At 39.3% G+C, this 121,896-nt stretch overlaps 2 protein-coding genes, 1 long non-coding RNA gene, 2 other non-coding genes and 3 pseudogenes across 5 annotated transcripts in view; 5 read left to right on the plus strand and 3 right to left on the minus strand.

Annotated features, from left to right (window-relative positions):
- AOX1 (aldehyde oxidase 1) overlaps positions 1-11,112 on the plus strand; it is a 71,907-nt gene extending 60,795 nt beyond the window's left edge. Inside the window, 10 exon segments of the mRNA XM_039844912.1 lie at positions 193-288; positions 2,319-2,446; positions 3,144-3,219; positions 4,658-4,710; positions 5,891-6,005; positions 7,679-7,744; positions 8,787-8,886; positions 8,889-8,975; positions 9,445-9,611; positions 10,526-11,112. Coding sequence (XP_039700846.1) covers positions 193-288; positions 2,319-2,446; positions 3,144-3,219; positions 4,658-4,710; positions 5,891-6,005; positions 7,679-7,744; positions 8,787-8,886; positions 8,889-8,975; positions 9,445-9,611; positions 10,526-10,576 — 939 coding nt within the window. The 3' untranslated portion in view covers positions 10,577-11,112.
- Positions 734-852, minus strand: LOC120587819 (uncharacterized; annotated as a pseudogene).
- A 64-nt stretch (positions 11,113-11,176) lies between the features above and the next one.
- LOC120587515 (uncharacterized) lies at positions 11,177-36,581 on the plus strand. The gene is made up of 9 exons (XR_005648991.1): positions 11,177-11,482; positions 13,762-14,167; positions 23,309-23,387; positions 24,026-24,198; positions 25,552-25,646; positions 32,835-32,961; positions 33,666-33,834; positions 34,266-34,334; positions 35,718-36,581. It is a non-coding gene; the product is annotated as an uncharacterized LOC120587515 (long non-coding RNA).
- On the plus strand, positions 12,096-12,169 carry TRNAA-UGC (transfer RNA alanine (anticodon UGC)). Its single transcript has one exon. It is a non-coding gene; the product is annotated as a tRNA-Ala (tRNA).
- An 11,787-nt stretch (positions 36,582-48,368) lies between the features above and the next one.
- On the minus strand, positions 48,369-48,487 carry LOC120587901 (U5 spliceosomal RNA). Its single transcript, XR_005649090.1, has one exon. It is a non-coding gene; the product is annotated as a U5 spliceosomal RNA (small nuclear RNA).
- Positions 48,488-48,587: 100 nt separating this feature from the next.
- On the minus strand, positions 48,588-49,325 carry LOC120587728 (bax inhibitor 1-like; annotated as a pseudogene).
- Positions 49,326-67,053: 17,728 nt separating this feature from the next.
- LOC120587729 (aldehyde oxidase 4-like) lies at positions 67,054-121,046 on the plus strand. Its single transcript, XM_039844913.1, is given in 34 exon segments — positions 67,054-67,107; positions 71,154-71,220; positions 75,657-75,744; positions 76,349-76,457; positions 78,794-78,920; positions 81,836-81,897; positions 84,542-84,626; positions 85,213-85,306; positions 86,387-86,532; positions 86,772-86,864; positions 88,570-88,721; positions 89,959-90,052; positions 91,440-91,549; positions 93,705-93,874; positions 94,174-94,288; positions 94,839-94,961; positions 97,345-97,441; positions 102,142-102,266; positions 104,363-104,481; positions 105,719-105,805; positions 106,117-106,204; positions 106,396-106,587; positions 107,599-107,781; positions 107,783-107,827; positions 110,168-110,263; positions 111,366-111,494; positions 113,719-113,793; positions 114,253-114,305; positions 114,736-114,857; positions 115,033-115,106; positions 117,267-117,348; positions 117,351-117,449; positions 119,351-119,520; positions 120,993-121,046. Coding segments are annotated over 34 exon segments (3,579 nt in total).
- On the plus strand, positions 83,265-83,383 carry LOC120587926 (uncharacterized; annotated as a pseudogene).
- Positions 121,047-121,896: the final 850 nt, after the last annotated feature.

Genomic DNA, 121,896 nt, shown 5'->3' on the forward strand with positions numbered 1-121,896 from the left:
TGATCATGGGATGCCCCAGCATTGGTCTGGCTCTGCTCAGTCCTCTCAGGGCAACAGGAAAAGTATCTGTATATTTTTTGGCAGGAGATGAAAAGGAGGGAATCATTTCCAGGGAAAATGTTTTAATTGACAAGACGTGATGATATCAGTCGAAAAGAACATGGAAACTAGTTTCATCTTTTTTTTGCTTAGGCTGCTGCCCTGGTTCATATTTATATAGATGAGTCTGTGCTGGTGACTCATGGTGGAATTGAAATGGAGCAAGGGGTCCATATTAAAATGATTCAGGTTAAGAATGCAAATAATTGGATGAAGTTGGTTGTGTGTTTATAGATATGTGTATGAGAGAGAAACTGTACATGTATATTCTCTATTCCAAAATAAAAAGAACAGGAGACTTTAGCCTTGACTGCTTCAACTGTTAAGCTATCAGCAGAAACTGAGTAAACAAGCCCATTTGCAACTGACCTTCTGAAAAGAATGTGGCAGATGAGTCTTGGGTCGTGGTATTGCTAAATGAGATAGTGTGTTTATTTTCTCCTTTCCTTTGGTTTTATTACCAAGTGAGTTGTCTTTTTTGAACCTTTCCTGGTCAACAAAAAGATGTGTAAATTCTGATGTATTGTATTGTTTCTTGTTTTTTTTGTTCGTTTGTTTGTTTGTTTTCACAGTAAGAACTCTGAATAATCAATAATATAAATTACATTTGATTTTTTTATTTATTTTTTTTAAAGGAAGACAGCAACTGGTCTTCCTAGGTGGTCTCTCATCCAAGTACTAACCAGGCCCAACCCTGCTTAGCTTCCAAGATCAGATGGGATCAGGCTTGTTCAGAGTAGCATGGCTGTAGACTTACATTTGATTTTCTAACTGAACTTTACCAGTTTTCTTTTGGGTCATTTACTTTAATTTTTAGCTACTATTTTTATTTTGCTAATTACACTAGTAATGACACAGATTATAAAACGTTTGTAAGAGGTAAATAAAAAAAAAAGACCTTACACAATTCCATCACTTAATAATAATCACTATTTTGGGTTCTTTCTATCTTGACTCTTTTTTTTTTCCCAAAAAATCGCCAACATGCTGTTTATATAGTTTTGTATTCCGTTTTTTTTTTTTTACCTATTCTTAAGTAGAGTGACCACTTCTGTCATTAAGAATTCTTTGCAATCATGATTTGTAATGGCTGTATGTGGATGTATATATAATTTATTTAACCTTCCCCAATTGTTGAACACTTTAATGAATATTTTTACATAAACCTGTGATTAAATCAGTGGATATTTTCTTAAAATAGGTTCCCAGAAATGAAATTACTGGTCCAGACTATATCTTAAATCATTTGGCACATATTATTGAATTGTTTTTCAGAAAGTACCCATATCATTACACTACTAACCAACATTGTATGTTATGGATAGTTTTAAAATTTAGATAAATTGATAGGTGAATGATAGTACTTCTTTATTGCTTTAACTTGCATTTTTCTGATTAGAGAGATCTTGAATATATGTTTTTTCACATTATTGAAAATCGTCTGGTCATATTTCTCCATTTTGGAGGTGGGACTTCAGCGTTTTCCTTATTGGGCCACCAGAGACCTTTATGTTCTAAGCCTATGCATTTTGTGTAGACACTCTTCTAAAAGTCAATAATACGGAAGAACAGGCCTATGTCCTTGTTACAGTTATGAGCAAACTCTATTAAGCTATACTATCTGAAGGAAAGAGGAGAATTTTGAAACAGTCGAAGTTAGTAATATGATTTTCTCCCTTGCACTAAAAATAAAGAAAGAAAAAAGCAGCCGGCTAAGTCCTTATGCTGGCCAGTGGCATCAGCACCATCTCCTGTGATCTCATGTTGGTACCATTGTCTTTTCTCACAAGAAGCACTCTTCCTAGAGCATCTCCAGAAATGTGGATAATGCATTTCCTCTCTAATAAGGCCAACTTTGTTAGAATTTTGCAGAGTGTGGGATAGGCGAGGCCTCAAAGGTGTTGATTTCATGATGATAAAGAAAGACATGAAGAATTTCCTCCTCCTGTGGCATGGGGCCTTGCTTCCTCCCCACAAAGCTATTGCATACAAGAAAGTCAAAGAAAAAGAAAGTGTGCCCAGACTTGGGGTCCAGACTAGCTACTGGGTTTTTAGAAAGAGGAACTTTTTGTGACTGGAGGAATTCGTGGTTCTGCCCACTACTTCTCATTGTGTATATGAGGGCTTCGCACACATGCCGTCACGTAGGCATTTGCATGAGTCTGACTAACCAAAGCATTTGGATAAAAAAAAAAAAAAACCTCTCTTCTAAAATCTAGGTGGCCAGTCATGAATTAAGGATGCCACTGGCCAATGTCCATCTACATGGAACAAGCACAGAAACCGTTCCTAATACAAACTTTTCTGGAGGTTCTATGGTAGCAGATCTCAATGGATTGGCAGTAAAGGTAGTAATCACTGCAGTGGCATCCAAATCACTAACCCTGTCAGGACCAAATATGTGGGTGGCTCTCAGAAGATGGTGAGAATTAATCCAGACCTTATCTCCTCCCCACACCCTCTCAGTGAAAACTGCCCTTTCCCGTCTCAGATTCGGCCAGTGATAAGGCACTCAGCTACCTTCCTGAGCTGAAATAGCCACCACCGCTTTTTCTCCCTCATCCTGACATCTCACTGGTCAACTGGTCATTTCAGTTCTACTCAGGTATGTCTCTGTGTCATTTCACTTCCAAGTTGCAATAATATGGTTGCTGTGACTCAGACTCTCGCCTCCTGCCAGCACCCTTGCAAGGCTGTCTCTCCGCCCCAGTTCCATTGCTTTTCACTCTGGCTTCATGCTGCCAGAGCAACCTTTCCCACAAAATAAATGCTGTGTTTATAAACAGTGGCCAGTGGTGTGCCATCAGTTTTTCTGTTAAGTCCTGACCTCTTAGCAGTCTTACAAGGTGCCCATCCCGGGTGGTCACATTTCAGCTCCATCCCCATGAAACTTGTCACATCACTTCTTGTAGGATCGGTCTCTTCCTTGTTTATATTCCTTGGGCCTCTTAAATAAGCCTATGTAATGGCACATATCATGTGATTTTGAAATTGCTGTTCATGTGAAATTATGATTATAATTTTAATTTAAAAAATAATCCCTGGGATGCTTGTCAAACTCTCCTAAAGCGCCTTGAACCCATCATCAGCAAGAATCCTCGAGGCACCTTGAAGGATTGGATGAGAATCACCGTTACTTTGTGTTTTATGTTCAGAAAAAAAAAAAAGGAAGAGCAGCGTGAGATACATGTGTGAATTAAATATCAGTAGAAAGGGCACTTCAACAGGTACTACAGTCACATAGTGATAAATAAAGGCCGTTAGGCTGTGGCATGTGGAAATCTTATAGTATGGTGGAGGAACTCTCAGATCTAGGAAAATTCTCTGTTAGAGAAAAAAAATAGTCTTCTGTCCAGAATTCTTTTAAACAAGAATCAATTAATGTTTCTTCCTTTGGGACCTAGATATTTTCTAGATAATAGCTGTAAATCTGTTTATTCTCCCTCTTGGGTTCCACTGTTTCTAAAGTGGGAAGAAAACACTAGAATCTTTTTATGAAAGTAAAAATCATATAAACATTCATTTAGAAATAGGGAAACAAGCCATTGGGTATATATTCAACTAATAGTAGACACTTGATGCAATGGAAATATTGAAATACTTCTTTTGATCTACTTATGATCTAGTTGGAAGAGAAGACACGTTCTAAAGTCAACTAGCAAATTTTTCAGGGTAATAGATTCTAAAGTATCAGATGGTATGAATGGTATTGATAAAGGCTGGGAATATGTGTTGTGCTGACTGTTCTAGAATGTCACTTTAAAAGCGTTGATCTGTAGATAACATTTGAGAAGTCCACTTAGGAATGGTCCCTGCTTTCCCATAGAGTTAGGACTTATTCTATAATTCATATTTATGGGAGCCCTCAATCCTTTCTGGGCATATTTTTTTCTGCCCTCTGTCCTGTGCTGCCTGGGCTCAGGAAGGCTGAGAGAGTCTCCTTGGAGAAAGCTGGGCCGGGATGCAGTGCAAGTCAGTCATCCACCATCTTGAAATGCTGCTATTTAGCCCACTTTCTTATGTAATGGTTGCACTTCTCACCTTTTTCTTTCTCAGACTTGAGAACTTGGACCTAACCTCCATTTTTCCATTTATGAGTCAACCGTGTGCACTGCAGAGTCAGGAGAACTTTTGGTGTAAATGGTACAATTTAGCAAAATTATACCCCTCTCCTAAGACTATTATAGATACATGATATGAAATTTAAACATCCAACCACCCACTGTTTACTGAAACGTCTCATGTTAATAGGATAAGTCTTTCCAGATGACTGAATAAAAGTCTTCATAAGCAGAATATGCATTGCCCTCTGTAGTCCATACTATAAGTGTAACATATCATGGCATCACTTATTATGGTGCTATGCATTTGAACAAATGCGGTAAACCACGATTGCCTGTGGAGATGGAGAATGCCGAGAGGAATAAATCAATCTTGGTCCTTCCTAATTCGTACTACTGATAACTTTATTTAACACATAGTAAAATTTAAATTTAAATTACAAGTAGTTCTTATTTTAAACATTCTTATTGTATCACGTGATATTCTCCTTTCACAGGTACAGGCTGCTTTTGACAAAAGTATTAGTCTCTTGGCTACTGGATACTTCAGGTAAATAATGCTTTCAATTGCATGCTATGGAAAATAGCAGTGGTACCTTGAGGAGAGTTTTATTTCTGTTTGCAATTTTGACAAAACTTAATTTTGCACTTTGTATTAATCCACTATTATAAAGAATATTTAGCTCCTCCCTAATACAGCTGTCCAGACAGGGTAGTTCCAGAGGTTTCTCTGGGGGTTAGTACAAAGCACTAACAGGAACCCATAGTAGTAGTTGACCTTTAGTTGAAAACTCAGTCTATTACTTAAGTTAAGAAATGAAGGCAAGGAAATGCAAATTAACCCCTTAATGAGATAAACACTACACTATGTAGACTGGCAACAACAAGAGATCTGACAATAACTTGACAATAATTGTCAAGATGTGGGACAACTGCAACTCACATACTTTGGAAAACAATTTATCTAATTGTTTTAATGGAAGTGAAGGCCATCAGAGAGCAGGGTGATACAGAGAGAATTGCCTGATTTGGGCATTTTGCTCGTTGTCATGGGCACCCCCACGGCATTGACTGGCTATGAGGAGGACGCACTGGAAGCATTTTCAATGGCCACCTTGGGCTGAGGGGAGCAGAAGAGAAAAGGGTAAAAAATGCTGGCAAGCTGCTGGCTTATGCCTCTCTTTTACCATGACATTCATATGGTGTCCTTAAAGAATTGCCAGGAACAGAGAAGGCCATGGAGCCTGATGGTGGGAGACCAGAGTAGCCATAAAGCCTGAGAGCCCAGGGGCCTGATCCCTCACACGGGAGGCTGAATCCTAGACCCCAAAAGACAAATGTGCTGGTGTGAAGCTTTTAAGTAGTGTGTGGTGTAAAATGCAGGTGGAATTCCCCAGATCTGATGACAATAGGATTGCATGAGCCTTTATTAGCTCAAAGCATTAGGACAGATAATCATACAGTCAGCAGTTAATTTCTAAGCATAAGGAGTCATTGGTGGGGAGTGATTGGATGTTTTTGTCAACGCAAGTAAATAAGAAAGAGGTAAATATTTATTCAACACATTTATTGAATTATCATGCACTGGCACATCATTGTACAAGTATACCTCTCTGGTTTGCGGTGCCTACAAATCGAGCACAGCTCCTAACAGTTCTGTTTAATCATCACGTTCTGCAATTAGGAGATGATCACATAACAACACTCCTCAAGAATTCTGTTTCCTCCAGGGGTTATGAATCAAACATGAACTGGGAGACAGGCGAAGGCCACCCTTTTGAATACTTTGTTTATGGAGCCGTCTGTTTTGAGGTTGAATAAGACTGCCTGACAAGTGCTCATAAGGTCAGTACCAACTGGGAGGGTCTTTAAGTTGCACTCTCAGATACACTTAAATTCCACATTTTCTATCTAACTGAGCACCATGGAAGCGCCATATATTTGGCCTCAGGATAATTTCTTTATATTGCCAGAAGAAAATAGAAGCTGAGCAATTGCCGTGGTGCTATGGCTGCTTCCATGCAAAACAACCAGTGGCCTCTCTTCTTTATTTCCCTGGCCTTTTTAAATGGAATCAGGAAAAAACAAACAAACAAACAAACAAACAAACAAACAAACGCTTCAAAGAAGAAGCACAACCTAAAGAGGGCTTCCATGTAGACTACTGATTCAACTGGCAATCCTAGCCACTTATGTGAAATGTCATCATATGACATTCTTGAAGGATTTCATTAACATCCACAACCTACTAAAAAGACCGAAGCTACCGTCTTTTATAACCTAATATCGAGGTGACATACTATCACTTCTGCCATATCCTATTGGTCATGTAAACCAACACAAAGGGTGGCCTTCGCCTGTCTCCCAGTTCATGTTTGATTCATAACCCCTGGAGGATAAAGTGTAGGACGGGACTACATAAGGCTTTACCCTCATGGTCCAGGAGGCGGGGATCCTTGAGGGCCACCTTGGAGGCTGGCACACAACCTACCAGCGCTCTCTCCAAACCTATCAAAAAACAATGAGATACAGCAGTAAACCCATAGCTTTGAAAGCAAAACCTTCACTAACACTACAGAACTGAGAGCACCTCCCACACTTCCAGCTGAGGCCAGTTGTCCCGTGGCAGCCCTGCCTTGCTAACTGGTATCAAAGAGAACTTTACATTTCATTGTGTCTTTAAATAAGAGAGTGCCTGAGGTTTTATTATAGCAGAACATTCTAGATCACTATCTAATTTTCACAAGAAAAATGTTAATGAAAGTTCTTCATCAAATGAGGACACTCTTGGGTTGCCTTTGTTCCATTAATAATTATAAATAGAATCTGTTTGTCATGACCATTAGGAGACCATTATGTCACATAAAAGAAGGCACAGACCTGTTGGAGAGCAAAGGCGTTACCGCCAGCCTGGCTGAGCCTGCTGTACTCCTCCTTATTTGCAGGTTATCAGAGAACTTTTGGTCACCAAGTTGTAATGGTACAATTTCTACTCTAAAAATGAAAAATCTAGAACAGCAGATAACAATGAAAAGACACGTCGATGCAACCTAAATTCTGTGCTTCAATAAACATCGCACAGCCAGTTGGACTCTGGATGTTGGGTCGTATGGTAGCCACAAAGTTTTGCAACAAGGATCATGAGGACCATAGACATTTTCTTTTCTCTGTGTCATATCTTATGCCTTTTGCAGTAGATTAAACTCAGGATGTTACCTCACTCGGCTGGAACCAAAGTCAAGTAAATATCTTTCAAGTAAATATTTTTTCTCTCCTATTGTTTCTAATAAAATGTGATCAGTGCTTAAGCTGGTTAAGAGTATTTGTATAATTCTGAAATTTATACATGATAAACTTTGCAACATAATAAAATATTGCTTCTTTCTCTTGAAATATAATATGGCCCAAAGAAAGGTTCTGTACCAATGCTGTCCAGGCAGGAACTGTTTCTCAGCTTTCTCTCCCTAAATTGTATTCATCACAGTAAACATTTTTACCTTTTTTTTTTTTATTACTAGAACATCAGAACAGATATTGTCATGGATGTTAGCTGCAGTATAAATCCAGCCCTTGACATAGGCCAGGTATGTGTAATTGATTTGCCTCTCTTCCTACTTATAAAAGCCAAAACTGCTTTGGAGATCTACAGGGAAAACATGGCATCCAGTTTTATTCATCATCTTATTTTTCTAGCTTTTAGCCTATCTATTCAGGTCAGCCACAGAACTCAAATCCCTTATTGTTTAAAAGAGTGAAGGAAAATGAATGAATGAATGAATGAATGAGGGAAGGAAACAAAGATGTTTTAGGTAGTTTTGAAGAAATATACAGTCTGTGACTGGGGAGCTTGAATGAGGCAGAACTAAGCTTAGAGGTGACAGAATGAGTCCCACATGTCTGGGATAGAAGTAGAAGTAGAGACCTGGACATATGATGGGCTTCAGCTTCAAGGAACTTGAAATTGGGCTGAGATAACAGATGTCAAGTAACTGCTGCAGTAGTGATTAATAGGTAGCCTATTTTGCCCAGATGGCTTTTATTTAAATTTGAAATAATTGACAAGATTGTAAAATCACAAGCTGTTTTATGTAAATAGTCAAATGTCTAGCACATCTCAGACAGCATTTTAAAGCCATCCAGGAAGCTTAGCAAGCACAGAGTTCAAACCCTTTATATTACAAGAAAGGAAACTGAGTCCAGAGATGCGAGGCCAGCCGGTTCGTGTGTGAGGATAGTGTGATGACATGACAGGATTCTAAAGCCCTGAGAGCCTGTCCTAGTGTGATGGGGTCGGCGGACCCACCAGACAGAGAAGGGTGCCTGGTAGGAAGAAAAAATTAGGGCATTTGGGCTACAGGCTCTCTGAGCCCTCTTCTAGAGCTAAAATTTAATGCCACGCTGAGATTTAAACTCAAGGCCTTTGACTTTGAACTTAGCACTCAATAAGATGTTTAAAAATGCTTTTAGGTAAACTGTGAAGTAAACTTTCAGAGGCGGGCTCCAACACGTGCTGAAAACCCTCCTACACTGTATTTTAACAACTCTGACAAACAGCATGAAGTTGAAATGCTACTGTTGATTGTTTTCTCATATATAGAAATTCTAATTATTTTCTTTTTGCCTCAGATTGAAGGTGCATTTATTCAAGACACGGGACTCTATATAATCGAGGAACTGAATTACTCTCCTCGGGGTGTCTTGTACACTCGTGGCCCAGACCAATATAAAATCCTGCCATCTGCAACATCCCCACAGAGTTCCACGTCTCTTTATTGCCTTTGTCTCAAAACTCGAATACCCGGTATTCATCTAAGGTAAGCCATGCTCTATGAATAAATGCATACTTATGTGATATCTGTGCAGGGAGGGGCGACATTCATCTCTTGGTTGCTTGGAGTTTTTACCAGAATTATAGAAGAAAAAGTCCTGTTAAACATTTAAATTAGAAAATAATTTAACAACATTATAGTTTTAAAAATACTCCAAATCCTGGAGCCTAACGCAAACTACTATCACCATCAGATTGCCTCTGATTTTTCATCTTGCAATAGTAATTTTCATGCCTTTATCTCCTTTCTCCATTTGGGATCATGTCCTTAGGCTGGAATCCTAAGAATGGGAATATTGGGTTTAAATAATAAATTACTTTTTTAAAGGTAAAAGTTATATATATATCATATTTTATCTTTTATATGTGCACATATGCACCTATAGCTATACATACACGTATATACATAGGTATGTACAGAGAGTCATAATCTAGTTGACTTGTTTCCCTTCAAAAGTCTGGGAGAGTCTGGGATGTTCCTGGGATGTTTGGTGTTTTTTGCCATCTGTGATGTGGTGAATGCAGCGTGATAGGATAGAGGCCTGTTGGGGGCATTGAAGCTCAGGAGTCCACTGACCCTGGAGAAGATTAGAATGGCTTGCGAAGATGAGTTCACAAAAATGGTATGTTTTGCTCATAAAATTCTGAATTTTTGTCCCCTGTCCTTGTGGTCAAGTTTCATTAACCCATCATGATGGTTTCACATGGAAGAACCCCGAGGGCATTTGAGCAGAAGAGCTGAGTGGCCCTTGAATTGCATTTTTCCATTAGCCTGGCCCTATCTGGCCTGCAGTGGGGCTCAGTTCTATACCACTTGAAAAAGTTCATTTTTAATTATCAGTTGTATGTTCTTCCTGTGTTTTGTTGTCTTCCTGGAACACATTGATCAGGAATAGAAGTGCAGTAACTGTGCCCTGAACCTGACAGGCCAAGAACATGGGCCACTCCAACCATCTATCTCAGTCCATCCCAAGCAGGCACTTGGAGTGTGTGCAATTCCTGATTCGAACGGGAGTGGGAAGGGCCCTTTCCCAGCCCCCGGTACCAGGAATCCCTCTTGCGTCCACACCCCTGCTGAGTAAGCATCTCAGCTGTCCTTGGTCATTTTCAGTGATGAGATTTTTAATTGTGGGAGGAACTCATGTATTTCACAGTGACGCCTCTGACTATAAACAAGTTATTCTTTATTTATTCTTACATTGAGGGGAGAGCCCCTCCTAGACCTCCTCTCATGCTGGCTCTTTGTGGTACTCCTTATAGCTTTTCCTAAGCCCCATGAACCACCTATTCACTCTGGAGAAGCACAGACTGATTCCACTTTTCACTTGTCCCTCTCCAAGCACAGGATGATGACTCTCGTAGCCGCCCTGCCCCAACCAGTCCTCTCCTGGATTTCTCCATTTCTCCTGCTGTCACTGCCAGACTTCTCACTGCCATGGTTGCCAGAGTGGTTTTTCTCCTATTTATATTCTGCTATTTTTCACCTGTCACAAACATTTTCCAAATGCAAACATACAAATTTGTCCTTTTGTTCTAGATCCCAAGAGATAAACCTGGATCCTATGTTCCTTGGAATGTACCCATATGAATCAAGTGCAAACTTCCAAAGAAAATGGAGCGACTCTTCCAACATAGCAATCTACCCAATCTCTGCGCTCTATGATACTAGGTCTAAAAGACAAATTTTCATAGTTCAGAGATCATTTCACAGTGTATTACTTTTATAGGATGCTGATTTTAAACACACCAGTTAGATTTTGATAGATATGCTTAAGCAATTTAGAAACCATATTTTAAATGGCATTATTAATTGATTTTCTCTAGAATGATATTTTCATTCCTCTGTCCCTTAAACCCATCCAGCTGAATGGAATAGAAGATGACTTGTATGATTCATATTTGGTTTATATTGACCAATAGAAATTATACTGTCTAGTGAAAAGCAATTTCTAAATAATTTTATTTATAGTATGAACTGTAAAGGATATTCGCTTTTTACTTTATATACTTTTGCATTTTTTAGTTTTTAAAAAACGTACGTTTTATAATTTAAAACAAATTAATAAACAAATACATTTAACACCCAGAAGCACCCCTGAATTCAATACATTTATGTGATTTAGTTTTATCCACTAAAGGTTTTTAGTTCTCTTTCAGCAGGTCGCCCCCGGGGGGGTGGGGGGGGTGGGGAGAAGTATGCATTCTGTAAGAACTGGATTGAGATTGAAGTTCCAAATTGGTTTAAGAGTGGAGGAAAGTTGGGGTAACAGAGGAAGGTGGAGAAATAAGAGGGTTGGGAGCATAGACAGACAGGATTGGATTGGAGGAAACACTCAGAGAGCCAGCCAAAACCGCCCCCAGGGCGGCCCCGAATGGCTGCCATGCTCCCACAAGAGCACCTCTGCAAGTACTTCAGGTGGATGCAGCAGCATGTGCTTTCCATACAACTTCCAGCTAATTATTTTAGCATAACATGTGTGTGAATGAAAGAAAGGTAAGTTCTCCACAGTGTTATTTCTAAACGTATGTAGAGAAAGAAATTGTGGTGTATTATGTAGGTGTTAGGGTCAAGTGACTGGTGTGTGAGCTGGTGATTAGCTCTATGACTAAGGCAAACTTATATCAGTCTGTACTGTATTATTGTCTGGGGAGAGAGAGAAAAGGAGGGAGGGAGAAAGAGAGAGAGAGCGCGCGCGAGAAAGCGCTAGAGAACCCACTCGTAAAAGATATTAGGATTCCTAGATGAAAAGACTTTGATTAGATTTATGTCTTCAGTCTACACTTTACAATTGCATTTATATTCACTTAAGTATTAGGCACCAACTTCTCATTATTATGGTTTTCTTCATCTCCCTCTTCCTTTCCATTTCCTTCCTCCCCTGTTTCCTTTAAACTACCACCACCACCACCACCACCACCACCACACACAAACACACACATATTAAGAGCATAAAATCATCAGATCATTCACAAATAGTTATAAAATTTTGATCAGCAGGAATAGAAGAGAAATCATATCAAAATGTTAGGAATAAATTTCACAGTTTACATTTTAATACTTTGCTCCATTAAGCAGAGTTTCTTAATTCATTTAAGAGAATGGGGGTGGCCCCATAGTGCAGTGGTGAGCACGTCTGCTTTGCAAGCAGAAGGTCCTGGGTTAGCACCCCAGGTGGAGCCACGGACCCAGGCCTCACGTGCTCACTGTGAGCACGTGAGAGGAGACACCCCATCTTCAGAGATCCAGTTCTTAAGGGGAAACGGCAACATCCATGGGTCAGGGGTGGGAGTGGGGGGGCAGGGGGAATTAAAGAGGGGGGCGGAAAGAGAGAATGGGCAAAATAATTTACTTTTGTTTTAAGTTCTTAAGATTTAGCTGAGACATAATCCATAAATGGAATGTGCCCTTTGCTTTCCACTGTCCTTGACACTGTGCCTGAAAGGCAACCTATATCAGTGTCTTCACCACCATTGGCAAAGAGGAAAAATTAGTCAAAGTTGAAACTGCCTCCACATAGGACTGTGCAAAGAAAGGCTCAACATAGTTATATAATGTGCCCAAGATCACTCAGTCAGCTGGCAGTAGGGGGACCTTGCTTTGTGAGCATCTGTTGTGCCAGTGTTTATGTGCGGGTGCTGAAATGATGCTATTTATCTACTGCTGCCAAGGTCTTGTTTTCTCAACTTTGCAAATATGAGTAAATGACAAAGAACATATTTTGCAGGTAGCAATGAGAATTGAAACCTTTTATTCAACTGTGTGACCTCAAGAATTAAAAGTTTCTTACTATTCAATATTTCACAACCTTTTGTTATGTTACACAAAACCAGTGTTTTTAGAATACAAATCTTTGCTGGTTATCCTCTGAAACAAAGCCAAACATTTGTCCTGCCAAAATAAAACCAAACACAATACAGTGTCACATAATTTTATAATTGCAAAGAGCGATGTTTGATCAACTCAGGCAAACAAGATCAACAAATATATCCTAAATGACAGTATTCAGAAATAATAGGCCACAGGGAAACTGCCTCAATCTATTTGGTCATTTCCTCTGCATAGGTCACTGAGAGGAACTCAGACCTTGATGTAAATGTATTGTTCTACCTGAGGAAAAAAAAAATGTATTGTTTGGGAAAGCTAATAAGAAATTCTGGAAACTTTGCACTATCTCTTGCATTTGTAGAACTTTTTTTCTTCTATCATACTTCATTAGAAACATTTTGATTTGGGTCCTGTGCGCAAAGACATGGAAAGGGAACGATACACAATTATCTTGGCTTGCTGCTGATTCTAACCAGAAAAAAATACATTTGTGACTTGGATCGTTGAACTTGGTGTGCTATATAATAGTCTTTAATCCAGACTATATTTGTTGACTATCCTCCAAACTAAATTATAAAACATTTGAGGGCAAGGACTATGGCTCAGTCTAAAAATACCTCCCATACCATAAGGAATTGGTATGCCGTAAAGGTTGCTGAGGGCAAAGAAACATCACTGGCCTATTTATCTTTTTGTCCTTATAAAGTCCCTCACACCATCAGAGACACACAGCTGGGTGCATTAGTCTCAGAGTTAGGTTTGTATAGGGTTTTTAAACTCATGTACTGAAGACGCATTAGTAAAAATGTCCTAAAGTGAATGAAACACCAGATAACCCTGCAACGTCAGAACAGGAAAAGACAAGTATAAAAGCTAGAGCTCTCTTTATGGATGAAGGACTTTACAATAAATCCCTACAATTGAAATTCTCTTTCTTTTCCCCCAAGTGATAGCAGAATGAGGGAGAGGACAAAATAAAAGCAAATAATCTCAATGTCTGTGGTCTTGGTTGAATCCAAGCTGTGCCCTTGAAGTCAGGCACTGGGTTGACCATGAGGACTTCTTCCAACTACGTCAATGGAATCTCTCCCAGAAAGCTTCCCTTGGCACTTCCAGTTGGTATCAGGCTCGTACCCACATTTAGCTGTGCCAATCAGAAGCCTCTGTTTTATTTCTGAAAGCTTCCTACCCCTCAGCTTTCAGGCTGGATCCTCTGTGTTCTTTGCTTTCAAGAAAGGATTGCTAAAAGCCAAGGCACCCACGCAGGTTCTGCACCCCAGGTGTGGTGATGAGCATTTACACTCTCCTAAGGAACCACCTGAAGCCCTCCACAGATAATGGGAAGCTTGAGCGGTGAGTCATGAACCTCTTACTCTGTAGAATGAGTATTACCTTTAACAAGAGGAGCTGGGATGCTTGAGCATTTTCCTTCAAGGAATTGACAGAGATTGATTGGTTGATCTTTGTGATCCATGCCTCTCAAGCAGTGTTGGCAAATATGATCCATCCATTTTTAGCAGGAGAAGAAACTGAGGCAGCCAGCCAGAAAATAAATTTCCCACATGACTAGTACATTCTTGGCACCATACCAATTGTTTCTGATCACTTTAGTGTAGTGTATGTTTGTGTAGCTTATGCTTATTGAAACAGTCTTTGCGTGGGTGACTTGATGCGATTGCAATGTTATTGGCATGGTGTTTGGAAATACTAGGACTTTAAGAATCTTTTAATTACGTTCTTAGAGCTAGCCAAAAGAAGCAATGACCTTTCGATTTGTTTTAATTTTTTGTTGTCACCGTGGCTGCTACAGTTATCTAAATAAGATTAATGCTAATGAAATCACACACTTTTAGGAATTAGGGGGAAAATTGTTTATGACTCATAAATTTGCAATCATATGAAATGCCTTAAGTCTTTTAAAGTGGTGTTCTCCCTTTTTGTTCTTCTGGAAACTTTTTAATTCTTATTAAGTTTCATATATTGATTCTATCCCATCAAGATACCTTTTAACTTGTATTCTATTATTTGCAAATCTGATAAACATTGCATTTTCTCTGTATGTAAGTTGTTGATTAATATATTGAATAGAATACGCCAAGTGAGAACTATTAGAAAATTAATCAACACTCTTAACATTGAACATGTTAACCAGACCGTCCAGTCAAGTACAACCCCTATGTGGTATCATACATTTAAATTTCTCCATCTCTTCCACAGAGGAAGCAAAGACACCGTCAAATGCCTTGTGAAATCCCCATATACTTTGTCTGTGACACTGATCACTTGCTCAGTCTAGAAATCTTATCTCAAAAGAAAATGAGACTAGTTTTCTTGAGTACCCAGTCTCTTCTTAGGGACCAGAATAGATCCAGACAGTTGCCTGAGAGCAAAGTTGACCTCATCTAAATCCATCTTTTTGAAAACCAGGATCAATGGTTGCCCATCTCCTGTGTTCTAGCACTGCTCTGGTTTTCTGTGATGTCTCAAAAGGTTTCTGATTATGGTTTCACACTCTCATCTACAAATTATTTGAAGGTCATGGAGCATAATCACTTTGATAGATCTGACCACTTGAACAAATTTAAAGAGGCTAAGTATTACTCTGCCTTTATTGAGCAGTATATTTGTTCTCTGTTTGATACAGTTTATGGTTGATAGCATTTTCCACAAAATATCTCTCTCTCCAGTGCTTTAGTCAACTTAACACCACTCCATGACACACTTTTGCCTTCATCATCAGTTTGCCCCATTATTTGTATCATTTGTTTGTATCCTTCCTTTTCTTTGTCTTCACTGATCAGAGAGCAATCTGATTACAAATCTCCACCCAAACTCTTTCTTATTTACAATTACATCCTCTAAATTTAATTTCTGAGAGCTTCATGTGTATTTTATACTATGTTTTCTTTTTACAGTTTCTGGTAAATGGGAGAAGTGTTTATCATTGTTATGTACTTTCTGAAACTGACTTTCATAAACCTACAGCCCTAAATAAAAAACACCCAGCATTCTTCTCTTTCCCTTGTTATAAACCCAAAGATGTTCTCCCCAAGCATTCTATGACTTTCACATCATAAACTTTTTGGTTAACTTGACAGCCATTCCCTTCATGTATTCCTCTCACTTTTGAGCCATGGAAGAACTTTTTAGCTCCTCTCCCTTAGAAAAGGTAGAATTTCTCAAACCTGGGTATTCAAAGGATCCCTTCCCAGCTATGTCCTTTCCCTGTTCCAGTTTTGTAATTTGCTGTAGGGAAGGCCATACCTTTTGTTGGACTAAGCGGCCTTGGTATTATTTAAACGCCCCCGGGCTCTAGCTCTTGGTTTAACTGGTAGGATAGGGTTAGAGGTACGAAGACATCCCATATTGGGACGGCAGAGAATGCCGAAACTAGGTGTTCAGACAGAGGAAGCTAGGTTCAATAAGCCAGAAGTAGAAGTCTCAGCATTTTGCCAAACACTGAGAGGCTAAAGGCAGATATCGACAGCCAAGGAAGGCCAAGGATCAGAGGGTCGGTTATAAAAACAGTAAGGAAAGAAATAGTGAATCTGAACAGTTACCTTCAGCAAGCACTGTGGTGTGATGCATGCGAGAGTCTCAGCCACATTTCCGTTTGTTTCTTTTTAAATTCTCACCCAAACGGTCTCTACCCACTTCTTTCCTGTGAGGTTCCTGGATTTCCACTCAAGTTTATATTTTAGGATCACAGGGTCCCCACCCCCTTTGTTAGTTTTCTTTTTAATATGGCCAGATACCATTAGTGGGTCTCATCCCTCTTTTAGTGGTCTCAGATCACAGCAGCAGCATTGCACTAAAATTGCAAGTCCTCTTTATCACCCACAGTCTGTGCTTTAGTATCTAGACACCACTGTAACAGCTAATTTTACTAATTTCTGTGTATCATACACTATACTCTCTATGCCCACTGTGCAGATGACAAGACTGAAATACAGAGTTGTTAAGTTATTGCCAAGATCACATCACTAGAAGTGGAAGAGTCAGGATTTGAACCCAGACAATCTGGTTGTAGAATCCATGTTCTTAACCACCTCGTCTGAATCTGTTTGTTTTCCGGAGATCATTTTCTTTGTCATTTTTCCTAGAAAATTACCAGGACATCCTTATTATTGTTTCACTTTTCCCCCAAAAACTAGAATCTTTTTGGTTTCATATTTTGGAGTATCATTTGTGTAAGTTTTTAGTCTTCTAATTTATTAATTTATTTCTCAAATTTATTCATGTGCCCATCTCTAAGCATTAGTGGATTGTCTGCTGTGCCATGAGCACTGTGCCTATGGTTCTTACCCTCGGGGAGAATCAGTACAAACCAGGGGTTCTGGTTCAGGGCCAATTAATGCCTTTAAGAGGCCCACAAATGTGCAGATTTTTCACATGCGATTTTGAGAATATACTCACAGAACAGAACTGTCATCAGATTCTCAAGGAGTCTATGAACCCCTCTCATAAAGGTAAGAATCACTGATCTAAAGAGGCTCAAAAATAATTATACAATGACATCTGATTAGATCTAGGAGCCATGCCCCAACCATGCTTTCCCAACCTTTGTAAAAGATACTTCTCTGTGCCAGGGTCAGTCCTTCCAATGTTATGAGATTTTTTAATACCATCTAGTGATTGTCAAGAACTAGAAAGGGCCCAAGATTTTACCCTACTTACAAGCTAACAAGTTAGCTTGACACAGTTTGATGGATGCTAACAGAAAACACAAGACTCCTGTGTCAGAGACAAAGAACTTTACTGTTCACAGCAATGGCATAGCTGGTGTAGTAACATTTATGCCAGCTCCCGGGCCCTAATTCCCACAAGGCAATGTTCAGAGGACCAGCTGACATCTGGAAATACAAATCCTGAGATTGAGGAACTCCAACCTCTTTTATAATGGGTGGTAAGCCTCCCAAAAGGTGACATTATTACACTGGAGAGCAAGAATTCTTGATAATTCTTCCACAAGGCCACACTGTCTTTATCTTCCAAGGCTATTCACTCTACCAACATCCTGGAAAAGACAGTCGGGAACAAAAGCAGTCAGTGCCTCTGCTCATGAGATATGCACATCTCTGGCTTGTGACTTGTACCAAAGGATGGGTTTCTTCCATCCCTAGTTCTTTCTCTTCACTTATTTACTGTTCTGCACCTTTCCCCACAGTGCACCCCAGAAATGTATGCTAAGTGTCTTCCGAGGACACTGGTTCAATCAAGAAAAACTACTGGGATTTCATCTATGATTCTTTTTAGAGGGGAGAGAAGTCTTAGCTATGAGCAAGGGAGAGAGGCCAAGGGCAGAGAAGTGTCATTTGTGTTGAAACATTGTACATTAACGTTTATATAGGTAATTTAATTTATGGACTGTACTGGACACAGACCTATTGTGGAAAGTTTTTGTCCTGCTAGTGTAAAGCAGCTGATAGCATCTGAGCCAGCACTTCCAGATTAAACAGCAAAGCATCACACCCATTATGTGGAATTGCTTCAAGGAAAGCACAATATTGTGCATTGCAGACTCAGAGGTTTACCATTTTGCCCGTCTCAGTGAAGATAACTAGATATTTTTCTCAGAAATACAGACAGGTAGCACCTTAATGGCTCTTTTGAAGGCGAAGTTTATAGATAGCATATTCTAAGTGAAAACGGATTAGGCCATCTGTCTAACATCTAGCTATGTGATAGGGAAGAACAGAGAAGAGACTATTTCTCACACCGTGATTTCAGCCACACATTTTGTGGAGTCATAGCCAAAGTGAAACATTTTGTGAAATAAATGCCTACATCCCTTCTCAAGGTGATTCTGTCTTTGATTAGTACTAATGGACTATGGGGACGAGGGGAGGAACCATTTCCATCTTTCATGTTGCGTGGAATCAAGAGCCACTGAGCAACCTGAAACAAAACCCTTTGTTGCTCCCTCCAGCTCCCCACTCCCCAACAAGTCTGTGGTAAGTAGCTAAGAAAGACTATGTAAAATCATTCATTTTTAAAATACAAACTTTTTTCTGCAAAAATACTTTATAAACTGCAGAAGTTATATATCTAAAGATGCTCGGATTCTTAAATTGTTTTAAAAAATAATGTGGAAAAGTGAAAAAGTTAAGATGATGTCAAAAGGGGACATGCAAGGAGATATGTCTAAAGGAAAGATTTAAAAATGAAAACTACAGAACTAAGTGAACAAAATTGACATGAGTAATCCATGTTAAACATTTGTTTTGGTGCCCAGCAGTTATAAATATTAGTATTACTATTTACCTGAGCTGGAGAAGCAAGACAAATTGCAATAAGATCTAATTACTTACTTGTTCATTTATCTTTTCAATTCATTCATTATTTATTTGAGATTATGTGTTATAGAATCTAAGTACCTTCCATTGTCACCTATATTTCATTTTTCAGTTTCCTCGTGAATATAAAGATTATTTAATCAGCTAGAGCACTGGGTCAAATAAGCACAGAGAAAAGTCCTGTGCCAGGTTTCCAGGCTGAAATGGACGGAGGGGCATAGATTGAGCAGAAGGAAGAATCTTTCCACGGAGCCAATCCCTGGTTCTGGGAGGCAGCTGGGTGGATATTGTTCTCACTCAGGAGGCTCCAGGGCCCCCAGGCTTTTCTGCCCTCCCTTGGGCAGCCTGCTCGCCACTCCTCTCTCTGGAGGGTTGTTTTAAGGATTAAATGCCTTAAAGAATGGGAAGCACTGGACTGTGTGGACAAGCAGGAAGCCATAGTTATTAATAATTACGGGCAATACAAAGTTGTGTTTTATAAACATGAACTCCATTATCAGGATGCACAGCTTCAATTTCTGATTCTGCTATTCTTTAGCTATATAACTAGGTAAATTACTTAACTTTTCTAAGCCTCTGTTTCCTTATCTGTAAAAGAAGATTATGATCATGATGATTAAATTATATCATTTCTGAAAAGTGCAAAACATTGGGCCGAGCACATACAGAGTGCTCAATAAAACCTCTACAATTGATATAGCTACTACCACTGGTACTACTACTACCATCATCATCATCATCATCATTATTATTATTACCTCTTAGGGTATTTTACAACCCTAGGATTCCCTGATTTTGCCATCCTAGTTTTCTTCTTTAGAGTTGATCTTGCTACCCAATGAATGGGAAAAGGAAATGTTGCTTGAATCAAGAAGAAAAGAAGCCTGAAAACAAAGCTAGTATAAGTCTTTCTTTTTCTCTCTTCTTTCATCTGCAACTTTTCATATTTGGTCCCAATGCATCTTGTTGATCTATCATGATGCACCTGACTAACAGGGCTGGGGGTGCTGGCAGAGGGACTTGTGGAAGTTCTAAAAACATTTGTCTTTCTCCCAGTCCTCTATTCCTTTCTCTCTGTTGACCTCCAGCCACTGTAAACCCAAGTCTTCCTGGGAGAAACAAATCCCCCATGCTGGGCCTGCAGGAAATAGTAACTAGTCAAAGACAGTGCAGCATGGGGACACCAATTTTGGCAAGAGATGACCCAGCTCAAGTCTCAACTCTGAAATTTTCCAGCTCAAGATTAACTTCTTCCTCAATATAATTGGGATATTACTTCAAGGAAGTTGTTGGGAAGACTAAAGAATACACATGAATAGTGTACATAAAACCCCAAGCACCGTGACAAGCGCATAGCAGTTACTTAGAAAATGCCAGTTTTTCCTAATAACAGATGTTTCGAATTGCCCTTAGAACAAATCTTAGCAAGAGGTGGCTCACAAAGGCAATAGAAATTAGAAAGTGTGTAGAGAATTAAAAGTTTCTATGTACACAGTTTTTGACCCAGTAATTCCACTGCCAGGAATCTACCCCAGGAAATTAATTAGAGATAAGTCAGAGATTTATTATATACAGGGATACCTGTCACAATGTCATTTAAAATAACAAAACTCAGAAATAACTTGTGTTCAACAATAGGGGATCACTTAAATTATGGTATACCCATATAATTAAAAGATAAGCTATCTTGAAAAATCTTTTTTGTGTAATATTGAAAGTTTGAAAATAAAAATTATTTGTTTTAATTTAAAAAAAATTTAACTGAGCACTCTGACATCAAATTTGTAGGAAAAAATATTTATATATACAGTATAAGCACATATTCACAGAGCAAGAATAAAAATGGAAGGACAGACACATAATGTTAATGGTAGTTATCTCTGTAAGGTTGGGTTGCAAATTTTATTTTATTTTGTAGATTTTACAGCAACTCTACCTGATTTTTCACATGGACATGCATTAATTTTATAATTGTACAAAGAAAAACATTTTTAAAAAATTCTTAAGGGCGGTGTAGTAGTTACAGCAGAAATAGAATTCCTTCTAAAAAACAAATTTGCTTGGTATCTGATTTGGATTGGAAAGGGGATGGAAGAGAAGAGAACTGGCATCTTCCATTTGTACTCTTGATTTGGATCTTGCAAATGTTAGGGATAAGAGTACAAATAGAAGATGCCCAGTTCTCTTCCACCCCAGTTCCATCCTGTATTGATGCCATCACAGACTGGACACCAGTTCATGTGTCCAAACTCTGTCCATTCCCCAAATAGCTGCCCCTTGGCCACCTCACAGACCTAAGGTGAACTCCAAGTTGCATGTCTGCTCTCTCTGGGAAGGCAAACTAGAGCAGAGGGCTGCATGGGCCCCAGAAATGGGTTTGGTGCCATTGGGGAAGGGAATTCTGAGGTCATGGGCACCCACAACTTGTGGCTAGAGGATGGGGTACTGGCTGTGAGTGGAATGTCCCTTTGATCCCAATGACGCCTTGTCCTTTGGGAAGAGGTGTGGCAAGAGGAAACCAGAGTTGGGAATCAGAGCTGAGTCCAAGTGACCTGAGGCCTAAGGACAATGTTGGAAATGGACTCCTCGAAGCCACAGTTGATGCTTCTGACCTTAGTAGAAATATAAATAAGAATGCACTTCAGGATGGCAGATGCATAAAAAAAGTCACAAAAAATCTTATAAAATGCTTACTTTAATCATTATTCATTCTTCAGCTATAATTTTCCCTACATCACCTCCCTGCAAAGTGTCAACTAATCATGTTTAGTTCCTATTAGAAGTGGAAACTCAGTGGTGAACTTCCCTGGAACTGTAACAGCCAACAGAGCTGGATTCAGTGGTTCCCCGGACCAGCTCTGCTTTAAAAAGCCATTTCTTTTTCTGCTTTTCTGTAATTTCCACATATAGGAAAATACTAGACAATCTGTGCCTCATCTATGAGACAGCCTTTCTCACAGATGCAGCCAGCTCTCATCCCCACTGCCCTTCTGCACTAATCCCTCTTGTCTCCTTTCTAGCTAAGTTCTTTTCATGCACTTTCTTCACTTAATGTCTCATCCATTCCTGAGATTCCAGGTAATATCTCTGTAAATGATTCCCAGATCCTTTTCTTCTGCTGCTCATTCTTGACCCTGCCTTCAAATGCCTAATCCTGAGTCCATCGCAACCCCCTTTCTTACTCCGCTAAATCGTCTCTCTTCTGACTTCCACACTTATGTTACAGGCACCACCATTTTTTGTTTTTTTCTCCCCCATAACCGAATCCTGATGATTGTAACATGCACCAGCGCTCAAGCTCATCTGCTGCTTCCCCTCTGCGCTCACACCACTCTGGTCCAGCCCACCCTCGTTTACACTGAGATTATTGCAACAAGTTCCTTGCCCAGTCTCATTCCTTCCAGCACCTCCCCATACAACCCAACTCATGGCAGCATCCCCAAATTTCCCAGAATTCCTTAGGAACCTTCTTAAAAATGTTATTGCCTGGGATTTCTCTCAGTTTGACTGGATTGGAACTTCCTGTGGTATGACCCAGTAATGGCTTGAATTTTTACAAAGCTCCTTAGGTGACAAATGCACCCAGTCTTAGGTCTCGCATTGGAAACCACTGCATACCATAGGCAAATGAATCTCCCAGAAATATTGGCTCAGAAGTGCTGAGTGGCTCCCACTGGCTCCAAAGGCCATGTCAGATCTGAAGCCTGCCTTTTAAAACTTTCCACAGTTTGGTCTGACCTGACTTCCACACTGTCTCCTTCTAGTCTCTCTTCTGTAGTCAAGGCCATTGTCTTGATTTCTTCCCAATACCTCGTGAATAGCCTCCCGTATGAATCTGGGCTGGCTCCGTTCTCTCCTTGTCCCTCTTCCAGGATCATGCTGTTTGCAGCACTCTTATGGCACTGAGCTTCTGCTAGTCCTTGCCGTTGTTCATCTTTCTCCACCTGGGCCCAGAGTTGAGCGCAGAGCAGGTGTTTAACAGCTGCCTGCTTCCTTCTGCTCCCACTGCCCCCAGGCTTTTCCAGTCAAAATAAAATCGAGGGACTGGAATGTCACTCACTGCCTTCTGTCCCCAGTCCCTTATCCAGGGCCTTTTGAACAAGAGAAATTCAATATTTGGCTGTAAATGACCATAATGCTTATCAACCCTTGATGTTGTTCTTACCGAAAGATTAAAACATTAAATTTTTTTCTTAAGGTTTGTGCCAAGTCGTACGGAAAAGAAGAATTTTGGCCTTTAGACCACCCAGGAACACATATTTCTACCTGAACTAACGGTATGTTCTTTTTCTCCTGATTTATTTCTCTTTTTATGCGGACAGCGAGGGAATAAACAGTCTCATCAGCCCATCCCCAGTTGATACTTTTCGGCATCTTTCATTCAGGTATCTTTAACTAGGTGTCGAAAGGAAAATGTGAAACATCTTCAAGGCAAAAACACAATCTTCCTTATAACTTATTTCTTTAGTTTTCCTTCCATTAAAAATAAAGCCAAGGTGAAAAACAATTTAATATCTATCACAGAAAAACTAACTTACTCGAAATATATTTGGCTTAATATCAATTTGCCCCCATGGGCACTTTTGCACTATTGTTGCCCTCAGGAACCTGTGAAAGGCATTTTTCCTACCAGGACCTGTCCACCTAACTTGTCCCTAACCTTTTATTTAGTGGAATTCCTTTTCTTCTGCATCCAGCCCAAGACAGTCACAGAGTCTATTCTGGTACACAAGCATCTTTATTAAAATCCAAGGAAAATCCAGAGTTCAATCCATAAGCAGGTGAGGGCAGTTCCCAGCTCCCTATCTTACTTACCTGACAGTTCGGCACAGGTTAAAAACATCTAATGACCTCTTTTTATTTTTTTAATTGTTCCTTCAAGCATCCTTCGGACTCACTTGTATTTGTTTCACAGACTTCTGCTGAGGGCTTCCCAAATGTCGGCACTGAGCACAGAAATGACACACCACCTGTTCCTCAGGAGCTCTCGTCACATGGAAGTGTCGGTAACAATTAACAACAGAATGTGAAGAGGATTATAAATATGACCTATGAACTAGGGTGTGGGAGTACAGCAGACAACAAGAGGTGAGATAGGGTGGACATCCAGAGAGACATCTCCAAAAAGCCGAGCTTGACCTACAGCTTGAATTATAAATAGAAGTGATCAGGAAATGGGAAGGGGGATAAATGAGATGTGGAGAGGGAATTCTAGGTAAAGCAAGAATCGTGTGCATTGGCCTGTGGCTTTGCAGAACATGAAACTTTCAGGAAAAACGAGCAATTCCAAATGACCAGGGCATGGCATGTTAGAGGGTTCACTGTAACCCCCACCCCTACCCCATAGTGTGAGGCGAGAAAGGGAGGAGAAGGCCAGATCTTGATGGACCTTTAATACGGATCTAAGGAATATGAATTTGTTCGCAGAGGTAGTGGAGAGACGTTGAAGGATTTGATAACGGATATTTACAAATTTGAAAGACCACTCTGGCTGTTGTATGGAGAAAAGGTAGGAAGAGGTCTCAAATGAATGCAGGGTAACAGGCAGGTATCACAGCAGCCCAGGAGAGGGACAATGGCATCTAGGACTAGGATGCTGGGGTGGAAGGGCACAGCTGGGAGAAATATTTAAATGGAAAAATCAGTAGGGCTTGGCAATGGGCTGAATATAGGAGGGTCAGGAGTGACTCCCGGGCTTTCAGTTTACACAATGAAATGTTAAGTTAGGGAACTGGAGTATAAGCACCTTTGACAGGACAGATCAGAAATTTGGATTTCCACATACTAGTTTGAGATCCTTTTAAGAAATCCAAGGGACGTGTCCAGTAGGTAGTTGGAAGCTCAGGGAGAGGTCAGGGTCACACGTATACCTTTACAAGTTATTTAGATTAAAACCATGGGTACTGATGAGAGCACAGTTGAGAAGTAGCCCTGGATCTAAGCCCTTTAGGGAATTCCAACAGCTAATGAATAGGTGGAAAGATGAATGGACCCTAGAGTTTAAGAACAAGATTCTAGAGAGGAGAAATAAGTATCAGAAGATTGGGGTATTTCAGAAGCAGTGGAAGAGAATGTTTTGATAAGGAGAGAGTGGCCGAATACAGCAAGCGTTGAGACATCAGGCAGGAGAACTGAATGTAGTGACAGAAATGATGGCACTGTTCACCTTCACAAAAGCAGGATGGAGCGTGTTGAGGAGAGAGTGGGGTGGGAAGAATGGAGCCATAAGGCAGAAGAGTGTTTTACAAAACCGACTGCGTGACAGAATGGAGAGGGCAGTAGCTAGGATTAAAGAGAGTGGGTTTTGTCTTCTTCGTTAGTGGGAGAAGCTTGAATATTGATGGGAAAAATACAAGAAAAAGGAAGACGTTGAATATTTAAGAGGTGGAAGGGGCGAGGTCTAGAGCATTGATGGAGGAACACCTTCTCTATCTCTTTCAGGAAACTGTCACCAGAACACTCCTTCCAAGTCTGGAGAAGAACCCTCTCTGGCCCCCCAGGACTCTGTCCTCCCCTTGTAGGGTATTTTCTGCCAGGTATTGATCACCTATTTACTCACTAGGTTGTGAGCTCGGGTCAGCTCTGCAAGGAGAGTGTGGTGTTCACCACCGTGTCACAATTGCCTGACATGGTTAGTCTCAGTTTTTTGGTGTCAGAACCACTTGCACCCTTAAAAATTATTGAGGACCCTAAATAGCTTTCATTTATGTAGGTTTTATCTATTTGTTGGAGAGAAACCCCAGGCCAAAAACAGTGTCATTTGTCCCCATAGTCCATGATACCAAATCTAGATTTAATACTTGATTTACATTGCAGTTTCCACCTCTCCCAGAAATATAATCTTAATCAACCAATCTGGAATTTCCTGGTCAAATACTAGTAAGGTAATTAGTCAGAAGGGCCTTTTCCATCTCCATAGAAAGAAGAGGCAATCTGCGTGATAAAAAAAAAACCCTTCTCCTCTTTTCCCAAAGAAAAGATGTCTGGCCCAAAAAATAATCCTTTCTTTTCTTTTGTCACCAGCTCTCTTGCCCCACACTTGTTCCTATAAAAACCTTTCATTTTGTACAACTCATCAGAGCTCCCTTTAAGTTGTTGCCCAATTCATGAATTGCTTAATAAAGCCAATTAGATCTTCAAATGTATTCAGTTGAAATTTGTTTTTTTTAACACTATTGACATTTGTAGTATTTGAAATTAAAACTGGGAAATATTTCAAACATTTATTTACTTGAAAATAAGATGAGTAAACCCATTTCACATTAGCATAAAGAACATATGGCTCATGAAGAATAACTATGTTTTCCAAAGAAAAATCAGTGAGGAGAATGGCATTGTTTTACAATTTTTGCAAATCTTTTTAATACTGGCTTAAAAGAAATATCTGGATTTGCATATCTGCTTCTATATTCAGCCAGTCACAACACCACACGTGATGCAAACTTTGGAAAGGTCCACTGTACACTCAGGAGAGAATGAGAAGGAAGAAGGTAAATAACATCTTTCATTATAAAACAGTTTTGACCTTGGGACCCCCGGAAGGGTTTTAGGGCCCCCCAGGAATCCCTGGACTATACTCAGATCCACTGGCCTAACCTGATGAGAGAAACACACACATTACTTCATTAACTGGAACGTTTAATCAGTTCTCAGGGGCTCCCATCTCTCTGTCATCCTTTCCAACAAAACACATAACTTAAGGCAACATATAAAGAATCCTTATGATAAAGAAATTCTCATTTAGCCAATCTGCTTAATTGTCCAATTTCCAATGCTTTAGTCACTTAAGCAGCTTTCACCATGATTTTTGTTCAATGTTAAAATTATTCAGTTGTTACCAAACCCTAGTTCATGTGCCCTATGCTTCGAGAGGCCAAAACTCAGAATGGCAGTTTGTTGTGAAGAAAGTTTCATTGATCGAGAAAGTGTCAGCTGAGAAGATGGAAGACCTAATGGTGCTAGAAATCCATCTTGCTCCCTGGACTAGGTTAAGGGTTTTTAAAGGATTAGGGGGAACACGTTTTTAGAAGTGCTGGTGGGGCAAGTTTTAATTGGAGGACCTTGGAACTTGACTATTTATGGTAAGGGGTGCCAACACTGGATCTTTCTAGACACTGAGTTTCTGAAAATGTTCTGATGTTCAAGTTCTAGTTATGCTCCAACCCTTTTGTTAAGGAGGTGGCGGGGGGTGGGGGGGTAAGGCGAGACTTTGGTTCCCAGTGCAACTAGGGGTCAAGTTCTCTCCTCTGCTCATGCTCGGGCTGCAAGACGTGTAGTTATTTTCTGTCATCTCTGGAGAGTAACTCAGTATCTTGTTAATGAGTAGGACCATTTCGAGCTGGTTCTGTGGCTACGGTGTGAAATGATTTATTGGAAATTCCACCAAAAGTTCTGCCCTTTCGATGGCTCCCACAAAGAACAAAATAGTGTTGCATAAAATATTTTTACAAGGGTATCATAAAATTTAATTTCAAACAGATTAAACAATTCAATTCCCTTGAGAAACAGTTCCCTTATTTATTATTAACCAGCAGAAGTTGTTAAACCATGCTTTATCCAGATGTGTGGAAGCATGTCAGTGTTAGAGGACTCTGGGCAGGGAGCCCTCAGGTTCATGGTCCTGTTCACATTAACTATCTGTGTCACCTTGACCAAGACACTTCCCCTTTTTGGCCTCATTGTTATTTTCTTCTATAAAACAAGACCAAGGAGTCTCAGATTTACCCATGCGAAGAAGCAATCAGAAGTCAAGGGCTTTTCCTTGAACACCATAAAATAGCGGCAAATTTAGTTAGACTGAAAAGAATAGGAACAACACTTAGAAAACATGACTATTATATGATCCCTGTGCCAGATCAAAACTGAGATCATAGAAATTCATTAAAGGGAAAGAAAAGTTCACCCAATTAAACATCATCAACTGTTTACAAATTACCCTAATAAATATTCATTTTCTATTGTTCATTCCATCTTATTGTCAGCTATAGCTTGAGGCGCCATTAGTTTTAGAGAAACTTTAAGGAAATTCTGCCCATTTAACTACTTCTGCTGATTGAGAAAAGTCTAATTTTCAATTGTAGCTGTGAAACCCCTCAATCTTGCTTGGGAAACAAGTGGGAGAGGAAGGTCCCCACTGGCTTTAAAAAATCTGACATTCTCTGCTTTTACCATAGTTCTATAGTTCAACAAAACAGCCAGCCTTACCTCACAGAAATATGGCCTCCAACAGCCAAAAGAGCTTCTAGTCAAATCCCTAATGTGCAGATGAAGTCAGGCCTAGAGAGGTTCTGAAGTTTTCCTAAATTCACCTCGGCTGGGCTTAGAACCTGGATCTCCCATTTCCCGGAGTACTCAGTATTTTTCCAGTCTTGCCTGATATATAGCACACACACACCAGTGCACAGATAGTTGATTCTCTGATAATGTTCTATCATCATTTGTGACTAAGCCAAAAATTATTTCTTCACCTGAGAATTTGACATTAGAAATATCATCCCTGGCACATAACATTTTTGTTTGTTTGTAAGTTAAGATTTAATTAAAATCCACTTTGTGTATGTGTTTTTTTTGTTGTTTTTTTTTGTTTTGTTTTGTTTTGTGAGGCAACCTTTGATTGACCTCACAAATTACAAGGACCTTGTCAGTTTACAATCCCTTATTTTATTTTTTTATTTTTTACACCTACAACACCTGGTCTTCGTAGGTGGTCTCCCATCCAAGTACTACCAGGCTCGACCCTGCTTAGCTTCCAAGATCAGAGCTTCCAAGATCAGAGGGGATCGGGCTTCTTCAGGGTTGCATGGCCGTAGACATACTTTGTGGGTTTTTTTTTTTTTAGATAGAAGAGATGGCAGAATAAATATACAAAGCAGTGAATTTAATTGTGAATTGATGAAGCCGCTATTCTATAAGTATTTGTCTTTGTTTTGTTATCCATGGTATGTTCTATTCAATCTTGCTCAGTTTGTGAGCTATACTGAAGTCCATGTGTTTGTCATTGACATCAGCTTCAAGTCTGTATTTAGCAAGTGCAGAAAATGATGGAAGATCCCAAAAAGAAATGTCTGACTTTCCATAGGGAGAGGAATACCTGGATCACCCTAGAAACTGTAAATGATCTATCTTCTAGGACTAAAAATGAAGGATCCCAAAGCTGTAATTGGGAGCACTTCTCTTGGTGACAGCAAAGAGACCACAGTTCCTACTTCCTATACTGAAAATGGAAATAGTGAAAGAAGATGTGGTCATAGCATCTACTCATAAATCAAAATACATGCCTGATAATTCAAACTCACCCTTTCCCCAACTAACAGCCAGTTTGTTATATAATTAATATCTCTGGCTCCTAAGGAACAGTTTGGTCTCTCATTTCAACTTTAGGTTGCGGCTGAAAACAAGCCTCATTTGTCATAGTTTTATTTCAATTTGCTTGTTAGGCCTGTAGTAATCATTTCCAGGCCATCATGTGATTTGCAACACAAAATCTAGCTGGCTTCTTTCCTATTGATGATAATTCTTTTACCTTTTTGGGCTTGAAGTTTAAAGAAGTTTTCCATCCAATTATTATCTCTCCTGCAAGGATTTTAGAATCATTTATAGCAACTAACACAAAAGGAAGTGTGTTCTCCTTTATAACAAGGTCTTTATGTTGCAGATGGTTCTGCTAAAGAAAGCTAAGGCTATTTGACACTAACCAAATCCCAGGATTGTGAGGATGGAGGAAATCATATTTTGCAATGTGATGCTGAACCACATCTGATCGTTTGAAAAGAATATCTCCTTAATTTAGAAAATCCTGGTGAAGATTGTACATCCTCTCTTGAGATTCAATTTTCTGCACATAGCTGGGGCTCAACAAATGTTTGTTGATTCACCCAGACATTCCTTCAGCTGTCTCTAACTACCTCTGTTGTTCAAGGAGTGCTTAGTCTGTTTCTTCCCTCCAGCAGCAGATGAGAACAGCTACCACATTCTTTGTTAAATAGCTCACAGCATTTTCATAGGCAGAAGCAGTTACCATATATTCCTCCAGTTTTCCCTTCTCCAATCCAGCAGAACCACTTTCAGTGGCTGTCTTAAAGGTATCCAACAAGGAGAGGCATTAAATTATTTTTCACAATTTCAGACTCAATTCTTTCTAACAATACTACTCTGAAAAATATAGGTGGAATAAAATCACTTTAAACACTCATTTGTTTATTAATTTTATAGTCATTAAGCATTTACCATGTGTCAGGCACTAGGCTAAATGCTGGTAAATCAAGCCTGCTTAAAAAGGCATGATTTCTTCCCTAGGAACTGATAGTACTGTGGACAAGGTAGATGTATATAAAAATAAGCAGAGAGCTGTAATAAGTGTGCTATTTGACATTAATATTTCCCATTATTACCAGTGGACACTTTCTTCACAACCTAAGGGATGCTTTCAAAATTGTACTGTTTTGGATTAGCCCCGTTACAGTGATTTTTACATTTTAATAAGGAGAATCTGGGGATTTTTAGGGAAGGAAAAGACAAAACTACTCATTTAAAATGCTGCACACATTAATTTTAAAGCTAGATATAAAGTTATGAGCACTCAGTAAAATAAATATCTTGTGTTATTTATCCTCTTAACACTATTTACCTGCATTTTCTATTAACAAATCTGTTTGACTTTGATAATAAGAAAATAGTTTTTTTTTAATGTTGCTTTCTGTCTTGTAGAAATATACTAATTAGAAATGCACTATAAGAGCATGGACAATGTGAGGGAAACATCTACCTAATCTTCCCTTTCCTGTCACTTCTGTAGTCCTTTAGATAACTGAAAAATTGTAGTTTACACACACAAAACCCCCTCTGTTAGCGTTGCTAATTTCATCTACGATTTCAGTGCTGCTGAATCAACTTTGTAGTTCTGGCTCTTTATCTGAGAGATTAATTCATTCTCTCAATCTTTATTTACTTTGCCTTTGAACTTAGTTCATGTCAATAGTAAACAGCCTTTGAAGTCTTACATAAATGTCTGTTTCATATTCTCAAAGGACAGACACCTCTGTATGCAAGGGTTCAATGTTAAATCTTAGTCATATTAAAATAAGTTTATGTTCTGAGTTCACAGTGCAATATAAAAAGAAAGTTATTATCTGTCTAGGTGAATTCTTAGACTCCTAAACTGGGATACGTATTCAAAGTTAACCTATTTGGTAAGCAAAATGGAATCTTATTGAAGAAAATCCTGCCCCCGCCCCAAGCTCATCAGTCACATCTATGTAAGTAGATGAAAACCAAATAAACTTTAATTAAACGGTCTTAGCTCCAAGAAGTACTCAAAGGAAACCTTATTTAAAATGAGACTCACGTAGTTTATTTCAAGTTCTTTTTACAAGAGCCTTTCTTTCTAACTTCCCAAAACTAAAGCATGAGCTCCCTCTGCTGAGTGAACTAATGTGTCGATGAAACAGAATCTAAAACATTTGTTCATTGTTTATTATGCCATTACGTTCTTAAAAGAATAAGCAATTATGAACTCCAAAAATATTTTCCTTTTTAGAAACTCATGATTATAATATGGATGGGATGGAAAAATAGAGAAAAGTAATTTGTAAGGTAGAGATTCATTAACCGAGATTTTTTTCCTAAGCACTGACTCCTGGCCTGGTGATGCTTTGTAATCACCATTGATTTAATTACCACGAAGTGTTTACAAGCTCCTGTTCTCACATCTACCCTATTACCTGGCTTCAGTTCTTCATAACACTAATATCTAAAATTACATTACTTATTTACTCATTGATCTGGTTATGGTTGCCTTTCCCTACTAGAATGTTGACTTCCTAATAGCAGAGACCTTTTCTGTGTCCTCAGCCTCTAGAACAGTGCCTGGCACACAGTAGGTACATAGAAATATTTGTTTAATGAATGGAGGGAGGGAGGCAGGTAGGTCAGCATCTACTTATAGTGTCACTTAGGATTGTGATTCAATCAGAGAACAATACAGTGCTAATCAGGTAATGCTGGATACAAATTTCGTGGAAAATAAAAAACGAGAGAATTAATAAAACATGGTAAAAGTGGTGTGAAATTCAAGGTCAGCCTTAAAGATGAGGAGGGTTTAGTCAATTAGACAAAAAAAAAAAAAAAAAACAAGCATTGTGCTGGGCACTAGGGATACAATCTTTTTTTTTTTAAGAAAAAATCATGGACCCTGCCCTCATGAAGCCTGCAGTCTGATGGTAAAGACAGACATCAAACAAATAATACACAAACTATAAAATTTCAACTAGGACATGTGCTACAAAAGACAGGTAGGTGATGTTAGAGGAGCTAATAACCTGACTTTAGTGAGGGCTTAGGGAAGGCTTCTCCTACCTGAGATAGAAGGATGAGGGGCAGTAACCAGGTAAAGAGAGCTGACGCAGTGCGTGCCAAGTGCCACAGACAGAAACAGTGCTGTGACTACGGATTTGGGGGAGAAAGCAGGAGATGGACCACACAGCACCTGGTGAGGGAGCATTGTCTTTTTCCCAAGAGCAATAAATGGTCCTAACGGTTTCAGTAGTTTTTCAAGGATCTAAGTTACTTTTACTCTTTTTCCCCTACCTTTCTGTATTTATAAGATGATCTACAAGTATATGTTACTTTAATAATCAGAAAATATATGAAGCATTTATGAAAGAGAAAAGCGGCATGATATATGCCCACTATAGTCTTCTTTCCCTTCTTGCCTTATTCTTTTCCAGGCTTACAGAATATTACTGAAGGTATCTAACTTTCAGGACTGACCCAAGGTGCTGGCCTCAGCCTGGCCCAGGTGCCAGGTGTCCTGGGAGATGACACCCCCCAGCTCTCAGAGAAGAAGATGCAGACGTAAGTAATCTCAGAGCTGGACAACTAATGAGGAGCATGGCAGTGTGCTCTCTGCCCTGCCATCGCGGTGTGCAGACCTTAGTCAGGAAAGGTTGTATCATCCAGTATTTCTACGAGTTCCTGCTATATCCATCTGTGTTTTTCACATGGCCGAATCAGATGGATTGCCTAATTTCAGATATTTGTGGCATAAGCAACGTACATGGCCAGGTTCTTAGGGTGGTAGAGTACTGCTTTCCTGGCCCCCCTAAGCAAATCTTGTCTGCAGTTGTCCGTTGAGGATCTATCCAGTCCAGAAAGGTCTGTATTTAACAGCTTCCAAAGGAGTTCTTTAACTGGTTACCTGATAAAGGCAACAAATGGATTCATTAAAAATAACTGACCAAGTGACAAATGCGAATGAAAACGGTACTATTTACTCAACCTTTTGAGGTAAGTCTATATTATAACAACTAGAATATATAACATATCTGTAAAATATTAACTATAAAAAACACATAGAAATAACTATAAATTGTAAACAACACAGAAGTTACCGTTGTTGATTCTCGCTCGCTTTGCAAGGGTAACTCTGCTGAGTTGTTTACAGTTCATAGTTATTTCTATGTGTATTTTATAATTGGGTTGTGTCTGCAGCCCAGTCTAAATCTGCGGCTTTGCGTTTCTGCTGGCCTCTCCTAGATTCTGGGATCTTCACATTCTAGGTGGCCTGGATTAGAATGGTTGCATCTCTTATGAGGACCTTTCAGCAGAGAAGACAATCTCAGGCATCCGACCTGCAATCTACCTGCAGTCCATTGCTCAGAGTAAATTCTTTGAAGATGAAATCCTCAGCAATGGCCTTCCCAGGGACGCGGCTTCCCCAGACTGAAGGTTGTGACCGTGTGTTGCCCACAGTCCATCTCTCCTTCACCCCGCTCACATCTCTCTCCTCACTTGTCAGCTCTGTTCTGCTTGCATCTGTACTGCAGCCCTGGGAATGGTTTTCATAGTGCCTGGCTGGGAGGATAAAGCCTTTTCCTGTCCTGTAGATGTCACCGTCTCTGGAATGCTGCCTGATCTCCTCTTTCATACACTCTCTGCCTCAGCTCCTGCCCCACCCCACACCACATCCTGTTGCTGCTGTCACCCCTTCTCCACCCTTCTCCACATTGTAGTCAGTTTGGGTTCTTGTAACAAAATACCACAGACTGGTAGTTTATAAACAACAGAAATGTGTTCCTCATAGTTCTGGAGGCTGGAAGTCCAAGCTCAGAGTACCAGCATGGTCACGTTCTGGTGAAAATCTTTGTCCTGTTTCCTAGGTGGTGTCTTCTCTCTATGTCCTCACACGGTGGAAGAGGCAGGGATCTCTCTGGAGCATCTTTTATAAGGTACTAATCTCATTCATGAGGGCTCCACTTCCTAGCAGCCCGATTTCCTAATACCCTTATCTTTGGGAGTTAGGATTTCAACGTATGAATGTGGGGAGTACACATTCAGACCGTACCCTCCCAAATCCACTACTCACCTTGCTATTTCCACCCAGCTGCAAGCACCCAAGTTTACTGTGCTTAACTATTTCTCTTTTGTGGGTGAATGTATAAGCTGCTACACTAGGGGCTTATTGAACTGAAGGAATGATCTTTCATAATAATATTGGTCATAATTGAGTCCTTCCCAGTCAGGAAATTAGCTTAGGTGGGCATTGAAGTAGATTTTCAACATTTGTCTCAGCCAGCTCTTTATTTTGAGTGAAAGAAAGAAAGAAAGAAAAGAAAAGAAAGTAAAAGAAAGAAAGAGAAAGAAAGAGAGAAAGAAAGAAAGAAAGAGTTAGGAAGTTGAAGGCTGAAGAAGGAAATAGCTGAAGGAAGGAAGGAAGACAGCTGAAGGAAAGAAGGAAGGGCTGAAGGGTAGCCAGCCAAAATGCAAATGGGGTTAAAGAAAAGGAAAAAAAAGATTCATGGTTCCTGTAACAGTGACAGATCAGTATGTTGTGGGAGAGAGCATCTCTCATTCATGCTGGCAATTTTTATTTCGTCTATGTAGTTAGATTGAAAAGAAACACCATTCTGTTTAATTCAGCATTCACAATAAAAAACCCCAAGGTTGCTGATGTAATGTTTCTTTTAGTCCCAAGGAGGTCAGATTATGAGCAGACTTTCAACTCCTGACCCCCACCCCATTTGGGTGTAGGTAGTTGTAGCTTAAATGTGATTTCAAAAAGTGATCTGCTGAATTCCCCTTATAAATAATGATATCAGTTTTACAAACATATTAAACACAGAATTGTGGGATAATATGACCCCTCATTTAAGTCATTGGATACAGAGCTATCTTTTCATTTTGCTGTGGGTAGAAATGAAAGCACATGCATCATGAGGATAGTAGGTGGAAATGAGACACTAGGTAATCAAGAGGTACCAGTGAAACATCTCAGCTTGTCTGTCTTCTTGTCTATTCATTATCAAGAGATAAAACATTTGCAGTACATTTATGATTAACGTTCTACAGCAAAACTATGATGTAATGGAGCATAGAGTTTTATTTTAGTGGCAGATTTATCTTAATAGCTTTATGACTTACTTTCTGTCCTGAAATGAACTCTAAAGAGATCATTTACTCATTTGAAAGTTTATACTTTGGAATTTTTTATGGGAAACTTTATAACTGTAGTGGAATCTTCAGAAAAGGATTCATGAAGATTATAAGACGTCTTTCATGGTTTCAAGAGCCTATTGAATATAAAATATCTAATTTTATCTTGACCTTATTAGGTAAATTGATTGGAAAGGAAAGTTCAAAAAGGGCCAGCCCCTATGTGGTGACATAGAAGACAAAACAGAACACTTCTTGTTTACAAACTACATAAGAAAAATCAGTCTCTTTTTCACTTCACTTTTGACCAAAAAAGTATATTAGCCAATCTGATCCACTGCCTTATGCATCTAGCTGGCTTCTGAATGTCTTTTACCTCTTGCCACGAATCAAACCCACTTTCAAAGGCTAAAGATTTACCACCACGGAGGCCACAGGCTCTTAAAGAACATCTCCTAAAGAGTTCCCAAAGTGTCTGGAGGAAGACAACACCATTGAGATAAATGTGTAATCTCTCCCAAGGTGACTATTTCAAAGGGAGAAACATTTGTTTGCATATCCATGTTTCAGGATTTTTGTTTAAAATAACCACGTGACTTTATGGCTGTTGTTTGTATTTCATTTGTCAATGTGACCATTCTCATGAGCAATAAACCGGTGATTACCACCAACCCTCCAGACACATTTCAACTCTTCAAACTCACCCACATGCTCTCTCCCACAACCTACTCATTTGTCACTGTTGCCACACTTACCCACTGATTCAGATCATTCTGCCCTATAAATCACACATTATAACCTTGACAGAGTGCACCCCATTAGCTGGTGCAGTTCCACTGTCAGCTCAGGCAGAAGACTATTTTTCCCAAGGCAGAGTTCCAAGATATTTCTGGATGTAACCAGATCATGGGAGAGTCATGATAGTGTGTGTAGCTTTTCAATTTCATTTTAACTTTAGGATGCATTTTTATAATAAGAGCACTACTGGATTTAATAAAATATAAAGTAGCTTCAGTAGTATATAGTAACTTTAAATAAATTTTTTTTTTTTAAATTCTTAACAGAAGGCACACAACAAATTCCTTTAAATGATCATTTTCTTGCTGGAGCAACAAATGCAAACTTTAAGCCAGAACAAGTCCTAGTTTCTGTTTTCATTCCTGTCTCCAGAAAGGTGCAAGATTATGAAATGTATGGTGTCCACTTTCAACCTGTTGATTTTAATCGCTTTATTTTTTATCTTGAATTGAATTCAACATCATAAAAATAGAATTTGCAACAAATATGTTATGCACGTCAAGGCGAATACAATATTAACAGATTAAATGTTGACCTGCTTTATCAGAGTACTTCAAGACGATGCATTATTTCTTATCTTTCTTCAAACACTAAAATCTTAGGATCTTTAGAATCACAAATTGTATCTATAAAATTTCAACTAGGACATGTGCTACATGTCGAAAGAGACTAATAAGCTTACTGTATAGGTGAGAATATTGCAGTCCAAAGAATTGTAATTATTTTAATATGGTTTCATAGGAAATGGGTGGCAGAATGAGACCAAAATACTGAAATCGAATAGCATATTTTTAAATTTTTAAAATAAAATGTTGAGGGTTAGCAGGAGCCCCTCAACAGGGGGGCAGCAGAGGAACTTCTGTCGTGCCTCCATGTATTTTATGTTCTAGTTTATCAAAGTAGCTTTTTCTTGGAGGCGATGTCTGAGGTTTCAGAATACAGCAAGAAAACAGATGTATTATCGGTTCTCGTCATCTCTTTTCTGAGGATAACTAAACAGGTGGCGGCTGGCTAGGTGGAATCTCTGGGGCTTTCTCTCCAAGCTGGGATGTGAGCATCCAATGTGGGGGAGCCTTGCTGTCCCACCCGTCAGAACCCAGTGGATGGCAGCACCTCCACGCCTAGGTTATTAACAGCCGTCTCTACAAGAAGCTGGCATTTAAAGCACTGGCACTCAAATCTGGATTATTTTTTCACTAAGAATCTTTTCCAATAGTCAGTCAATTAGGCAAAGGGCAGTTACAAAACTAGGAGACTGCTAGACATTCTCATATGCATTTGTAAGCAAACACCAGCAACCATAGTCATATTATCTGCGTGGCTTTGGGATTGGAGATGAGGAGAAGTTGGGAGGGGAAGATGAAAGATAAAATCAGAGTGCCAGTGTAAAAGCTGAGGCTGAACCAGCTCCCTTCCCTGCCTACAGGGGAGCACTGAGGTCTCGGCTGCCTCTTTCTCAAGTACAGTTCTTTTCCTCCTGCGGTCCTCTCTATACTCCCCTGAGTCTCACGTTTCAGACCTTCCTGCCCTTCCCAGTCCCTCACATGGGACTCAAACTCCAGTCTCTGTCAACGAAGGAAGCGCCCACTCAGGCATTTGTCCTCAACTCCACTAAAGAAGTCATCCTATGCCCATCTCAGCTGATGGTAGAAATGGACTTTGTCAACCTTAACCTGAGCTTACCCAGCATCACAGTTTGGTTTCAGGGAGCATAATAACACCTTGTTCTGTATGTGCGATAGAATCAGGGTCTGCCCCGTCAGCTACAAAGCCACTTTTAGAAGTCCCAGAGGAGGTAGGCTCTTCACTGGGTACAGGATCAGGGAAAGCATGGACTGAGAAATCAATATAGGACACATGCATACCCAAATACACACACATATTACACTTTCTTGTTAGAAAAGTAAAACATGTCCTTTAATAGACATTTGACAAATACAGAAGGATATAAAGACTATTGAATTCTCCTGTAAACTTACCACCCATATACAGCCACTGTCAAAGTATTTTGAAATATTAAAAACTTGATTCTCACACAAATCTAAAGTAAGCATATGTCAAAAAATTTTTTTAATAATAAAAAAATAAAGTAAGCACAAGTCAAAGATTCATTTAACTCGTTAACTAGGGAACCAGCAAGATGATAAAACTGAATGAAACCGAATTTAAGAGACCGAGTATACGGGCTCTAAAAGAACAATGAAAGAAGATTTCTAGTTTAGATAGAAAACTGGTTAATATCTTACACAGAATAAAACTGAAAACGTTGAGAGTAGAAATAATTTAATTCACTACTGGAAAAAAATCTACATGTTATCATGTACACAGCATCTAGGCTCTAATCAACAGTAAATAATAGTTTAAAGGAATGTTCCCCTTGAGAATCAGATTATCATTGGCATAGTCCGCTAGACTGCAAAGGACATACAGTCATTCTTTTATCTTTTTTCCAAGTCTCAGATAATTTTTCTTAACACGCTCCTATAATTTTAATAATTTCCTTCCAGGCTTCAGAATTATCGGGGTTATATAAATATGTGAATAAGTAAAACATAGTTTTTACAAAGTGAGAATGATGTCGTATATATAATCAGGCATATTTCTTTCTTTACTTAGCTAAGAACATTTTCTTGTGTCACTAAATGGTTTTCAAAAACAGGATTTTTAATGGCTATTTTTTATTCAAATGGATGTGCTATAATTTATTTAACCAATTCTCATTGTTGGGGGAAAAAATAATATTTTAGTGAATATTGTAGTACATAAGTCTTTTTAGACATTTCCAATTATGTCCAATTCCAAGAAGTGAAGTTTCTGTCCACTTTTTAGGTCTTTAATACTTGTGGCCTTTAGAAAGATTGTTTAAATTTACCATCTCTAAAGCTAGGTATAATTACACCCATTTCATCACACCTTTACCAACCTTGGGTATTATATATTTCTAATTTTTGTTATTTATAGAAAATGGTATCTTGCTATTCTTAATCAAAATTACTTTAATTATTAATGAAGTTACACTTTTTTACGGATGTTTATTGACCATGTATAGTTCTGTCATGTTCTTATGTCAATGAAATCTCATGAAAATGAACACTAATGACAGACTTAAAGGTCAGAAATATAACCAGAAAAGCATCTGGAGGCCTGAGGGAGAAGTAGAGGGATTTATCAGCTGACCCCTGTAGCTGGAAGCAAAAGGACTTATAGTTGAGGGTCCGTATGATATGCAATCATGTGGACATGACCCTCAGGATCCCAGGCTAACCTACTGATGGACATCCAGACCACCATGGGAGAGAGAACAGAGTAGTGGTCACATTTGTGTCCCAGATCAGAAAGCCTGGTTCTCCCACTGGCATCAACTGCTCTGCTGTAGCTGGGTTGGTTGTTGGTCCATGTAGGTTTACCAGATGGCAGAAAACAACCTGTTATTTGGAGAACTGCCTGGTTATTTGGAGAACTGCCTGCTGGTCAGCCCCCAAATCACCAGATCACATCTACATGGTCAGGAGTGTTCACTGTGTAACTTCAGTTACACAGAATCACAGCATATAAGAACTGACACCCCTTAAAGATCTTCTTTTACATATTGTCACACTGCCTGAATGGGTCCTCACTCCACTATCAAATTCAGAGCCTCAACGTGGTGACACTATGCTAATAGTGTCTAAGATTCTCCCAGAGCTTTCACAGTGGTAGCTGCTATTTCCTGGCACTATTGTTCAGGTGCCTTTATGCACATGACCACATGCAGTCCCCCTGACAACCTTAGATTATTTATTGTTTATTAAGCCTTATTATTTATTAAGCCTTGTTTCAGAACAAATTTAAGGCAGCTAAGAACCCTGTTAAGATGGCATAGATGTCTCTATCTTAAGATGAAGATACTGAGGCTTAGAGAGTTCTAGTAAACTGCCTGAGCTCATATAGCTAGTGATGGCAGAGCCAGTATTCAAAACCAGCCCCATGCAATACCTATAAGTCACTCCACAAATGTCATCTCAGGGCATGTTGTCCCCAGCTGACAGAGACCTTGCTGGTGTACATTTTTATTCTCTTCTGGAAGGTTTTCGTTTGTTTGTTTTTTGTTTGCTTGTTTCTGTTCTTGTACACTTTTATGAGCCCTGCAAAAGCAAAGTCTCAAAAAATTGGGTAAAAACTCAGAATTGGAAAGATGGTGGACTAGGTAAAAGCAGGTTTGTTTCCTCCCAGAACTGAATTAAAATTATAACCAAATTATAAAATAATCAACGCGGAGAATCACCTGAAGTCCAACTGATCACAAACTTACATCTGATGATATAAAGGAGCCACATCAAAGCCGGTAGGAGGGGCAAAGTCATGAATCAGGCTGAACCCACACCCGTGGGTGGTGGAGGATCACCGGGAGGGAGAGCGAGGCTGCAGAAGCTCTCCTGAATGAGACGGGGGATCCTGGTCTCATCTGAGGGCTCTCCAGCACAGCGTCCCAGCCCAGGGAAGAGGAGATTCCAATAACTCTGACTGTAGAAACTAGAGGGGATTGCAGCCGCCTAGATGAGATGGAAGGCAACTGAGGCCCTAGACGTCCCTTTGAAGGACCCCGCACAAAGGCTTTCTGACCTGCGGACACTCACCCCAGACACAGGCGGTAGGTGTGAGGCTCACACAGGATCCATTCTGAAAAAGTCTCCATTACCTGGAGTCAAAAAGAGGGTTGGAAAGGCAGCCACCATTGTGCCTTAGTCCAGCCCCCCTACAGGGTAACCTACAGAGCACGCTGATTGTGCAGACCCCTCCCACAAAGCCATTAGGAAGCACTGGTCTGAGGGGAGCAGCCCACCCCACCCAATCTTCAGACCGTCTGGGAAAGTTGTTCCTGGTTGGTTGCCAAGCCCTGATCTGAATGATTCAGAGTGAAGTATTCACAGTTGGGCAGCCATTGTTGTGAGCAGCGTTTCTAATCCCAGCAACAGCGGCCAGTGCCATGAGCCCCATTTCAGAGATAAGGTCAGGCAGATCGCTGCTGCCAACACAAACTTGAGCAGATATTGGGAACCTGTGGGCCAGTCCCAGACAGCAGCTGGTCTTGCTGTGATCTGGGTCATCTGCGGGAACTCACAACAGTTACCAAATTTGTAGCAAGACTGAGGCTGTATTGATTTGACTGCCATTATCTCCCTGAGACTCCATTCCACCCAACCTGCAGACTGGCTGGGGCAGGTGTTGTTGGATTGCTGCCAAGCTCAGCTCCAAGTGATTTAGGGCCAAGTATTCACAGCGGAGTGGTCATCGTTGTGAGTAGCCTTTCCAATCCCAGCAAAAGCGGCTCACCTGGTAAGTTACATTTCCATTCCCAGCAGGCGACCAGTGCTGTGAGCCACATTTCAAAGGTAGGGTTAGGCAGATCACTGCTGCCTACATGAACTTGGGTGGATATCAGGGACCTGTGGGCCAGTCTCAGACAGAAGCTAGTCCTGCTGTGATCTGGGTCTTCTGTGGGAACTCACAACAGTTACCAAATTTGCAACAAGACTGAGGATGAACTGATCTCACTGCCATTGTCTCTCTGAGACCCCACCCCAGCCTGCCCACAAATTGTCCCAGGTATCCTATTGACAGCGAACTGACACAGCCCTGCCCTTCCCCTCCCCTGATCGCCTAATCCACACAGGGAACAAACTGGCTGGCACGGGGTGGTCACTGCACGGAAACCAATGGCAGGCAGACCTTTGTTGCTTGCAAGTTGCAATATTGTGTCCAGAGAGCACAGGGGTCTGTGGGAACACTCCTGTCTACAGCTGGTCTCACTGTGATCTGGTTCTACAGCGAGAATGCCCAGGCACAGAAGTTTCAGCAAAATTGAGGCTATATTGGCCAAACAGACCTTGTCACCTTGAGAACCTACTTCTCCCAAGCCACAAAGTGCCTGCAGCCCATTGACAAGCAGCCTCTTGTGCCCTGCGTGGCCCTGGGGTTGAGCAGTTAGCTGAGGCAAGAGACCTTGGCTGGCACAGTGAGTGTATTTCAAAGAAAATAGTTGAGGATAGACCATTGCTGTCTGTACGAGCTACAATATCTCTTAAGGGGATTACAGGGGTTTTTTATTGGCCTGATGGCCCTTAACTCCCTGAGTTCCTGCCCCATCCAGTACACAAAATACCCCTGCTCTGGGGTAGCTCATTTAGGCCCAGGGTGGATAGCAGTTGACCTTGCTATGAGTGGAAACTTGTACAGCGAGCCACAGAGACAGTGTAGGCATGTAAACAGACACTGCAGTGGCAAGGGGAAATTTACTCACTAGACCCAGGAGACTCCCAGGGTCCCTGCACCACTCACCACGCATATCACTCAGAGGCTCATCCAGTTTCAGAGACTTACAGGCAGCTAATAGGCAGTATCAGGACTTGAGGAGCACTGGTCCCTCTGCTAACCTGCCATACGTCAGGGACAGGGGATAACCAAGAGCCTGCATACAGCGCTGTCTCTTCCACTTACCTATAGATCCAGCATAGGCAACGACCATCAGCGGATCGCTTTGTAGTTCTCACCAGGTAGCCCTGAGCAATCAAAAGCAGCGGCTCACCTTTGCCTACGGGGGAGCCCAAGGGGCCACAAAACCAAGGCATCTGGAGGCTGGCACCAGACCACAATGGAGCAATTCCTGACTGGCTCCAGTAGTGATACACACAAAGGGTAGTTAAAACAAGTACACGAGCCTGCTAGGGCAAATCCCACTCAGTGGAGTCAGCCCCCACACAACAACTCTTACCCTGTAGGTACAGCCAATTCCCACAATTAGTATAGCCTGATGTTAATCCCACCCACTGATCTACTAACAAACAACAATAAAGGCTCGGTGACAACAGAAGATCACACACAATCCACACAAAGGTCACCTCCGGAGCTCCTGGCACAAGAAATCAGGTAGAGTGTGCAGCTGGACCACACAGGACACTTTCCACATTAGGCCATCTAGCCAAGGCTGAGAGACTAAACAAATATTCCTGACACATCAGAAAGAACACAGAGAGGCTAATAAAATGAGAAAACAAAGAAACATGCCACAAATGAAACAACAAGAGAAAACTTCAGAAAATAAGCTAAATGAAATTGAGGTAAGCCAACCTACCAGAGTCAGAGTTCAAAATAATGTTTATAAGGATGCTCAAAGAACTTATGGGGAGAATGGATGAGCACAATGAGAACCTCAACAGCATAAAAAAGGACACAGAAATCATGAAAAAGAACCAGACTGAAATGAGGAATACAATAACAAAAATGAAGAATACACTAGAAGGATGTAACAGTAGATTGGATGAAGCAGAAGATCGAATCAGCAAATTGGAAGACAAAGTAGCTGAATACACCCAATCAGAATAACAAAAAGAAATAAGAATTTTAAAAAATGAAGATAGTTTAAGAGACCTCTGGGACAACATGAAGTGTAAAAATATCCGAATCATAGGAGTATCTGAAGAGGAAGAGAGAGAGCAAGGAATTGAGACTCTATTTGAAGAAATAATGACCGAAAACTTCCCTAACCTGGCAAAGGAATTAGACATACAAGTTCAGGAAGCACGAAGAGTTCCAAACAAGAGAAATTCAAACAGACCTACACCAAGACACATCATAATTAAAATGCCAAAGGTCAAAGACAAAGAGAGAATCTTAAAAGCAGCAAGAGAAAGGAAGCTGGTTATTTACAAGGGTACCCTCATAAGAATGTCTGCTGACTTTTCAATGGAAACTTTTCAGGCCAGAAGGGAATGGCAAGAAATATTTAAAGTTATGAAAAACAAGAATCTACAACCACGGATACTCTACCCAGCAAGGCTTTCAATTAAAATGGAAAGTGAGATAAAGAGCTTCTCAGACAGAAAAAAACTTAAGGAATCCATCGCCAACAATCCAGCATTACAAGAAATGTTAAAAGGTCTTCTGTAAAAAGAGAAGGGGTAAAAAAGAAAATAGAAATAACAAATATAAATATAAATAATAAAATGACAGTAACGATGTACCTATCAGTAATCGCTTTAAATGTAAATGGATTAAATGCTCCAATCAAATACATAGGGTAACTGAATGGATAAGAAAACAGGACCCATGCATATGCTGTCTATAAGAGACCCACTGCAGATCAAATGACACTCACAGATTGAAAGTAAAGAGATGGAAAAAGATATTTCACACAAACGGAAATGAAAAAAAAGCCAGGGTATCAATACTTATATCAGATAAAATAGACTTTAAAACAAAGGCTATCATAAGAGATAAAAAAGGGCATTACATAATAATAAAGGGATTGATAAATCAAGAGGACATAACCCTAGTAAACCTATACACACCCAACATAGGAGCACCTACACACATAAAGCAATTATTGACAGACATAAAAGGAGAGATCAGTAGTAATACACTCATAGTAGGAGACTTTAACACCCCATTGACACCAATGGACAGATCTTAGAGGCAAAGAATCAACAAGGAAACAATGGGCCTAAAAGAACAGATGGACTTAATAAATATTTTCAGAGCATTTTACCCCAAAGCAGCAAAATATACATTCTTCTCAAGTGCACATGGAACGTTTTTCAGGACAGACCACATGTTAGAACACAAATCAGGTTTCAATAAATTTAAGAAGATTGAAATCATATCAATCGTCTTCTCTGATTACAAGGGTATGAAACTAGAAATCAACTACGAGAAAAAAACTGGAAAATACACAAACACATGGAGGCTAAATAACATGCTACTAAACAGTGAATGAGTTGTTAATGAGATCAAGGAAGAAATCAAAAGATACCTACAGACAAATGAAAATGAAAACACAACGACTCAAAATTTATGAGACACAGTGAAAGCAGTCCTAAGAGGGAAATTCATAGCAATACAGGCCTCCCTCAAGAAACAAGAGAAAGCTCAAATAAACAATCTAACCTTACAATTAAAAGAACTAGAAAAAGAACAGCGAACAAAGCCCAAAGTGAATAGAAGGAGGGAAATAATAAAGATCAGAGTGGAAATAAATGAAACAGAGTCTAGAAAAGCAATACAAAAGATTAATGAAACCAAGAGCTGGTTCTTTGAAAGGATAAACAAAATTGACAGACCCTTAGCCAGACTCATCATGGAAAAAAGAGAGAGGACTCAAATAAATAAAATCAGAAATGAAAGAGGAGAAATAACCACAGACTCCACAGAAATACAATGGATCATAAGAAAATACTATGAGCAATTACATGCCAACAAATTGGACAATCTGGAAGAAATGGACACATTCCTAAAAACATACAGTCTCCCAAGACTGAGTCAAGAAGAAATAGAAAATCTGAACTGACCAATACCACCAATGAAATAGACTCAGTAACCAAAAACTTCCCAAAAAACAAAAGTCCTGGACCAGATGGCTTCACAGGTGAATTTTACCAAACATTCAAAGAAGAATTATCACCTATTCTTCTCAAACTACTCCAAAAAATTCAAGAAGAGGGAAGGCTCCCTAACTCCTTTTATAAGGCCACCATTATCTTGATTCCAAAACCAGGCAAAGACATTACAAAAAAAGAAAATTATAGGCCAATATCTCTTATGAACATTGATACAAAAATCTTCAACAAAATATTAGCAAACCAAATTCAGCAATACATTAAAAATATTCATACACCATGATCAAGTTGGATTTATTTCTAAGATGCAAGATTGGTTAAATATCCACAAATCAATTAATGTGCTACACCACATTAACAAATCGAAAGATAAAAACCATATGATCATATCAATAGATGCAGAAAAAGTCCAGCATCCATTTATGATAAAAACTCTCAGCAAAGTGGGAATAGAGGGTACATACCACAACATAATAAAGGCCATATATGACAAACCTACAGCTAACATCGTACTCAATGGGGAAAGGCTAAAAGCATTTTCCTTAAGATCAAGAACAAGACAAGGATGCCGACTTTCACTGCTCCTCTTCAACATCGTATTAGAAGTCTTAGCCATAGCAATAAGACAAGAAAGAGAAATAAAAGGCATTCGAATTGGAAAGGAAGAAGTAAAACTCTCGTTATTTGCTGATGACTATACAGAGAGAACCCTAAAGATTCTATCAAAAAACTGTTAGAACTGATCAATGAATTCAGTAAAGTATCAGGTTACAAAATAAATACTCAGAAGTCAATGGCATTTTTGTACACCAATGATGAACTTTCAGAAAGAGAAATTAAGAAAACAATCCCATTTACAATTACGTCAAACACTATAAAATACCTCGGAATCAAATTAACCAAGAAGGCATAAGACCTGTTTTCAGAAAATTATAAGTCATTGAAAAAAGAAATTGAAGAAGATATAAATAAATGGAAGCATATACCCTGTTCATGGGTAGAAAGAATAAACATTGTTAAAATGGCCATACTACCCAAAGCAATCTATAGATGCGATGCAATCCCTATTAAAATACCAATGCCATTTTTCAGAGAGCTAGAACAAATAATCCTAAAATTTATATGTAGCCATAAAAAAAACCAAATAGCCAGGGCAATCTTGAGAAAAAAAGAACGAAGTCAGAAGTATCACACTACCTGATATCAAACTATACTACAAGTCTACAGTAATCAAAACAGCATAGTACTGGCATAAAAACAGATACATTGATCAATGGAACAGAATAGAGAGCCCAGAAATAAATCCATGCCCATACGTTCACTTAATATATGACAAAGGAGGTAAGAATAAACAATGGGGTAAAGGTAGTTTCTTCGATAAACGGTGTTGGGAAAATTGGACAGATATATGCAAAAAAAAGAAGCTAGACCATCTTTTTACACCGTGTACAAGAATAGACTCAAAATGGATTAAAGATTTAAATGTAAGACCCAAAACCATAAAACTTTTAGAAGAAAACATAGGCAGTAAACTCTCTGATATTACTAACAGTAATTTCTTTTCAGATATATCTCTTCAGACAAGGGAAACAAAAGAAAAAATAAACAAATGGGACTATATCAAACTAAAAAGTTTTGTACAGCAAAGGAAACAACCAACAAAACAAAAAGACTACCGACTGTTTGGGAGAAGATATTTGCTAATGATACATCTGTTATGGGGTTAATATTCATAATTTATAAAGAATTTATACAACTCAACAACAACAAAAAACAAACAATCCAATTAAAAAATGGGCAGAAGACCTGAACAGATACTTCTCCAAAGAGGAAATATAGACATATGAAAAGATGCTCAAGGTCGTTAATTATTAGAGAAATGCAAATTAAAACCATGATGAGATATCACCTCACACCTGTCAGAATGGCTATCATCAGTAAATCAAAAAACAACTAGTGTTGGCGAGGATGCAGAGAAAAGGGAACTCTTATACATTATTGGTGTGATTGCAAATTGGTACAGCCACTATGGAAAACAGCATGGAGGTTCCTCAAAAAATTAAAAATGGATATACTTTTTGACCTAGCAATTGCACTTCTGGGTATTCATCCAAAGAAAACCAAAACAATAATTCATAAAGATCTATGCACTCCAATATTCATGGCAGCACAATTTACAATAGCCAAGATATGGAAGCAACCTAAATGCCCATCAACAGATGATTGGATAAAGAAATTATAGTTCCTATATACAATGAAATATTACTCAGCCATTAAAAAAAAAATGAAATCCTACCATTTGCAATGACATGGATGGACCTAGAGGTTATTACGCTGAGTGAAATAAATCAGACAGAGAAAGATAGATACCATATGATTTCATTTATATGTGGTATCCAAGGAACAAAAAGAACAAACTAATCAAAAACAGACTCACAAATATAGTGGACAATTTGGTGATGGACAGAGGAGAGGAGGGTTGGGAGGCTGGGAGAAGGGTTAAAGAAATACAAATTAGTAGTTGATAGTTGGGCACAGGGAGCATGGAAGAGGAAATGCAGTTAGCATTAATATGATGGCTAAGTGGAGGGCCAGGGGAGGGAGGGAGCAACTGGGGGGATCGTTTTATGAACATTATAGATATCTAACCAATGTACTTTATACTTGAAACTAATTTAAATAAATAAATATTTTCAAAAAAATCTCAGAATTGTTCCTCTCCACAGAAATCCTTAGTAAAAGGCGAAAGATTTATACAATCTGAAGAGAAACCAGAATATCGTGTTTTTTTCCTGATGCTTTTATCACAGAATATGTCACTTGTAATGTGTGCTAAGAGGAAATGAAAGATGAAGGGAGAAGAAGCCAAATTGAGAAAAACTAGATGGTCATTTCACTTCTCTTTTTTTTGTCCTTATTCATAGCCAAGATCATCATGAATTTTCTGAAGAGAGTAACAAAATCTAAAAAGAGGTCAACTCAGTGCCAGATAAAATCCTTATCTTCATTTTCAGCCTTTTCGATAATGAGTTGAGCATCAAAAAAAGACAAAGCTACACATGACCAATAACCCCACATACAGGTTTGCCTGGAAAAGCCAAGTGGATCCAAATAAAAGATTCCCCAGGGAAGACAAGAGCATCAGGCTTATGGCTGACGTCAAGATATCTCCCAGGAAAAGGTAGCTATGGTGCCTGGTAGAGTGTACTCAGGGTGACGACCATTGCTGTGCCCATGAGGTAGTGAGAAAGATGCTGTTAAGGTAAAGACCATTAGATCAAGGCCTGGGGTTGATGGCAACATGCAACTCTAAAGCAGATCCCAGGCCAACTCCTATAAGGAAAGTAAATCTAACAAGAAGTCCCAGTCTTTTTGCTCAGTTTCATGGCTATGAGGTGTTGCCATCAGCTTAATCATCAACCCCAGGGAGCCCAAGGCAGAGGGCAGACCAGCCTGAATGAAATGAGTCACTCCATGGACATAGGCCCCCACAGCTGCCACAAACACACAAAGGGTAGAGCTGGCAGAGACTTTCTCCAGGTGCTTCTGTGTTGAGGGGGTTATGTGGGAAAATTTTAAGAGCACATTGAAGTTGATCTTCCAGTCAAATATGTTCATGATGTCAGAGTCTGTGGGATACAGCCTCTGTTCTCAATTTTTTCATTAGTTCTGTTCTTAAGGATGGATACAGGGAGAAGCTAGAGAACTACTAAAGCTGTTGCTCTCATCTCTAAGTCATGGGGCTCTAGGTCCTCTTGATCTAGATGTTGCAATTATTGCAGGCAGTTGCACTGCCAACCACAGCCTTCTATAACCATGAAGAATATGTCCTCTAGAGAGCATACTTACAGGAGGGCAGAATCCAGACCTTCTTATCCGCCTCTCAGGAGCCCACACAGCTCTTCCAGTGCTGGACATGCTTCTCTTCTGGCACACTTCTTGATCTGTTTTTTCTACAGGTGATTTGCGTGGGTCAGATTGTCTCTACTGTGGCTGCTGATTTATATGCCAAGGCCAAGCAAACCACAAAAAAAGGTAAAGACTGTGTACCAAGATTTGGAGCCTGTGAATGTGGGCATGCAGTCAGAATCCAACTCATCTTTTGGTCATGAATATTTCCAGAAAGTTCCAAAGTGTGTTGCTACCACGGTACTTGTGAAAGTCCTTTATCTTGTCTGCATCTCTCAGCTGCTGCAGAGGTAACACAGACTAGAAAGCACATTTTCTCCTAAATATTTCAGTCTGCTTCTCTTTCTCTTACTACTAGCTGGAAATGCATCCTCTCAGCTACAGCTGACCCCTAATTATGCCCACTGCCCTTAAGTAGACTTGCAATCCTTCTGGTTTTCCTTAAGGGAAACCAGTGAGGAAAGCCCCAAATTCCAAATTTGACAGGTGAATCTTGAGAAGTTCAAATCCTTTCCTCTTAACATATTTAAATTTCCTGAGTATGTAAAGAGCTCCTGAAAATCAAGAAGAGAAAGCCAATAGAAAAGTGGGCAAAGGATGCAAGCAGACAGGACATAGGGGGAAAAAATATAAATAGTCCTTCTATATAGGAAGAGATGTTTGGTCTTACTAATAGGAGAAATTCAAATTAAAAGCTACAATAAAATGACATTTTTAACCTATCAGATTGGCAAAATACAAAAGTTTGATGACCATTTGTCATGCTGTGGGAAAACAGATGCTCTCTTTTTTGGTAATGGACTGTAAACTGGAACAATTATGTGAAAGGAGATTTAGCATTATCAATCAAAATTCCAAATGTATATGCCCTTTGATCCAGCAACCCCGCCCTAGGAATTTATGATGCAGCTTAGCTTGAACACATTCAAAAGAATGCATTTTCAAAGTTAACCATTACAGCATTGTTTGCAATACAAAAATATTAGAAATAACTCAACTGTCCATGTATCTATACAATGGAATTTTATGCATATACATATATAAAAGAATGAGGACATTCTCTATACGCAGATATAGAAAGATCTCCAAATTATATTGACACATAAAAAATTGTGGAAAATATTTGCGTAAAGAAAGGTCATAATATATTTCATATTTGCTTGTATTTGCATCTAGGAGCTCAGGAAGAGCACACAAGGAACTACAATGGTGGCCTCCTTTGGTAGGAGCGGGACTAGACAGAAGGACAGAGAGAGCAGCAAGACTCTCCATCAAATATATTTTAATTATTTCATCTTTTAAATCATTCGTGTTGCCTAATTTTGAAACATAATTTAAAATATCACCTTGAAAAGCCCCTTAAATTGTCCATAAAGTCTAGCACACAAGGTTTTATGATCTTCTCTGTAACGCTTATGCAGATTACAATTTGAAAACAACTTGACTACAATAAAGAACAAAGGTTAAGGTGTCTAGGTATTAAAATCACTCTCCTTTAACATACCCACCAAATTCTTGGCTGGAAGTGGGTGGAGAATTCTAAGGAGCGCATGCTTGCCTGTAGGGATTAGACCAATCTAATATTAAGCCTCCAGAATAGGTCGGTTTGTTGTCATGAGGCTTAAAGGAGTCTCAATTGCAGTGAAGTTTGAAAGTTGTAAGTAAATTAATATGCATGCAATGGGACTCTGTTATAATGGGGGTCATATTTTCTGAACTGTGCCAGGTCAGGATACATGATGTGAGAAGGGCAGCTGCTCCAACTGACGCGCTAGGACATCCTGTCTGAAATCCACGCTGTCCTAGGGAGTTCTAGGAGTGGTGGTTAACATCACGTATGGTTTACAGTGTGAGGGATGTGGGGGTGACCAAAGTCAGAAATCTTGAATTGCACTGCAAAAAGGGTAATACCTTTTCTTTGCGATCCTCCACAAGACGCAATACCACACGAATCATTCACTAGACCTGCAAAAAATTGAAAACAAGGAAACATTGATGAGGCATTTGATTCCATTGATCAAACCATTGAGGTTGAATTCTTTTTTTTAATTTTATATTATTATTAGTTTAAAGTATATCGTATATTGGTTACACACTTATGTAGTTTATGAAATGATTCCCCCGATTCTCTTTCTCTCCGCTAGCTCAACACCCAGCCATTACATTAATGCTAACTGAATTCCCTATGCTGTGCTCCCCAACCCCATGACCATATATTGACTACTAATTTGTACTTCTTTAACCCTTGAGGGGGAGGAGGACATCAACATTTAGTCTATAACATCTAAACCTTAGTCATTCCTCAAGTCTCCCCTCCTCCCTGAACCTCCCAATGACCCCACCCAGGCTGACCAGTCCACATCTGCCCTGCTATTAAATTTGTCTTCTGAACACCATTTAGCAGTTTGGTTCAGTTCCACAATCCTGTTTCATGTGCCCACTCTGAGTGAGGCATTGTGCTGGGCCAAGGGAAAACCATAGTAATGACACGTCCCTGACCACAGTCTATGGAGAAACAGACATGGAAGCAGGCGATTGCCACAGAGACCTCCCAGTGCTGGGGGCTGCACACTGAGGGGGCCAAGAACTGAGAGCTGTTTGCTCATCCAGAGTGCTTTCTAATTCATTCTTTGTCCCTAACTGGCTTGCAACTTTAGAGGAAGCAGCCTGTTTTATTTCTTCCACCTTCATTACTGAGCTCTAATACTCAGAAATGTCAACTGACTAGAAAAGATTCAAGTGACATGATGACTTTAAAATCAAATGACCAGGTTTGAATCCCAGTTCTACCACTTACACTAGCTGTAAGTGTGACCTTGGACAAGTTTTTGACCTATTTGTGTCTTAGCTTCCGCATCTGTTAAAAAGAGCAAATATGGTACCTACCTAGTAGGATCCTTGTATTAAATGTGCTTGGATGTAACAGCATTTAACACAGTGTCAGCACATATTCACCACTAAAGAAATGCTAGCAGTGATTGTTATAATGGTGATCTTTATTATTCTCCAGCCAGTCATTTATGCTTCCAGCCTTATGTTTTCTGATTTTTCTAGCCCACAACACCATAATGGAGAAGTGAACAAGAGAAGACTTTCTGACCAAGTTACAGTGGCAGAGAAGATAGGTGTCTAAGGTTTGGCAGGGCTGCTATATTTCAACTTAGTGTTGGCTGAAACTTCCTTTAAGCTACCAAAGGTGTCCAAATCTGATTTGATTAAACAATTATACAGTTTAAGATACATGTGAAAAATGCAGTACAGTTCTGGATGTATAAGGCAACCAATCAATAATTGGATTGAAGTAGTTTTCGTAGGCTAAACTGTTAGTCACTCCTCTCCAGGACTAAGGCAAAAGAGGGAGCAGAGAGCCATCTGAGATGCACAATCATTTACATATTTGTTCAACAAATATAGAGCACCTAAAAAGTTGTGGCCAGGCATTTCAGAAATGGCGAAAATAATCAGAGATCCCACCTCATGGAGTTTACAATTTAATTGTACATGGTCTTATAATGAAAGCAACATAAAGTAAGAAGTGTTGTGCCAGATGCAGCACAAATATAGTCCTGTGGACAGTAAGGAGGAGGAGGTGACATGATCTAGACAAGTGGACACAAAAGAAAAGGAATTCCAGGTGGAGGGAAATAGAGAAGCAAAGGCTGGGGGTCAGAGAAGTACCAGGTATGTATCAGAACATAAATAATTTGGTCTGACTGGAGGGTAGAGTATGAACTGGGGAAATCTGGAGATAAAACTGGAAAACTAGCCTGATCATAGCTATTTTTAAGTATAAGTTAAAGGTTTGGGTTTTCTTCCATCTACAGGGCAGACCTTTGACAGTTTATTACCAAGTAATTCACATAATCACAGGGTATAATCTGGCAGACTGTTTAACAAGTACTACATGTGAAATAACAGTTGGAAAGCCATTATCATAGTCGAGAGGTGACAGGCTTGAGGGAGAATGGTGCTGATAGTAATAGAGATTCAAACAACAGCCCCTGTCATCTAATGGGATAGGGTTGGCAAGGGAGAAGGCGTCAAAGGTAAATCCAAGGTTGTGCTCAGGTGAGTGAGAAAACGTGGTGCCTTCAACAGCAACCGGCATCACAGGAGGAGGAACTGCTTTCAAAGGGAAGGAGGTGAATTTTAGATTTACAGCCTGGTAGTCAGCCAAGGAATTTATCCTACCACAGTTAATTTGGAATTGGCAAGAGGTCTGGGAATCACGAGCCCAGTTAGTAATCAGAGCCATGAGACTGGATAAAACTCACTAGTGGGTGAAACTGCAGAGAGGGAAGCAATAGGAAAATCTAGAAGGGAGACGAGAGAGGGAAAGAGAAGAAATAAAAAAGGAGAAAGAGAGGAAGGAGTGAGCCAAGGAGGCTCAGGAGAAGGCAGACCTGAGAGGTAGGTGTAGAGGCAGGAAGCACTAAACACCTTGAAACTAAGGGTTAGAGTGCTGAGGTTTGTGCACGCACTCATAGCAGAAGCACACCTTCAGAAAGAGCCGACCTCCGCCACACCTGGAAGGAGGTTGCCATTACTAAGGAAGATTTTAAAGGCCCTAAAGAGTCACCCACGATAGGCCTCACCGTCCCCAACCCCCCGCCCCCACGCCCATACACACTTGAAACAAAAAACCTCTCCTCTATTGGCTTGAAAAACCACACATGGATGAAGGAACCCTAAATACCAGGAAGCCTCAATGTTCCTCCAGATCCAGGAGGTTCAGGGGCCGGGTGAAGCCTGAAAGCCCTGTCCCCCGGCTCACAGCTGTTCTGCTTTTACCATACCCACAAGACTCGGGTGAGGAGCCAGCTTATGGATTTTTATCTGCGGATTGCTCTGCGAATGTCATTTGGCAGTGGCATAGATGAGGCCACTCAAGCGGGGGGGTCTCATGTCAAAGGGAGCTCGCAGTATGACAGAAACAGGAGGCGAAGGCCCTTCCCAACGTGAGGGAGAGGAGGTCACCAGAAAAGGCTGTATGAAAAACGGGGACGCCTTCGTGATCTTTAGGGGGAAATGAGCAGACTCAAAGCGTTTGCCTCCGTGGCCACTGCGCCCAAACTTGGTGATCTGCAGCTAAGTCAGCACCGGCCAGAAGCAACTGGCCATTCTGATCCAGGTTCTCCCGGTACCCATACTCCGCACTCTGCCAATAAATCCGAGCCCGCACAGAAAGGCCGGGCGCAGCCCCCGCAGGGCCGCGGAGCGCCTCGCGGCGAGCGCAGAATCACGGTTTACCTGGGAACATTCCTGCTCAGCTCAACCGACACTTTCCGCTCCGACGCGGATTCACCAACGGTGGATAAAGGCCAGAGGAGAGTGTGGCTGTCTCCTCCCCCGCGCCCGGGGATTCTGGGGTGGGGAGACCCCGGGTCCGGCCACAGCCTCGCCCCCGTGGGCCCAGAGGTGCCAACGTGCGCCCGAGGAAAGCGAGGAAACTCGCCGTGGTTGTGCGTGCGGCGGGCGCCGTTGACCCCGACGCGCCACTGCCTCTCAGTGCAGGGGACTAGGGCCCGGACCCTGCCAACCCGGGGTTGGCACAGCACCCCTATCGCAGGGACCTGGTGACAGCGACGAGGTCAAGCAGCGCCCCCGCCAGGACATCCTTGTAAAGAGCACACTCGGGCGTCTTGACGACCCTAGACCACAAGGTGAAAGTGGTGGCGGTTATCCAGGTGCTCTGGAAGAAAGAATTTAAGCAAAACATGTTTAAGCTGTTCTGGCGGCTTTCTTAAGTAGATTCAGCGGTTCTTGGAAAACATCTTTGTGGGAAACAAATTGAAAACTGTACGTGGCAGAGGCTGAAGGGATCCTTTCTGTAAAGAGAAGTGTCTTAAATAGCTTCAGAGACCTTGATGTTTCTTAAACCCACTTGTCAAACTTTTCAAAAACTCAAAATAAATCACATTATACAATTCCTTTGTGTTTAACGATGCGAGTGTAAATGGATGTATATTCTGCTTTCAAGAAATGGATGTTTCTTCATCTATTGCCTGCTGCATGCAGATAAAAGAGCTAAATTGAAGCAGATACCTGGTTTCCCGGGTGTAGGAAAGATATAATTCATTCTTTGAAGCTGAGCAAGGACTAAAATGTGCTAGCATTCATTTGAGGATTTAATCACCAGTGGTCTGGCCTCCCTGAGAATATTGGACAAAATATTTCGCTATTGCAGAAGGGCTGTCCTCGTTTTCAGAGTACTGGTTTGCTATGCTCTGGACAGAACAAGGTAGTGGTCCAGACCTAGGAAATCAGTAAACAAGAACTGACAGGAAAGCCTGAGATGCTAGAGGAGCTGCCTAGGATGGTGAGTACAGCTGGTGTGCACTGGTTGAGCTAAGGTGTCACTTAAATTGTTAGCATTATCTTTTAAAACTCAAGACACTGAATGCGTTATGTGACAGATCTATATGCTTACCACTCCTTCAGCTTCCACATCCCTCCAGCGGGTACTTGTTCTTAAAGGTTACTTACCTCTTTGGTTTTTCCAAAACTAAAAAGCTAGCCTTTTAAAACTTAAGATAACTATGCTAATTTGACTTTGCTTTTACTCTATTTTAGCTTTCCTTACAGGAAAAAAAAAAAAACATTTTAAACTTGGCTATTTTTTAAACAGGCTCTACAAATTTTTAACAATTATGCATAAATATGATGCACCTGAAGAGTATTCTCTGCCTTTCATAATTCTTTTCTTTGTTTCAATTTTGATAAAGGTCGGCTTCCCACTTAAACCCCAAAATTTTAGCTTCTGAACTGACTGCAATTTATTCATGCTAATAGAAACCTCATATAAAATGATACTAATGTCAAAAGATCTAAAGTAGAAGATTAAGCATAGAACATTTTTAAATAATTGATTAGTTTATCTTTAGCTAGAGTGTGTGTTGCGTACATTTAGCCTCTGCTTCTGTTTGTCAAAGAATTAGGAATCCTTTTAATGTATCCATGAAAGTAATGAATACTTGTCTGGAAAGAGAAAACAAGCTTATACAAGTTCAATGAATCATTTTTGAGGAATACATAGATAAATGTCTTTAAAAAGAAACTCTTGTACTGCTAATCAGTTATAGTGGTTGTTTTAAAAAAAATTTTTTTCGCTATTTTTAAATCATATTCCTTTGTTGTCTTCTGAATTTTTCTTTTAGATTCCATTAATTGATTTTATTTTTTTAATTAATTAATTTTTTTTAATGGTAACATTGGTTAACGAAATCTAATAAGTTTCAGCTGTACACTTTAACAGTAAGGCATGTATATATTTACGCTGTGTTCACCTCCCATAGTTAGATTTCTTTCTGTCACCACATATTTGACCCTTTTTATCCCATCTACCTTCCCCCCCGCCCCACATCCCCTACTCTCTGGTAACCACTAGTCTATAGTCCATGTTCATGAGTCTCTGTGTGTTTGTCCTGCTCATTTGTTGCTTTTAGATTTATATCCCACATACAAGTGATATCATATGGTTTTCAACTTTTTCTGTCTGGCTTATTTCACTTAGCATGATTATCTCGAGTTCCATCCATGTTGTCGCAAATGGCAGTATTTCATCTCTTCTTATAGCTGAGTAATATTCCATTGTATATATGTACCACAGCTTCTTTAGCCAATCATCTATCATAGGACACTTCAGTTGCTTCCATGTCCTGGCCACTGTGAATAATTCTGCTATGAACATCATTGTGCAAATATCTTTTTGGATATGGGTTTTCAAGTCTTTAGGGTAAATATCCAGTAGTGGGATTGCTGGATCATATGGTAGATCAATTCTTAGTTTTTGAAGGACCTCCATACTATTTTCCATAGTGGCTGTACCAATTTGCAGTCCCACTAGCAGTGTGTGAGGGTTCCTATTTCTCCTCATCCTCTCCAACATTTGTCATTACTAGTCCTGTTGAGTGTAGCTATTCTAACAGGTGTGAGATGGTATTTCATTGTGGTTTTGATTTGCATTTCTCTAATAGCTAGCGATGTTGAGCATCTTTTCCATGAATCGATTTTAATGCTGTCGCCTAACGTTTGGGGCTCAAGAACAAAAGTTGATTTTCTGAATGAGTTAAAGACTTGGCAGGACATTAGTATAACGATCTTTATTGAAAATATACAGAAAATTAGGGCAATTCAAAATTTGTAATTTTTATTTACAAAATATTTACATTTTTTATTTATATATTTTTAAAATAGTATGTAATCTCCAATTTTATGTATAAGCAGTTATGTTCCTGGAGCTTCAACAAAAAGATGGTGTTTAATTCGATGTAATCAATATAACATTTTTTTTCAATTGTATACATTATTTTTATGCTGATTTTACAAAGAAACTGAAAGCCTACACCATAACATTCCTATTTTTAGGAAAAATGGGAGAACAGAAAGGATTTTGTGGTTGTTTGCTTGCTATTTGCAAAGTTTATTTAAGGTGCTAAGCCTAAAAATTATTTCGTTTTTATCATTAGTCTGTGTTAAATACTGGAGTATAATGAGCGATAACCTATGGAGACTATAAAAGCAATATTCATTTATTTTAATGAACAAATTTGTTAGAAATTCACAAGGCTCTCAGTTACCTAAGAATCATTAATTCACTCAATAAAATTCAGGGTCACCCCCTAAGATGATTTTTGGAGGGGAACTTAAGGGAACCATGGAGAAAACCTATGGGAATATTTGCACCATAACTTCAACAAAATAATGTTTAGCTTAATTCTATTTGTTGAATTCTATTCATGTGTGCTCAAAATGAAGATTCGTTGTTATTTCCTATTGGAATAGATTTATTGTGTTAATGTGAGAACAGCCAAACAATTACAGCCAATATACTTATGGGTTTGGTTCAAAACACATAATCACTAAATAGTTTTAGTAGCCAAAGCATATTCAAAAACTGTTCAGTCTTGAGTAGTCTAACATAAACATTTAAACATTACATAATAGCAAACTTCTTTTTGTCCAATTTTCACATATACAAACAAGTTGATTTTGCAGCATAAATCCACTCAACTCAGTAAATCCCTTTTGAACTCCTGTTCATTTCTCCTCACTTTTTTTTGTGGGGGTGGGTTTCCACCTTCTGCAGCCATCATTGTCAACAATAGAGCAGCCGGTGTGAGGGTCACGTGAAGGGTTAAAAGGATGGCAGGCTAAGCGGGAGTTTGAAATTAAGGCGGCAATTTATATGCTACACAGGTCATCAGAAGTTTTTGTTGGAACTATAGCAATGAAAATAACAACAATAATAACCAATATTTGCATGCCACTGTCCAGCCCTGCAAGTTTGTCTCTGGGTGCTTAATAAAATCTTGCTTTGTAATTTTTACTGAATCATTATATGCAGCTGCCAGTTTCTTGAGTGCAGGGACTCTGTTTTGTATTTTATGAACACACACATATACAAACTCCTCAGAAATAAACATTCTTTTTTTTAATTTTTATTTTTCAATTAGAGTTGACATTCAATATTATTTTATATTAATATCAATTGTACAGCATAGTATTAGTGAAATAAACATTCTTAAACTGACTGCTGAGTGGTTAAGAACTTCAAGTAGGAGATTTATTGGATTTGATGATGAAAGAGCTTTTAAAGCTGTAAGGGACCAATGACACCATCAGAGAAGACTGTAGGAAAATCTGTAATGAATGGGCAGAGGAAGGGAGTGGAACAGAGAGGGAAAGACAAGAGAAAACTCTAGGAATGACCCCTCACCCCGGAAGTATTAATACAGGGCGAGAGCCCTTCACAACCTGCAATCTTCATTCTTTTTAATGGCTAAAAGGTTCTGGTTTTATTTATCTATTCTATTCTTTTCCCATTTTCTAAATATTTTTTCTGCTTTTATCTTTGTTGTACACTTATTCCCACTTTCTCTTGATTTATTCTTCTATCTTCTTAAGTTGAAAGTTTAGAGTTATTTTATCTTCAATCATTCTAAGTTAAAAATAAAAGTATTGGACGTTATGAAATGTCCCCCTAAATATAGTTTTAGTTGCATCTCACAGATATTGATATATAACCTTTTCATTGTCATTTTTACATCTTTATTTTCTATTTTTATTCTTTCTTTTAAGCTAAGTATTTAGAGTTTTCTTTTAAAATTTATCCATGGTTGGATGTCTTTTTTCATTAATTGTCAATTTACTTGTACTGTGATCACAACTGACTGTTTAAGGAAAAATGAGTATAAAACAAAATAATGAATAAAGTGAGAGGGAGAGGGACATAAGCATGAGACATAGCATTAAAGAACAAAGAAAAACAATGAAAACAAGGCACAAATAAGAAAAGCAAGTAAAAGAGCCCAAGTGGCTGGACAGAGTGGAGAACTCAGAGGACTGTTTATCAATTGCTGGCACGGCAGGAGGTCTTGATTGCTGAATCGGGTACATGATGCAGGATAGTGTTAGGAGACCAGAAGGACATGGGAAGGGAGAGCGTCAGAAAAAAATGCACAGGAAAAACAGTCCTCAGAGAAAACCCAGCTAATCCTTGGTTGCGACGGCGCTTTGAAGCCCAGCGAGAAATGTCTTACACAATCTGCTCTTGATCTGCTCTGATGGTTTTAAGTGTTAAGACAAGGCTGGATACTCTTTTTCCTGAATCATTCTTTGATGTTTTAGCTCCTTGGGTGAATTTAATTATTTCTATATCTTCTATTAAATTAGAAAAATAGATTTCAACATAGAAAATGAGCCAGGAGCCCAAACTGAGGAACTCATCCCATTTGTATTATTTTCTTCAATAGTCATTTTTGCATTTCTATTATTATCAGTACTGTGCATAGGATAAACACAGAGGGTCATCAGCTTTTAAACCTCTAACTTATGTACAGCCCTCACATGTATGCCAATTCTCTTCTTGTTGAGCAGAAAGCAGCTGCTTCCACCTGAGAAAGAGTAAGGTAGCAGTTACTCCCCCTCCAGAAGAAAATTTCATATAACCATCATCTATGTACAATACCACAGTCACCGGGGGAGCAGGAGAGGAGATGGGTTCCCTGAACCACTCCTTAATTATTTCTTTCAATGAGGGATTTAATTAAGGAAGTTGCCTAGAATGTTGTGGCATTCATAAGTCCCTAGTGAGGCACTGGTGCTTAGTAGTGATCAGCCAGGACACCGGAGCCAGGCTGCCTGGATTTGAATCCTGGCTGACTACTTACTAGAGTATGACCGTGGACAAGTTACTTAAACTCTCATGCCTCAGTTTTTCTGATCTATAAATGGGGATTATAGTAATATTTGTCTCGTTAGTTCGGTTTGAAGATTAAATGAGCTAATGCTTAGAACACTGACTGGGACATAGTAAGCACTCAGTAAATTAAACTCTTATTATTGTTATTCCAGAATGCAGGTGCCCTCACCACTGCACAGTCATGGAGACAGTGTCAGTCCTGCAGAGAGAATGAAGCTACCAAAGAGAACACAGATACAGGATGCTCAAGTTGAACAGAGACACAGCATCACCCAGTCCTTTTCATTAAAAAATTAAACAGCCACCCAGAAAACTGCAAAGCAAATTGGAGAGAGGCCAAGTCTTCAGTAGAAATCACTGATATGGATTTTGTACTCAAAGATTTTTTTTTTTTTTGATGAGCACTAAAAAATGAACCAAGAGTCCAGACTGAGGAACTCATCCCACAGCCCTGCAATAATGAGACTCATAACAGGACAAGAAAAACCCAGATCACCCAGTACAGGGTCCAGAAAAAAACACAGATTATTCTCTCAGCCACACTGCATAGGCTTATTATCAGTCCTTTAGGGAGAAAGAACAGGAAACCAGATCCACTCTAAAATCTTTATGATAAAGATCTCATTACAGTATGGATTCATTCATTCTTCTAAAAAAAAAAAAATCCTTTTGTCTTTATAAAGTTAGAGGTGAACTAGGCTTCATGCTAGACATTGGAGATACCTGGTGAACAAGACAGATACAGACCTGCCCTCATGGAGTTTACGATCCAATAGAAGAGACTGACATTAAACGAGTAATCACACAAATGTCATTGTAAGCATTCATAGTGCTCAGAACATGAAATGTTCAGTGAAGATATCAGGGTTTTTTAGATTTGGGGTTCAGAGACAACTTTTAGAGAGAATGACAGTAATGCCATGTCCTGAAGGATGAGGGGACATTAGCCAGGGAAAGAATTGCCGCAGATCATGCCAGGGAGTTGGGGTGGGAAATGTGAGGGGTGGTCCAGGAACTGGGAAGAGGCTTGTGCTGTGAGCATCATCAGTGGGACAAGAGGGCCTGCAAGGGACAGGAGTGGGGGTGCGGGCTTGGGGGGGAGGGCAAGGCTAGACACCCACACCATGTGGCAACTTTAACATTTTGTTTTCTCCCAAATACAAGGCAAGTCACTGAAGAGTTTTAGGCACACACAACTGACATTCAGATTTGTGGTTTTAATCAGTCATTCCCATTGCGGTGTGCCAAACAAATTTGAGGGACTAGAATAGAAAGGAGAAATACATTTGGGAAGCTTGCAATATGGCTATTAGAGTCAAGGTTATGGTGAGCATAAACAAATACAAAGACCCTTCTGTTGTATCAAACCCTAAAGGGCTCCCATCTGTCTGAGTGCTCTGTGCTACACAGTGGCACCCAAACCATGGGAGAAATCACTGAAGTTCCTCAAGCAGTAAAAGTTTTATTTGGATTAAATTTAGTTAAATCGAAAAGTGTCAAGAAGAACTTCAGCCATGTGGAAGTTTGTGAAAAGAATGGATTTGACACACTGGAATAACTAGCAGGAATGTGAGACTGAGACTGTGAAATGATTAATTATGCTGACGTGCTGGGGTTTGAAGCGGCCACCAGAATTCAGGATACTTGAGCAACGGATCGAGGAATTAGGCAGATGAAGATCATTACCACACCGGTTTCATTAAAAGCAAAGTTAAATCATTTGGCTTAGGTCTGTGGTCAAGTATTTTTGCAAACATTTCGCCCCTGAATTCAACTTGTCCCAGTCATAGTGGGCCCTACATTTAGGGAGATGGTGCAGGTTTGGGCCCATTTGGGGGACTTTTGCCTTTGTGGGCTTCTTCATAAATATTAAAAAATATATTTTACAACTGCATTGGTACAAAAACAAATATCATCTAGGCTGTTTTTTTTTTTTATTCTGATTTTAAAAGAAAACATTCTCATGGACCCCTAAACTGGGCTAAGTCAGCCCAGCAGAAGGCAGAATCCAGGACAGCAGGCAGGTGAGCCCCCAGATGGGGCGAGGCCTGGAGCTAAAAGTGCCAATAAGAGGCAGTGTTACTCTCATGGGGTCCTCCTCAGGGAACATGACTGGCTGTCCCTCCAACAAAGTACTCTAGGATCCAAATAAATGTTCTGGTCCTGGGCGGCCCGATTCCTATTCCCACGGGTCCATGTACCATGCAGCATGAAGAAATAGTCTGGTAACCAAAAATAACGTTAGTGTGTTTGCCAACCTCTGTGTCTTTGAAGAACATTAAATAATTCATCACGACATTTCTAGAAAGCCTGTTTCCTCCTAATTCCCTAAAGCCCTGCAAATGTTCTTTCTTCAAAACTCACCAAATTCTGACCCCCACCGGGCTCATCTATCTTCTCCAACTCTGTCTTCCTTTTGTTTCCTCCCCACCAGTACCCAACGAAGGAAAGCAGAGACCAGTGGAGAGGAACAAATGGCCCCCCTCGGGAGGGGTAGAGAGGGAGGAGCGCTGCGGACACAGCCACCTTGTCAGTCTTTGCCCTGTTCCAACTCCAAAGGATAAAAGCCTTAAAAAATAACTCGTTTCATTACAACGGCAGTATGGGATCCACTAATAGAATTGCCCTTTACAGAGACCAGTTGTCTCTGGAGCTGCAGCTGAGGCAGTGAGCACTGGGGTAGGTAGGAGGCCTGTACTGTTTCTCAGGTCCAACAGACCCACGGAAAATTGTCTCAGAGCCCATTCCCGAAGAAGAGAAAAGCAATGTTATCCAGCCCTCCATGTGGAAGTTTGCTTTAGCTCCTGTGGCAGGTAGCAATGGCGTGGCCAAAGAATGCTGAGGAATTCTTGGCCAGCCACTCGGCAGAACTGAGGGCTCCATTTTATAGATGAACCAGCATTCAAAAACACCAAAATCCAGTACAGATTGTAAGTTATAGACAAAAGCTATGCAAATGTTTGAGGAAAGCAGGACCCTTTAGACAGTTCTGCACCAAGGAGCTGTATTTCTGCCTGGGTGCTCGATCTGCTACATAGAGACAAGTGGTAAGTGTGCGTTTGGACAGCTGGTGCTTTGAGACTTGGGAGGGTGGTCCCATGATGAGCAAACTCATGAGACAGCCACGCTCCCAACATGGCCCACATTTCCAGGGAGGCTGAGACTCCCTCCTGGACAATGAGGAGTCTGTAGTTTTACATTTTTGAGCAAAGATCCAAGCCTGCCAATAATGCAAGAGCTCAAGAAATATCTAACTCCAAGCTATCACTGCCCACTTCACATGCAAGGAGTGACCACATCGCTGTGTGAACAAAGAGCCTTGGGGCTTTGGAAGGACCTCTGTGCTAGTAAATCTTTAAGAATAGTTGGTTCTCTATATATACACATTTCTACTCCCCAGAGAGAGACTGCAGCTCCACCTGCTTGAAAAAGGACATAAAAATAGCCAGGATCTGGAATGGCCACCACATTTTAGAAGGGATATGTTGGGTCTTCCTAACAAGCATGTCCCATCAGTGGTTAAACTAAGCCAACCCAGCCCGTGGCTGGAAGACACCCAGGGTCAGTACAGTCTTTGAAAACTTGAGGGATAAAAGCTAGGAAATAAATTGCCCTGACATTTAAAAGCTGCAATAGTTTCAATTTCACATGAAGTGGAAAGTTTATTACTCTATGAGGGTAGACCATGTCAACATTCCGAGGAAACAGAATTATTCTCTGTCTCATCAGGTAGTTGAAGAAACAAGCATTGAGATTATAAACAGGAATTTCATAGGACACAGACAGAACACATAACTGTATTTCTGTGGGTACTTCAGATCCGTCATTTGGGAAATGGAGATTATATTCCCACCTCAGATTATCATGATGATCATGACAATAATCTTAAGGGAAGCCTTTCATATGGCATATACTTGAGTGCTAAATAAAGGTTAGCTATTACATAAATATAAAATATATACATTATATACTTGTTTGCTCCCTCTCTCTGTCTCTCTCTCCACATATATATACATATCTCAAGCCCCATTCCACTGGCAGCAGAAATTCAATTAGAGGAAATCCACCAATACAAAGTTCCTGTAGCAGGCTCAGGACAGTAGCATTGTGAAAGGACGTTCGTTTTTGGCATCCCTGTCCACGGTGTCACCTGTCTTTGTTCCTGACATCTCTGCCAAGAGTTTCCAAGGCCTGTTTTGAAACTCAGTCTGAGCCTTGACTAGGTTCTTTTTGCATTCCTGATGCAAGAACCCTGCTCTGAAGGCCAGGAGCATGGAACACTCTCACTGATGTCTGAAGTATGATGTCCCCACCCCGCCACTGTACAGGACAATTCCCACAGAGTTTTGGCTTCCATCGTCTATGAGTTGATGACTTTTACATGTTCATCTCCAGTCTGGACTTCTCATCTGACCTCCAGGTTCCTATATCCAAATGATATGTGCACTTGAAGTCAAACAAGCAACTCAAATTGAATAGACCCAAGAGACGACCCTGGTTCTCTTGCCCGGATCCCCAGTGTTACATCCTCAGTCTTCTTATTTCCACAAATGGCATCGCTGTTCACCTAATGGCTCAATCCAGTAACCTAGGACTCATCCTTGAGTCTCCTCTTTCCTTTACCCCCACCCCCAATCTAACCTATCAACTGATCCAGTGGGTTCTACCTCCAAAATTCATACCAAATTTGTCCCCTTCTCTCCATCTCTGATGCCATCCCCCTGCACCCTCGTCCAAGCCCCATCAACTTCTAGCGAGTACAGAGAAATGGCTTCAGATCTGGTCTCCATGCTTCCCTCTTATCAGCAATAATTCATTCTCTATGCAGTGGAATGATCTAATATTAATTACATCATATTACATCCTAGCTTGAAATTCTCCAATGGCTTCCTTTCCCACCTAGGAACCTGCTAGCCCCTTTCCCTGGCACCTGCCATCTTCCTGACCTTCTCTCAGACCATCTTCCTCCTGCGCTCCACCCTCGGCCAGACTGGCCTTCTTTCTGCTTTTCAACATGCCAGGCTCCTTTCTTCCTTGGGGGCACTGTACTTGCTGCCCTTTCCCTGTGCCTACTCTTGGTGGGCTTGCCCTTTAGGACTCAGTTCCAATGTACTCAGGTACTGACTCCCCAAAACTAAACTTGTCTCTTAAGTCACCTTGTATCACCTTAACCCTGTTGATCACATTGCTTACTATTTCTTGAAGTTACTTTGTTTCTGTCATTGTTTATTATCCTACCACATTAGAAATAAATGCCATTTTATCTAGTACTTTACAGTTCCCATTAAATTCACATAAACACACACACACACACACACACACACACACACACACACACTCAAAGCTCCATGAAAACGGATCTTCTCAGGCACACAAATATTTTTGAATGGATGAATGATTGTATTTGATTCTTACATTTCTGTCACTCATTTCCATGCAAGTCATACGTAAAAATAAAATAAACTACTTGTAAATCCCTGAAACATAATATGCAGTTTTCAACTTCCTTAACTTTACACAAATGATTCCCTCTGCTAAAAATGCCATTTCTTTGGTCTTTTGGTAAACTCCTATTCATCCTTCAAAACACTGTTTGGGCAAGGAGCACTCAGAAGGGGACCTGTGGAGGAAGCAATGCAAGGGAGTGTGTAGCCACCCTGCCCAACTGGTGAGGTCAGAACTTGAGACTTGAAAGAAGACTGGTTTGGAATCTCTGAGGTGAAATTCTGCTCCAAACCTAGAGCCCTCTGTCTCCTCAAGACAGAAAGCAAAGGAGTCAGCTTTGAATATCCAACAACTCATTCACTATCTCTATTTGCATATTTCCTCTTGGGCTTCTAAAACTTAACATGTACAAATAGAACTTATGATGTCAAAAACTGACCCATTCACTTGCTCAGCCCAAAAGCTATGGTGACACCCTTAACTCCTCCCCCACACACATACACACATTGCCGACAATCTGTCAGCAAATCTTGCCCATTTTTATTCCTCCCACTGTCACCTAGTAGAAGCCTCCTCATCTCTTTCCTTTTAATTTTTTAAGAGTTTATTTAAGTCAAACTGACAACACATGCCAGGGAACAACATCTCACATGCTCTGTGTCAGCCTGCAGCTGCAGCTTGGGCTTCTCCAGGACCTATAGGCATCTAGGTTTTTGCTCTCACCTATCACCTATCACTCTCTAGAAGAAAAAACTTCTATCGTAGTGGAAGCACTTTTTTCCTGCTGTGATGCCTTCTCTTCCAAATTCTGATGAGTTCGTTTTTTTTGTGAATGGGAGAAAGGTAAATTTATGAGATGATTATATGGATTTTTGTTTAGCAGCGACAAAAGCCAAGCTAATTTTTTTATACCACGATACCGTTTCTTATGTCTTTAACCCCACCTGTCTTTTTCATACCATATACAGTGGTATGAACTTGAACTTGATGGGTTATTAGCTCAAGGTTTGGTGCAAAATCATTAAAGCATGGGGGGCCTTTGCTTGCTCTTTATCTTTGCTATTTTCATCCTCAATGTCGTGTGTGCCTTCTATTAAAATAACGTTAGTTTTTCCTTAATAAATCCCCTCAGGCTGATCAATTAACCTGGAGGCTGAAGTGCTTCTGCTGCACAATGGGATAAGTAGGCTGCTTTTCCCACAGAGAAGAAGATGGGGCAATTTTCATGCTCCATTGTTCTCGACTCTGTACTTAACAAGAAGCACAAGTAAAAGAAAAGAGTGCGGTGTTTTGAAACAATTAGAGAAAAAAGAACTAGCAAAATGTTAAAACAAAATTATTTTGGGAAGAAATCTGGTGTTAATGATTTTGCTTCTCAAGCCTCAGCTGTCGTGGGTGACTGATGCTCTATCCTACAGGAGAAAATACAACTTTCATCGAGGCAAAACTTCTTGGGAATTCTGCCTTTTAAATAGCAGGAAAACATCATTTTTAGGAAACCTCTGAACTAAAATACAGAAAGTGAAAAAGAAAGAAAAAGTCTGGGTTTAGCAATACTGATTACCCATGGGTTGGAATCTTGAATGACTGAAAGCCAACTGGACTATCAGAAAAATAATTGCTGAGTGACAATTAGTAATTCAAAAGCGAAGAACTTTTCTGAGTGCAAGGAAAATCGGCTTTGTTGCTTTGCCTCTGTTGGTGAATAAAACCATTTATCCCTTAATATCACATTAGAATGCTTATTTCCCCTCCAGATCTTCAATCTTTTGAATTTACAGCTGATATTTTGACATTTTTACCTTTCTCTAACAAATTTCTAAGACAAGTTACAGATGGAAAAAAGAAGGAAGGGAAGGAAGGAGGGAGGGACGGAGGGAGGGAGGGAGGGAGGGAGGAAGGAGAAAAGAGGGGGAAATATATACAACTCTTAGGAGAAATTTGTTTTGTTGTTATTTTTGTGGTTGTTTTTCCTTCCTTTAGACACGGGCACAGAGTTGGGCAAAGCACACTCCTCTGTCAATGGCACATCATCAACACAAACTGGACAAAGCTCTTCTTTTGCTTTATATTTTTTCTTTATATTTCCTACCTTCTCTTTATTTCATTCCCCCATGTGCATTTTAAATATATAGCCTTCCCTCACACTTTCAATAGAGGTATTAAGAAATATAGATGTAACTTTGAAATATATATAGTTGACCCTTGAATACTTGAATAACACAGGTTTGAACTTCACAGGTCTACTTATATGTGGGGTTTTTTTTTCAATAAATACTGTAAATGTATTTTCTCTTCTGATTTTATTAATAATATTTTTTCTAGCTTACTTTATTGTAAGAATACAGTATATAATATGTATAACATACAAAATATGTGTTAATCAACTTTATGTTGCCTTTAGGGCTTCTGGTCAACGGTAAGCTATTAATAGTTAAGTTTGTGGGGAGCCAAAAGTTATATATAGATTTTCAACTCTGCAGGGAGCAAGGGTCGGTGCCCCTAACCCTCATATCGTTCAAGGGTCGATTGTATAGTGTTTGTCTGTACAGTGCATGGGTGTGTGTATATTCTTAACTTACACATGTGGATTGTGATTTATAAATCTCCTTTAGTTTCTTTTGTGACTCACCACTGTTTTTGAGATCTATCCATGTTGCTCTCTGAAAACATGGCTCATTACTTCTGCATGCATAGTTCTCCAGGCTGTGTACATCCTTAGTCTGCTTATCCAGTCTCCTAATGATAGACACAAGAAATTCCCCAAGAAATATTTCAGTGAACATCCTACCATGTGTCTCTTCACCGACAGTGGCAAGAGAATCTCTCAGTAAGACTGTGGCATGCCAACTTCATAGCTCCTGCCAGGTGGCTTTCCAGAATCTTACACAGGTTACATTTCCCACAGTTCATTGCATGACAGGTGCAACTTCTTGGCCCATATACAATTTTTCAATCTACGATGTACCAATACTTGAAACAATCAGACTATTTATCAATTTTTTATTAAATTTGTTGGGGTGACATTGGTATATAAAATTATATAGGTTTCAAGTGTACAATTCAATAATACGCCATATGTATATTGCACTGTGTGTTCATCATCCAAAGTTAAATTTCCTTCTATCACCATACATTTGACCCCCTTTACCCTTATCTAGCCCTATTTTCCCTTTCCTTCGGGTAACCACTAAACTGTTGTCTGTGTCTATAAGTTTTTGTTTGTTTATCTTGTTTGTTTGTTGCTCACAGTTTTATATCCCACATATGAGTGAAGTCATATATTCTTAACTTGTTCTATCTGACTTATTTCGCTTAGCATGATAACCTCAAGTCCATCCATGTTGTCGCAAATGGCAGTATTTCATTTTTTCTCATGGCGGAGTAATATTCCATTGTATATGTGTACCGCATCTTCTTTATCCAATCATCTATCAAAGGCCAACAGACATGTTCAACTTTAGTAGTTATTCAGAAAATGCAAATCAAACCCACAACGAGATACAACCTCACACCTGTTAGAATGACTGCCATCAACAGAGCAAGTAATAACAAGTGGAGAGGTGGGACTGCAAATTGGTACAGCCACTATGAAAATGGTATGGAGATCTTGCAAGAGATTAATAATAGCATTACTATATGACCCAGCAATCCCTCTTCTGGTATCTACCCCAAAAATTTTAAAACATTTATGCATAAAGATATATGCACCCTGATGTTCATTGCAGCATTATTCACAGTAGCCAAGACATGGAAACAGACTTTCTAAGGTTTGCTAACCTGATTGGTGTAAAGTGGTGTCTCGTTGTGGGTTTCACTTGTATCTCTCTAGTTACTAGTGAGATTGCTCCTCTTTTCATATACTTACTAAAAAGAAATTTATTTCCTGAGTATCTATAAATTATTGGGAAAAAAAAACAGAAGGCACCAAAACCAGTACAATTTTGTGAGTGCAACTAATAGTACAACCAGTATTTCTCATATGATTATTAAAATGTTTATTTTAAATGGCTAGGAATACTATGTACTTGATATGTCAGAATTGCACTTGGCAGCTTTTGATTAATTTCTTGCCTTCTCCTTCATTTGGAACCTTGATTCTTCAATATCATAATGGGTGCTAACCTCATCTGTGGCTACTCAAATCCTCTGAGGATTGGGAAGGAGCCTTGGAAATAAGAGGCAGTTATGAAAAATAACATGGTTTGTTGCTTTTTCTGGGGTGATAAAAGTAAAAACACTTTTAGTGGAATGATGCCATCTTTTTCTGGGTTCAGTGCTACATTTTTAGGTAAATTTCTCTCCAATTCTCTCTAATCTTGCCTGACTATAATTATCTGAGGTTCTGCCTGGGCAGGTAGCTTTTGTCTTGTGTGCCAGCTTCATCTATTGGCAGTAGCAGCCTGGAACACAACATGAGAGGCAGAGTGGAGATTCGTGCTCCCTTCTGTTCTTCCTTCATCTGCTGGCACCTCCATTTCACTGGGGGAGAAAGGGTGGAGAAAGGAGTGGCTTCCTGATAACATACGCCCTTATGACATAATGACTCCCTTAGGAAATCATTTCTGGCTAACCTTTTTCATGACTTTCCATGGCCATGAGTTATCTTGAATTGATTTTGGAATCTAAGTATCCATTTCTCCATCAGGGTTCTTTCCAGATAACTCTAAGGAAAAACAACCCAGAATTTATAATTGTCATATATATTAAAAAATTCAGAGACATTGAAATAATGCTCCATAATTTCTTCAAAATTCTGGTTCCACATGTTTAAAAAAATTTTCCTTTGTTATTTCCCTCCTGTGAAGCCACCATTTATGTAAAACAATGAGTTGCCATAACGTGTTGGCGTTACCTTCCTAAACTCCTTCTCTCATGTTACTATGTAGGTCATACAGAAGAATGCTGACCCTGAAGTAAACCTACTATTCTACCTGAAGAAAGTCCGTATCCTTATGCTTTACTGCCATGGTTCTGGATTGGGTGGTAAAAAGTGAACATGCTAAGACTTCTGAAGAAGGTCACCTTGTGTATGCTTTGGGTAAATAACCTCGTGTTCAGTTCGTAGCGTCTAGTTGGAGTTCAGAGAATGAATCTAAAAGTGATAGATCTGTACTTTAGTTCTTGTATTTTTTCACCTGAGCAAAACCAAAAGAACCCTCCAGTGAACTATGAGTGTGCTAACTTTACAAATAACTTGATGACTTTGAGCCCCACGGTCACCCTGATGACGGTTTTATATTCAGGATCGTGAATGTAAAACTGTCCCATCAATTCCTCATGGATGCACGTCACTGACAATAGTTTCCCACAAGAGCCCTTCATTGACTTGTCGCTCATACTTTTTCATAATCCTTAGTGGAGAAAACAAGATTTAATAAACATATTTCAAAATTCCAAAGTATAGCTAATGCACGCCCAGATCTTCACCTCAGATCTGGACTTTTTTCACCTCTCGCTCCTCCAAGATCTTCAGTAAATAGTCAAAAAAAAAAATTTATTGAGTTTGGGTGCAACTATAAAGGAGTAACACCAAGTGATTGTGGCAGTGGTTACACAGCTCTATGAGACAAAATTGCACACATAATATGAGTGCATATATAAATGGTGAAATCTAAATAAGCCCTGTAATCTGGTTATCCACGTAGTATTGATGCCAGTTTACTGGTTTTACTATGTTGTACTATAGTTATGTGGGATGTCATTATTGGGGAGAGCTGGGGGACAGGCACACAGACTATCTGTACTACTTTTGCAACTTCCTATAAAGACAATAATTATTTCAGAATAATAACTTAAGAGACTATAATTATTTCAGAATAGTAAATTAAAATGTATATCTAGCACCTACTAAAAGCCAAGCACTATGTTAGGCTCTGAGGATTCAGTGGTGTACAAGACAATATTATCTTCTCTCTCTCCAGGATCCTTACTTCCTTCTCCACTTTTATCTTTTTGCCTCCCAGCAAACACACCCAAAAACACCACCTTATTTCTCCCTGTTATTTCCTTGCCAAACTTATCTAATAAAAAGATGTGCCTGATGCCTCATCTTCTGTGTAACCTCTTGCAATCTGGTTTCCTACCTCATCATTTTACTACTCTAGCCTATATAATCCTCTACTGTCCTTATTCTACTCACTATTCCAGGAATCGGGCTTATAGCTGAAAAACAAAGAAGAGCCAAAAACAGGTCAAATCTTCCCTCACTAGCTCCACCATCTCCCATATACCCAGCTTCAAAATCTCACTGTTAGTAAACACACCCTATCACTTCTCCTTTATGTCACTTCTAAATCCACTACACACTGCATTATGTTTTCTCTAAAATGAAGAAAGTCATCGATATTAGGAGCAAGCTGAAAATGCATAGACTCCTGAGTAAGCATGGTCAGAAGCGGCTCTAGGCAGAATCACCCCAGCCTCCCATTTCTCCCATCTCCCTGGTGTCACCTCTTTTCTGGTGCCTACTATAATAAATAAGTCGTTCTGAGTAAGTAAGAGTCACCGGAGACTTCCAGACCCCAAATTCTGTTTACAGAGTCAACAGTTCTAGGATGAATTCAGAGGCTTTACTTTTATCTTGTTCCTCAAGTGGATGAGTCTCGGGAACATTTGTGGATAACCACGCAGATTTCCTGCCAGAGTCAGCGCCCACATGCACGTACCAGCTACCAGCCCACTTCACTTTTCACATGACTCCCCTGGCCCCTTCCAAGGCCCTGTATGCAATTTACATTAACAATTTTATGTTTTATTTTGTTTTGTTTTCCTGAAGGTGGGTCTCTAATATTATAAAAACTTCAGGCTTCCACAAAACCCCAATTTGCTGCTGACTTGGTGCCTGGCTTAGGTATCATTCCCAGAATGGAAGACAGTCACACAAGGAGCCAAATTTGTTTGGGGGTATCCCCCTTCCCTTTCACCATTTCACTTCTTCCCAAGGTCACAGCCGCCTACTAAGTCACACCACCCACTGCAGCTGCCTGGCCCAGACCTGCTGGGGTGAGATCATATGTCATTTCTCCCACCTCTTCACACCTCCTCGCTTGGTGTGAAGCAATTTGATTCGCGGAACCAGGTAATGCATCACTAAGAGTAAATGGTCCACAGTTACTTGAGGCGAGAAGGGTGTGTCATTTTAAAGCTGCTTAATCTCCATGAGATCCTGGCTCTAGGATAAAACTGGGGAAATGGGATCTCTCAGAGGCTCCCTAAACATCTGTCCTTGTTTCCCCACACCCTCACATACCCACCACTGAAACCCTAACACTTCTTGCAGTTTTCAAAACAATTCTTCATTCAGCTAACCAATTTTACTCAGCACCAGGTGTTCAGATGCAAGCTAGAAGACACAGCTTCTGCCCTCAGCTTAGAAAGGGAGACAGCCAGGAAAGAGGTGACAGCAAGTGTGATGAGTGCTGTGTTGTGGGGACACAGGTAGGGCACTCACATCGGGCTTGGGAATGGAAGGGAGAGACAAAGGTTGAACTGAAGGTTTGGTGGCAAGTGTATTCCAGTCAGCAGTACAGGGGCGGGGGAGGGGGTTGGAATAAGGGCAGACATGAGAGAATATAGTGCTTCTGAGGAACTAAAAGAAGTTTATTTTGATGGATGTAAAGAGTTGTCAGAGGGAGGTTGCGGCAAGAGATGAAGGAGGAATGAGATCCTGAGGCAAAGGATCAAGTTTGACCCCAATGTCACATTCCCTGCCTGATATGGCAGGACACATTAATTCATTGATGAATGACCAAATCTCAACGGAAATTCCAGGGTCAACTGCACACAACTGCCAGCATTTAGTATCAGGTTACCTTCTGGCTATACTGTAAGGCTGTGAATCTTGGCGACATTGAAAAAGCTCTTCTACTTAAAAGACCAAAAAATAAACTCTGATATAATATTGTTTGTATTTGACCTCAGTAGGGTTGCCAGTTTTAACAAATAAAAATATAAATTTTTTAAAAATTTAATTTAATTTAAAATTTAAAATTAAAATTTAAATTTGAATGCATGGGATATACTTATCCTAAAATATTATTCACTAATTATCTGAAATTCAGATTAAACTAGGTGTCCTATATTTCATCCAGCAACCTTACCTAATAATGAGCTTTAAGACAAGCCAACAGAATACAGAAGTAACTGAGAGAGGTAGTTCTGGTGGGAGTGGAGGAAGTAGACATCAAACAAATCATTTGATGATCAGAGGGTGAAAGAGCTAGTTGAATATATTTTTCACCCAAGGAACATTAAAATGTGCATCACAGAGCTGTTTTAAGAAAAGTATCTTCTACCCATCTTTGAGCCAGACAGCTCTGGATTCCAAAGGCAGGAGAAAGGGTTTCTTTGCCTTTTCTGCCGTGTTCAGTGGCGCTTTAAGGTATTACTCACATGGCTTTCAGTCCTCTCCCTGAAAGTGGAAAGCTTGACCTGCCTGCCTGAGCAGGAAGAGCTATCTCAGACTGGGGACTAGAAAACAGAGGAGGGGGATTGCAGCCCCTCTGGACCTCTGCAGAGACTCCCTCAGCTCTTTACTCCAGGGGTGTCCTGACCCAGTATTATATCTCCATGGGAACAATCTCTAAGGTGAAGCTAGTCTAAACTTCTACCCAAGCCGGTTATGACCTACACCCATGAAATCCTTTTTAAATCTCATCCAGAAAAGGTCCGGAGCAAATTTCAGGAAATTCTTATAGAACCTAAAGCAGGAGATTTACATATATTATATGTTCTCCCTTTGTGAAAATATGCAAACGTCATGAGGAAAAGGTACACAGTGATTGTTGGCATTACTGGCTCAGGAACCGTGGTTATTAAACTAATCCCTAATCCCATAAGAAGGTACATTGCTGAATCAGGGAAAGGTAAACCTCCCAAGGGGATTTTTCTAAGTTTTATACACGTACCACCTTCACAACAATAACTTAACAGAAGTCCAGAATTCATTGTCCGCAACTCTGCACTCAACAGATTTTTTTCCTACCTCATTTGGATGCAAATACTGATCTCTCTGGCAGGAGGCTCTCTGAAGTCTTCATGTATCTCACATAGTGTGAATATTCAGATGTTGCACTGAGGAAATAGCAATGTGTTGGATTACAAGGTGCTGCCCTAGCCCCACTCGAGAGTGCTAGTTTATTTTGCAAAATATGAAAAATTTTGTATTCAGAAATTTACCTGGCTCTGGGAGTTTCAGATAAGGCAGTTTGGGTCTATAAAGATTGCTTCTCACTTTTTATCAATGAATTCATTTACTTGTGAAAATTGGAGCTCTCTAAGCAAGAAACCTTGGTCCCTGGGACTCAAGAAATAATATGTTACTTGTTATCAGCATCCAAGGAAGAAAAGTACCAAAAGTGAGGGGACCTGGGCCCTCTTTTCCTTGACTCCCTTCCTTCCATATGGCTGTGGGGGAGGAGGCTGCGGCGCCTGCACTGTCATGGTGTCAAGATACAACCCCAAGACCAAGAAAATCCAGCATCCTTTGTGTTGGCCAGGGCCTTGAGTGGGCACATCTAGGAAGGACATGGAGCCTCCCACTTTTCTGTCCACATGCACTCCTCCTCTCATCTCTCCAGGTGTCTATCATGCTCACACTGCCACCAGGCCAGCTCTCCCTGCAGCTTCCTAAGCTCCAGATCTTACCTACAGACTTTCTTCCCATCATAATATATTTTATTGAGCTAGTATGCAACCAGGGTATCTGTATTTTTAAAAGCTTTGCACGATCGAGAATCACCGGGCTTGACTACCTTGTGGTACTTTACATAAGTCAATATATCATCTTATGATGAGTAAGATGAGAAGCAAATGATGAGAAAAAATGGAGAATGAGGATCTCTTGGTGATCCTATACAAAATTCCTCATTATTTTATTTTTCCATTTCTCTCTACCATCCTACACCAGTCACACGTAAGTCCTTTCTTGGACTCTTCCAGAAATTTATGGTTTTATGTCTAGTGTTCTCTGTATTCTCAAGGAAGTGCAACTTCATGACTCTCCTGGACTGAAATCACTCCTGAATTATGTTCCTCACTCCCTGTGATTCCAGTGTGTTCTCTTTACATAAGTCCATCGCAGCCATTATCCAGTTACAGCGTGCCTAGTGCCCATCTGCTCTCTGTATGGGGCTGCAGTCACCACAGTAGAAGGTGTAGAAAGCATCAAAACCAGGATTCACCCCGTGCAGGTAAGAGTGTGCTGTGATTGGGACCAGGTATTGGTATAGACATCCCACATAATCTAACGTAGTCCAAGTAGATCACCAGCTGTGAAATCCTTTGTGCTTTTAAATCCTCATCTTGTGAGATTCAGTGCTTCTTCTCAGAGATTGGTATATAAACCAACATTCCTTCATTGATTTTACTATATCTTAACTTCTTAGCCCCATCCTGGCCCTAAGTTAAAACAAGGACAGTCCAGTGTGACAAGAAAAGAAAATTAGATAGGAAACCAAAACTTTACAGAAGCTACTGGCTGTCTACTACATTGCAAAATTTTTTAACTCTGAATAGGATGCTAATAATGTGTTCAAATACTCTCCAAGTGTTCTCCAGATGTCTCACGAGTAATTGCACCCATGCTACAATAAAACATAGCTAAAATGACAGTGTTTGCTAAAGTTTAGAAGACTTTTTTTTAATGGTAATATTATTTTTACATACTAGAATAGAAACTTCTGCAGAGGTTAAGTTTTAAAAGCAGTGTGTAGAAAGATTAGGAATAGCCATAGTTTCCCTTGAAATTCCTTCTCTTAGAAGGCTGTGTTTAGAACACAGAGTCTAAAAGCTTTCTCTGACAGTGTGTCACCATGGAGGGGCACTTGGTGATAGTGCATGTCTTTCATAAATGGAATGACTTGATCTTATTAAGATATTACTCCATACCTGGCTCATCACCTTTATAGTTATGGAAGGACCCAATGCTGCAGCTTATTAGATTTTGATAATACAGTTGCCGAATTTATTCAGCAGTACAGGCTAGTACCGGTGCAGGCTCATTCTGGCTTATGAGAGCTGGTTGTTCAATTTTCAGAAATTTTGTAAGCCCATCTTTGAAAACAACCATTATTAACAACTAAACTTTACAAACTTAAAATTAGATAAGTAATATTAAAAACAAAGTTAATAAACATCAACATTCATCATCTCTAATTTTTTTACTACATTTTACTAGTATCTTCACTCTTGAGATTTTTTGTCTGTTGTGTCTACTTGATGGAAATGCCATAGAAGTGTGTGTCACTGTGCATCTCTTCCCAGATCCACAGACATTGACATCATGTTGGAAGTTTGGCATCAGCCATGGTGGAAATATCTGTCCAAATAAAAATGGTAGAAACTACAAATCAGGGCTTTTTTCCCCTCCAGAGATTCAGTTGTTAAACATATACCAACACATTTACAGCCAGGTTTATATGCCACATCTGAAACAACTTGCCATCTAGCAATCAATCCAACACAGCCATATTTCCCTCTATCATTAGAGCATCTATTCTTTCTTTTTTTTATATAATCTACATTTTTTTAATGGTTACGTATGCCATTGTTGCATTAACATAATTTTCAATTATGGTTGACATTCAATATTATATTAGTTTTAGATACACAGCATAGTGGTTAGACATTTATATCACTTACAAAGTGATCCCCCTGTAAGTTTAGTACCCACCTGACACCATACATAGTTATAACGATATTACCGAATGTCTGTTCTTTCAGTCGAGCCACAGATGAATTTGGCTTTCATCTTAGGGGTCACACTGTTTGAAAACTGCTAAGCCAGCCAGTTAAGCACCCTTTGAGAGACACATGGGAAGGATACACACAGATGGACTCACAGTCATGTCTTCCATCTATATCTTCATGGCATAGGGCCTTGTATAGAGTGGAAAAAGTAACTTGTCATTTCTGTCTCTTTTTATTGTTTTTTTGTTATATTTAAATGCATAAAGTTGAATGTGCATAAATTAAGTAAATGAATGGCACCACACAACTAAATAATACCTCACAATTTTCAAAGCTTTTATATAGATTTTGTCATTTAAGCCATCAAAATTCTATAATATAGATGGAGAAGAGGATGAAAATGACTTGCCAGAAACTGTCAAAGGATTCGCATATATTCATTTATTTGTTCTCAAAACGATTATCCTAATTTTAAAAATGAAGAAAAGTTAAGTAAATCACCTAATGTCACACAATTAATGAGCTACAGTAAGGACTGAAACTCACATGAGTATGATTACAAAGCATTTTACTTGTTCCCTAAACTACACTTCCTATTTCACAGATCAAGAAACCAGAGTCTAGAAAGCAAAGTGACTTCATACCTACCAACAAGCTTTTCCTGAGGTAGGAAAAAAAGCATATGATTTCCAGAAATAAAAATATTTTTCTTTCAGAGTGACATCTTTTTTCCTACAGTTATTTTTGGAAAGCTAAACATATAAGTTTCACTCTTGACCAGTGTCCAAGGAGGAAACAAGAGACTTAAAGCATTAATAATGTACCATTTTTCTCCCAGGAGACACTTGCCAAGTGTCACGGCACGCAGTGTGGCTTCTGCAGCCCAGGGATAGTGATGTCCATCTATCTGCTGCTCAGGAACCACTCAGAGCTGACCCCCAAGCAAATAACCAAAGCGCTCGGAGGTGAGCCTTCTGGGCCTTCTGCAGGCAGGGCCTAGGGTGGAAAGTACCCACATAACTGGAAAAGGAGGTCTCAGCCCATGGAGAGAAGTTGCTGCACAGCTTTGGGGTTCCTCTTTAGTGACTGTCTTTATCTGAGTTTTTTCCAGGAATTGACACCTTTATTTTGTCAGTAGTGATGCCAAGAATTGGGGCAATATTGATTTCATTACAAATCTTTCTTCCTTAATGGAGTTCATTGTCACTCTGCAAAGGCATTCAAATGGGCTGTTTCTTATATAGTCTTTTTCAAATGTGGAAATGTGGGTAGTATGAAAGAATGAGATTCTGTTACTTTTTAATTAATCTATTAGAATTATTTATTAACTCCACTTACTAAAATTAACTTTACAAATAGGGTAGACTTTCAGATACTTTACATTTTATGTTCTGCTTGGGTTCATTATAAGATCAAGGAGATAGTAGACAGCAACTAGTTTTCACAGCTTGGTGAACAAGTCAATATCCTATGACAAATAGCTATCAAATTGAAATGAACAAACACAATTTTCTATTAAAAAAAAAGTATGTTAACAAATGTAGTTTTCTGTAACCAACATACCTAGTTTCAAGGTAACTGGTCACTAGTTCTTACTAGAAAGCCATGAAAGCAAACCTCTGAATAATATAAGAAAACTCTTTGTCCCTTTCAATAACAGACCTAGAGAGAAATTCAGTTTTATGATGAGAAGATGCAGACTAAAACAAAGTAAAAATTCAACTTAAATTTTATGATTACTGGTATATAAATATTCTCTAATAGTTTCCCTTATCTCTCAACAACTTCTTCACTCAAAATTTTTTAGTATTTCATTAAGTACTACTAAAACTTTGGCCTATGATCTCAGTTATAATTCTAACCAAACCTGAATGGATTTGAACAACAGATAATCTTTGTTTAATGAAATAATCCACACTAATGAGGTATTGAAAGCTTTGAAAAGCAGAGATCTTGTGATTTGCTTTACTTTTTGTTTGTCTCTTTGAATATGCGCAAACAATCTTACAGGGGTGGATTATTTCCTCCTAGATTCTATGCCTATGATTCACATAATGACCACCAGGAGATGGTGTTGTCAAGTTTGGCTAAATTGATGAAGTAGATAATCTTCTTATAGGAGTAGACAATTTGGAGAGTATATTTCAGTTCACAATCCATTTACTTGAACTCTTTCTAGAATTATAAATGCTACCCACACTAAATAACCTTCAAGTTCATATTTTAAGAAAAACAACAATATAATTAAAAATTCAAAGAAATGCGATTGGTTGTGGCACATAGCTTTTAAAATGGTCAATTGATATAAATCACCACTTTATTTAATCTCGTCTTTCTCTTCAAGACTAAGAAATAAAATTTTTGAATTTTTATCTTTTTTTCCCCCTAGAATCAGAAGAATTTCTGCAATGGGTGCTATTAGCATTCCCTTGGTGGGCCTTTAGTAGGGCTTCTAGACTTAGCATTGATTATGTGGCCAAAAACAAAAACAAAAAAATTCTGATACTAGCTCTCTCTAAGCTTTAATGTTTGCTTATAGTTTATCAGAGAGAAAGTGTCCACTGCCACTTAAATACTTCTATCTTATGCCATGTAGTTATGTTCTAGATATTTCAGCTCCTTTTCTCTACTCCAAAGAGAAATTCTTATTTCACACATCTTCTATATTCTTTCTTATAGCAAAAGGAAAGAGATATTATGGAATCTGAATCCATTCTTGTGCATGCAGTTTCTCTCTACACTATTCTTGCCCTAATAAAAAAAATAAGTATACCCATTAACTTCCACATGACTCACTGACATCAAGTTTCCACACAATATTTTCCTTCTAGGTGTTTAAACCTTCCCCAATCCACACATATACATTGCTTCTGAAATATTTAAATTGTATTTGAACTTAATAGTTTTAAATTTATTTTAAGTATAAAAATAATGCATTCTTATTATGAAAAATACAAAAAAAAATTAGAAGACAAGGGAAAAACTCATTCATATATCTGCCACAGGAGACAACCACAATCAGATATTTCTATTTTCTTTTGGCCTTTTCTATGCATAGTTTTTGTTGGCTTATTTTAAATACTTGCGACTATTATCTGTACAATTTTATATTATATACATAATTTTAACAGTATAACATAAGAGTTTTCTCATGTCAGTAAAACATATTTATAAATATCATTTACACTGGCTGCAAAATTTAAATTTACTTTCTAAAAAAAAAAAAACAGTGGTTTCCTCACCTTCCCACCACACTTTGGAAATGCTGACTGATTAAAATAATACCAGGTACTTATTGAATACCTATTATACTGTACAGGGAGGGTTCAAGAACAGTTAAGACAATTCTTGCCTTCTCCAGAGCTTGAGATCTAATGAAGGAGATAAGGCATGTACATATATGACCCTTCTCCAGCACAGTCGATGATGGGCTTGCAGAAGGATCCAGATAGTGAGTCATACAGCTCTGGCTGGGGTGTTAGAGCAGACCCCAGAGGAAAGCGGGGTTGGGGCCCTTACAAATGGACACACTTCCTAAGATGACATTTGGAGGAGAAGAGACTACATGAAAAAGCTTACCAAAGAACCACATCTGAGATGCTGTAAGAGATGGCAAGTTACATGAAGTAGGACAGGGGTGGGAAATAAGACAGGAAGAGTTTATTGGGGAAAATTGTGGAGGTCTTGGTGATATTTCAGGAAAAAAATGTAATTATAAGCTCTATAATTACAGAAGAATATCTCTGTTCCAAAGAGCCATTTTACTGGTTTGGGAAACAAAAAAGAATCTAATTACTGGTATAGCTATCCACTGAAAACGTGAAGCACAAATATGCAATATATTTCTATATCATTCATCAAAAATTGATCTCTTAATCAGGTAATTTGTGCCACTGTACTGGATATCGACCAATTGTAGAAAGTGGGAAAACTTTCTGTGAGGTGAGTTAAAATAAAAAATGTATATAAAATTTTTCAATTGATTTAATATATTAATATACTTTGCATAATCATCTACTACACTTAATTATCTCTAAAAATAACCCCAGATTGACCTTTCTAACCACTGAAAGTTGTTGAATGCCACTGTTAGTATTTTTTTAAATAAATATTTAGCATCTATCTTGTTTATAGCCTTAAATTAGGCACGTTTCCTAAAAAAGTAAAGTATATGATCCATGACTTCAAAAGATGCAAGCTCTATTGAAGAAAATGAAATATAGACTAAGAAACAAACCATAATTAAAAAGCAAGATAATTAAAAGCTCAGTATGCCCTCTATACCATTTATATAAATTTTGAAGGAACCTGAATTTAAAAGAATTAATGAGCAAGAAGGGAAGACAGAGGAGACTTATTGGAGAAGGGAAGTTTTGAAACAGATCTTAAAGCAAGTGATAGAAATGGATGGGTGAGGAGAGGCCACTAGAAAATCCCAAGTAAGAAAATGCATGGAAGTAGGAAAAAAAAAGGAAGTGGTCGGGGGGAGGGAAGGAAAACTTTAGCTGTCCAAGGTTCAGCTAAGAAATTGATATGGCTGAAACATTAAGGTATAAAAGGATATTGTTTGTGGCTAAGGAATTTAGACTTAAAGCTGATAACCAGTATATAGTCTCATTATTTAGTCTCAAGCTAAGAATAGCACAAGAACAGTATTTCAAAAGGAAAATTCTTGGCACATGCCTTTAAGGAGGATAAACCTGGAAAGACATAGTGGGGATGAGGGCATGGACTAGTGCAGTATCCAATGCATGAGGGAATAAAGACCTAGACCAGTGTGAGAGTAGGGACCCAGAAAAAATACTTTCAGGAAGGAGACTGCCAGAATCATAACCTCCAGACAATAAAAGATGCAGGAAGAAAGAAATCCAAGGCACCTTCAAAGCTGAGAGATCAAGGATTGGATGAAGGAAGTTGGAAAAGAATGATTTCGTGTATGGCGGGGGGAGGGTAGTTTTCAGATATATTAAGTTTTCAGAAAGTAAATATTAAGAGGAGACATACTTTCAACAAGGTTTCAATTAGGGTGTTTTTCTAGCACCCATTTTTTTAATGGTAAAAATTAATTGTATATAATTTTGGTTGACGAAAAGCAATTCAAGGTGCACAAGTTAATTCCAAAAACTAATTTTTTTTGTGGGGGCGGGGGTCTACATTTAGACCAGTAATGAAGAATTGAAAAAGCTTTTATAAACTACAGGCTAATTTATTTCAAATTCTGCATAAAAACTATTTAAGTTGAACCATACAAATGGCCAGTATTCCACCATTTTGACCCACAAAAACAGGAATATTATATGATGCAACCTGTCTACAGCCATGACACCCTGAATGTGCCCGATCTCGTCTGATCTCAGAAGCTAAGCAAGGTTGGGCCTGGTTAGTACTTGGATGGGAGACCACCTAGGAATAACAGGTGCTGTAGGCATTGTGTGTGTGTGTGTATGTGTGTGTGTTTGTATGTGTGTGTGTGTGTGTATACACATACACATACGCATATATATATGTATATATATATAAAATTATATGATTCAACCTAATACCATGCATTTATTTTCCAGAAGATAAAATGTATTCAAAGACAGACATTTTTGTCTCTCTCACTCTGGGTCCTCACATTTAATCACTTATGGTTAGTTCCTTTATTGTACATAGTGTTGTCACAAAATCCAACTTCCTTCTTAACACTGAAGAAAATTACCTTAGAAGTAGAAATATCAACAGCCACTTCAGTACTTCCTCTGAGTCAGGTATCGTGCATGTCTTTCACATATTTAAATATAAAAAAAACTGTTTTGGATATCTTTTATTTTTCTAATTTAACAAACACAACCCACTGTATATGTTAAAGCAGAACCTAGAACCCAGGTCTCCCTGACTCCATGTATAAAGTCAAACCACAGGTCTGAAAATAGCCACAGACCTTGAGGCTATGTCTGCCCATGAAAAGGGCAAATAGAATAAAATTAGTTGTCTGAGAGTTGCAGTAACTGACTAGTAAATTCAGGCCAAAACACTACTTTGGGTCTGCATGAAATGTTCTGAAAATTAAAGTAAAATATTTGGGACTTGAATTATCTAAATAATTCAGAATAGCTCCAATGACATCTAAATAAACTCAGGTTTTCAGTTTATTTATATTTGTACGTAGAAAGTCTTAAAGGCAGTTTATCTTTCCAGGACTTCATTAAAGATACACACTGTATCATCTTTACAATAAAAAGGAGCCATCTTTTTTGGTTTTTTTACTTACCACCTGATAACTACACTCCACTTACCTTACTTTTAGTAGGATGCCTTAGCTGTTGGCCCCACCCTTCCTCTAACCCACCTCATCCTCCTCTCAGACTTGAGCGACACCATTAACAAGACCCTGTCATGAGCATGGTGCACACTCCCTGTAATTTTCTCTAATTGTTCAGTGATAGAATAGCTTGTCTCTTTCTCACCCCATTACACAGTCCTTGAGGGCAAGGACACACTGTTACTTCCACAACTTCTCTAGGGCCTGAGTACTGCTGGGTACTCAGGTTAGTATTTAAAAAATTAACCAATGACTTTCTTTTAAACTGCATTACTTCCTAAGGAATCAACTGTTTGTCAAATGAAAGGATCAGGAAAATGTTGCATGGATCAAGAAGAGAGGTCTTTTGTGACTTAGACAGGAAAAAGTAAATATTTGCTGTGCCACTTCAGTTGAGATTGACTAAAAAGTACCCACATAAATCCAAAATTCCAGTTTTCTATTCTTTTCAGTGAGTAAAATACAAAGTAAGTGAATTCAGGGCATAAACAGCCTTATAAAGTTCCAAAAATTAGCGAGCTCACGACTTTCATGAGGCCAGTCACCGCAAAAGGCTGTTTTCCTTCAGAAGCATTCCAACTTTCTGTGTCTTATCTGGATTTACCTGCCTCCCCACCCTGCCCCACCAACCAAGCACTACAAGAGATGTAAACAGTGGTGCATCTTCATGCTCATGACAAATCATACCTGAGACCCAGCATAGAAATTTAAAACCCAATTCCCAATGCCAAAAAAGGAAGCCTAGAGTCCAGAAAGTCTGCCGGGGAAACTGTCACAGTCTCAAAGGGTGCAGAGAATTCCACTCAGGGATACCCTGCGGCTCTGAAACCTCCATTTTGTGTCTGGGGTGTCATAGGTTTAGACACTGACTCTAGAGTCTCGCGCGTAGAGATTCCTGTACATCTCTCAGTAATTCTGATGTTTCATTTGTATTTTGTTTTGTTTTGTTTTGTTATGTACCAAACTGCATAATAAAGATGAATTCCAGCCCTTGGATCCATCCCAGGAACCTGTACTCCCTCCTGAACTGATAGTAAGATATTTTACGTTTGTTGTTTCATAACATGATGTGATAGAAGCCTTTTTGTATTACACTGTGGAATTACCGAGTTTTAAAGGTTAAAAGCTGGAATCGTGTCCAATACGATAACCCGTTTTTAGGAACTTGTTCGGCTCCACTATAAGCAATTTGAAACAGACAGCTTAGAAGAGAGGAGCTTCCAGGACCTCAGAGATGCTTTGGTTTACCCGCTCTGTTGAAAATCCTGAACTCGGGGAGTGTAAGTGACTTATCCAAGATGACACATCTACAATGTGAGATACGTTTAAGGCATTTTGCAAAACTGGTAAAGTAAAAATCAAATGATACTTGTTATAATAAGTATCTTGGAATTATATTACTCTTACTATTAACCTCTGTGATTTCAACTCATTGGGGAGAGAGAGAGAATAATATAAATAATGTAATAAGCCCATCACTCTATTCCATGACTATGCCCTGGAGGGAGCATGAGATGAGGGATATGATGCTGCCTGCTTCTCAGAGGGTCCCGGTCTCCACACGACTCTCAGAGTGTGAGAACTTGGACACTCCTAGTATTTAAAGATTATATGTATACATTAGATGTATACATATGTGTTTATGTCTACAGAGTTGTAAAATAATCCACTTACAATATACCTGGTGAATGACTTAAGGATTTTTCTTCAAGAACAATTTTTCCAATAAGCAATTTTTGTCCTACTAAAAAACCTAGTCCCGAAAAATGAAGCCCCTCTGAGTCTCTGGTAGAGCAGAACTAGAACAAGATTCTTGGCCCTTTAGTTCCAGGCTAAGACACTTTCACTATACCATACTGCCTTCTCCTCACGCACTCACTTCACACATATAGAGTTCATTCTACTCTATATGCAGGTGTTGATGGATAGACGCCTATTGTGATGTCTATTCCTTGGTGCCCACATGAAACTTATCAATCTCGTTTCAAACAAGGCCACCGTTTCCTGATCTCTAGAAGTTAGGTGACCTCAGAAAACTACCATTTGGATGCCCAGAGCAGTGGATATACACATGGCATGCAGTACAACAGTCTTACTTGAAAGCCTGTTGACTTTGCTTTTCTGCAGAGAAATGGCAGAAGATCCAAACAAGAGAAGGCTGACATTCTGAGGGGAGAGGACTGCCTGGATTACTCCAGTAACTCTCAACAACCTTGTGGAGCTGAAAGCCAACTTCCCCAAAGCCCCCGTTGTCATGGAGAACACTACAGTGGGTGGGTGGTTTTTAAGGATGTTCTTTAGGTAACCCAAACATCTGTGTCGCTTTTTAAACTCCTCCATAAGTGCAATTCATTTTAATTAATGGATATCTATGGTCTTTAGAATGCTTGCTGTTTTCTTTTGCAAATGAGTCATTTGTGACACAATCTTCACTCTGAATTGTCAGTAAGCAACATCTATTAGCATTCATTGACATCCTTTTCTAATTGTCTTAAATGTTTTTCTCCTTAAGGACCCAATGTTAAATTCAGAGATGAATTCCATCCAGTTTTCATATCTCCAATTGGGCTTCCAGAATTATATTTTGCAGACAGCACAGCTAATGGTATGCATGTTCTTCTTCAAATAAGGTGTAATGATTGGTTATTGGTGGACTGTTAATTATATGCATGGGGTTAATTCGAGCATGTCATAGAATGTCTGATCTCATTTATTTATTCAAAAATATTTATTGAACATCTACTATGTGTTTACCATGAGCTTTTTCAGGACCCACTCAGCTATGTCACTGAATACTACATTGTCATAGGAACCATAATGGGTGGAAAGATGCCACCTAGCTAGTCAGCTGTGGATTGATTGACCGAACAAGACTTAAGACATTAACTGGTCAGTAGGAAAGAATCTTGTCAAACATTACTCCCTGATTTATAAATTTGTTCAAGGCCCAACTACACCCATACATTATTACACACACACACACACACACACACACACACACACACACACACACACACAAATCTGGGCTACAAAATTATGTTACACTCTTTTCACAATTTACCAAGTGCTTTCATATCTTTTGTTTCTTTTGATCCTTATCACAGCCCTGGGAGGTAGACACAGCAGGTAGCCTTGGTATTTCCATTCTCCTAAAGATGTCGAATCAAAGGGTTTAAGTAACTTCTCCAAGTTCACACAGCTAACAAATGGTTAAGTCAAGACTAGATCCTAGGTCTTCTTACTTCTAGTCAAGTACTCCCACGTAATAAACTGAATAAAGCTGTACCAATGTCCACTACCCAAACTCAGCATTTGAATGGATAACAGGTTACAGGAGCTAAAAATTCCACATAAAATTGTGTTCTCTCAATAAGTAAACAGAAATCAGATGAAAAACTGTTTGCTTTCCCCTCTGACCTACCAAGCTTAAGCCAGTCTGCCCAGAATTTTTTTACCTATTGAAAAGTTCCTATCAAAAAACTCACAGGGAAAGATGGAGCAAGGGGAGTCCCGGCTGGCACAGGAGCATGTGGAAGGAAGGTGTAGAGGTACTTGGTTAGGATAGGGTGGAGGTGGAGGGGCTAGGGAGGTAGAGCTTGTAGAACGAAATCGGTGTTTCTCAATCTTTTTATTGCTGCCTCTCTAAGGAGAGAGAGATAGACATTTTTCTCTAATCATCCCTCCATGACATTTTAACACCAAAGAGAGATCATATATCTGTTTATGTAGAGTATGTATATCAGGGCCATATACATAAAAAGAGTAAGATTTTTTCACCCCCTTGGGGGCAGTATTGTTCTTATTGAGAAAGCATCAACTATATGACATCACTACTCAAAGTATTCTCTGTGAGCACACCTGTGAATGAAACTGACCCAGGGTAGAGGCAGGTGTCTATTCTTGTTGTTCTGACAGGGGACAATAAGAAGAGACGGCTGTGGAAGAAGGGCAAATGGGCACTGCAAAGCCCCTTAGGCTTAATCATCTTTAAAAAGTCTAAGAGCATCTTGGCTGAAATTTTCCTATTTGATCAATTTATTCAGGAAAACACTAAATTAAGAAGACACTGTGAATGTCAGATATTCATGGTTGATAGTTCCTAAAATATAACTGTATACATGACTGAGAAAAATAATTTGGTACTTAATCTTTGGAAATAAAGCAAATTGCCAAGAAATATCTTTATCTTTGGTTTTTGTCATTTTAAGGAAATATGAAAAGAGAAGATATATTAGAAAATTGTTTCCATGCGGCCCATGCATCTTGTTAACAGTTGATTTTAAGTTTTTATTCCACTGTCTTATTTTCAGGGGTGACAATAGGTGCGGGGTACAGCCTGGCCCAGTTGAATGATGCCTTACATTTTATTGTTTCAGAGCAACCGAAGGAGAAGACTGAGACCTACTGTGCCCTCCTGAAGCATCTGAGGACGCTTGCTGGAACCCGGATTAGGAGTATGGCGGTACGTTCTCTAGTGTTATGTGCAATGAGCCACAGTTACAGACAGTCATGCAGTTCTGTTCAGTTTAGCAAACATTACTCTGAAGAGGAGTCCCAAGTCAATGTCAAATAAGTCTCTACAACGTGAGTGTGAGTTTGAGTGTGTGTGTCTGAGTCCAGGGTGAGAGGCATCACACTGTGTGTATGCATGTACTCTAGTGAGAAGCAGCATTCTGTATTGCAAGATTATGGTCTTGGGGTCTGGAGGTGCACAAATTCTAATCCCAGCCTGTCACGTAAGAGTGGTATGATCCTGGAGAAACCACTTGATCCCTTTAAGCCTCTGTTTTTTTTCATTTTAAAAATTAAGTTTCAGTCAAATAGACCATCTCTAATATCCTATCCAGCTCTAACGGTCTGTGAAATATGTCTTATGCAAGGTTTGGTAAACAAGAGCCTACAATTCCAAAACACTCTTTTATGCCTGGTTCTTCCCTTAGACCTTTGCACTGAGGTCGGTTTCTAAACACCTGTGTCCTATATATCTATTCTTAGATGTTTCCCAGTTATCTAGCTTCTTGAGGTTTCCCTATTATTTAAGATTTAAGAAAAATTGGTTCCAATCACCACCCATTCCACACATGATGGGTATAGTTCAGCAGGATGGAGGTGGGGGCCATTTTTTCTGATTGTCTCTGGCCTTATTTTTGTTGATTCTCAAAATCCACCGTATGTTTTCACCTTCTGCATCTTCTATTCCTTTTTATGGGTCATGTTCTACCTCTCCATATCATCTTGCACTCTTAACTCCTAATAAAAGTCTTCATAAAAGGCTTTGTCTGAAGCAGCTTTATTCACGGTTTGGGGCAACGGAGAAGAATTCTATTGCGCAGCAGCACAGCAAACATTTTGAATGTGAATGCTGCATATCTGCATTCCTTACAGTTTACTCAAGCTCCAGTCTGCACCTTCCCCTGCATTAATGAAACACTCATACTAGCGTCAGTTCTCAAAGAGATTTGCCTCCTCATTACACATGGAAAAGAAGTATTTTTCTCAAGCACTAAGTCTGAACTGAAGTCAGGGGTGAGAATCTTGCACAATATGTTGTCTATATCCATTTAGCAGCCCCAAAACTCTGCCGGATCTCTCTATGAAACAAGGAAGAGGATTAAAAGCTTTACAAGATGACTGTCTACATATTGCTTATTTGTTAAATAACTAAATGTAGCTTTAAAATGTCATCTTTATTTATTTAGACTTTAGGAGGACATGTGGTGAGCAGACCTAATTTTTCTGACCTAAATCCTATTTTAGCAGCTGGAAATGCTGTCATCAATCTGATATCTAAAGGTAAGAGACCAAGCTTTAGGCATTGTATTTTATAATTATCATTGTCAGGTAGCTCCTTCCATAAACCATGAACTAAGAACCCAAGAATATCTAACCTAGACTTACCAAATATATATATTGTCTATATCTATATTACCTCAAGTGTAAGAATGAAACTGAGATCAATCATCCCGTTCTCCAGATGCTCTATGTCTTATAGATCAGATAAGCTACTGCACTTCACAATTTTTCTTAACTGGTCACATTTATGCACAGTCTAAACTGTAATATCAAAGTAGTTAAACCAAAAATTAATGAGATGTATCTCTGTGGTTTTTAAGTTTTATGGTATATTTTATTTCAGAGTTTCATAAGGGCGGAAATTTTCCTCATAGGACTTTTCATTTTAAACAAAATCAAGTTTGTGGGACATATTACTCACAACTTCTGTCTTTATTCAAAGACAGTTTGAGCTTTGCCAAGGGAAAATTATTTAAGTTTAAGGAAATAAAAACAATGCATATTATTCATAGAGCTATTGATGCGAGATACCCTCTCTTTGATTAAAATCATGTATATTTTTTTCCCCTCTTCAATTCCCTCCCCACACACACTTCCACCCCTGACCTATGGATGTTGCAGTTTCCCCTTAAGAACTAGATTTTTGAAGGCGGGGCGTCTCCTCCCACACACTCGCTCGCGACATGCACCCGTGCACCCAGGGCCTGGCACCCCCAACGTACTGGGCGCACCTGGGGGGCCTGGTGGACCCAAGGTATGGTCCGTGGCTCCACCTGGTGTGCAAACCCAGGACTTTCTACGTGTAAAGTAGACGTGCTAACCACTACTCTATGGAGCTACCCCCTTAAAATCATATTTTAAAATGTATGGTGGATCAAATAAGAAAGTATGGTAAACTGCTTAAAGAAAAAAAGCTATATATCAGGCATCCCACCTCTACCTCTAGTCCCACCTCTGGCATTTTGGATAGGTCACTTAACCTCTCTGGACCTCTGGACCTCAGTTTTCCCACTTGTGAAATACATTATACCCATTGTACCCATTTCTCATTTGTGAATCTACGTTGTACTAGGTTGTTGCCACATAGCTGTAAAGTTTTTCAAGGCCAGCATTTGTGAGTGGCATAGAATGGACACTAAGAACCAGAAAAGACTTTTCAGCTTATCTGGTCTAACCCTGTCATTCTGCAGTTGAGGAACCAGAAGCCCCAAACATTTCATGACTTTCTCAAGGTTACTCAGTTTGGGAGCTAGACCTGGAATATGTATCTCCGGCTCCCAGTCTGTGCTCACTCTTTCCACCACATACACTAACTCTGTCCCTTGCTGTATATTCTCCAACTTGATATTAATCAAGTCATTCTAATCAAGGTCATTTCTCTAAATAGAAAGTGAACAGTAGATTCCTTTAGACAGCCCTTTTCTTGAGAGATCACCTGAAGCCAACCTTAAATCAGAAGAGATTGTGTTGTCTGTTGATATTTCCCACTCCACTCAAGTAAGGACTCCCTGTCCCACTGCCCACCCGAGGGAGCCTGGCTCGCCCTGTGCCGCTAGAGAGGCTTCAAGGGGATGGTGTCCTTTCCATTTCCAACCATCTGTTGTAGGGAGATTTGGGAGGCTGCTCTCAGGAAGGAGCAAATTCTCAGGTGACCATGTGATTTGCTTTCATGTCAGGCCCACATTGGGACTTTAGCGGACCCTCAACACTTTTGCCTTCATGGGTCCCTTTCTGCATAAAAAAATAAAATAAATGACTATGTCAGTATAAAGATGAATATAATTCAAGCTGCTTTCAGTGTTATATATTTATTATTATTATATTCATTTTTTCTTTTGTTTTTAAAAATATTAAAAGAAAAACATTTCTGAAGGCTCTATCTCTCTGCAAAAGAAGAGCATTTGATGTGAGTTGAATTTCAGGTTCAGATAAATATGCATCTTAGGCAAGATGGGGCAAAGATATCTTCAATATCATCTACACCAAGTTCCTGGTAAACCAAAAGTTCCTTATCATAAAAATACTTCTAAGTCAACCATCATTTATTAACCAAATATTTCTTTTTACTTATTTATCTTTTTATTTAAGTATAGTTGGTATACATAACCAAATATTTTAAATAAAATCATTTATTTATTAACTACTTCCCACTCTATGTGTCATGCACAGCACTAAACACAGAAGCCACTACACAGATTTATAAGACATTGTGTCCTGTCCTCAAAGGTCTCTAAATCTAAGGGAAGGGCTTGAAATAGGAAACAAATAATCATCTTAGACAAGAAATGAGTGGAAGAATAGCTGGACTAGTTCTGGTGATGGGGAGAGCCCTCTTCCAGTGTTGTTCAAAGGGGAAAGAAAGCAGCTGGGATCTAGCATAGATCAACGGGAGGTGGGCGGGCGGGGGGAATCATTCCAGGTGGGAGAACAGCATGAAGGGGAGAGGAGGAAATGGCAGGTTGGAGGCCACACAGCAGGGCAAGGTGGCTGAAGGAGCCCCATGAGATGAGGCTGGGCAGGAGGCTGGGGTTCTATGTCTATTGTTGCATCAAAGAGTTCGTATGTGTTCTAACAGACAGCCACCTCTGAAGCCTTTCAAGCAAGGTAAAATTTTAATGAAACTGGTAATTTAATAACATCAATCTACTGGAAAGATAGAGGATAAACAGGTTGGGGAGAGAGTGAAGGAGGCTAATGCAACAACTCAGGTGGGAGAAGATAATGAGGGTGGTGGCAGCAGGAATGGAGAGGAAAGTCCCACCAATCAGTCCAGTAGAGGAAATATGATATGTGCCTCAAACACTTCTTTATCACCTTTGTTTTCTATATAGAAAATGTTTTATCTTTGACAGGATCCATGGTGATAGGGTTTAAGCTCTCTCCCACCCCCCCACCAAGATACTGACCACATAAAGAAGCTTTCCCATTTTATGGCTCTAATGTTTCACATTAGTAATGAGATTTAACCTAGAATGACAAACTTAAACCTGGAAAGCACTTTAGAGACCATTTGGTCCAGTGGTTTTCAAGCTTTTTATTTTTTTTAACAGTAGAAATCTGTATTCAAATGAAATGTATAAAGAATACCAAACTAAAATAGTTGAAAGTGGAAGTGACGTAGTTCACTCTGAGAGGCACCCCACATCCTCTTCCCTCTCAGCCCCTAAGTCACACTCTGATCAAACCCAACCTTCTCATTTTGGAGAAAATTAAGACCCAAACAATTTAAGTCTCTTTCCCAAGTCCACATGTGGTGATTCAGAGTTGAAAGTAGGTAAGCATAGACTCTGGAACCAGACTGTTTGGATTTGAACCCAAATTCTGCCACTTACTATATGACCTTTTGCAAGATATTTAACCTCTCAGTTTCCTCATCAGTAAATTAGAAATGAGTAGTTGTTATGAGGATTAAATATTAACACATCTATAGCAGCGGTCCCCAACCGTTTTGGCACCAGGGACCAGTGCTCCTATGAAAATCTAATGCCCGATGATCAGAAGTGGAGCTGAGGTGGTGATGCTAGCAGTGGGCAGTGGCTGCAAATACAGATGAAGCTTCATTTGCTCGCCCACTGTTGACCTCCTGCTGTGCGACCTGGTTCCTAACAGGCCATGGACCGGTACCAGTCCAACGTGCTTTGTTCTTTAACAGTGTGTGAATCCCCACCAACCCCGACAAGATCCAGTTGGTCACCCAGTCATGCACCAGTCAGCCACAGAACACACCACCGGGGAAGCTGTGTATTGTGATGACTTGCCTTCCATCTCCCAAGAACTCTTCCTGGCAGTAGTCACCAGCACCATAGCTCATGCAAAGATCATGTAAGGAAATAAAAGACGTTCCTTTAAGTTACAGAAATGCATTAACAATTTTATATTCAAATTGAGACCTTATTCTATATTTAAATCAATTAAGATTATTCATTCCCTCTTCTAGATGTGAATCAGTCATTTTTAAAGCATAGTTATGAAAGAATCTATGGCCAAGAGTCAGCACACCAACATAGAATATTGCTCTATAATTTAATTATGAGGTCCCTTGTAGTTTTTCCCTGTGTTTGAGGAATCATTTATATTGTACCCTGCGACTTTAAGACATACTTTTAAATTTTTCCTCCTAGATCAATTGATGTTTCAGAAGCCCTCACACTTCCAGGGGTTGTTGATGTGATAACAGCAGAGGATGTTCCAGGAAATAATGGCTATCAGGGAGAAGTGCTCTATGCACAAAATGAGGTGCATGATTTGTGTGTGGCTTATTATTCAAATACTTTGCTGAAAATGCCAAGACAAATTAATGGTTGTGACTAATATCCATGGATTCATTTTCACATCACGAAGACTTGCACAGAAGCAATGATTCCACCATCAGAATTTGATGCTCAAATTCTCTCTTGAATTGTGGACCCTTCTGGGATTATGATAAAAGCCAAAAGGAAAGCTTCAAAAGAGTCATAAAAGTCACAGAAGCAGTATAGAGTGTAGAACATTAAAAGGACCAACAGAATTTCCAGAATTTCAGGATGACTAGATTATTACTATGTGTGATGTGGGAATGGCGAGGAATGTAGCTGAAGACAATCGCAGGCCAGATAATTAAGTTCTGCATTCAATTTTTGTACCCCCTAAATCCCACTGAAGCTACAGTTTTAAATTCATTCTCATAGGTAGAAAATCATATTTCTTTTGGTCACAAGAACCCAGTAGGGAAATGCAAGAATCTGGGAACAGTAAACTATTTTTAGTGATTCTATGTTTTAGCTAATTACATGTGGCTTTTCTGCAGGTGATTTGCGTGGGTCAGATCGTCTGCACCGTGGCTGCTGATACCTATGCTCATGTGAGAGAGGCAGCTAAAAAAGTGAAGATAACTTACAAAGATATAGAACCGAGGATTATCACAATAGAGGTAATCAGGCCATTTTATGTGGTCTAGAATGATTAGGGTGATGTACTGTTGGCAGAATTTGACCTTTTGGAGTCACAAAATTTGAGCTTTGTCCATACTTTCTTCAGTGTTATTTATAGTTTTAGAGAGAAGCCTCCAGCAATCTGCACCTTGAGACATGATACTGAGAATTTTCCTGCCTGGAGCCCCCTTTTCTTCCTGAGTCCACTTCTGCTTGCGTGGCCTCTTGCCAATGCATGTCCTAAGAATATAGATAAGCAACACTAGAGGAAGATTTTTGTGGCCTCACATACAAACTAGTCAGTGGAAAGATTCAGAGCGCTGAGAAACTCAGAACAGTTTAGCATTAACTGGATTACAGCTTGGGTCCTCTGTCTCCCTGCCCACTTCCTGCTTAAGCTCAAGCTCTAGAGATAGAATACTTGGATTCACATTCTGATTCTGTCATTTAATAGGCTAATAATAGCAATGAAAACTTGGATGAGTTACTTAAATTCCTCACTCCTCAGCTTCCTCACCTGTAAATGGAAACTATGAAAGTACCTACATCCAAAGGTCATGGTGAGGTTTAAATGAGAGAATCCAAGCAAAATGCTTAGAACTGCACCTAGAATATAAACCCCATTCAATAAATATTAGCTGTCATTTTTGTTTTGGGTTTTGTTATTAATGGGGTGCCTTATCCCCAGTACCTAGTGAAGTGCTAAAGCTATAGTAGGTGCTCAATAAATGGGTGTGATAGAGGGATAAACAGATAAATGCATGCATAAGCAATATGAAACCAGCGAAGCAGGATGCGGTCTTTCAGCCTTTTTGATTCTCTCCTGGTCTTCCCAACAGTTGCCAAGTTCAAGTTATTCCCAGTTATCCTTTAAATGCATCTTTCTGCTCCTTCCTTTCCTCTTTTGAATTTTTCAATGACGGCTGACGTATATTAGTTTCAGGTGTACAACATAATGATTAGATGTTTATATAACTGATAAGTCTAGTACCCATCTGACACTATTCTTTCTATTCTCACTTTCACCCCCATCCCACCCTCCAACCCAGTCCTCACTGATGCCGGAGAGTTTGACAGGGTGGGAGTCCAAAAAGGGACCGGGACCTAAACCTCCAGTGACCAAGTTCTTGTCTTATGCCTAGAGAAAGAACTAAAGGGCACAACATATAGCAAGCAGGAAAGCACTGATTTTATTAAAGTCAAAGCACACACTTAAGAGAAAGGTGTGGGCCACGCAGACAGTCTGTCCCAGCAGGGCTGAATTATGGGCTTTTGTTTTCTTGGGGCTAGAGGAGTGTCCCAAGGCTATCCATCCTGCCTTGGGGTCCTGGATTGTTTCTCTTGGCTTGTTTCTCATGCCAACTGCAGGGGAGGAGGTGGCCCTATGCCATCTATCTTGTCTCCTGGCCTTGGCTTGTTTCTCAGGCTGGAGTCTCCTCACACTTGAAAGGAAAACAGGGAGAAGGCTGAGTAAGGGACAAGGGAGATATTCCAGAGCCACAAGCAGAGGGCTGAGTAAGGGACTGAGGAAAAGTTCCAGAGCCATATCCTGGAGGTAGGAGACTTCCCTAGGCTAACTATCCTGCCTCATTACCACCCATTGTCAGATTTACTACAATAACTACTTAAAGAAGGTCTTGTGCTTTGTCTCAATGTATCTACCTACCACATTAACTTTTCTAAGTCACAAAGTTCATCAGATCACTTTCCCTAAACGAAGATGGTTCCTTAGATAAGATTTTTAATATGGAACTCAGGGTTTTTTATAGTCCAACTTAATCCACCTTTCAAGCTCGGCCAACTGCTCCTTGGTAAAAAAAAAAAAAAAAAAAAAAAAAAAAAAAAAAAAAAAAAACTCTCTCAGCCTGCCTGGTCTTATTCTCATTTTAGCCTTTTAGCCTTTCAGCTTGGTTTTAACGTCAAACTTTTGTTTTATGAGATGCCCTTGGCTTCAAATAATTTTCCATCTCTCCTTTAATTGTCCTAATCCCATCCAGTTCGGCACATAATTTAGGTCACCTACACAAGACCATCGCTAAGCATTCCCAGCCCCACCAGCCTCCTCCTTCTCAGCCTCTCTGTCCGCTCACCACAAAGTTGACACCTTAACCTAAGCTGCCTCAGGTCATCACCCAGCAAGCTAAATGGTAGAACCATATGTAATATATCCTTGTCTTCCTCTCAGCTCACCCCAAGAGACCTGAATGAAACTAAGCAGTCACCAGTGCCTGTAATCCATTTTAACTGTTTCTGCTCTCCTGCTCAGATAATGTTAATGTGTGAAGGCCTGATGAGCAGGAGCATGGGATTTTGATGGGGATGAATGGCTTATTAAAACTCTTTTTGTTTGTTCGTTTTGGTTTGTTTGTTTTTTCCCTGCAGCAAGCCCTAGAGCACAATTCATTTCTTTCTGCTGAGAAGAAAATTGAGCAAGGAAATGTAGAGGAAGCCTTTTAACATGTTAATCAAATTATTGAAGGTAAGTGGTCGTGCGTGGGCCAGAAAAGTAAGTCACTGAAGTTCAAGATTCTAAATTCAATCAGTTGGTTTGAGAAATACTGAAAATTCTAAGGCAGAGCTTCTCAACCTTAGTGTAATTTTTAAAAACATGATTTGATATGCACAAATAATAAGTTTACGGCTTGGTGAAATTTTATACATACAGCAAACTATGTAAATACTACCCACATCAATATATAGAATATTTCCAGCACCACAGAAAGCTTCCTTGTGCCTCCTCTAGGTCGGTAACCTTCTGAAATGTCTTATTTTAACTTTTGTCACTATAGATTAGTTTTACCTGTTTCAAACTTCATATAAATGGAAACAAGAGTGTAACTTCTTTTGTGCCTACTTATTTTACTCAACATTATGTATAGAAGATTCATCCATGTTGTTGTATAGATCAGTAGTTCTTTTTTTTTTTTTATATTGCTCAAGAGTAGTCTATGATATAAATATTCCACAATTTATCTATTCTACCAGAACATCTGAGTTGGTTTCAACTTAGGGCAATTATGAATAAAGTTTCTACAAACACTGTTGTGGATGAAGAAGAGGCACCATAATAAATGTAATCAAAAGTAACCTCACAAGGTGATCTGATCATAAATTCCTAACTGGGCATGTCATAGTAGATAGTCACACCCCGGGCCTTCTTTAGTAAAATGTTTATCTTTGCTTTAAGCAAGCCCTATCCACTGTTTCTGTGCATCTAGATTAACATTTTTGAAATGCCTCCTTTTTAGACCTCTCAAGAGAAACCACCCTCAATAAAGCACATAATCGTGTTAACTATCTTGTAGTCCAATCCTGCCTTGCTTTCTTCCACCTTCATGTAATCTTCTTTAGACTCCCTTCTTAATTCCAAATGTGTAAAAAAAAAACTACAAAACTGTTATTCTCTGGAGCATTTGAGATCTTGCTTCCTAGCAATGTCATCAGTTTGGCTCAAATAAACTTTTATAAAAATTCTCTATAGATTTGGATATTTTTACGTCAGTACTATTATACATGTCTTTTGACAAATATAAGGACTCATTTCCAATGGAATATACTCAAGAGTAGAATTGCCAAATATTGTTTTTATATGTTTACCTTTAGTAGTTAATGCCAAACATTTTAAAAATTGTTTCGATTTTATTCTTATTAACAATTATAAAAGTTCCATTGTTCGGTTGTTATTGTCAGTCTTTTTAATTTTATGTAATTGGTGGATGTATAGTAGTATCTCATTGTGGATTTAATTGAATTTCTTTGATGACTAATGATTTTGAATTCTTCTCATATGTATGTTGGCCATTTTTACATGCTCTTTGGTGAGATGTTTATTCAAGTCTATTGCTTGTTTTTTAATTCATTGAATTTAAAATGATCATTAATTATAATTATATATTATTGATTTTATTATAATTAATAATATAATAAACAATTTTACTTACTGATTTATAGAAAGTTTTATGTTTTTACATGAATTCTTTTTTAGTTATGGGTATTGCAAATATCTTCTCCCAGCCTGCAGATTGTGTTTTCACTGTCTTCACAGTTCCCATTCCTGAACAAAATCTCTCGATTTTAATGAAGTTCAATTTATCAGTTTTTTTTATGATTAGTGCTTTTGCGCTGTGAAGAAATTTTTATCATGAAGATATTTTCCTATCGTTTCTCCTAGAAGCTTGATAAAATGTTTAGCTTTAGCATTTAGGTCTATGATCCATCTCAAATTAATTTTTCTGTGTGGTGTGAGACAGGAACCAGGCTTCGATTTTTTTCAAGTAGATATCCAATTGGCCTCACTCTGTTTATTGCAGACTAATTTTTTCCTTATTCGATTGAAGTGCAGCTTATTGTTTTCCAGGTGTCTAGATTTGCATTGTTCTATTTCTGAACTCTCTGTTATATTCCACTCATCTGTTTATCTATCTTTGTACTAATTCCACACTATCTTACTTGTAACTCTATAGCAAGTCGTAAAATCTGATAGTGTAAAGTCTTTTACCTAGGTCTTCTTCAATATGACCTTAGCTATTATAGGTTCTTGACATTTTTATGTATGTTTTTATCAGTTCATTAATTTCTACTGATAATAATTTGCTGGGATTTTGACTGGGATTTTGACTGGGATTTTATGTATGTTTTTATCAGTTCATTAATTTCTACTGATAGTAATTTGCTGGGATTTTCACTGGGATTACATTGAAACAATGTCAATTTGAGAAAATTAAAATCTTAACAACATTAAGTTCCTATCCATGGACATGATAGACCCTGCTGTTGACTTAAGTTTACTTTCATTTCTTTCAGTAATTTTGTAGTTTTCGCCATATTGATCTTACACATCCTTCTCAATATTTATTCCTAGTATTTGATGTTTTATGATGCTACAGTAAATGGTATTTTTATTTTAGCTTTCTACTTATTTGTGTCTAATATACAAAAACATAATTAGTTTTTGCATATTTACCATATACCCAAGAACTTTGCTGAATTCACTTACTATTTTAATAGTCTTATAGATTCTCTTCAATTTTCTGTGTGTACAACCATATCATAACAGTTTTATTTATCTTTTCCAATCTTGATTCTATTATTTATGCTTGTTTATTTGTTTGTTTTGACTTACTGTACTGGCTAACCCCTACTTAGTATGACTTTTTCAAATGTCAGTATCCAGATCTCATCCCAGACCAATGAAATCAGAACCTTGGAGTATAGGGTCAAAGTATCAGAATTTTTTTAAAGCTCTGCATGGGCGATTCTAAGGTGTAACCAGGGTTGACAACCATAGCTGTCTTCACTAAGAGTATCGCTTCTGGTCTTAAGTAAGGGAAAATAATGATTTTCACAGGATCTATTACCTACTTCTAAATAACTGAATGGCAAGTACTATAAGCTTTTATCTTTTACTAAAATATGGGAAAGACCTTTAGAATGCTTGGTTCCCAACATCATTCTGTTTAAGCAGAAAATGTAGACAGCCTTCCAATTGTAAAAATAGTTCACTACCTCAGAATAGTAGTTAGATACAACCAGGAAAATCATGAGAGATGCCCAGAAGTTTGCCAGTATCTGTGACTCGTGCCAAACATTCATTACTTCATAATGGATTTTATAAAAGAAACTAAATAAGATTTTACAAAGCCTATAAATTTGGGCTAAAGGTTATTTAGTAATAACAATAACATTAGATAACATTTGTCAAGTACCTACTGTGCCAGACACCATGCTAAGTATTTTATGTGTATTATTTAATCCTGACAACAAACCTAAGAAACGAGTATTATTAAACCTATTTTAAGTTTCTAAGTATTTACTGCTTACTATTTAACATGCAAGCAGAGCAACTCTGAGAAGAAACATATCGGTAGCTCCATTTTACAGATGAGGAAACTGAGGCTTAGAAAAATTGGGTAATTGGCTGAGGTCTGATATCCAGTTAGCAGTAGAACCAGGACTGGGCCCAGGACTAGCTGACCTAAAGGCCCTTGCTCTTAACCACAGTAGTATATTTTCTTTTAATTTTTATATTCACCCTAAGGGCAACAAAGTGACAGGGTGATAGTTTTTTGTCATTCAGGATTTTAGCCATTGTGGGAATTCAAAATTTTAGCACAGGTGGGAAATTTGAAATATGAAGGGAATTTGGAATTTGGGCAGAGCATGCCAACATAGAGAAACAGTGTAGTTAAAAACATGGGTCCTGGATTCAGGTTGCCTGGGTTTGAATCCCAGCTTTGTTATTTACTGGCTGTGTAGCCTTTGGAAGCTTATATAACTTTTCCATGTCTGTTTCCTAATAACACCTGCTTCAAAAGATTGGTATGGGAATTAAACGAATTAATTATCTATAAAGTGCTAAGCCTTAGAACAATATCCAGCATATTATAAAAACTATGCAGTTGTTAAATAAATTTGAATTTAGATTAAACTCAGTATATACACATTAAAAGCAAAGGTTTTTTGTTTTGTTTTGTTTTGAGAGTTTTTTGCATGATTCACATTCTGTTGTCTTAAAAAATAATTTCAAGAAATCCTTTGATTCCTGGCAAGACAATTCATGTATTATAACAACACAGAAGTCTTTTGGCTAGTTTTAAATTTAAAATAGTGCCTTCTAAACATTTAAACTAGGACAAATGTTTCTCTTGGTACAACCTACAAAATGATAAAGATGTATTAAACAAGCCAAAAATCTCAGATAAACCGGTAAGAACAGGCTGGTTCTAGGTTAGGTAACAGTTCTGCTGTTTTAAACCTTGGTGTCCTTAAGCAAGCTGCTTATTCTCTCTCTGACTCAGTTATGCCAATGTCACTTAATTGAGGTGCATATTATTATTACTCACCATTTTACAGATGAGGAAATGAGGGTTTAATCACTTGGCCAAACTCATTGAGCAAGGAGATGACAGAGCCTGGATACGTGATCAGGTTGAGCATGTGCACTCAAGTCCAGCACATCACAGATCTCATCACCCGACTAGACTGATGAGAAAACTGAGGCCAAGAGAGGGGGAGTGAATTACCCAGGGTCACAGTGAGGATTAATTAGAAAAAGTGGTTTAACCAAATGATATAAAGTCCAATTCTCCATAAGCTGAAGCAACTAGCTCTTTATAAACCAAACACCACTGAGAGCCCCCAAGATGGGACTTTCGAGTAAACATTGCTTATGCTTTACAGATGAGATCCACGTGGAAGGACAGGAACATTTTTACATGGAAATGCAAACTATCCTGGCTATCCCAAAAGCAGAAGATAAAGAAATGGTGTTATACCTTGGAACACAGTTTCCAACTCATGTGCAGGTAATAGGGTATTTCGGGAACATGAGACTCCAGATGACTGTGTGACGTGAGGCTCTTATAACCAGGCATTCTGCTCTAGGAGCCTTTTGATTTCTCCCACTTCTGTGCCTCAAACTTCTGGCACACTTGACATTAGCCAAAGTCCAGAATGAAGAAAATGGAGCAAATATTTCCTTAAAAGAGCAGACCTTTCGAAGAGACCTGAAATTTTTGCTGCCTTCCAAAATATAGGGCAAAATTCACCTTTCCTTTATAACAATTAATAGTGTAAAACTTAATCTCATGGGGGTCGAAACGTTAGTATAACATTTACATTTCCCTATGTGTCCCTTTGTGGTTTGTCTGCATTGCTTTTCTATATGAATGTTTTCATGTATTGGTGGTACATATGTATTTAAATTTCCCTTTGTGATTCATTTGTGTTGCTTCTCTATATGAATGCGTTCATGTATTGGTGGTGTACATGTAAAGAGATTGCATTTCCAAGACACTTCAGCCCAGCACATACCAGGTGAATTTCAGTCCTGTTCTAGTGGTTGAGATATAAGGCATTGCCGCCCCCCGGCAAGTAAAGAAAATACTCTGACATTCCCTTCTTTTAAAATGTGGAGTTTTAGGCCCTAGAATAATGCCAGATACAGGAGCATACTTAAACAGTTATACTGGGAAAAGGAGTAATAACAAGTATCACTGAGAGGAAAAGCTAGGGGCTATGTGTTAGAGCACAGTGAGTTGGTACCTTGGGGTCCTAAAGGACTGGGTAGGCTCTATGGGAGGAGGAAGCTACCAGCTGCCAGTCAAGGCAAAATGAAAGGGCAGGGGACTGATGCTGAGATGGGAAGTGGCTGCAGCCTCCATAGTTGCAAGTTTTGAAGTTCACAGAGGAGTGAGGACATATGGGCTTTGCCCCTAAGCAGCTACATGATCTTCTACAAGTCACTGGGCTTTAATATCTTTTTCTGTAAATTGAGGAAGGTGACAAAGATCACTTCTGAGGTCCCTTTTAGTAGACAATATATGGCTTTGGGCTCCAAATGGATAACGTGTATGTTCCAAGGTCATCATTGCTATCTGTCATTGACACCTCCTAAGGTACACTCGTTCAGCCCCCAAACAGCAGACATTTCCAAAGGGAAGCTAAGACACTGGGTACTCACAGTCAAACAGCCCAGAACCTGAGGCAATATCAAAAGCAGGCCCAAGACAGGATTTGGATAGACATTTCTCCAAAGAAATTCTATGAATGATTTATAAGCACATGAAGAGATGTTCATCATCATTAGTCACTAGGGAAATGCAAATCAAAACCAAAAATACCACTTCATATCCACCAGAACGGCTATAATCAACAATAACACGTGTTGTCAAGGGTATAGAGAAATTAGAACCTTCATACATTGCTAGTGGGCATGAAAAATGGCACAGTCGCTTTGGAAAACAGCTTAGCAGTTTCTTAGGATGTTAAAGATAGAGTGACCATATAACCCATATAACCTAGTTTCACAACTAGGTATCTATCTACCCAAGAGAAATGAAAGCATATGTCCACACAAAATCTTATACACAAGTGTTCATAACACCATTGTTCATAATAGTCAAAGTATAAACAACACAAATGTCTATCAATTAATGAATGGATTGAAAAAAAAAAGTGATATATCTATACAATGGAATATTTCCAGCCATAGAAAAAGGTGAAGTACAGATACATGCTACAACATGGATGAACCGTGAAAACAACGCTCAGTGAAAGAAGCTGATCACAAAAGACAACATATCATATTATTACACATATGAAATGTTCAAAACAGGCAAATCTGTAGAGACAGAAAGCAGATTAGTAGTTTCCTAGTGCTGAGGCGTTATGGGGAGTTAAAGTTGGGGGAAATAAGAAGTGATTGCTTAATAGATATAAGGTTTCTCTGGGGATGCTTAAAATGTTCTAAAATTAGTTTATGATAATAGTTGCACAGTTCTGTAAATGTTATATTTGTTGAATTACTGAATTTCTTTTACTAGGCAGAGGGGAAGTACATGAGAGAGGAAATAAACTATTAAATTGCACTTATGTGGCTTTGGGGACTTACCTCTTGCAGGAATTTGTGACTGCAGCACTAAACATCGCCTGCCATATGAAAAGAGCTGGAGGAGCATTTGGAGGGAAACTGGGCAAGCCTGCTCTGCTAGGAGCTGTCAGTGCTGTGACTGCCAATAAGTAAGAGTTGCAGTGACAGCTATTAATGTCAGAAGTCCTAACAGTGCAGATGCCACCCACGCTCTTCTAGCCTTGCATCCCAGCTTTCATTCCACTGGTCTTAACTTTCATTTCCAAAGGATGTGGTTAGCATGTGGGTGAAGGAACATTGGACCTGGACCCAGAGGACCTGTGTTCAAGTCCTGCTCTGCCCGCTCACTCACTCACAAGGTTACCTTAAGCAAGTCACCTCAGTTTCCTTACCCATAAAGTGGGAAAAGTAATATCTACCTGTTTCACAAGATACTTGTGTGGTATAAATGTAATCACTGTAAATTTTAACTTATTGCACAGACATAACTACATATTACTTTTTCGTAAACTGCATCGACTTTCACTCTTTAAAATGTTTATTTTAAATTATTAAAATAAATTAAGCTGAGATGGCTGAGTGGAGGGAGGGTCAAAGCCCCAACCTTACAAGGGAAACTTTTTGTCATGAAATACCCCAGGGTCTGCTGCTGCGTGGGACTGTTCACTTAGCCTCTGCATCATATGGAGGGAATAACCAGACACAAGAATAGCTCTGACTTTGTGAACTTTGTACATACCAAAGTTCATTAAGTACATTCAGGACAAACAACTTGTTCCAGCCTATAGCTACAAAAAGAAAAACTGTAAACATCTTAACTCATTGGCATTTTCTAACAATAGAAAAGACTGTCCTATATCTACAGATGTGCAGGCACCGGGAGCATTCCCTCAGGAGCTAGAGTCCTTGATGAGCACTTTATGAAAGGGGAGTCAATGCAAGGGAGGGCTGAGCTCGACAGAGCATTGGTTTTTAACACTTTCGGCCTCAACATTTCCCTTATTAAGTATTTTAATGCCCGCTTAAATAGCCAAAGTGAAATTCATAATAATATAACCTACTTATACATATAATTACAAAATAGCTATACAATGCCTTAATGTAATATTAAAAAGCAATAAAAGGAAGGTAACTTATAACCAAATAGTTGTATTATTTCAATATCTAAATTTTCAGACATGACTAAACCAAAATGATAATAGTGATAGGGGTGTTGTTGTTTTACATTGTAATTTTTCTGCAAACTTCTAAAATGTTGTTTAAGGTATGTTACTACCCCCATTGAAAACCACTGAGCTAGATTATCTCCAGCCCCCTTTTGCCATCTCTGTGTTTCTATAACTTTTTACAAAGCATCCAGCATATTAATGGAGTCATTTCCTACAGGACTGGCTGCCCAATCCAGTTTATTCTAGAGCGTGGTGATGACATGCTGATAACCGCAGGCCGCCACCCACTCCTCGGAAAAGACAAAGTGAATGAGAGCAAAAACTTCAAGAAACTACCTACAACGTTGTCCAGCGATAACCAACCAATAGTGAAGACAATTACTAAATTTTATACAAATTGAAATTTAGATGCTACCTAAAACTAATCAGAATTTTCTATTGAGATCATGGTCAACTTCGGCACCAGACTCATTGTTCCTCTGGTGACTATCACATCAAATCATGTGCAGAAACTAGGTATAGATTGACAACTGTGATCAAATGTATTTATGTCCAGCATGGTCTGGTTGTAAAGGACTATTGAGAAAATGATTTTCCTTGTTATATCACTTTGCGGATTGGATTTGTGAACAATGGTGTGATCAAAGCTGCTGATCTTGAATATTATATCAATGGTGGATGCACTCCTGATGAATCTGAGACGGTAAATAAGAAATATGCCTTTCCTGTAGATTACCAGTTGAGCTCTATGTGTAACTTTATTTGTATGAATATTTGTTTTACAAATTAGATAAATTCTGTAAAAGGTTCAAGTTAGCAATAAAATTTGAATAAGCGGTTTTGAATATTTGCTAGACGTGATGTTTCGTTTTGTTTTGTTTTGTTTTAACTCAGGTGATAGAGTACATTGTGCTGAAATCTGAAAATACATATTATATTCCTAATTTCCGGTGCCAGGGTAAAGCTTGCAAAACAAATTTGCCATCCAACACTGCCTTTCGAGGACTTGGCTTTCCCCAGGCTACAGTGGTAGTTGAAGCTTATGTAACTGCTGTAGCAACTCGATATGACTTACTACCTAAAGAAGTGAGTAATCACTTAACAAAACTCTGACATCATTGGTTCAAATGTATATTGAGCATCTACATATAGCATTATGTCAGCTTCTAAGTAGATTCAAAGAAATAAAGTATATTATCTATGTATCAGCTTTTGCTGTGTAAGAAGTCAATCATAAAAGTTAGTGGATTGAAACAACAAACAGTATTTCTTCTGATTCTGTGGGTCAGCTGCTGGGTAGCTCTTCTGGTCTGGGTCAGCTTAACTGTAATTTTATGGTCTAAGACAGCTTCATTTCCATGTATGGTGTCATTCATTAGCTGGTTAGTCTAAGGGATGTCTCAGCTGGGAAAGCTCATCTCTGCTACACAGGGTCTCTCATCCTCTAGTAAACTAGCCCAGAGTAGTTCTCATGGTGATTCAGAGAGTTTCCAGGAGTAGCAAGAATGTGGCGAGCTCTAATACACAAGTACTTTTCAACTCTTTGCCTGCATTACATATATGTTGTCCCATTGGCCAAAGCAAATCATGTGGCCAATCCCAGAGTTGGTATGAAACCACCCCAGGGCATGAATAGGGAAAGTGGCATTATTATAGTCATTTATGCAAACATTCTACCACAGTTCAGATTTTGAGGAGCTAATGTAAGAACAGTTAAGATAAAGAAACATTGTATAGGAGTAGAAGAATTTTGAATCGAAGAATTTTGTCTCACCACTAACAAAACTTGTCACAGGGCTCATAATAGAGCCTCCTATTTCTCAGGTTTATTGTAAAGTTAATTGAGATCATATATATATAGTCTACAGCCTACAGCATATGAAGTGTTCAACAGTAGTTTCTATTGTTATTATGATTATTGTTATTATCATTATGTTTGTATATTTACTTTGTACTTACATATTTATAGCTATTTAAATAGTTGTTTCTTTTTTTAGAAAAACTTTGTTCATGTCAGGTATATAACAAAAAAATGCATGCTTCACATATGGAATAAGCATATGTCCTTGAAATCCTTTTTATTTTCTTGTCTTTCAGGTTAAAGAAATAAACATGTATAAGAGAATTAGCAAAACAGCCTATAATCAGACATTTAATCCAGAGCCCTTAGGAAAATGCTGGAAAGAATGTCTGGAGAAATCTTCATTCCATGCTAGGAAACAGGATGCCGAGGAATTTAATAAAAAGAATTACTGGAAGAAGAGGGGGCTGGCCGTGGTCCCCCATGAAATTTACCATTGGAGTCCCCATAAGCTACTGCACTCAGGTGAGGTTGGGAGACATGTCATCCCACCAAAAGCCCTTCTGTACATGACTAGCTATCTGAAAATAGTAATCGTGAGTGACTAGGGTTGGTCCCCTCTCAAGAGAAAGAAGAAACTGGGAAGTTTCTCTATAGCAGAAAACAAAGTGGGCTTAGGTAAGCACTGGGGACCATGGGTATCAGGGAAGATATGGCACTAGGGACCTCAGGAAGCAATCAACTAATAAAGTCCAGCTCAAGGCAGGGCCCCAAACACGAATGCTGAGGTATGGGATCAAATTGCGAGTCCATAAAAGAATAGGGAAGAACAAGAGGACCCCTTTCTCTCTTTCCTAATTTCTTAGTGACAGCAGTAGGGTTATTTGGAGACAAAACTTTCAAAAACACATGAGAATAGACAGAGCATCCCCATTCACACAGAAAGCCGGAGTTACCATTTAGGCTCTATGACTACTGTGCCTTCTTTTTAGTTTCATCTTAAACAGTTTTTTGTGGGGGTTTGTTTCTGATTCTGTCTTATTTTTTGCTTCAATCCCTAATCAATCTCTGAAATGTCTTGAAAAGCAAACCCATGCAAAGGAAAGAATACAGGCCCCCTCATGATGTGGAGGAGGGATGTCCAAGCTGTCTCTTACCAAAATTACTTTGTATTTATTCCCTTCCTCAGAGTCCACTGACAAGGTAGAAAGCAAACTGAGGAGGCCACAAATGCTACATGCCTGGAGCAGATGTTCAGTCTTTCCCTCAAGGAATATTTCTCAAGCCAGATAACAAACAGATCTCCTTTAAAGGGAAAAATTCTGTGGACTCCCAATGGCTGCTTAAATTATTTATTTTGATTATATAATTGTATAAAACCACAAAACAAAGAATAAGCTTCTTATAGCTCTTATGTCTTTATAAAACACAAATGAATTTAGAAATTAAATAAGAGTAGTACTATATAAATCCAATAATATTCAAAATAGTAACATTAACTTAATGTGGTAAATTATGTTGCTTTTCCAAAACTAAACCCTCACTCACAAAATGGTGGTGGTTCTGGCTGCTACTGCACTTCATGTCATTTTGAAGTCTTTATACTAAATGTCTAGGTAGGGTGTGATGACTCATTGTCCCACATTTTGTCTCTAATATGCTCCATCAATTAAAGTAGTCCTACCTAGTGTTTATACAATCATCAACATAAAATCTAACGTGGGTTCTGAGAGCATGTGGCAATACCCACTGATACATGTTCACCCATTAACTCTTGTTAGGTTGTCATGAGGTGAAAACACAAAGTTTAAAAATTCCTGTAGAGACTACAGTCGTAGACCCAGGAGACCGGCATAGCTAAATTAGTTGATACTTTGAATGAATGCATGTTAGCAGGGGCACAGACTTCAATATGGGGATAGAGGTCTTAAGGAGGTAGATGCAAGATGCTGGGCCACATGCTTGAGCATACATTGGGGATCATTCTAAGGAAAAATCCTAATGACTCACAGAACCACCTGACATAGCCCAGCCTCCTTCCTCACTCTCTCCTCCATCTGGTTCCCGGAGACACATGCCTAGCCCCAGAGAGGGACAACAGCCGTTAGCTTGAAAGAGGTAGGACAGCATGGGAGGATGCTGGGCTCAAGTCCGGAGTTGTGGGTTCCATTGCTGACTTTACCACAAACTAGGCACTAGGTTTGGCCAAGCCTCTTCCTTTCTAGGTTTCTATTCCCCCATGTGCAAAGTGAATAATTTGGACTAAATCAATGGATCTCAAACTTAGCCAATCATCAAAAACACCTGGAAGCATTTAAAAAAAATGGATATTTAGGCCTACCTCCAACCTTCTACTGAATCGGAATTCCTAGATGCAGCCATGCCCTTCCCCCACCGTGACTCTGAAGGTCGGAGGCAATGGGAAACTATCAAAATATCTTGGGGTTTTCCAGCTCCTCTGGTATCTAGTGGAAGCTGCGCCTGGAAATTTACTCACAAAGTTTCTATTTACTTTAAAATTAATTTTTTTACGTGCAAGGAAGAAAGAATACTAAAATATTGTTCAGGTTGGGGCTTTGGAGAGGCAGTTTCTAAGGCAACCATGTGAGGCCTCCAGGAGGCAGGAGACAGTGGGAGTAGAGATAAGCCACTATTCATCTACCTACAGTGGCAGTTTCTAGGTCTCGGGGGTTGTTGAAAAAGGTTGTCTATAGCCACCAATAATAGCTTTCTTCTCCAGTATAAACAAAGAGAGGTTGGCTCAATGGAGTAAACCGTTCATCTGACAACCTCTGTTAAACTCATAACAACATTTGGCTGCATCGGTTTCTAAACTGGTATTTTAATTAATCCCCCGGCCTCCAGGCTGCCGCTCTTGTTCATATCTATATTGATGGCTCTGTCTTGGTGACTCATGGTGGCTGTGAATTGGGACAAGGGCTCCACACCAAAATGATTCAGGCGAGATGAGTATCCATTTTCTCCTCTGACTATAGCACCAGACAGTCAGTCTAACAGCCTGTTTCTTGTTGAACAGGAGAAATGCCATCACACTAAATGCAAAGGTCAGTTATAAGACTCATTCTGATATCAGGAACACAAGAATGCAGGTGCTGATGGACGCGGATGCTTGAAAGGAGAAAATATATTACATTATTCTTCCTGCATGTTAAAGAACCAAGTCCTTAGATTTTCTAAAAATGTGATTCCAGTCTTCAAAGATAAAATATTTTTCAGTTTTATGACAACTGCTCAAAGCAGTTCATTAGAAATGAACATGTTTAATAGGATGAGAAATTATGTTTTTAGAATTCACAATCCACTTAGGAGCTCCACCTGACAGGCCATTATTTGTGCTAATTCAGAGTCTTTCAAATACTGTTGAAAGAGCAAGAGATTATTTGCAATAGGAAATTTTCTCTTCTTTTTTTGACATTAAATAAGACTTCATTGAATATGAATTTTGAATCAAAAACATGGCTATTTGGGAGTAAAGCTTTTCCATCAATGAGAAATAAAAAGAAGATATTTTCTTTAAGGAAATAATGTTACTTAATAGTGTGCTTGGAATTAGGAAATCACAAAAATCCATAGGGCCTTCCCTGAACAGATCTTGCTTCTTTACAACAAAATCTTTATGCCTGCAAAATGTCCCAGGAAGGAAACATAATCTGCTAAGTGTCTATAAACCATGAGGAGATGATGAAGGTAAAACAATAAGATTGGGACCTCAACTTTGCCTGTAAGTGTCATACTAAACTAGATGTCCCAGAGTAACTATACTGCCACATGGCTTCTACAAAATCGGTGTAAAAGAAAACACGAGAAGATTCTTTGATAGGCTACATGTCTCTGAAAAGGAGCATATCTTTTACAGTGCCATTTAAAATTTTCAAATTCATAATCTATATATGAGACCCAAGATGCTATCTTAAATGTTTGTCCCTATAGGATAGCTAGGTTTTATACTTAGTTCAAAAAAGAATTTAAAGATTTTCAATTTGGGATGAAAGGAGACTTACAGTCAACGAAATAAATAATTTTTTTTTTCTGCTTCTGGCAGGTGGCTAGTCGAGAACAGAACATCCCCTCATCATATATTCACCTGTCTGAAACAAGCACAATCACAGTGCCCAGTACTGTCATGACAGCAGCGTCCGTGGGGACAGATAACAACGGAAGGGCCATGCAGGTGACTTTTCTTCTATTTCTCAGTCACCTAATGACAGTGCTCGAAGGATACTTGTCCCACCACTTCTTTAATGGAAGCTGAAACTTTTATGGAGGCCAAGAGAGGTCAGGTGGCTAGTTCTAGGTCACTCAGCTACCACTGGCTGAGCCGAGATTCCAAGTGGTCGGAGCTCCCTCTGTGGCCTTCTTCTTCCCTCCTCTTAAATAAAGTCTACCCGTAATTTTTCTAATCGCTCTAAGATAATGAAAAATCTATTGATCAATTTTATTTGCAGAAAACATCTCATTTCAATAATTAAAATGTCTTGTCTAAAATTCCAAAATGTACTTCAACCCGCAGTGTCTCTGCTACTTCCCTGCAGGTAGAAAGTAGGTGAGGGTGGCTTCTCTCCATTTCCCTCCCTCTACTTTCTCCCTTCCCCCGCTGAGCTTCCTAGCCTACATTTAATTAATAATAAAAATAATAAAATAATAAAATAATAAAATAATAAATCATTAAATAATAATAAAGAAAGAAGAATAAAAAATGAAACATAATGGCCGATGTCATGAATCAAAATAAAGGAAGTTATGGAAAGAGAAAGTGCGAGGGCTGGGGTGCTATCTTAGGCAGCAGGGAAGCCAGGCCAGGCACTGACTGGTGATCCTTGAGCCTGGTCCTGAATGCAGCAAAAAAGAAAACCAAGTAGATACTTGGGAGCAGAGGGAGCTTACTTACCGTGCTTGAGGAGCTGCAAGGATGTGAGGGTGGCTGGAGCACAGGAAGCAAAGGGGAGTGAAGTGGAAGAAGAGGAAAGACAGAGAGCTGGGGGTGAGATTGGGGTATAAATGCTCATTGTTGAAGATGGGTAAAGGATATAAGGGGGAATATTATACTATTCTCTCTACTTTTGTGTATTTTGAAATTTTCTATAATGCAAAGGAAACCAGAAAAATTAGGATCTGGCATTTGGACCTTCAATAGAGAGAGGAGATACTCTCAAGGAATATAAGGTGAGAAAATTCTCCACACAAAGAAAGGAGTTCAAGATGTCACAAAAGAATGACAAATGTCCTCTGCGATACTTCACTCTCTTAACTGGGAAACTTATCGTAGAGCACCAGAGTGTAGAGTTATGCACGGGAGTATATGGTCAGGGCACGATAAGGGGAAGAACATCTGATATTTAGACAGGCGGGAACTGTGCGACTTGGGTTTGCCTTAGATGTGGCACTCTTTAGAAGGCATCCATTTGTAATGAAGTCCATGATTGAAAACTGAAAGAACCAGCAAAGGTAGATTTATGAACATAGGTATTTCCCTAATGCATGAGAAGCAGAGACTATACCTCAAAGAAGGGATGACAGAACAGAAGGAACAGAAACCAAGAGAAGAAATGAGAAGAATAAGGGCACACATGTGAACAGATTTGTATTTGAAATAAGAGAGGCAGCCAAGCAGGGGTCCACTGACACTCCGGAGTTGGCTGGTATGATGATCTCAGGGGACCATATTTCACCTCAGTAACTTTTATTTTTATTTCAATTAAAACATGCATATTTTGCATCATCAGAATGACCAATTTGTAAGTGGAGTATTGCCATGAGATCTCTTTGCCTGCCTTTGGGACCAAGAAGTTTACTTTATGCCAAGGCAACGAGAGCAGGACTTTATTGGTAAATGATACTTTCTTGAAGAACAGATAAGGGCAAGGCATAAAGTGCAAATGAAAATCTAATGGCAATTTAAATAAGAAAAGTGGAGAGAAAATTGATCCTTTAATCTGCATGCAAAAGGCACGCTGAACTCTAAAGTATGTTTTGCGCGTTCCGAGCAGCAATTCAGCTTCAGGAAAAATCATCAGTCAACTAAATTAATGTTATTTTTAATTCTACTGGTGTGTAGATTGGTCTGCACACTCTGTCATTTTGTTTTTGCTTTACTGTCATAAAAGAACTATAACTCTAAGGAGACTCTACCTAGCTTTATGTTAGCATATATTTAAACAACGTTATAATAAAAATAATTTTAACACTACAGAGTCTACAAGACTATTTGCTTCTTTCAAAGGGGTCTCCACACATTCCTCAAGTTCAAGAAACCGCCTAGAGAACTAGGAAGCAGGTTCACAAACTAACAGTTTATATTCGAATTGATTTAAATATTTAACGTTTTGCTATATTCGGCAGCTTTCATTTCAAATATTTATATCATTTTCTATGTCATTTCAAATATTTATTTTTAGAACGTTTGCCAAATTCTTATGGCCCGTCTTCAACCAATCATCAGGAAAAACCCTAAGGGAAGATGGGAGGACTGGGTAAGTGTTCTCCTTATTATCTCTGCCAGAGAAAGGGAAACACATCCATATGGGTACAAGTTGAATTGTTTGGGGGAAAGCAAGGTAAAAATATATACACACATACATACACATATATATGTGTATATTTCATATATGTACAAACCTACCTGTGTACATACCTATGTACATGAATATGACCTAGATCTTTCCTTAATTTAAAAAGCCAAAAAGGGTGAAATAATAATAAACTTAACGCTGTGCAACTTCAAAAAATAGAGAGTCCCAGAACACGGCTAGCAGCTGCCTTTAAGCACCATCCTTGGAAAGCATGAACCGTGTCTTGTACAAGGCCTAAGTCTCACTCGAGGTAAATGTGGATGTAGAGCTTGGTGCAAACAAGAGGAGGCAAGCCCAGCATGGAATTTTTCATTATTTTCCCTAAACTTATATTTCTTTGTAACCAATCATCTCTTCCAGATTTCAAAAGCCTTCAAAGAATCCATCGGCCTGTCAACTACTGGATATTTCAAGTAAAGGACGTTTTTACTTTGGTTTAGATTACACTTGGGCAGGAAGGGTGTGTGCTCATCAATCTGAACAGATGCCTGGAGTGAACTGGAGTGCTGCTGTGCGGGGTGTTAACTCTTCAGTCATAGGTCCCGGGGTTAGGGAAGAGATCTGGGAGAGGGCCACGGACTCCTTGGGGCCACAACTATTTACCAACCAGGAGAGACACACACTCTGAAGCATCCCAGCAACTGAAGGATAGGGCTCAGACACCAGTGGACCTACTCCCGTGTCTGCAGTGGGACTGTTGCATCTCTGATCACCACAGTCCCCATCACAGGAGAAGGAGAGAGGCCTTTGGCTGTGGGGTAGGAGGTCTATTCATCTCCAGGAGCCAGTCATACCACCGATGGGGAAAGTGCCTTTTCTTTCCGTCCTGATTTCTCTTCTCAGAGGCTACCAGACGAATATGGACTGGAAGAAGGAGGAAGGGGCGCCTTTTCCGTATTATGTTTATGGAGCATCCTGTTCCGAGGTCGAAGTCGACTGTCTGACTGGGGCGCACAAGGTAAAGAGTGACACTGGCGTTCAGCACCTTCACAGTGTGACCTCAAACATTGATGCCTTTTCTATGTCATAAATAATAATTGACCTGATCATGCCAGTGGAAGAACCAAGGACAGGTACAAAACTGCAGAAAAGAATTGTTTTGAGTAAATATTTTTTATTATGTATCTTCCCCCGACGCAGATCCTCAGGACGATATCTTCATGGATGCAGCTTTCAGCATTAACCCGGCTGTGGACATTGGGCAGATGCGTGATGCCAGGCTGCCTCAAGGGGGCTTTGGTCATTTCCATTCAGAATAGTATTTCATAAAATTCTCCAAATGCTGTTCATACTTGGTGTAAGTACTCTGTAATATTTATTATATATTACGCACAGAAAAAAAAAGATAAAAAGTTGAAAAAAATTCAAGAAAAAGTAAACAATTGTTGACTTTTCATGGCAGGAATGTATGTGATTTATCCTGCTTTGTAATTCTCCATACTTTCTAATTTTTCGTCAATGAACATTAATTAATGTTTATAATTAGGGGATATTATATAAATACATAATAACAAAGTTGCATTAGTATTCATATTAATATTGAATTTAGATAGACTGAACAATTTAGAGAAATATAAAGGGAAAAGAAATGCTTAAACACAATTTTCCCCTCATGCTGAATTTCCAATTTTTACCTCACAAATAAATAAAATTAATGCATTCAGTCTTTTTAGACTTTAAGTTACAACCTTTCCAGCTGTTGGTATAGCTTTGCTCTTTCCTCCTAGCCTCGTTCTTCAAAGGGGCGCCAACAGACCAGCCGCATTGGCTCGCCCCAGCCCTGCCACTCAGCTCCCAGGTGAAGCAAGGCAGGTGGTCCACAATCTAGACCTGAGGTTGAGCATCTTAGCATCAAACCCAACAGGCATGTGGCGCTTTCGTCTACCAACAGCTCCCACCATCCTAAGTCCTAAGGGATCTGTTTACCTAGATTGCCCAATGGGCTTTCTAAGGGACAATCTAGTTAGTCCTTCAGTGTCTCTAAAAATGTGGCCCTCAGACTCTGCAACAAAAGCACCTACGGTGCTTATTGGAAATGTGGAGTCCTGAGCCTACCTAGGCCCAGACTTCACAACTTTGTGAGGCTGAGACTTGTAATCTACACATTTAACCTGCACCTGAAATTCATCTTAGGTCTGTACAGTTTGAGAACCACAGCCAACCTCAGGCCCTACCTCCCCTTCCTGTTCTTAACTCCTCCTCCCAGCTCATTCTTGCCTCTTTATTGCTGAAGCAAAGGAAAAAAGATAGAGGTAGTGATCTGAAAAACCCTACTTTTTCCCCGCTAGAAAAGGAGAGAAAACCAGAAGTGTGTTAGGCCAGAACTCTTAGACTTTGATCCTTTCCTTTAGGGAAAAGCATTTGGAAACTATCCAAATTTAGCATTTGAATTTGTTTACTTTATTCAGTAATTTTACAATTCAATAAAATGCAAACCGTAACTCTCCTTCAATTTTTTAAACTCAAAGCAGACACCCCCCTTTAAATGAGACCTTAAACCTTTTCCTAAGGGCATGATAGTTTGTAAACAGAACTCAACATGACTTTTAATAAAAAAAATATTTAATTTAATAAGAATATTTAATTTAATAGAAATCTTTCTTCCAACTCACATTGATTAACATTGATCTACTCTCCATGATAACTTAAAAAGGGAAGTAAAGAAATCCAGATACTGTAATAAATAGTGTTTTGTTTCTATTTATTCCGGTTCATGTTCCTTTAATGTTAGCTTCCTTTTCATCTAATTCAGCAGACATTTATTGAGAATCTACGTATCAGGCACCATGCTAAGAACACAACGCGAGAAGACCAGGCCTCAGTATACTTACAGACCGGTGAGAGAGAGTGAAGCAAGAGCGAAAGTGAGAGAGGCGAACAAGGAAAAGCCCTCTGAGTGCCAGCCTACTGGGGGAAGGGCTTCCACTGCAGTGAGACTGGAGGAAGCAGTCCCTAAATCCACCTCAGGGGTGGCGGGAGGATCCAGAAGACTCCAAAGAGGAAGTGAGTCTTCAGCTGGAACTTGGGGCATAAATAGGAATTTGCCAGAGAGACACACTGGGGTGGGGAGCAGTGAAGTCAGGAGAAACTGATTTCACAAAGCCTTGGGGATCTGAAGGAATCTGGTGGGCTTGGAGAATTACCCAGAACTTGACAAGTGTTAGGTCTCTGGAATGAGGGGTACCTGGGCAAGAAGAGCTAGAGAAGAGGCCAAGCAGGATGGCAGGCACCAGATTCTGAAGAAGTCTTTATAAAGTCCACCACAGTGCTTTTAAGAATGACTTACTATGGTTCGGAACTCTATTTTCAGTCACATTGGAATATTGATTCAACCAACGTTATGTGCTTATAAACTGGAAAATTTTTGCCTGTAGATTGAAGGAGCATTTATCCAAGGCATGGGACTCTATACCATAGAAGAACTGAAATACTCTCCAGAAGGTGTACTTTATTCTCGAGTCAAGATGACTATGAAATCCCCACTGTCACTGAAATACCAGAAGAGTTCTATGTCACTTTGGTGTACTCCTGAAATCCCATAGCCATCTACTCATCCAAGATAAGAACTCGACACCTCTCTATTAATCTGCTATGTCTGCCATAACTAAATGCCAGACTGGGTGGCTTAAATCACAGAGATATATTTTCTCACAGCTCTGAAGGCTGGAAGTCCAAGATCAAGGTTTGACTTCTTCTGAGCCCTCTCTTTGCCTTACAGGTGGCCACCTTCCCATTGTCCTGACATGATCATCTTTCTGTGTGTGCACATGGCTGATGTCACTTTCTGTGTCCTGATTTCCTTTTCTTATAAGCACACCATAAAGATCTCATTTCAACTTAAGCACCTCTCTAAAGACCTTATCCCCAAATACAGTCATAGACTAAGGTATTAGGAGTTAGTACCTTATGAATTGAAGAGGGGCACAGTGCAGCCCATAACAAACTACTCCTTCAAGAAATAATGCAGCAGTCCCCTGAATGTGCTTACTCCTTGTAATTGCAGATCCCAACAGGAGACAGGAAGAGAAAAAGCCAACTCCTGGCAGAGTGGTGCTCACTAACTTCTGAAGCCTAGGCAGAGTCTTCACTCTTTAGAGAGATCATGAAACAAATTTAAATCAAATTAAGAAGAATCAGGGAGGACCCAAACATCTTGGTTCATTAGGCTAAGTGCCATTGTGAGATAAAATTGAAGTTGTAGGCAAATTTCACCAGCCCAGAACCTTTTCTGCGCCCTTCCCGCATGTCCTCCAGACTCGATTCCTTCTTGCTTACACTGCCTTTCCCCTCACCCTCTCCAAGTCAGAATGAGCTTTCAAACAAGTTTCTCACTGATGATTAATCTGCTCTGAGGTGTTAATAGCCACTTTTATAAGAGAGGTTGACCCATGCTCCCTGGGGCCTGTGGGGTCTAACTGGCCCATATAGACTTAAAGCAAAGCTTCTCAAACACAAGTGCACAAAAAACACAACTTCTTCAACTTAAGTGCTATTCTGAGCCTGCATTTGGCCAGACAAATGGCAACTTGAACCTTATATTTCCAGGGAATTCCCTCTCTTTCTTAGGGGTAGGTCAAAGTTGGGAGGAAGTTAAGACTTCCTATATGCATGGCCTCTATCTCCACTTCGGCACCAGACTTTGGCGGGGGACATCTCTAAAGGCTGTCCTGAAACAACCCTGCATCTTGGAGTCTAGCCACCTACCTGCCGGTTCTACTTCAAATAGGGCACAAGCCCTCCCTCCCTCCTCACCTCAGAGGAAACCCCTCCTTTCCACCAGCTTCACCTCTTCCTCAACATTTGCTTCCAAGTAAAAACCACAGCCAAGAACAGTCTTTATCTGCTTTGGGCCCTTCGTCCCATCTCATTCCTAAAGCCCCAGACACAAACCAAGGACCAGACTACTTTGAAGGAAGAAAGAAGAAAAATCAGTACAAGAAGCATTGGTGAATTATTAAAAATATAATGCCCCCACACTGTTAACTCGAAAGCATCCGACACATACCAGCGAAGTTAGCACGGATGAAAACTTCAACAGTCCACTCTCCAGAGGCAACTGCCTCATTGTCTTTCAGCTCGACTACAACAATTGTGGTCGTTGTGTTGTGTTGTGTTGCGTTGTGGTTTTGCGTGAAACACAAATGGTCTGGCACACAAGTGGAAGGACCTGAGAGGCTTTGGTCTTCTTGACCTGGGTGGGGGAGCAGGAGATTTTCACTGCACTGCTATCCTGATGACCTGGGGCGTTTTCATGAGCCACTCTGAGGAAGACCCCGCACCCAAATCGGCTCGCGGGGGAATCAATTTGGGCAATTCAGAGGCACTCCACTCTGAGGGTTATAAAGCCAGAAGAGGTGAGAATGTGTATGTGTGTGTCTGAGTGTGCCAATGTGTGTAACGAACATGCATTAGTCCTGAAAGAACCATGCATTTCTGATGGCCTTTTGCCCTCCTCCTCAGGGACTGAGTGATGCTGGAATGTTCTTGGGATCCTCTGTATTCTTTGCCATAAATGATGCAGTGAGTGCTGCCCGAAGAGAGAGGGGATTGACCAAGACCTTCGCCCTGAATAGCCCGGCAACTCCTGAGGTGATTAGGATGACTTGTGTGGATCAATTTACTGATGTGGTAAGGCTGGTGCAGAGAGGCTCCTTTTGCAATCTCCCCTTACATGGACTTTCAGGTTCTTAGTATGAATTTGATAACCATGACAAAATCACAGGGCAATTTCATCTTTTCCAATGAAAATTCTCATTTTTCCTCCACTTGCTACTTCCTAGATGCTTCAAAGCAAGTTCAAAGTGAGTGAATCTCTTTAAATGATGGTTTGTCTCTGATCCCAGAGAAAAACACGCTCGATTGAGTCAGTGCTAATAGTAAATGGATGTGGTAGGCTATTTTTTTAAACATTTGGTCAAAATGCAGTTGATGTGGTATTTTAATTACCTCGGTAACCAAATTAGATTCAATAGGTATCTGATCTGGACAATTATTCAGAAAGTATTTGTTAATCAAAGAAATAAAAAGAATTTAAATGAAAATATCAGGTGACTGGGCACACACTAATAGAACATAGTTTCATTTTCCAGCTCCTAAAAACATATAGAGAACTATCATCAGAAACTATTTCTATATTCAACTGCTTACTACATACTAGATGAGTCTCTAGTATAAAATTAGATTATCTTTGAAATTACAGGGTCTCTGAATACAAGATGCATCTTATCCCAAACATATGAAGTTTATGAGAATAAAGAGATTTATGACTCAAGAACTGAAAGAAATATGAAAATTATATGATTTTGATAAGAATAAAACGAACACTGACTTGTTCTTCTTTTTAGAAAATTCTTCTGAATTACAACTTTTTTCATATAACAGCATTTTATTTATTTTTAAACAAGAAAGAAAGTTTTCTGAAACAAAACATTTCTGGAGCCCAGGGTAGTCCAATAATGCCATCAAGGACCTAGTTCTTCCACGTCCCTGCTCCACTCTCTTAGAGTATGGCTTTCAGTCTCCAGGTTACAAGATGCTGGCTGTACCTCAGGTGTCATGACTATGTTCCAGACAAGATAAAAGGACTGAGGCAAAAGGCTAGACGGGCACACTAGCAGAAGTCAGACTTCTCTTTTTAATGCCTCTGAATTTCAGAGGCTTTTATTTTATTGCAATGATTAAATAGATTTTCTTCTTTGAACTATTTAATATTTTTTTGTTTTATTAGTTTTTTATTATTTTTTTATTTAAGTTGATATTCAATATTTATTAGTTTCAGCTGTACAGCATAGTGGTTAGTCATTTATATAACTTACAAAGTGATCCCCTTAATAAATCTAGTACCCACCTGACACCATACAGTGTTATTACAATATTATCACTCATAGTCCTTATGCTGTGCTTTACATCCCTGTGACTATTTCGTTACTGCCAATTTGTACATCTTAATCCCTTCACCTATCTCAGCCACACCCAAACCCCCACCCACCTGGCAACCATCAGTTTGTTCTCTGTACCATGAGTCTGTTTCTGTTCTGTTTGTTCGATATAACAACACTTCGTTAATAACTATCTATCTTTCTTCTTTTGATCTTTTTCAGATTCCCAGAGATGATCCTTCAACATGTACACCTTGGTCCATCCATGTGTCTTAATTCTGTTTTCCTTAAAAAATGAAAGAATTCATGATTCACCTTAAAATTTTCAAACCAGAGCAAAATATAAGTTGACTCCCAATTGTCAAGGGTAATTTTAGCATCTTTTAATTATTCCTTGTAGTTTAGGTCACTGCATAGTTATGTTTTAGGATACAAATTTTTACCAAAAGATATAATAAAGAATCAGAATTCTTGTTTTCATTTGCATTATCCTGAAGATCTATAGTATCCTGGGGGTCTTGTCTTTGTCTATTTGGGATTATGACAAAATACCATAGACCAGGTGGCTTATGAAAAGCAAACATTTATTCTTCACAATTCTGAAGGCTAGGAAGTCCAAGATCAAGGTGTCAGCAGATTTGGTGTCTGGTGAGCACCTGCTTCCTGGTATCTTCTTACTGTGTACTCATTTGGTGGAAAAGACAAGGGAGCTCTCTGGGATCTCTTTTATAAGGGCACGAATTCCATAAATGAAGTCTCTACCCTCATGACCTAAATGTCTCCTAAAGGCCCCATCTCCTAATACCATCACCTTGGGAGTAGGATTCAACATACGCATTTGGAGGGGACACAAACATTCAGAATATATCATTCCATGCCTAGCACCCCAAAATTCATGACCTTCTTGTACGTAGGCAAACTGTTCTCCAGCTGTGAACCTAGGAAATCAGATATGTAATGTGCTTCCAAAATACACGGTGGGACAGGCCTAGGATAGACGTTCCAAAGGGAGAAATGGGAAAGAAGGAAGGGATGGCAGGTCTCAGGCAAGTTCAAATTCTTCAGGCTTGAGAATATTCCTCTTTGCCCATATACTCTACCCTCCAGGCCCTTTCCTTATACTCAT

This window comes from Pteropus medius, unplaced genomic scaffold (genome assembly GCF_902729225.1).
Source record: "Pteropus medius unplaced genomic scaffold, Ma_sr-lr_union100, whole genome shotgun sequence".
In the NCBI taxonomy this organism is placed as follows: domain Eukaryota; kingdom Metazoa; phylum Chordata; class Mammalia; order Chiroptera; family Pteropodidae; genus Pteropus; species Pteropus medius.